The sequence below is a fragment of the Erinaceus europaeus genome, chromosome 3, assembly GCF_950295315.1.
Source record: "Erinaceus europaeus chromosome 3, mEriEur2.1, whole genome shotgun sequence".
NCBI lineage: Eukaryota > Metazoa > Chordata > Mammalia > Eulipotyphla > Erinaceidae > Erinaceus > Erinaceus europaeus.
Genome location: NC_080164.1, coordinates 84,527,883 through 84,672,061, shown reverse-complemented (window position 1 = coordinate 84,672,061; position 144,179 = coordinate 84,527,883). Strand labels below are relative to the sequence as shown.

Sequence of the window (144,179 nt, the reverse complement as noted above, 5' to 3'; positions counted from 1 at the left end):
GGCTAGAAAAACAAATCCTGCTTATTTGGGGGGAGCCCATACTATTATGTCCCAGAGGCTGAAAACATGACAGTGAGGTTCTATGTTTACATCATAGGCACTAAACACCTGGTGGAATCTCCCCTTCCTGCTCCCCTACCATTATAAATAAACAGGGAAATCCAACACCATAGGCTCAGAACCACCTGCTGGCTCAACAACAAAAATCATGCTAAATGTGCAAGTGGTAAATGACATACTAAAATACAGGCATAGCAGAACCTATAGAAGCAAATAAAATGTACACAGGTCTGGAAAACTATGAGATAGAATTTAGAAGACTCATGAAGGTAATTCAAAAATGTAAGCTTAACATACAGAAACATACTAAACAAATGAAAGACCATTTCACCAAAGAGATACAAAACATAAAAGAAAAACTCCAAACAAAATCTGATGTAAAGTTGGGGAAAAAAACTAAGGAACAAGTCCCATCAGAGAGCTGCAGTGTGCAAAGGACACCTTTAATGTAGTTCAGACTCAAGTAGCAGGCCGAAGAAGGAGACCAAGTCAGGTGGAGGAGAGAATATCAGGGCTATAAGTTGCAACCACCACCACACTCTGTGAAATTAAAGCTGTTGGAGAGAAATGGTGTAGGAAAAATGAAATACTTCTCCATGAAATAGCAGATATCAAGACCACCACTTACTACCATACACCAGAATCAAATCAATATGGATCAGAGACCTAGGTATTAGACCAGAAACTCTAAAATATACAAAAGAAAAGGACCAGTGAAACATTTCAGAATCGTCATCAAAAATGTAGTTAGAAATGTAGTTACCCCATGGGCACAGGAAATTAAAAGAAGAGTAAGTAAATGGTACTTCACCAAATTAAAATCTTCTACACATCAGAAGCAAAATACACAAGAACAACCAGACAACCCGGTAAATGGAAAATCACACATCTAGCAAGCAACTGATACCAAACATATAAAGAATTCAGTAACAACAACAAATGAAATAAAAAATTGGCAAAAAAAAAAACTAAATAGTTTTCTTAAGAAAAAATACACATGGCCCACAGACATATGAAAAAATGCTCCACTTCACTTATCGTTAAAGAAATGCAAAATAAGCCTACACTTAGATACTATCTCACAAGTATTAGAATGGCCTCCTTCAGCTGGATCAACCTACTCTGCCACTTGAGGAAGAATGGACTTGAAGTGAGTGCATTCTAGAATATTCCCATCTGTGACCATGGACTGTGAGCTCAGATTGGCAGAGAATCAGAGGTTATACACACTCCTATGCTAAATATGAATAGATATGAGCCCTGGGTCAGACTAATAGCATCTATAGGATTTATATATTTTCCTCATATCTGGAAGCTACTCTACCCTGATCCAGCTTTTGAGTCCTATTTTCAACTCTGACACTGTCTTCCCAGACAATACTTTTAACCCACCTGCATATTAACTGTGGGGCTCAGGTAGAAATTACTAAAGTGATGGGCCGCTTGGCATACCTAAAATAGACTTCCCAGATACTTGCCACAGGAAGACTCTTAGTTCTATATGCTCTATTCTTAATTTAGGTTCCTGATTATTTTTAACAATTTGTCCTGCTTTGTATCTTATCACTTTTCAGCCACCAAGTTGTATATGCTACCATGACGCCATCTTGACACCTGGACAGAGGACCTCGCCAAAGTGTCCTGGAACCTCACCTCCCCTGAGCCCTACCTCACTGAGGAAAAAGAAATAGGTTGGGAATATGGATCCACCTGCCAACTTCCATGTCCAGTGGACAAACAATTATAGAAGCAAGACCTTCCACCTTCTGCATCCCATTAAGAATTTCCATCCATATTCCCAGAAGGATAAAAAATAGGAAATCTCCTAAAGAAGGGGATGAGATATGGAACCCTGGTGGTGGCAATTATGTGGAATTGTACCCCCCCATTCTACAACCTTTTTTAATCATTATTAAATCATTAATAAAAAAAAGTAAATATTATAACAAAAGAAAGAATGGTCTCTATCAATAAAACAGGAAATGGCAGGTGTTGGTGAAGTTGTGGAGAAAAATAACTCTGACTCACTGCTGGTGGGAATGCAATCTGGTGCAGGCCCTTAGGAAAAGCATATGGAGAGTCCTTAAGCAAATAAAAATAGGATTACCTTTTTATGCAGCAATATCACTTTTAGGCATTTATCCAGAGGGCATTCAAACACTAATTTGAAAAGACATGCACCCCCATGTTCAAAGCTGCATTGTTCACAATACCCAAAGAGTGGGAGCAGCTTAGATGCCCATCAGCAGATTACTGGATAAAGAAGTTATAGGATATATATTCCATGGAATACTACTCTTCAATCAAAAATATATTCTTTCCTTTGTGACAAAATGAATGGTACTGGAGGTGATTATGCTTATCAAAATAAGTAAAGAGGTGAAAGACCAGATGGTTTCATTTGTATGTGGAATCTAGAGAACTGATACACATGAACTTGAAGAAAAAAAAAAAGCAAACAAAGTTTCTAAGACTTGTGAGAACTATAGTGGTTATCTTTGGGAGGTGGGAGGGTGGAGATACAGAAATCTAGTGGTGGATGTGGTGCGGAACTATACACACTAACCTTAATGTCTTGTAACCTACTATCATAAATTAAATAAATAAATAAATAAATTATGTAAATAAACAAATAAATTAGAAGAATTTCCAGAAGTGTGACGATGGAGTAGGAAAAAAAATGAAAATCACCTGAAACCCTAACAAAATACAACCAGGATCCCTTCAGAAACTCATTTAGCCACAGCCACCAAGTCATGGATGCTACTATGATTTCATCCTAAACTCCCTGGGCAGATGACCTCACCAATGTATCCCTGAACCTCACTTCTCCTCACTTCTAGTACTACCCTACTAGGGAAAGATAGAAACAGGCTGGGGGTATGGATCGACCTGCCAACACCCATGTCCAGCAGAGAAGCAATTACGGAAGCCAAAGCTCCCACCCTCTGAACTATATAAAGAATTTCAGTGCATCCCCACCTGCAGGGGTAAAGCTTCGCAAGTGGTGAAACAGGGCTGCAGGTGTCTCCCTGTCTCTCTCCCTCTCTGTCTTCCCCTTCCCTCTCAATTTCTCTCTGTCACTATTCAATAATAAATAAATACATAAATACATAAATAAAGTGTTTTTTAAAAGAAAAAAGAAAAATTTCAGTCTATATTCCCAGAGAGGCAAATGTTAGGGGAAGTTGACAAAAGGGCTCTGAACTCCAATTCTGTCAAGACCCTAAGAGAGGGAGTCGGGCGGCAGTGCAGTGGGTTAAGCACAAGTGGCGTGAAGCAAGGCCAGCGTAAGGATCCTGGTTCAAGCCCCTGGCTCCCCACTTTGCAGGGGAGTCGCTTCACAGGCGGTGAAGCGGGTCTGCAGGTGTCTGTCTTTCTCTCCCCCTCTGTCTTCCCTTCCTCTCGCCATCTCTCTCTGTCCTAACAACAATGTCATCAATAACAACAACAATAATAGCTACAACAACAATAAAAAAAATAAATAAGGGCAACAAAAGGGAAAATAAATAAATATTTAAAAAAATTTTAAAAGACCCTAAGAAAGAAGAGGAGGAAAAAAAGGTGGTCACTGAGAATTAATATATGTGAGTTAGAAAGGAAGATAAGGCAAGACCATAAGAAAAAAATTGGCAAATATATATAAATATAGACAAATAGTTATAGAAATAATAGTCAACCCATATCTGTGACCTTGGTAGAACCACTGTAGTTTCCAATGGAGGATGGGAACACAGAACTCTGGTGGTGGGAACGGTGTGGGATTCTATACCTATTATCTGATAATTTTATAAATCAATATTAAATCATTAATAAAATTTTTAAATAAAAATACCTAGGCATTTTATCAAAAATAAAATTCTGGGTCTAGTTTTAAAGTGTCTACAGTATATAAAAATTGCATAATACATAACACAAATAAAAAGTTAAGAGAAGAAAATTAATTAACTAATTTTTAAAAAGAAACTCAAGGGATCAGTCACCACTAGAGCACACATGTTACTGTATGAGAGGTCCCACGTTCAGGCCTCTATCTAGTACCCATTTTCAGAGGAGAAACTTCATTACTGTACTGGTGGAGCAGTGCTGCAAGTATCTCTCTTTCCTGTCTTTCTCTCTCCCTTTCCTCTTCTCTATCTCTCTCTTTTACCTATCAAAGAAAATGACCACCAGGAATGGCAGAGTGTTGCAGGCACCAAGCCCCTGTGATAACCTAAGGGAGGGGGTGGAATATCAGTTAATTAAAAATAAGAACCAAAGGGGGGCCAAAAAGTGGCACACCAAGTTAAATGCACATAATATGAAGCACAAAGACCGGCTCAAAGATACTGGTTCAAGCCCTTAGCTCCCCACCTGCAGGGGGACGCTTCACAAGAGGTGAACAAGTCTGTAGGTGCCTTTCTCTCTCCCTCTCTATCTTTCCTTCCCCTCTCAATTTCTCTCTGTCCTACCCAAAAAAAAAAAAAAAAAAAAAATTGAAAAAAATGGCAGCAGGAGCAGTGGATTCGTAGTGTAGGCACCAAACCCCAGCCATAACCCTGGAGGCAAATAAATAAATAAACAAACAAACACACAATAATAGCCAGGGTCAGTGAAATTGCTCACTTGGATAATGTGTTGCTTGTGTAATCCTGGTTCAAGCCCCATCCCCACCAAATTAAAAGAAGCCCATGTTCCGTGGGGAAGCAATTACAGAAGCCAACCTTCCACCTTCTGCACCCATAATGACCCTGGGTCCATACTTCCAGAGGGATAAAGAATAGGAAAGCTATCAGGGGAGGGGATATAGTATATGGAGTTCTGGTGGTGGGAACTGTGTGGAGTTGTACCCCTCTTATCCTTTGGTTTTTGTCAGTATTTCCTTTTTATAAATAAATTTTTTAAAAAAAATTAAAAAGGACGCTTCTCTGCTGTCTTCCTCCCGCCCTTTCTCCTTCCCTCCCTCCCTCCCCCTGACCCCCATCTCTATATAAACAGCAAAATAAATAGATACCACATCCCATCCCAAAATAAATAGATACCCATCCCATCCCATCCCATCCCATCCCAGAATTCCCATCCCATCCCATCACAGAATTCTTGATCTTTGTCATATTGCTAAAGTTCTGAAAAGGGCTGGCTGTCCCATTGTGTTGGTTTTGCAGCGCCCTTAACTTCTTCCCAAGAATGTACATTTGGCCTATGCTGGCTGGTAGCTAGCTCCCCCTTGCTGCTGGGCATCAGAGAACAGACCTGCTGCCCTGGCTGTAATGAGCAGACTTTGGGTGAGCTCCAAGGGGAAGCACCCTTCTACCCAGAGTTTTTATTGTCACTGTGAAAGCCTTAAAAGGTGCCTTCTCTCTCCTTGAGCTGGTGCAGACCTAGAGTAGGCCCTTCCATGATAGAGAGGCCCTGAGTACTGGGACTTCAAGGCACAGAACCCCTTGCTCACCTCATGGACGTATGGGGAAAACTATAGACTATTATGGCTCTGATATTCATGTTTGTCATTGCTTTCTTTTTTTATCTTTTTTTAATCTTCACCTGTTGGATAAAGACAGTCAGAAATTGAGAGAGAAGGGGGTGATAGAGAGGGAGAGAGACAGAGAAACACCTGCAGTGCTGCTTCACTACTTGTGAAGCTTTCCCCCTGCAGATGAGGACCAGGGCTCGAACCTGGGTCCTTGCGCACTGCAACATGTGCGCTCAACCAGGTGCACCACTACCTGGCCCCCTATCATTGCTTTCTAACCCAGAATCTCAGAGTTCTTTTTGAAATGTCTAAATATGCACTACCAAAAGCAAATATTGTGAGAACTGGTAAAATAGCTCACTTGGATAGTGCACTGCTTTGCCATGTGCACAAACCTGAGTCAAATCACACACACACACACACACACACACACACACACACTACTGTTGTGAAGGTATCTTCGGTGCTGTGGCATTTTTTTTTTGTCTCCAGAGTTATTGCTGGCACTACAAATCCACTGCTCCTGGTTGCTGGCCATATTTTCCATTTTATTGAATAGGACAGAGAGAAATTGAAAGAAGAGGGGGGAGATAGAGAAACACCTGTACACCTGCTTCACTGCTTTTGAAGCTTCCACCCTGCAAGTCTTTGTGCTTAGTACTATGTGGGCTTAACTGGGTGAGCCAACGCCAGCCCCACTTCGATCTCTTTCATTCTCTATCTCTGCCTCTTTATCTCAATCTAAAAATAAAATTAGAAAATACAATTTTAAAAGTAAGTAATGTATAGAATAAAGAGTCTTCCCAAGAAAATAATCATCTCTTGTGTTTAGAATAGCAGTGAATCCTTTTTTTAATTAACTTTCTTTGTTTATTGGTTAGAGATAGCCAAAAATTGAGAGGGAAGGAGGAGATAGGGAGAAAGACAGAGACCTGCAGCCTTGCTTCACCATTTGTGAAGCTTTCTCCCTACAGGTGAGGACCTGGGGCTTGAACCCAGGTCCTTGCACATTGTAAAATGTGCAATAAACCAGGTGCACTATTAAATATTTACACAGAAAGATGGGAACCAAATCAGAGTTACTAACTCAATAATAGATTTCTATACTCTTATGGGTACTGTATCTTTTGGCACTCTGACCCTCCTTGAGCTCCACGCAGATCATCTGTCTAACTACAAGAGAGTGAAATCACATCACACTGAGTGAAAATAATAATAACAACAACAAGCTCATTTGCAGACTGGTGTCCAGACTCTCCACACCTGAATCCTAGCAGAAGTTCTAAGCTGACCCCCACCAGCCCACACCTGATTATTATTATTATGATGATGATGATTATTATTAGTGATATGATATTGAATTACAAAATTATGAAATAACAGGGGTATAATTCAGCACCATTCCCACCACCAGAGTTCTTTTTTTTAATATTTATTTATTTATTCATTCCCTTTTGTTGCCCTTGTTGTTTTATTGTTGTAGTTATTATTGTTGTTCTTGATGTTATTGTTGTTGGATAGGAGAGAAATGGAGAGAGGAGGGAAAGAAAGAGAGGGGGAGAGAAAGACAGACACCTGCAGACCTGCTTCACCGCCTGTGAAGCGACTCCCCTGCAGGTGGGGAGCCGGGGGCTCGAACCAGGATCCTTATGCCTATCTTTGTGCTTTGGGCCACCTGCGCTTAACCCGCTGTGCTTACCGCCCGACTCCCACCAGAGTTCTATATCCCCATTCCCTCCAATGGAAACTGCAGTGGCTCTCCCAAGGTCATAGATAGGGGTTGACTATTACTTCTATAATTATCTATATTTTTATATATTTGTGCATTAATTCTATGGTCCTGCCTTCTCTTCCTTTTTAAGTCACATCTACACCTGTTACTACTTCCAAATGTCTTTCCTTTTTTCCTCTTCTTTGTCCAAGTCCTGATGAGCAGAGCCCTCTACTCATCTTCCCCCTATCATTTCTCCCCCACTGGGAGTATGGATCAAAATTATTCTGGGGTACAGAAGGTGGGAGTTCTGACTTCTGTAATTGCTTCTACACTGGATGTAGACAATAACAGTTTGAGCCATACCCCCAGCTTGTTTCTATCTTTCCCTAGAGGGGCAGGGCTCTGGGGAAGTGAGGTTCCAGGACACACTGATGAGGCTGTCTGCCCAGGGAAGTCAGGGTGAATCTGTAGTAGCACCTGCCACTCCCTGATCTTTCCAGAGAAACCACTATACATCCCAGGTGAGCCCTGGCACCAAGTAGCTTCCTGCCTTCTCTGTCTGAGCCACGATGCTGAAGTCTTTCAGCCTTTTCACCCTGGGGCTCCCGGGGGTAGGAGAGGGATGTAATGCCTGTGAATGGGAAGACTAGACAGGATGGATTAATGGCAGTGGCAGAAGAACGCTGCAGCCAGGGCAGAACAAAACCAGGGCGACCCGGACCAAACAAAGCCCCACAATAGATCATTTCTGTAAAGTCATCCGAGCAGCTTGAAAACCTGGGGCTGTGTTCCAGGGCGGCTTCACCAACCCACGGGCTTTCGAGAACCATGAATAGAAACAGAACAGTAACTCTTTCTCCTACCTCTTTTCAGGGGTCTTGTCGGCAGGGAGGGATTTACCATTCAATGCCCTCCCCTTCCCTGACTGTCATGTGAGAAATTAGGAATGTCCCCTTAGAAGAGAAATGGCCTTGCAAGCACTAGTAAATTGTTGGAGACTCGGAAAGATCCCCCTATATTTCTTTGTTTTCATTCTGACTAGTAATTTAATACGTAATTACAAAATTATGAGATAACAGAGGTATAATTCCACACTGTTCCCACCACCAGAATTCTGTGTACCCCATTCCTTCCACTGGAAACTGCAGTGGTTCTCCCAAGGTCACAGATATGAGTTGACTATTATTTATATGAGAGAGAGAGAGAGTGTGAGAGTCTGTGTGTGTCTGTGTGTGTCTGTGTGTCCATTTATTCTATGGTCCTGCATTCTCTTTCTTTCTAAGTCACACCTACACTTATTGCTACTTCTGAGTGTCCTTCCTTTTTTCCTCTTCTCTCTCTGACCCCCAAACATTTCTGCAGTTTTCTCCTCCATTGGTGTCTGTTTACTTGATATAATACTCACCAACATTCCCACTTTCACTTTTTCTGGGGGAAGACTTCTTCCAAAAAAAAAAAAAAATCACCCACCACATAGAGAGCTCCTCTTTCCACTCTTTGTCCTTATCCTTATCTGTCTCTTCATTTGACTGCATGTCTTCAGAGGCTTTCATTGAGGAACTAAAATAAATAAATGGGGTCCCAAGTGGTATCACACCTGGTTGAACACAAACTCTACTACATGGAAGGACCAAGGTTTCAGCCCCTGCTCTCCACCAGGAGGAGGGAAACTTCATAAATGGTGGAGCAGGTCTGCAGATGTCTCTGTCTATCTATCTATCTATCTACCTATCATTCTATCTATCTCCTCCTTCCCCTCTCAATTTCTTTCTGTCCTATCAAAGAAAGTCAAATGAATGAATGAATCAATCGATACTATCCTCGAACATACAAATCACTGAATATTTGGGAAGAAGGCAAAGACTGGGACAACCTGGTGGAAAAGGTCAGAAGCAAAAGTAAATGGGTTTTTCATTCATTTGTTCATTCATTCAGTAGGCACTTAGTAATGGTGTCATCCACTGCTAGCATGACCAGCCCAGAATACATGCTACTTTCCAACTGTCTAATCAAAGCAAACAAGTTTTATGGGGCTGGGCAGTGGTGCACCCAGTTGAGTGTAAACATGACCATGAACCAAGACCTGAGTTCAAGCCCCCAATCTCCACCTGCAAGAAGGACTATTCACAAGCAGTGAAGCAGGTCTGTGGAAGTCTCTCTTTCTCTCTCCCTATATCTCCTGCTCCCGCTTTCATTTTCTCTTTTTCCTATCATATAAAATTAAATGAAAACTATAAAAGCAAAGGAGCTTTATGAGAATGAGAGTTCAGTGAGATGTACACACAGAGAGACACACACACCACCACCACCAGACCTCACCAGAATGACCAGGCTGGTATTCAGTGTGGGTAGCAGGACCCAGAGTAGTGGGCCATATTAATCTCATTAACCTTTCCTATCAGTTTCAACAAACAGGGAAAACTGCAGAACTGGGTATTCCTGACAGCAAAGTGAGGATCTAGCTGGGAGCCAGGACATTTGATCTCGCTTTCCAGGCCTCTTCCACTGGCCCCAAGCTGGAGCTGAGGAAGCAGGCACAGGCAGGGCTGACAGGCCCAGGAAATCCTGCCATGTCTGACCCTGGGCCTCCAGCTCCCCTCCTCCAGCTCACAGGCCAGTTCCCAGGAACAGCTGTGCCCAGGGTCGGCCATTCTCTGGGGGCAGTCAAGCATGTGCGGAGCCCCTGGACCCATTCCCTGGGAAACTCTTTTGGAGGGTAAGATCTGGAAGGGAGGGGTGGGGGGAAAGGAACTGAACGAAAGATTTTTCTCCTCAGCAGGTCTGTAAGGCAAGACTCAACATGAGCATCCTAACCACTTTCTGATGTGCAAAACCCCAAATTTAAGACTTCACAGAGATGCAGAGAACAAGACTGAGGAAAAAGCATCTCACAGCATAGTTAAGTTGGGTTACTTCTAATCCAGGTATCACTTCTCTGTTAGATAAATAGTAAAATACTATTATTATTATTTCCTGTTTCTGAGACCAATGTGAAAAGCCCTAAATATGTGTCAAGTATGACTCCCAACACTGTACAGTGTATACCACACACTTACACGGTGTCATGTGTCAATCTGGTTAGGGGAAGATAACATTTGTTGAGTTCTTTGAAAGGCCAAAATCTCACCTGAAAATATATGAAGGGAATTGTGGTTTTAAACACATGCTCACTAATCTGAAAGGGGGGGCATGAGTGATTTTGAAAGATTTTCCACATGAAAATACTTACATTTCCTTCTTTATCTGAAACAGAGGTTGGGAATTCTCCTCAGAAGTTCCCTGAATCTCTCACAATAGCTCTTCCAACTTCAGACCCAGCAGTGCTCATGGGAGACCCCCTTTCAATAGCCTCATCCACATTCCCAAAACACAAATGTTGACATGATGACAGCACCACAAAACTCAGCCCAGTATTCCTTGGCCCTCTTGGAACTTGGCAACATATGCTTAAGCACCTTCTTCCAACTTAACTCTTAGAACTACTGGCTGGTACTTCACACACACACACAGACACACAGACACACAGACACACACACACACACACACAGAATTGTGATATTAATCCTATATTTAGAGAAATGACTCTGTGATTTTTTTTAAATGTTATTTTCCATCATTCATTGCCCAGATCACAACAGGCTTTGAGGAATACAGAAATTTCTCCCTTTTTTATTTTGATTTCTCTTTGTTTCATTTTATTTGGGGATGTGTGCTTTACAGGTTGGTTACTGGCATATGAGCACACCAGTACCTCAAGAGGGTACCCTGTTCACACCCTCCCAATCCCTATATCCCCAGGGTCTTTTACTTTGGTGCAGCATTCCCAGTCCAAGGTTCTCTGTGTTTCCCCTTTCTGGTCTTGTTTTTTAAATTGCTGCTATAATTGAGATCATCTGATATTGATGCTTCTTTTTTTTTAACTTATCTCACTGAACATAATGCCTCAGATTTCATCTAGGATGAAGCAATAGAGATGTCTTCATTTTTAACAGCTGAGTAATATCCCATTATATATACCACAACTTTCTTAGACATTCATCTGTTGTTGAACATCTGGGTTTTTTCCAAGATTGGGCTGTTATAAATTGTTCTGCTGTGAACATAGGTATATACAGATCTTTTATGATGGGTGCGTTTGTTTCCTTTAGATATATCCACAGGAAAGAAATTGCTGGGTCATAGGACAGATCAATTTCTAGTGTTTGGAAAAGTCACCAAACTGTTTTTCACAGGGGTTGGACCAATTTGAATTCCCACCCACAGTGTAGAAGTGTTACTTTTTCTCCACATCCTCACCAGCACTTGTCATAACTGTTGTTCCTAATGTATGACATTCTCACAGGTGTAAGGTGGTATCTCATTGTCTTTATTTGTACTTCTCTGACTTTAAGCAATTTTTCATGTTTGTTGGCCTTTTGGGTCTCTTCCTTGGTGGATATTCTGTTCATATCCTCTCCAAACTTTTGGATGTTTTTTTTTAATTTTATTTTCTTTCTTTTTTTTTCTGAGTTTTGGTAAATGCTTTATAGATTTTGGTTATTAGTTCTTTCTCTGATGTGTGGAATGTAAAGATCTGCTCCCACTCCGTGGGGAGTCTCTTTGTGTTGGACATGGTTCCTTTTGCTGTGCAGAAGCTTTTCAGCTTGATGTCAAGGACTACAGAAATTCTTACCTTCCCAGCTTCTGCAAAAGACTTTAATGCCTGAGGTTCCCAAGTTCAATGTCAAGCAACACCACAGACCAGAGAAGAGCAGTGCTCTGGTTAAAATAAAACTTAATCAATTTAACTTTATTCTATAAAGGAAATTTTTATCTTTCTTGGCAAAGCAGCAAGAGTGATCTTAAAACAATAATCAGAGGTGGGGGTGCAAGATTTAACATAAATTCTAGAGGCATGAGAGTGTCTCTAAATCATATACAGCCTTGTAAGTCAGTATTACTGCAGTATTTAAAAAGAAGGTGATAATGCATGGAGTGACCCCTTGCATACACATAGCCTCCTTGCTAAAAGCCCTTTATGACATGGAGCCAGCTGGTTGACCCAACAGAGACAGTGCCCACTTTAATTGTGCTCCAAGGGTGAGATTCAAGCCCTTGTCCCCACCTGTCAGGAAGAGGGAGAATCTTCAAAAATGGTGCACCAGGGTTGCAAGTGTGTTTGTGTGTGTGTGTGTGTGTGTGTGTGTGTGTGTGTGTGTAAAATCATGACATATAGGGGTCGGGCGGTGGTAGCTCAGCAGGTTAAGCGCAAGTGGCCCAAAACGCAAGGACCGGTGGAAGGATCCCAGTTCAAGCCCCCGGCTCCCTACCTGCAGGGGAGTCACTTCACCGGTGGTGAAGCAGTTCTACAGGTGTCTGTCTTTCTCTCCCCCTCTCTGTTTTCCCCTCCTCTCTCTGTTTCTCTCTGTACTATCCAGCAGTGATGACATCAATAGCCACAACAATGTCAAACAACAAGGGCAACAAAAGGGAAAATAAATAAATAAATATTTTTAAATCATGACATATTTTTAATATAAAAATACAAGACCTTTCTGATTTTTGAAGAAAAAAAAAGTCACTGAGACTGGTGGAGTCACAAAGATAGCCAGGAAAGAAGTCTTGGACCTTTGCACATGTTTCTTTCTGCTTGGAATGGTATGACCCTGTTCATTGCTGACCCCTTTCTTCATCTTCCTTTAAGAGCTCAGTTAAATATCCATTCCCAAGGAATGTCTTCCTGCCCATGTGTACTCTTTTCCACCCAATCCTCTCTACCCCAGATGTAAGCTTATGTCTTTCACAAGTTGACATAATCCAGTCCTTAGAGGGTTTGACTTTACTTGCTTTCTTCTGTCTCTCCTACAAGAATACACACTTCCTGTGGAGAGGACTCTTGTTTCCAGTCCACCATCAGCTTACACATTGCTGGTACACAGGTGATGCTCAATAAATATTTGAGAAAGGAAGAGAGGATAAAGGCAAATGTTGATTTAAAGTCAATGCTCTGCTTCCCAACACAGAAAGATTCTGTATAAAAGCTTCAGGTTGGGGGCCAGGTAGTAGCACAGCAGGTTAAGTGCACATGGCACAAAGCAGTAAGGATTGTAGTCCGAGCCCCTGGCTCCCCACCTACAGGGGGTCGCTTCACAAGTGTTGAAGCAGGTCTGCAGGTATCTATCTTTCTCTCCTCCTCTCTGTCTTCCCCTCCTCTTTCAATTTCTCTCTGTCTTATCCAACAACAACAACAGCAATAAAAACAAGAACAATAATAACAACAATGATAAACAACAAGGGCAACAAAAGGGGAAAAATATCCTCCAGGAGCAGTGAATTTATAGTACAGGCACAAAGCCCCAGAAATAACCCTGGAGGAAAAAACAAAAAAGCTTCAAGTCTGGGGTCGGGTGGTGGCACACCTGATTGAGTGCACATATCGCAATGTGCAAGGACCCAGGTTTGAGCCTCCAGTCTCCACCTACAGGGGGAAAGCTATGTGAGTGGTGAAGCAATGCTGCAGGTGTCTCTCTGTCTCTCTTCCTCTTTATCACCCTCTTGATTTCTGGCTGTGTCTTATCCAATAAATAAAGATAATAATTTTTTTTAATTTTCAAGTCTTCTGTTCATGTAAGCCAACCCCCTGAGGCTGTGAAGATAGAGTGGCTCTCTGTCTCCTTATAGAGCTCATGAGCTAGAGCTATAGTACATTGGGCATGTGGCAGGTCTAGGGAAAGTTCCAAGTTTAAGCCCCAACACCACACAGGAGATGTTTTGGCATCAGCACAAGCTCCAAAATTGCACTGCCCTTCCCTCTTTCTGTCTCTCTCTTTCTGAGTTAAAAAGTGACCCAGGGTGATGAAAGTATAATGCTCCAGGAGAGAGAGAGAGAGAGAGAGAGAGAGAGAGGAAGGGAGAGAGGTGTCCTGGTTGAATAGCTCAATTGGATATTGCACTGTTTTGCTATGTGCATGACCTATGTTTGAACTTGCTGTCACTACACTGAAGAAAGCTTCAATACTTTGATTTCTTTCACTCTTTCACTACCTCGGTCTCTCTGTCTCTATCAGAAAAAGAAAGGAAGGAAGGAAGAGAGAGAGAAAGAAAGAAAATACAGAGGGAGAAAGGAGGGAAGGAAGGAGCAAAGACAGAAGGGAGAAGGAAAGGAGAAATGAAAATAGAGGAGGAGGAGAAGATAGGGAATGGGGGGGAGAGAGAGAGAGGAAGGAAGGAAGGAAGGAAGGAAGGAAGGAAGGAAGGAAGATAATGCTAAGGAGTTAGACAGCACAGACTGGCAGGATGTTCTTTTCCCACAGTGACTAAAAGATCCAAATCCTGCCTCTCTCACTGATCCCCTCACCTGCAAGAAACAGTGAACCTATGTGGTTTGGTAGAGCAGCCAGCATGGCCAGACTGCAGCCCCCGGGAAGGGGGTAAGAGAAGCAGGCTAAAAGAGGAATTTCCATTCCAGATGGGAAGCAGAGGTGAATGTATCTCTTCTGCTCACATTTACAGGTCATGCCTTAGTCTCCTATACTGAAAGTGAGGGTAGGAAGTCTGGTGTCCAGCTGAGTGACCTCACAGCTAGGAAGAAAGGAAGATGGACTGGGGTTAGCTAGCCATCTCTCCCTGGACCCTGCTCTGAAGAGAAAGTCTTGTGTAACCAGTGCCAGACTAGGGAACAGGTTCTCTGTTTCATTGGGAGAGGAATATACTACACCTGGAGCCCCACCACTACCCTGCAGTGCTCATGGGGGCTGGAGGAGATAGCACCATCTCCATGAGGGGAACCAACACAGATGCCTTAGTGGGCTCAATCTTCTCCACCCTCACTGTCTCTGCATCTCAGAAAATGTCCAGATGCACTTTGGTTTCAAGCCAAAATGAATCCATTCAGTTCTGTGTTTGTGGTGCAAAAAGAACAGGCAGAAAAGTAATGAACCACACACAGCACTCTACTCTGAGTGGGCAACTGAAGTGGGCACTAGACATTATAAAATGTGTTGTAGAGAAGAATCTTTTCATAAGTATCTGCCTGTCTTGTTGGCTAGATTGCAAGATCCCTGAAAAAAGTAGTTACCATAGTAGTTACAGCTATTAACACCTAACACAGTGAGGTTCCATGGCAGTCCCCTCCCCAGATACTTATTTGAGTTATCAAAATGCAGGTGTCAGGGCTGCCTCGGAGGGGGGGCACCTACAGTGCATGTGTCAGATTCAACCCCAGCACCATATGAGGACAAATGCATAGAAACCCATGGATGAAAGAACAGAGTCCCTGTCTACCTATCTGTCTGTCTGTCTGTCTGTCTGTCTGTCTGTCTATCTATCTACCTGCCTACTTACCTCCCTACCTACCTCCCTATCTTACTACCTATCTATATCTCTCTCTCCCACCTCCCTCTCTCATCTAAAAAAAAAAAAAAATGAAGACAGGGGATCAGGCAGTGGTGTGCCCAGTTAAGTACACAGAGTACAAAACACAAGGATCCATACAAGGGCCTGTGTTTGAGCCCATGCTCCCCACCTGCAGGGGAGGATGTTTTACAAGTGGTGAAGCTAGACTGCAGGTATCTCTCTTTCTCTCTCCTTCTCTATCTCCCCATCATCTCTCTATTTCTCTCTGTCTTATCCAATTATCCAATGAAATGGAAAAAAATGGCTTCCAGAGCAGTGGATTTGTACCAAGCCCCACCAATAACCCTGGAGGAAAAAAAAAAAAAAAAAACAGGAGGTGGCACAGTGGATAAAGTACTGGACTCTCAAGCATAAGGTCCTGAATTCATCACATACCAGAATGATGCTCTGGTTTCCTCTCCTTCTCTTCTCTTTCTCATTGATAAATATTTTTTAATGGAGATGTCAGAAGATCACTGCTAGATTTCCAAATTAACTAACCCTCCTCCCCTGAGACTACTCCCAGCTTCTGGTGGATTTAGAATTCTTTTCTTTCCTAGTAGAGTACTCTGTTTCAGGGAACTGAGTGACTGACTTACTGCCCATCAATAGAAAAAGCTGAGAGCAGTGCTTCAAAGTACAGAGCACGCAGGGGCTTCTGGTAACCCAGGATGCTGCCTTCTGGGTGGTGTCCCTTCTGTGCCTCAGGCACCTGAGTTACTGAAACTGAAGTCAATCCCAATTCCAGATTTAGGATTCCAGTGTTTTGCGGACTGGCACATGTGCCTGACAGAAATTCAAAAAAAAAATTTGTTTTAATGCTTGGCCTTGCCCGTCTCTGAGAAATATGCCATTTTCCAAGAAGACCTAAATAGCTCATTCATATTCCCCCCACTCTGTTCCTCGGGCTGGTTTCCTGAGGATATTTTTTAGCCAGACTGGTATTTTTTTAATAGGTTGCTGTAAATGGAGGGTTTGGGACTTACACTGAATGATTCTTGAGTGCATTATGGAATGAAGAATATCAGTCTTACGGCATTTACTACAGACCCAAAAATAAACACACCAACCATATCAACTCGGCTGCTTCAGTCAATAAACTTCCCCCAGTATAGCTCAAACCCACATGCAGTCTTTCAGTGCTCTTTCTGAGAGGAGCTAACTAATAAGTACCATCAGGTAATAGAGCTGTTAAATATTCTTTCTCCTTCTGCCTCCCTTTTATCATCAAGAGAAATGGAGGAACTTCATATTTCAAGGACTTTTGACACAGGAAGCCCTCATGTGGCCTTCACACCCCAGAAGTCTCTAGGGGGGAAGTGCTGGGGTAACCTGCACAGGGAAGCCAAGCTCTCAGACCGGAAGGCATCTGTCAGGGGCTTCCAGGAGGAAACCGATAGGTCTGGAAACCACCCACAAATGCCAAGCATGCTCCAAGCCAGCAGAATCCTTGGATCTCATCTACCAAAAATAAAATAAAATAAAAATGAGATTCCATGAGCTGCAAAGCATGGATCCCAGACTCACTGCATGGACCCAGGCAGCCAGTCTCAATGCAGGAGAGGGAACACTTGGCTTGGCTTTGCAGTGTGTTTGGCCAGTGTAAGCAAAGGAAGCAAAGAAGCTAGAAATGTTCTTTAGCACAGAAAAAAAGGCGCTGATCCACAGTGGTGGTCTGGTGGTGGATACCTGTGTAAAAGAAAAAATTCTAATCCAGCAAAATAACTTACTTGAGCAGTTGGCAGCCTTGCCAAGTGCAAGACTTAAGTTTAAGCCCAGCCGTCTATACTGGAGGAAGCTTCAGAGCTATGGTTTCTTTCTCTCCCTCTCTCTCTCCCTCCCTCCCCCTCTCACTCCCTCTCCTTCCCACACTCCCTCTCCTTCCCACTCTCCCTCTCCTTCCCCTTCTCTCTCTCCTTCTCTCTCCTTCCCCTCCTCTCTCTACCTCCCTCACTCCCTCCCTCCCCCTCTCACTCCCTCTCCCTCTCCTTCCCACTCTCCCTCTTCCTGAAAAGGACTGAAAGCAGTCTGGAGATTTGGTGCACTGTAGTGGAAAAAGTTGTCCATTGGGTAGTGGTGCAGATAAGTGTCACACTGCAATAAGGAATTGTACACAAGGACAACTAATATACAGTAAATTATTATAACCCCCAATAAAGTAAATTTTAGAAGAGAAAATCAAAAATTGAAATGATGTCCTTTAAAAATGAGATAGAGAGGCTGTGTAGTGACTCACCCAGTAGAGCACACACATTGTCATGCACAACAACCCAGGTTCAAGCCCCCAGCCTCCATCTGCAGGGAGGAAGCTTCATGAGCAATGAAGTGGTTCTGCAGGTGTCTCTCTTTTTCTATTGATCAGCTTCTAGCTCCTAGTCCAAACAGATCCTATGGGCAAAGAAGCCTTTGTGCCCTGCTTCTATGTTCCACACATAGCAGGCTGGAGTCAGGATCTGAAGCGTCAGATAGAAAATATTTCCCATATACTTTAAACTTTCCTTTCTGACCTCCATGTCTTATTGTCCATCTTCTAACAAGTTACTAGAAGATGAGATATAGCTAGTCTACTCCCCACTGCATCCAAAACACCTGCAAACAGTGAGCATTCCAAAAAAAGTAGTTGAATTGAATTGGGTTGGGTTGGGTTGGGTTGGGTTGGGTTGGGTTGGGTTGGGTTGGGTTGGGTTGGGTTGGGTTAGGTTGCGTTGGGTTGGGTTGGGTTGAGTTAGCTACAGTTTGGTTGGGTTGGGATGGGATGGGATGGGTTGGGGTGGGTTGAATAGGGTTGGGCTGGGATAGACTGAACTGGATTGAACTGAATTGTTGAACAGCTGGGCAAGTGACTCGGCCTTAGAACACATAACTCACAAACTTGAGACCCCAAGTGTGATCCAGATACCACATATAACCAGTAGTATTCTGCTTTCTCTATCCCATAAATAAATTATATATATGGAGAAAAAGAGAGCGAGAAAAGGAGGAGGAGGAGGAGAAGAATAAGAATATTTGTTCAGTGACTGATTTGCAGCAAAGAGACCTAGTTAATGACCCATGAAGTAGCACAGTAAAGAGTAAAAAGTTGGACTCACAGACATGAGGTCCTGAGTTCAACCCCTAGCATTTCATGTACCAGAGTAATATTTAAGTTCTGTCTCCTCTCTCACTCTCATAAAGATAAATACATAAGTATTTTTAAATGAGAGAGAGAGATAAAACTATTTGCCTACCATTTCATGGAATGAAAGGCACAAGGGACAAGCAGCATTTCATACAAAGTAAAAGTACTCCTTAATATGGTGTGTTTCCCTCTGGTAAACTGGTTCTCATTTTGGTCATTCTGCCCAAAGCAAAATATAGCCAAGATACATAAGAAGGGAAATACAGTGAAGTATAAGATCTGCTGAAAAGATTGTATATGTGCTTTGCTTGGAGTGAGAGAAAGTTTTTGGGCAGCAGACCAAAGTATTTTAAATTACCTGCAAAAAAAAAAAAGCAAGAAACAGACCCCCCTCCTAACTGCACAGACCTGTGGTCTGAGGATGAGGAGTAGTTGCCAGGATTATTAAAGGAACTCTGTGTTCAACAGTGGAAAGATGTCAGGCTGTGGGTTTGTCTGCCACGGGAGGTTTGTGAGGCCTGAGTTGTCTGGATTTGATGACAGGTAATGACATTAACTAATTACAAAACTAATCGCATTTGGAAGCAGTGGAAGCCGAGATCATGATAAGCATAATCAAATCCCTGACTTCAGGGCTTTGGGAATCAGAGGATAAGTTTCCCCCCTTGCAAAACTTGACCAGATGCCTCTCACAGCCCTTTGTCTGAGTGTCTGTGGATCTCTGGCTACCAGTGCGAGCATGGGCCAGTGTTCAGGCTGCACAGCCAGTGGCTGGACTGGCACTGAGTGAAGGCACTAGAAGGAACACCCATGAGCTGCAAATGCTTGATGGTGGCTCTTGCCTCCTTTCACTGAGAGCTCTATCAAGGCAAGCTCTTGGCCCTTCAGTCATTTCTTCTTTCCCTAAAATCCTGCAGCTCTGACCCCCTAGTTCCCAATCACCAAAGCGATTAGACATAATTGAATCCATCGGAACTTCAGTTTTTTCTCTGAGAGTCAAGATAAAAATGTCTATTCCCTCAGCCTGGTAGGTGGTACAGTGGATAAGGTGTTTGACTCTCAAGTGTGAGGCCTAGAGTTTGATGCCTATACATGACATTGCATGTACTAGAGTCATGTTCTGGTTCTTTCTCTCTCTTTCTCATAAATAAATAAATCCTTTTTTGTTTGTTTATTTTTTATTATTTTTTTTTAGATAGAGGTAGAGGGAAGATAAAAGAAATCACAACATGGAAACATCCTTCTATGTTGTAGGTGCCAGATTAGAACCTGTGTCTCGCACATGGTGAAGCATCATGTCAACTAAGTGAGCTGTTTTGCCTGCCCATAAATATTTTTTGAAAGAAAGTATGTCCTTGTCTTGGGTTGATTGTAGAGCTAACAAAACGGTTATGCAAAAAAAAAAAAAAAAAAAAAAAAAAAACTTTCACACCGAGGCTCTAGGAAGGTGCCAGTTTCAATCCTCAGCACCACCATAAGCCAGAGCTCAGCAGTGTTCTGGTAATAAAGATATATATATATATATATATATATATATATATATATATATATATATATATCCAACTTGCCCTAGCAAATAATGTAAATATCCAGTGAAATATTGTTCTGTGTGAGTATTTGAATTCTATCCATCTAAAAAAATATTGTTAGAATTGAGCCAAAGTATGGGCCTAAGTAACTATGGTCAAAGTACTTCAATCATCAAAAAAAAAAAGTGGAAAAGTATTGTAATAAACTGTCCTCTTAGAGTTCACTTTTTTTCCTCTCTCCCTTTTCCTCTTCCTCTCCTTCCCACCCCCCTCTTAACCCAGAGAGAAAAGGAAGCTGTCAAAGCCTATGCTACCCTTCAAGAGATAACAGGGACATGAGCTGCACCACAGAAATGTAGAATAAGAAGTCTTTGCTTCTGTGGTAGCATCCCCTGATCCCCGTGCAAGGCACGGAAGCAATGAAATCCTAAAGATAAACACTGTTTTGCCCTCACTTGGAAAACTCCCAGCACCTTCACACACACACACACACACACGCGCGCGCGCACACACGCACGCACACATGCATGCCACACCATAGCAGCCATCCTTTAAGTTAAACCTCACTTTTTAAAAACTAAGAAATCACTTAAGAAAGAGAAAAAAAAAAGTTACTTGATCCAGGTTTCAATTAATATTGCCATTGATCTTGTGTGTAATTATAGGGGAGGCATTAATATGTTGGTAAAGGGGGGCAGAGAACTCAAATACAAATGAAGCTTCTAATGATGGTGAAATAGAGCCAAATATAGGTATTTCTGGGTTTACCTGTCCCTAGCCCATAAGTGACACATAGCCTCACTTGTGCTAGGAAAAATAAAATTGTGTTAAAAAGAAAGAAAGAATAACAGGCATTATGTAATGTGGAAGTGTCCTTCCAAAGTCCTTTTTTTTTTTTTTTATTTCTTTATTGGGGAATTAATGTTTTAAATTCAACAGTAAATACAATAGTTTGTACATGCATAGCATTCCCCAGTTTCCCATATAACAATACAACCCCCACTAGGTCCTCTGTCATCCTTCTTGGACCTGTATCCCCCCCACCCACCCACCCCAGAGTCTTTTACTTTGGTACAATACACCAATTCCATTTCAGGTTCTACTTGTGATTTTTTTTTAATTTTTTATTTAAGAAAGGATTAGTGAACAAAAACTTAAGGTAGGAGGGGTACAACTCCACACAATTGCCACCACCCAATCCCCATAACCCACCCCCTCCCATGGTAGCTTTCCCATTCTCTAGCCCTCTGGGAGCATGGACCCAGGGTCATTGTGGGTTGCAGAAGGTAGAAGGTCTGGCTTCTGTAATTGCTTCCCCGCTGAACATGGGCGTTGACTGGTCGGTCCATACTCCCAGTCTGCCTCTCTCTTTCCCTAGTAAGGTGTGTCTCTGGGGAAGCTGAGCTCCAGTACACATTGGTGGGGTCTTCAATCCAGGGAAGCCTAGCCAGCAGTTTGCAGTGAGTACCTCCCTAACACTTCCTCTCCACTATTCCAAGCTTGGGATCCATGATTGCTCAACAAATTGTTTGGCTTCGTATGTTAACTCTCTTTTCAATCACCAGGTTCCAGATGCCACCAAAGTCCTTTTTAATCCTCTTTTTAAAAGTTTTCAAGTCTCTGCTCCAAGTTCTCATGCAAGATCATTCCATGACCCTATACAGAAACAACTTCATTGTTTCCAGGTGTGGAGATTAGTGGGTTGACAATACAGAGTCTAGGTCTTTTTAGTAGAATAATTTGGAAGAGCTGGGAAGCAGCTCATCCAGGAGAGTGCACACATTACCATGCTCAAGGACCTAGATTCAAGGTTTTGACCCCCACTCTGCAGCAAGAAAGCTTCAGTAGTGGTGGAACAGTACTACAGGTGTATCTCATCTTCTCTCCCTCCTTCTCCTCCTCCTTTTCTTTCTTTCTTCCTTTCTTTCTTTCTTCCTTCTTCTTCTTCTTCTTCTTCTTCTTCTGCTTCTGCTTCTGCTTTTGCTTCTGCTTCTTGTTTTCTCTTCTCTCTCTCTCTCTCCCCCCCCCCACTCTCTCTCCCCACTCTCTCTAAGAAAGAAAAAGAAAATATGGTCACCAGGAGTGATTGGAGTCATGCTGGCACTGAGCCCCAGCGACAACTCTAGTGGAAATTTTTTATTAGTACTAATTTAATAATGATCAACAAGATTGTATCATAGAAGTGTACAATTCCATACAATTCCACTACCAGAGTCCCATATCTCATACTCTCTGTTGGAAGCTTCACTATTCTTTACCCTTCTGGGAGTATGAATCAGAGATCTTTATGGGGTGCAGAAAGTGGGAGGTCTGGCTTCTGTAATTCCTTCTCCACTGAACATGGGCATTGGCAGGTGGATCCATAACCCTAGCCTGTTTCTATCTTTCCCTAGTGGGTCAGGGCTCTGGGAAGGCGGGGTTCTAGGACTCACTGGTGATAATCATCTGCCCAGAGAAGTCAGGTTGGCATCATAGTAGCATCTGCAACTTGGTGGCTGAAAATCATTAAGAAATAAAGCAGAAAAAAAAAATACTTAATAATCAGGTAAGAAGAGTAGAGCAGATGAGATTTGAGGTCTCCATATTGGGAAAAAAAAAAAAAAAAAAAGCTAGGAAATCTATTTTAGGTATATTTCAAGGGGCCCATGACTCTAGTCATTTTTGCCTGGACCTGACAGCTAACATTCAGGTGGGCTAAAAGTATTGACTAGGAGGAGTCAGGCAGTAGTGCAGTGGGTTAAGCGCACATGGTGCAAAGCACAAGGACCTGCATAAGGATCCCGGGCTCAAGCCCCGGACTCCTGACCTGCAGGGGAGTCGCTTCACAAGCAGTGAAGCGGGTCTGCAGGTGTCTATTTTTCTCTCCCCCTCTCTGTCTTCCCCTCCTCTCTCAATTTCTCTCTGTCCTATCCAACAACAATGACATCAATAATAACTACAACAAGAAAACAACAAGGGCAACAAAAGGGAATAAATATTTTAAAATTAGTTTTTAAAAAGTATTGACTGGGAATATGGTGTCAGAGTTGAAAATAGAAGAAATTCTGGGGGCTAGGTAATATACATTACAGTGTGAAAAGATCCAGGTCCAAGCCCCTGGTAACTCACTTGTAGGGAGAAAGTTTCATGAGTGGTGAAGCAGAGCTGCAGGTGTCACTGACTTCCCCTCCCCTCTCAATTTCTCTCTAACTCTACCCAATAATAAAATAAAAAGATTTTTTTGAATGTGCTTATGTGTGTGTGTGTTCCCCTCATCCTCAGAAGTATAAGTCTTATACCACAAGTCAGAAAAAAAAATACAACATTTTCTCCCTATCTCAAAAAAAAAAACAAATCTTTAAAATTAAAAATAATTAAAGAAAATAATAAAACCTTTTCTGAGGGGATCCAGGCAGTGGAACAGCGGCCTAAGTGCACATGGCAGAAAGTATACAGACCAGCAACAGGATGCTAGTTCGAGCCCCCAACTCCCTACCTGCAGGGGAGTCGCTTCACAAGTGGTGTAGCAGGTCTTCAGGTGTCTATCTTTCTGTCCCCCTCTCTGTCTTTCCCTTCTCTCTTTATTTCTTTCTGTCCTATCCAACAACAACTATATCGATAACAACAACAATAATAACAACAACGACGATAACAAGGGCAACAAAAGGGGAAAAAATTTTAAATTAATAAAATAAAATAAACCTTTTCTGAGAGAATATAGAATCTAGTTTGAAGCATCCTTCCTCAAGATGGACAGAAATGCATTCTCAGAGTCGTATCTCTTCTGTTATAGCTATGTACATCAAATTAATTGGTGCTAAAACATGATAGGGAGAAGGTGGCTAGTCATTGATCCTGAGATGTCATTCAATTGCCCCACTTGAGATTCAGTTATCAATCAATTTGTCCAACACGTTTTATTTAATTATTTATTTTTAGTTTTTTATTTACTTATTAGAGACAGAAATCAGTAGAGATAGGAAGGGAGAAAGAGAGAGAGATACCTGCAGCAGTGCTTCACCACTCATGAAGCTTCCCCCTTCTGTAGGTGAGTTCACTCTTATTTTTCTTTTTTTCTTTTTAGTTTTTATTTATAAAATGGGAATAGTTACAAGACCATAGGATAAGATAGGGACAATTTCACTCAATTTACACCACCAGAACTCCATATCCAATCGCCTCCCTTGATAGCTTTCCTATTTTTATCCCCCTGGAAGTATGGACCTAGGATCATTATGGGGTGCAGAAGATGGAAGGTCCAACTTCTGTAATTGCTTCCCCACTGAACATGAGCATTGACAGATTGATCCATACCTCGAGCCTATCTCTCTCCTTCCCTAGTGGGTCAGGGATCTGGGGAGGTGGGGCTCCAGGATACATGGTGGGGTCCTCTGCCCAAGGAAGTCGGGTCCAACACTTTTTTATTAGTGATTTAATAATGATCAACAAGATTGTAGGACAAGAAGAATACAATTCCATATAATTCCCACCACCATATGAGTTTCATATCCCATCTCCTCTACTGGGGAAGTTTCCCTATTCTTTTTCCCTTCGGGAGTCCAATGCTTTTTGACATACTCATACCCTGTCCTAATGACTCCTTCCCAGGTGTTGAAAGAACAAAGACAAGGGGTATCCATAAACCAGGGCAAATATATACCTGAAAGCAGAAGTACACTAGAGTTTGCAGTGAATACCCCACAATACTTTATCTCCACTATTCCATCCTTTGGGTCCATGATTGCTTAACAATTTGTTTGGCTTTGTATGTTAACTCTTTTTTCAGCCACTAGGTTCCAGATGCCATCAGGATGCCGGCCAGGCTTCCCTAGACTGAAGACCCCACCAATGCGTCCTGGAGCTCCACTTCCCCAGAGACACACCCTACTAGGGAAAGAGAGAGGCAGACTGGGAGAATGGACCGACCAGTCAACGCCCATGTTCAGCGGGGAAGCAATTACAGAAACCAGACCTTCCACCTTCTGCAACCCACAAGGACCCTGGGTCCATGCTCCCAGAGGGATAGAGAATGGGAAAGCTAGTGGGGAAGGGACAGGATATAGAGATTGGGTGGCGGGAATTGTGTGGAGTTGTACCCCCCCATCCTATGATTTTTGTTAATGTCTCCTTTCTTAAATAAAAAAATAATAATAATAAAAAGAACAAAGACAATTGGGCAGACTGTGGCACATCTGGTCAAGGATACACTACTATGTGCAAGAGAGCTAGAGAAAGAGAGAAAGGAAAGAAAGTTGCAGAACCACTCAACCATTCATGAAGTTTTTCCCCTGTAAGTGGGAATCAAGGACTTAAACTTCTGCATATGGTAATGTGTGCTTTTCTGGGAGCACCACCGCCTGGCTTGCAAATGACTCAATTTTCATTGTCACCTCCCTGCCTGAAAACAATGAGTAGGCTCTGACCTCTCTTATTGCTTAAATGAGATAAAGAGTAGGGGAGGGAGATTAACAACAAAAAGAACAAACAAACAAAAACTAGTGACAGATTGGACAATAGTTCATAAAATGTCATCCTATTTCATGGACTCAAGAACATCTTTGGGAGTAGGTAGGATGATAGCAGTCCCAGCAGAGCACATGCATTATGATATGCAAGGATCTAGGTTCAACCCTCAGGCCCCACCTATAGGGGAAAATCTACATAAGCAGTGGAGCGGTTCTGCAGGAATCTCTCCTCCTATATGTCTTTCTGTGTGTGTGTGTGTGTGTGTGTGTGTGTGTGTGTGTGTGTGTGTGTGTCCCTTCACTCTTTCTCTTTCTTCCTAGAAAACAAAAAGAAAAAATGACTTCAGGAAAGGTAGACTCATGCAGGCAATGAGCCCTAGTAATAACCCAGTGACAAAAAAAGAGAGAGAGAGAGAAAGAAATGAAATAAAATGAAGTGAAATGAAAAAAGAAAAGTAGAAAGAATAACTTGGTCTGGATAGACAGCCCAGAAGAAGTCTGAATGTGATTAACTCTTCTGCTGAATTAGATTCAACAAAGCAGGTATTCAGGGACTCCTGCCATTCACTATTTGTATAATCTATTAATCTATACCAAGACCCTCTTTTCCAATATCTCTTCCATGGTTTTGCCCAATAAATCCCCTGGTGAACATATATTAAACCCAAGAAACTCCAAATCATGCTATTTGTGGAGGACAGGCCAGAATAAAGCAGGGCCTGAGTTCCTGCCAGATATGATCCCAATAGATGTCATTCACTGAAACAGAACCTGCAATGCCAGCTCCTGAAGAGCCAAAACTAGGCCTCAGGTCACCTCTGGGCTGCAAAGTCCCCTTTTCCCCTCCTGCAGTCTTAAAATCATCCTATTACATAAAAGAGTAGAAATATGGACCCACTTGAGTCTGATCTTGGTATTATACAGCCACCTTGGGAAAGCTGCCTTCAACTGAGGAACAATTTCCTTTCTTTCTTCCTTCCTTCCTTCCTCTCTTTCTTTCTTTCTTTTTCTTTTCTTTTCTTTCTTTCTTCTTCTCCTTCTTCTCCTCCTCCTCCTTCTCCTCCTCCTTTTTCTTCTTCTCCTTCTTTCCAGAAGGAGTGATAAAGTGAAAGAGACCACAGCAGACTGGTAAAATAATTCACTTGAATAACGCACATGACTCAGGTATGAGCCCAGCCTGCATGAGTCCACCTTTCCTGACCTCATTTTTTTTATTATTTTTGTTTTCAAAGAAGATGAGAGGGAGAAAGAGAGAGAGAATAGTGCTGGGAGCACAGCATTTTTCTTTCACAAGGAAAGAAAAGAAGAAAGGAAGGAAGGAAGGAAGGAAGGAAGGAAGGAAGGAAGGAAGGAAAGAAGGAAGGAAGGAAGAAAAGAAGGGGAGGGGAAGGAAGGAAGGAAGGAAAAGAGAAAGAAAGAGAGAAGGGACAAAGGGAAGGGGAAGAGAAGGGGAGAAAGAGGAAAGGGAGAGGGGAAGAGAAGGGAGAATGAAGGAAGGGAAAGAGAGAGGGGGAAAGGCAGGAAGGAAGGAAAGAAGAAAATAAAGGGGAAAGGTGGGAGGGAGGATGGAAGGAAAGGAAGGAGGGAGGATGGAAGGAAAGGAAGGGGGATGGAAGGGACAAAGGGAGGAAAAAAGGAGTCGATAGCATGGCAGTTTCCTTAAATGCAGTGAGGACCAGGCTTGAACCAGGGTTGCACACATGGCAAAGCAGTGCACTATCCAAGTGAGCTTCTTTGCCAGCCGAGACCATGAGTTCTTGATCAGTCAAATGAAAACAGAGTATTGTGACTAACTTAAAGTAATTACAACAGACTTTTTTTTTTCAAGTTAGCTTTGGGTCACAAACATTTGATCATATTGCTCTGTCCATTTTGCCTTCCCCTTTCCTATGTCTATGTTTTCCCTATTGTTGTCTTCATAGTTCTAGTATACTACCGATTATCTCATTAGAGGTGGAATCATTTCCTTCTTTTCATTTGGGACTCCTCTCAGTCATTCTTGGAAAGCAGGATTGGTAATTGTTTCAGTTTCTGTAAGTTTGAAAAGATCTTTACTTCTCCCTCATATGTGAAAAAATAATTTAGCACAAAAGCCTAGACCAAGTAGATCAGAAGCAACCAATAGCACAGCTATATACAAGATACTGGGTACTGTACAGCAAACCCTAACAAAAGGACTTTTCAAAGTTAACCCAATTACCAAGTAATGTGATGATAACATTAACTATCGATTGTCCTTTTGAACCCTAAGACAGCAGGAACCTCACATCTCCACTATAGAGCCTCTACTTCCCCCAGTCCTGGAACCATTGGATAGGGCCCACTTTCCCGTATGCCTCTCTCAATCCATATCAAATAATATTGCATCTGCCGATCACAACCTAACCAACACAATGATTGCCACCTCAACATGCTTCACCTCAGACTGTGTCCAGAGACTTCACGTGTGGAATGACAACCCTCCAACTTCATTACTCGGGTGAGACCTTTCCTTTCATAGTATACTCTAATTTCATCTCAGGTGGTTCACTTTCTAACAAAGTCCCAAAACCTAGATATACACCAGTTTCTGTGAGAGAGAGCATATCTTCACACGTATCCATAAACTACTGCAAAATATATACCTGAAAGCAGAAGTACACTAGTGTTTGCAGTGAGTACCCCCTTAACACTTCCTCTCCACTATTCCAAGCTTTGGGTCCATGATTGCTCAACAAATTGTTTGGCTTTGTATGTTAACTCTCTTTTCAGTCACCAGGTTCCAGATGTCATCAGGATGCCGGCCAGGCTTCCCTAGACTGAAGACCCCACCAATGTGTCCTGGAGCTCCGCTTCTCCACAGACCCACCCTACTAGGAAAAGAGAGAGGCAGACTGGGAGTATGGACCGACCAGTCAACGCCCATGTTCAGCGGGGAAGCAATTACAGAAGCCAGACCTTCTACCTTCTGCAACCCACAATGACCCTGGGTCCATGCTCCCAGAGGGATAGAGAATGGGAAAGCTATCAGGGGAAGGGGTGGGATATGGAGAATGGGTGGTGGGAACTGTGTGGAATTGTACCCCTCCTACCTTATGGTTTTGTTAATTAATCCTTTCTTAAATAAAAAATTTAAAAAATAATAATTTAGCAGCAGAGATTCATTGCTGACAGGTCTTATCTTTTATACTTTGAATATATCATTTCACTTTCTTCTTGCCTTTACAGTTTGTGATGAGAAATCTAATGAAAACCTGATGGTTCTACCTGGGTATGTCAGGTTCTCTGTTTCCCTAGCAGCCTGCAATATTTTTTCCTGGTCCTTGCTTTTGGCTAGTTTTACTATGATGTGCCTTGGTGTGTTCCATGTAGGTTAAGGAACTTGAGTGTTCATTCAACTTCCTATATTTCTATATTTTGAACATTTCCAAGGTGTGGGAAATTTTGTGCAATTATTTCTTTGAATATGATCTCTGCTCCTTTTCTTCTCTCTCAAGGATTCTAATAAGTCTCTCTCACATTAGACTTTCTAATGGAGTCTATTTCATGTAGAAGTGCTTCATTTTTCCTAAACCTCACTTCTCCAACAGCTTTAAATTCAGCGAGTGTGGTATTTGTGTCTTCTAGAGCAGATATTCTTTCCTACACCTGATTTAGTCTACTTGCTAGGCCTGCTTACCTAAGCCTGAACTGCAATAAAAGTGTCCTAGTGTCCTATATACCCTGAAGCCCTGTTTTGAGGGGTTTTTATAACTCTGGTGAAATGAACTCCGTTCTTGAATTTGTGTCTGTCTGTTAAGTTTAGATTTGTTAATGGATTTCATAAAGAGTTTTCTCTTTTTAACTGAAACATTGCCATATCTTTTTTAAAACATTGCCATATCTTTTTTTTATTTATTCATTTGTTAGAGATAGAAACTGAGATGGAAGGAGGAGATAAAGATTGAGAGAGAATGAGAGACACCTGTAGCACTGCTCCACCACTTTTGAAGCTTTCCTGCTGCAGGTGGGGACTGCAGGAATTGAATATAGGTCTTTGCACATGGCAGTGTGTGTGCTCAATCAGGTGTGCCACCACCCAGCTCTCTTACAGTGAGATTTCTGAACTCTATCTCTGTAATTTTTTTCCATATCTGTGTGTTTCTGGTCATGTGTACCTCTGGTATCACTGTTCTGTGGTTAATTCTCAGTTTCCTCATTTAGTGTATCTTCTGTTGTGCCAGCAGATAGTGCTGTGACGATGGTGTTGGATTTTCCTGTTTATATATTGTGTTAGGGTAGGGGAGAGTTTATTACATGTTGCTGGGCCATTCTGGTAACAGTGATGTTAGTTTAGGGTCTCCCTACTGTTTCCAGCCTCTGGAGACAAAAGCATGGGAAAACTGCTTTCTCCAGAGCACTCAAAGAACAAGCAGGATCTATTTCCCTAGCCAGATGCCAGTTCCTGAGCAACCCACACATATTTAGTTTTCAGCCAGATTTTTTTCCCAGTGATCCTTATAGGTAGCTCAATATCCTGAAGTTCCTGAATTCACAGGTTAAATACTCCGAAATTCCCCACTTTCCTTCCTCTGACAATGTGCCCTAATGCTTAACTACCAAATTGGTGTCAGCTGTCACTAAGCACAGTTTCTTAAGTCTCAAGAATCTCTCTTACACCCCCTTTTCTCCATCCATTGACCATATGTGCCTGTACCCACTTGTGGTTAGGGGAGTTTCTTAAAAAGTTACATTTGGGCTAACAAACATATGAAAAATTGCTCCAGGTCACTGATTGTCAGAGAAACACAAATTAAGACAACATCGTGATTCCACCTCACTCCTGTGAGAATGGTATACATCAAAAAGGACAGCAGCAACAAATGCTAGAGAGGCTGTGGGGACAGAGGAACCCTTATGCACTGCTGGTGGGAATATAAATTGGTCCAGACTCTCTGGAGAGCAGTCTGGAGAACTCTCACAAGGCTAGACATGGACCTTCCATATGACCCAGTAATTCCTCTCCTGGGGATATACCCCAAGGATTTCATAATGCCCAATCAAAAAGATGGGCACACCTATGTTCATAGTAGCACAATTCATAGTAGTTAAAACCTGGAAGGAACCCAGGTGGCCAACAACAGATGAGTGGCTGAGAAAGTAGTAGTATATATACACAATGGAATACTATACAGCTATTAAGAACAATGAACCCACATTCTCTGACCCATCTTGGACAGAGCTGGAAGGAATTATGTTAAGTGAGCTAAGTCAAAAAGATAAAGATGAGTATGGTATGATCTCACTCATCAACAGAAGTTGAGAAAGAAGAACAGAAAGGGAAAGTAAAAGCAGGATCTGACTAAATTGAGAGTAGGGCACCAAAGTAAAACCCTGTGGTGAGGGGAAGGGTGGGCATTCAGCTTCCTGGGGTGGAAGGGGGGGAATGGGACACAGTCTTTTGGTGGTTGGAATGGTGTTTATGTACACTCCTATTAAATTGTAGTCATATAAATCACTATTTACTTAATATGAGAGGGGAAAAATTGATCGTATGTCTCAAACTTTTTAAAACACAGACTCAGTCTTTTTAATACATAGGATGAGTCCTTGATATGTTGACTCTCTCAAAAGCCTAGACCACGGAGAACAGAAGCAACTGGTGGCACTGCTATATACAAGATGCTGGGTATTATACAGCAAACCCTAACAAAGGGACCTTTCAAAGTTAACCCAACTACCAAATAATGTGATGATAACAATAACTGTCCATTGTCTTCTTAAAGCCTAAGACAGAAGGAACCTCACATTTCCACTATAGAGCCTATATTTCCCCCAGTCCTGGAACCTTAGGGTGGGGCGCACTTTCCTGTATGCTTCTCTAAATTAATATCAAATAATATTGCATCCACCGATCGCAACCTATTCAACACAAGTGCCACCCCAGCATGCTTCACTTCAGACTATGTCCAGAGACTTCAGGTGTGGAATGACAACCCTTCAGCTTTATCACTCGGGTGAGACCTTTCCTTTCATAATATTCTCTAATTCCGTTCCAGGCAGTTCACTTCCTAACAAAGTCCCCAAACCTAGATATAGACCAGGTCCCCACACTGCTCTTGCCTCTTTCATGTGTCGAATCTGCCTCTGACACCTTCTTACAAAGGCACTGATAGTGAGATTTCAGGTCTACAAAATAACCAAGGGATTTTTTCCAACTCAAGGTCCATGATCATGGTGCCAGGGGGTACCTCACTTAGTAGAAGGTACAAGTTATTGTGTGCAAGAACCCAGAGTCAAGCTCTTGGTCACAACAATGGAGCAATGTGCAAAGGGGATGTTTCACAAGCAGTGGTATCTCTCCTTCTCTGTCTCTCATGGTCTATCAAAAAAATAAATAAAATTTGGCTATTAGGAGTAGAATTGAGCAGTCACAAAGCCCCAACAGAAATCAATGAAGTAAAAAATAATAATAAATAAGATACTTAATCATACCAGCAAACTCTTTGGCAAATCAGGTAAGGATACAAGAGTCCTAAGGATTAGGATGAAGAGTTTTTCTTTTTGTTTGTTTGTTTCACTCTGGAACTTCATTGCTCCAGGCTAACTTTCTCAGGTAGAATGAGATGGAGAGCCAAAAGAGAAAGAAAGAAACCACAGCACTGAAGCTTCTTTCAGTGTGGTGGGAGCTGGGTTGAAGCTGAGCCATGAACATAACAAAGCAGCACACTATCCAAGTGAGTTACTTTGCCAGTTCAGGTGTAAGCATGTCTTTGGAGGTCAATATTCAACCTACCACCATTCAGAAGATTGAGCAATCAATTATGTTTCATGCCACACTAGAGTTACAGCAATAACACACCCTTGCTCCTTTCATTTCAGACAGCCCAATTCTTGAACTGAGCTATCCTCTAAAAAAGACAGCACATGAAATTTTCCTCAAGTCCTACTTACTAGGGAGCCTGAAGTAGTATGCAAAACCCATTAAGAACATTGAGTACAATAATGGTAGTACCATCAACACCAGTAGCACAATCATGGCTCCTACAGTTTCAACTTTTTCCAGAACCTTCCTTAATCACTTAAAAAATCAGCTTTTACACTGAGGAAATGAAAGTTACCAATTTTAGCTGACTGGTACTCTATGTGGAAAGATTTATTTCCTCTCTACAAAATGTTTCCAACACAGTGACAGATGTGTGCGTTTGTGTGTGTTTTAACAGAATACCTACTAAAAGTTTAGAATTAGGAGGTTTAGGGTAGCACACTCTGTAAGGGCACACTTTATCTTGTGTGAGATCCCTGGTTCAAGCTCTATGTCCCTACCTACAGGTGGGAAGCTTCACAAGAGATGGAGAAGTGCTGCAAGTGTCTCTCCTCCCTCTCTTACTCCTTCTCTCACCTTCTGTCAGAAAAAGAAAACATCCACCAGAAATGATGGAATGTACAAACACTGAGTCTCATCAACATCATCAATCCCATCAACAGCCCAAATGGCAAAAAATAAAACTTAGGTCTAACACTACATGGCATGATATATATGCCACTAATTCAGCACTTGGTGGTTTGAAAACACTTGGATTAACATTTTCTTACTTTATTCCACTACCAGCTGGGACATACTGTGCCCATCTTTTGATCATAAGGTCTTAAAGTAGTTATTAAATGTGTGCTCTAAGTAAGGAGTTTTGGCCATGTCAGGACCTTCTCCTCCAGTAAGAGAACAAGGAAAATCCCAGCTATGAGCAAGGATTTGCCACTGAAACAATAATGGTAGAACTTTTTTTTTTCAGAACTTTTTGTCAAACTGTAACTTCATACCCCAATCATTCTCACCTCCTCCTGTCTGTAAATCTGTAACACAAGCGCATTACCAAAGAACCTCAGCTTATCTTCAAATGAATACCATTCTTAAGAGACCTAGAAATGTATTTTTCACCATGAAATATTTAACACTCTAGAGGTAGATTCTGATAGGGGGTCAGCAAATGTAATATGATAAAATCACATGGCAAATATTTCAGGCTTTTTAGGCCAAACAGCTTCCAACACAACTAACTCAAGCTGCAGTGCAAAACAGCAGTAGATGATACATGAACCAATACCTGTAGCTGTGTACCAATAAAACTTTATTTACAAAGACAGGGAAACAAATCAATTTCCACCTACAGGTCTTTGCCTACCACCCCTTGGTCTGCATCAACTTTGAGAATAGTCTTGATGTCAAAAGCATGACCTTTATGCTTCTGTCCAGGAGAAGGGAGGCAGAAAACATTTGGTTGACACATATATGGGGACACTCTGTTCCTCCTTCACTGCTGGCTCTGGTAAATACCAACTGGAAGAGGGGGCTGGAGCACTCAGTTTCAATCGCCCTTATTCTGAAAGACAAAGCAGGGGCAGAGATTAAAACCAGACCCTCAGGGCTTTATACTACACCCAGCAGATGAAGTGCTCCCTCTTTAAACCGTACTGAGTTCACTGTCCTAATGTAGAAAATAGAACTATTCTTTCACTTAATAGTCTTTTAGTCAGGGTCTGGGTGGGGGGAACCAGGTTTACTAAAAGCCCTTATAAAGTGTCCATGAAAGGGAATAATGCTCCTTGGCACCACAGAATCATTTCCATGGGAAGCTACATGATCACTCTTCATGTTGCATTTCAAGCACTCCATGGCACCCATCCATGTATTAAGCTAATAACTGCATGAATCTAGTTAAAAGGAACCAAGCAATTATTTTAATTAGGACAGAACAAAAAATAACACTCCTGGATTCTGTTTGAAAGGGCAAGAAGGAAGTAGTCAGGGTTCAAAAAGATCCCACAAAATATTTGTGTGAAAGGAAAAAATAATTAAGACCAAATTTAGAATGTCCTTGCAATAAATGGGCCAAATAAAATGAATGGCACCACTGTGTAACTAAAACCCATTCACATATATGAGCCCCAGAAAGTCCGTTTTCGTGTGATACCATTTTGAGGGGACAGCCAATTTTACAAAGTGAAAGTGAATGCCTGGTAGAGACTCTAATGATCCTTATGAATCTCTTACTGAACTTCTTAAGAGTTTCTGAGTAAACTCTTTTATTAATAAGAGAAAGGGGGGATATTGGGCAATTTGCCTTTTAAGTGGGGGGGTTATTCCCCCTATTTAAATTCTTCAAGTAAATTGTTCAGACATCCTCACTGTCAACCCATTCTGTAAAATTCAGATTCCATCAGAATTGTTTGAACTGAATTCAGCGATATAAGAGATTGTACTGAGGCCCAGGCAGTGGCGCACCTGGTTAAGTGCACATAGAGCAAAGCACAAGCACTGGAGCAAAGATCCAAGTTCATGCCCCCAGCTCCCCACCTGCAGGAGGGTTGCTTCGCAAGCGGTAAAGTGGGTCTGCAGGTGTCTGTCTTTCTCTCCCCATCTCTGTCTTCCCCTCCTCTCTCAGTTTCTCTCTGTCCTGTCCAACAACAACAATGGCAGCAACAAGAACAAACACAATAATAATAGCAACAAAAACAACAATGGAGAAAGGGTGGCCGCCAGGAGCAGTGGATTCGTAGTGTAGGCACCAAGCCCCAGCAGTAACCCTGGCCAAAAAAAAAAAAAAAATTTGTATTATTGTGTCTAAGAGAACTATGGTGGTTATCATTGAAGGTGGGGAGGTGTCACAGAGCATTAGTGGTAAGTGCAGTATAGAACTATAAACCTGTACACTTACAATCTTGTAAATCATTATTAAAACACTAATTTTATATATATTACAAGTGCTATCATAAAACTTCCTGGGGCACAGGTTTAGTTCCTGGCATAGTATATGCCAAAAGGATGCCCCTCTCTCACCCCTCTCTCTCCCCCTCTCCCTCTCTCTCTATATATATCATTAATAAATAGATAAACATTTTAAAAATAAGATATAGAAAGCACTCCTATAAGGAAGAAATAATGATAAATATAAAATTAAAGCTGAATACAGGTCCAAAAAGGATGACAGAGGACCTAGTGGGGGATATATTGTTATATGGAAAACTGGGAAATGTTATGCATGCACAAACTATTGTATTTACTGTCGAATATAAAACATTAATTCCCCAATAAATAAATTTTAAAAATTAAGTTAAATTAAAGCTGTCTTTTAAAGCAAAGACACCATGCAGAGGACAAAAAGTCAGTATTTAATATTTATGGTTATGTCACCAAAATAGTTTCATATCTAGAATATATAGGTGTCTCTAATAAATAAGAGAAATAATATGATGGGAAGAAAGAGGAAAAATGAAATATTGATTCCCAAAAGATGTGGAAAAGATTCAAAGTACTAAAATACATGAAAATTTTCTCAAGGAAATTACCTGGGAAATGAGACTGGAACTACAATGAGCTTAAACTCTATACCACCAAAAGTACCAAAATCAAAAAGACTGGACACATCAATGCCAAAAAGAATGGAGAATAGTAGAAAGCTGTAGGCAGGAGAGGAAAAAAGAAACAACCTCTTTGGAAAGCTGATATTATTGAAGCTAAGCAGAGTCGTGCCCTATACCTTCATTTTTTTTCATTTTAGTCAACACACCTAAAATAGCCTAAAACTGAAGACATCTCAAGTGTTCAAACAAGGCTAAAACAGGGAACTTTGGTATATGCAACGACTACAAGGGGAGGAAATGCAAGACAAATAAACTATAATCATAGACAACAGTATAGAGAAAGTCCACAAACATAATGCTGAGGAAATGAAACCAGACACCAAAGTACACAGGCCAGGATTCCATTTGTGTGAAGTTCAAGAACAAACAAAAAAAAAGGTAACAAGTTCATGTTGTCAGAAATCAGGACCGTGGTTGTTTGAGGAGGATTGGAGGGGGGTGAGGGTGGAGAATTCCATCCTCAGAGTCATCAAGAAATCTAGCTAAATGCTTGTTCTAATCTTGGAACAGGAGAGGACCCATAGTGGGGGGCAGGTCACAGAATGTGTTACTTCCAGAATAAGAAACCAGGTCACGTGTTTCTGCCTTTTGCAATCATTCATGTGTAGAATCCAGTAAAATTCCTCTCCAAAAAGATTCAAATATTGATTTATGTTTTAAGTGAAGTAAATGGAGGAACTAACAGAGGGAAAAAATGATATATTTATATATATATTTGCCATCAGGGTTATCTCTAGGGCTTGGTACCTACATGACTCCACTGTTTCCAGTGGTCATATTTTGAATGTGTGAGAGACAGAGAGAGACTAAAAGGGAGCAGAAGACAGGAAGAAGGACACCTGCAGCACTGATCCAATGCTCTGTGAAGCACTTCACCCTCCACCCACCCCCGCAGGTGGGAACCAGTAGCTTGACTCCACATCCTTGAGTAAGGTAACATCTGCACTCTACCAGGCTTGCCACCACTCCTGTCATTTGTGATTAATAATAAGATTATAGGGTATAGCTCCACACCACACCCACCACAAGTTGTTTCCCCACCCTCCCACCTCCCAAAAGTAGCCATCATAGTTCTCTGAGATGTTTTTATTAAAATCTGTCAGTGGTTTCCTCTTACCTGTGGTCAGATTGCTTCCTTGATGTCACAGAGCAGAAAATAGTAGGAAGAACTTCTGATTTATCAGTCAGCTGGGCTAAGAGGAAAAGCATGTCTTTCCTTTCAAGGGCGGGGGAGAAAGAAAATAAATAAATAAAGCCAAACAAAACACTTAAACTGTTGCAGTTTGATAAGAAGTGAGTAATCCATGAGGGGAAAAAAAGCTAAGGATTCAGTGTGTAAAATTATAGTAACAATGAGGGAACTGTTGATATATAGACTCACATATTCCAAACTTGATTTTTTTTATTTAAAATAAGTATTTATTCTCTTTTGTTGTCTTTGTAGTTATTATTTTTGCTGTTATTGATGTCATCGTTGCTGGATAGGACAGAGAGAAATGGAGAGAGGAGGGGAAGACAGAGAGGAGGAGAGAAAGATAGACACCGGCAGACCTGCTTCACCACCTGTGAAGCGACTCCCCTGCAGGTGGGGAACCAGGGGCTCGAACCGGGATCCTTGCCAGCCCTTAAGCTTTGTGCCACCTGCGCTTAGCCCGCTGTGCTACTGCCCGACTTGCCACCAAACTTGATTCTATGAAAGGAGATCACAAGCTACTAGGATGTGCTTCCTTATGAAATATAGTTAACCTGTAGCCAATGGCTTGGGAAAATTCAAGTCTTCCTCAAAGAAAAAGATCAGCTATTGGGAGTCAAGAGGTAGCCACACGTGGCACAAAGCACAAGGACCAACATACGGATCCCGGTTGGAGCCCCCAACTCCCCACCTGCAGGGGATTCACTTCGCAGGCGGTGAAGCAGGTCTGCAGGTGTCAATCTTTCTCTGCCCCTCTCTGTCTTTCCCTCCTCCTCTCTCCATTTCTCTCTGTCCTGTCTAACAACAATGACATCAATAACAACAACAACAATAACTACAACAACAATAAAAAACAGCAAGGGCAACAAATAGGGAAATAAATAAATAAATATAAAAAAAAATTTTTTAAGATTAGCTATTTATAGCAGCCAGACCAGCATCTAATAGTCTTACAAAGACTCCCCTGCTTCCAGTCAAAAGCTGAGAGCCAACTAGGGTGGAGGAAGAAAATGTCCCCCCTTTAGTGTAGTATTTCCTTGCTCCATCATCTAATAGTAAGCACAGTCTTTTCACCTCCACTCATAGTACCTGTCCCAGGATCCAGCACAGGATGGAAGCAGGTCATCTATTATTTGAATTTTGTGTTGCAATACCTATAGACCTGTACTGAGACAACACCTTGTGTGTTTCCAAGAGGTAAATGCAATGCATATAGTCAAAATCATACCTAACATTATACTGTTTGTACATCAACAATCTATAAATATGTGGAAGAATTCAATCTATGTGCGAAATAAACAGAGCAAGTCATTCAAAGACAACACGGTAATTTGGCAGGCTGGATAGCAATTGTTGCATATTTTTTAGGTATGAAAAACACAGCCATTATTCATCAAAGTGATTGTCCTGTGCACTGGTATGCCTTCTACAATTTATTTTTTCAGGGCTTTTTACTTCCAAAAGAAATCAAGAGCTGATGACATTTCAGACTTCAATTTTTTTTTTCCTACTAGCACACTGGAATTCCCTGGAGGACAGGATTGTGAATAATCGAGCTTTTTTTTTTTTCAGAGAGATTATTAACAGATATTACAAACCAATTCAAACTGGAGCATTTTCCCTTGCAAATTACCTTTAACTTTTAAAGCCATTGGAAAAAAAAACCGACAGTGAGTGATTTAATTTACTTAACCTGTCTACAAATCACAGCTCTGTGCTTCAATAGCAATTGCATTTCCAAGTCAAAAAGAAATATATATATAAAACCATCTCTAATAGGGATATTTTTCTAAGTGATCACACTCAGTGAGTGATATTTCAAAAGGTAATAATGTTTATTTTTTTCCCACTTAGTAAGTTGCCCTGGAATTGGGAATGTTTATTTTATTGATATGTTTTGAGGAAAAACAAGAGGCCAGTGCTCCCTATATCTGTTACTTAATTAAAACTCTCAGGTAATTAGCAGGTTTATCATTTCTTGAGCAAATAGATGGCTGGTGGAGCTTCAGTGATATGCTGTAGGGTTGTTTTTCTTTTCCTTCTTTTTCTTGGTGGGGGGGGCTCTTTTATTTAATGCTGTTTTTTATTTCATAGTCTCTAGGTTAAAGAGCTGATATTTGGAGGTGAGAAACACCTTTATGCCACATGTCCATCAAGCCTGCTTCTTATTTGCATCAACACCCTGTTGTGTATGTTTTCCATTCAAAGAGCTCCTGTGGGCTTCAAAGGGGGTTGCCTGCAAGGGCCAGCAATGTGGGAGTCCTGCAAGGCTCCAGCACAGGCCCAGAGCCCCGAGAAACCATGCCAAGCACCACTCAAGCTTGAGCCCCCAAACCATGTCATGAAATTAAAGGTCTCCCTGCCTATGCCATCCCACAGTGCACGTGGGAAATGTCCCCAGGCTGGCAGAGCACCGGACTGGCTTCTCAGGCAACAGCTTATAAATATTTGATGAGTGGTACCCCATTTATAAGGAAGTATGCTAATAAGAAGATTCTTTGAAATCCGAGTCCAGTGCAGGCTTGAAAAAGGCTCATTGTTTGAGATCCTACAAGTTTCCTTCCTCCTCCCACCCCTCCACTCCCACTTCAGCTGTAAAGTCAACTTGCCCCAAAGCAAACAAAGGAATTTAATATCCCCTTGGTTGTCCCATCAACAATAAATGAGTGAGATTCTACTCATTTGGGGACTGACTTGCTAGATTACAGAGGTTACAAGAGTGAGGGAACAGGCAGTGGCGCACCTGGTTAAACACTCACATTGCAGTGTGCAAGGACCCAGGTTCAAACTCCTAGTCCCCACCTGCAGGGAGGAAGCTTCATAAGTGGTGAAGCAGGGGTACAGATGTTTCTCTGTCTCTCTCCCCCCACACCACCAGGGTCATTGCTGCGGCCCAGTGCTAGCACTATAAATCCATGGCTCCTGGCGGCCAGTTTTTCCTTTTTTTTTTTTCCTTTCAACTTGACTTTTTTTTTTACTTGATATAACAGAGATAAATTGAGAGGGAAGGGAAGGTAGAGAGGGAGAGAAAAAGAGAGACACCTGCAGACCTGCTTCCCAACTCATGAATTGTCTTCCCTACAGGTGGGAAGTAGGGGCTCAAACCTGGATTTTCTGCATGGTCATATGTGCTCTTAACCCAGTGCACCACCTTCAGGTCCCTGTCTCTCTCTAGCTTCCCCTCCCCTCTCAATTTTTCTCTGACTCTGTTCAATAATAAATAAATAAATATTTTAGAGGGTATAGGAATGAAGAAGCTAATATTCTTTGCGTGGCCTTTGTATGTTGGATATTTGGTTTCTCCTATTTAATCCTCACCAATTATTTCTTTGATGTTATATTAGAGACAGAAATGGAGCGAGGGAGGGCATGGAAGAGGGAGAGAGAAAGATACCTGCAGCACTGGAGAGAGAAAGAAAGAGAAAGTCCTCCCTGCAAGTGGGAACTGGGGCTTGAACCCAGTCTTTGCACATAGTAACTTGTGTGGTTCACTGGTTGCAGCAACACCCAGCTCCTATTGCAGGTCAATTTTATGAGTTCCACCTTAAAGATGGAAAATGGGCCTCAAAAGTTCACCCAAAACATCTGGCGAGTCCTAAGACTTGAGCTGCAGAGTTGGACTAGAATCTAGAACTACCCAACCTCAAAACCCATGTCTAACCTTCCCCCTCACACGAGCCCCAAGGCATCTGCCCATTTCAAATTCAACTTTATGTTTCCCACAGCTGCCACTTATCTAAAGAGCTAGAACCCAGGTTGTAGCTTTCTTTAATTTGGTCTCAGAAGTCCACACACAGAGGAACCAGATGGTGGTGCACCTGGTAGAGCACAAGTGTTACAATGTACAAGGACCCAGGTTCGGGCCCCCTGGTCTCCACCTTCAGGGGAAAAGCTTTGCAAGTGGTGAAGCAGTGTTGCAGGTGTCTCCCTGTCTCTCTCCCTCTCTATTACCCCCTTCCCTCTCGATTTCTGGCTGTCTCTTTCCAATAAACAAAATAAAGATAATAAAAAAATTTTAAGAAGTCTACACATAGATGATAAAGTTAATAGATGGATAAATTAGATAGATACATGGATGAATAGATAGATAGATAGACAGATAGATAGATAGATAGATAGATAGATAGATAGATAGATAGATAGATAGATAGATGAACAGGTAGATAGATGAATAGAAGGATAGATAGACTGATGGATGGATAGATGAATAGAAGGATAGATAGACTGATGGATGAATAGATGAATGGATAGATCTATAATAGATAGATATAGATAGATGAATAGATATAGATATATAGGTAGATGAATAGATAGATAAATAGATGTATAACTTATAAATATAGACTATCAGTCCATTTATTCAGTTTGCATTTATGTATCACATCTCTCCATGGGCTCAGTTGAAGCTTCAGTGCTGTATCTCTAAGTTGGATCTAAGCACACATTACCAAAGTATTCTCTTAGGGTAAAACTCAAACATCTAAACACGAGCCACACATATGGCCAACAAGGATATGCTTTCACTTTGTCTCCAGGTTCTAGAACAACACCTGGCATTCAAATGGCACAGGATGGAAAATAACATAAAACCGTCATCAGGAGCTTTGTGGTGGTTCCCCTAGTAGATCACACACATTACCTTGCATATGGGATGGTTTAAGCCCCAAGCCCCCATCTGCAGGAGGGAAGTTTCAGAATTTGTTGAGCAGTGCTGCAGGTTTTTCTTCTTCTGTGTCTCTCTCCCTCCCTCTCTGCCTCTCAACCTCTATCAAAATATTGACTACTGAAGCCAGACAGTGGCACACCTGGTTAAATGCACATGTTACCATGCACAAAGACCCAGGTTCAAGTTCCTAGGCCTCACCTGACGAGTAAAAGCTTCATGAGCAGTGAAGCAGTGCTGCATGTGTCTTTCTTTCTTCCTTTCTTTCTTTCTCTCATTATCTATCTCCCTTCCCCCTCTATTTCTTGCTGTCCTATCAAGTAAATAAAGTCTAAAAAAACTGACCACCAGGTACAGTGAAGTCAGGCAGGCACTAAACCCTAGCGATAACCAGGGTGGGGGAAAAAATATATATACTAATCAGATCCTCTGTGAAGTGTCAGCTCTGAGGCTGAAAGAGGGAGATTCTCGTCATTCCTGTCTCCAAGCTCAAGTTCCTCCCCCTGAAATACATCTACACCTCCTTCCTTGGAGGTGATGATAAGCTTACTTCATCTGAAAGGAAGACATTTGGAAAATCCCTTACCTATTGGCCAGGTCCTGCCTACCAAGGAGACCAGGCTTCTCTTGTCACTTAAGTGTAGTGGCCAGGAGCCTGGTCCCCAACAGGAAGCAAGTACCACTCTCAAGATTTTTCTGTGGTTCCAGTGGCATCCCAAAACAGCTTTTCTTCCCAGTAACCCCCCCCACCACCTTCCCACAGAGGGGAGGGTGGTGGCACCTCTAAATATATATATATAAAATCTTTATTTACTTATCGGATAGAGACAGCCAAAAATCAAGAGGGAAGGGGTGATAGAGAGACAGAGAGACAGCTGCAACATTGCTTTACCACTCACAAAGCTTTCCCCTACAGGTAGAGACAAGGGGCTCAACCCTGGGTCCTTGAGCACTGTAATGTGTGCACTCAACCAAGTGTGCCACCACCCAGCCCCGATGGCATCTCTTTTGTCTTAAATTCTCATTTCCACATGGAGTTGGTCTCCAATTTAAAAAGGAATATATATTTGTAACATGAAACACTGTTTTAAGAAAGAATCAAAAAAAGGGGCTGAGCAGTAGCACATCTGGTAAAGCACACACATTTACAACGCACAAAAACCCAGATTCAGGTCCCCTCCTGCAGGGGGAAAGCTTCACAAGTGGTGAAGCAGTGCTGCAGGTATCTCTCTGTCTCTCTCCCTCTTTATCCCCTTTCCTGCTAAATTTCTCTCTGTCCTATCAAGTAAATATATTTTTTTTAAATATTTTATGTAGTTAGTTATTTTCCTTGTTTTTATCATTGTTGTGGCTATTATTATTGTTGTTGTTGCCGGATAGGACAGAGAGAAATGGAGAGAGGAGGGGAAGACAGAGAAGGGGAGAGAAAGATAGACACCTGCAGACCTGCTTCACTGCTTGTGAAGCAACTCCCCCCCTGCAGGTGGGGAGCTGGGTGCTCCAACCAGGATCCTTACGCTGGTCAATTTTCACGCCATGTGCACTTAACCCACTGCACTACAGCCTGACCCCCACAAATAAAGTTCTTTTAAAAAAAATTTAAAGCATACAAAGTTGGAGAAAAAAGGCAAGGATGAAAAGCAAAGGGAATTCTTGTTCCCTGTCCCATCTCATTACCATTCCTTGGAGATTACCATTCATATGCATGCATCACCTATATTCACATTTTACATAAAATGATGCAATGCTATATACGTGTATAGATGTGCTGACACATTTTTATTAATATATTTATTTACTGAGTCCAGGTGGTGGTGCACCTGGTTAAGCACACATATTATAGTACAAAAGGACCCAGGGTCAAGCCCCTGGTCCCACTTTCAAGGAGAAAGCTTCACAAGTGGTGAAGAAGGGGTGTAGGTGTCTGTCTCTCCCGCTCTATGTTCCCCTCTGCTCTCAATTTCTCTCTGCTTCTATCCAATAACATATAATAAATATAATATAATATAATATATACTTATGCTGATAGATATAGATACATACACATCCACACAGAGCCATCACTATCACTAAGGCTTGATGTTACACAGCTCCAACATTCTCAACTGCCATTTTTTCCTTTTTTCTTTCTTTCTTTTTTGATAAAGGTAAGAGACAAAGAGGGGGTAAATGAGAAGGAGAGACACCTGCAGCACTGCTCCACTTCTTCTTAAGCTCCCCACCCACCCACCCAAGGACTTGAATTCCAGTACTTTCACATGGCGACATGTTCACCAGGTGAGTCACCAACTAGTATGAAATATATATATGAATATGCGATTTTATATAAGTGGCACCATACCCACACTGGTAGGGCTTCATCTTTATTTCATTGTCACCTGGCTATGCATTTTGCTTGCCTTTCCTGGCAAGGACACTGCAGGGATTTGTTGGAAAGTACAGGTGTTCTTCTGGCTAGAGAAAACATACTGTGTGCAGGGACTTCAGATTCCCTGGTTTGGAGACATGCTCAGGGGGTATCTGTGCCACTTTCCTCCCCCTGAAGAGCCACACACCACCCCTGAGCCAGCCGCTTTGGTCTCTAGAACAATCTGGCTATCCTGTCCCCTCTATTGCTAATTGATTCACATTACAGAGCTGTCCCACCATGTCTATTCCTGGTGACCTGCTCCAAGCAACACATCTCTAAGTTATGACACCTTCTCCCTTCCCCAAATCTGGCTCCCCCTATCCTTCCTCTGACAAAGCTTACCCAAGTCCTGTGGGTATGTTACCCATTTGCTCAGTCCATCTGTCTGTGGTAGACAATTCCTCTGACACAACATCCTCCACCCCTACCACAAATTAGGTCCACACAGTCACATACTGCACTGTAGTCTTCAAATGCATTGCTTCATCTAGTTCTGACAGTAGCCCTGTGAAATAGAGAGGGGCAAGTGTCTTTTCAAAAAAAAAAAACTAACATTCCTTTTGTTTTTGTTTTCATTTCCAGAGCTTGACCACTCCAGGATGAGTTTTTCAAACACAAAGAAGTAGACAGACAGGGAGAGGATAAAGAAACCACAGCACCAAAGCTTTCTTCAACACTATAGGGGCTGGGTCCCAAGCTAGATTGCACAAATAGCAAAGCAGTGCACTATCCAAGTGAGCTACTTGGCCAGCCTAACAACTTTTTTTTTCACTGCCACCAATGTCATCGCTGGAGCTCAGTGCCTGCATGACAAATTCACCACAACTAGGGGTGATTTTTTTCTTTCTATTTCATTTGATAAGAAAGAAAAATTGAGAGGAGAGGGATAGATAAAGCCCTGAAGACCTGCATCACTGCTCATGAAGCATCCCACCTAATTGGGAGGTTCAAACCCGGGTCTTTAGGCATGGTAACAAATTATCTCAGCTGTGTGTGTCACTGCCCAACCCCCTTGACAACTTATTTCTCTCTCTCTCTCTCTCTCTCTCTCTCAGCTTATTGCTGGGGCTCAGTACTAGCACTATGAATCTACTGCTCCTGGAGCCATTTTTTTCCCATTTTACTGGATAGGACAGAGAAATTGAGAGGTGTGAAGGAGAGAGAAAGATAGACACCTGCAGACCTGTTTTGCAGCTTGTGAAGTTTCCCCCCTATAGTTGGGTATCCAAAACTTGAACCCAGATCTTTGTGGGTCCTTGTGTTTAGTGCTGTGTGCTTAACCAAGTACACTACCACCTGACCCCCAACAACTTTTATATGACCTTGTTTCAATGGCACCAGTTCAACACTTCAGTCTTTCCTGCACCTGTTCATTCATTGAGCAAACATTTATTGATCTGCTCATATGCAGTGCATTAGGTCATGAGGGTATGGTGAATGATGTAATTTTAGTGAGAAAACAGAGGCGGCCTCTGACCTAGAGAAGAGACTGTAAATAGGACACAGGCAATGGGGTGCACTGGCTTTCACAGTGAAGGCCACCAGACACAGCTGGAGCACATTAGGTGTCACTGCTCCCCACACCAAGTGACTTCAAAGGATATCAAAAGCATCAGGGATCATGCTGACATGCTATATTGCCACAGAACTGGAGCTGGACCTGGAAAAGTGGTTTTGGAAAGTGGAAAGAGACACATAAAAGTGAGAGTACTCTGTGCTCCTAACGCTCTCAGCGACTGCAGCTCCCAACAGTTTGAGACAAATGGCCCCAACAACTGACTGTAGAACAAATGACCCCATGTGTTCATTGCATGACTGTATGAGATACAAACCAGAAAGTCCAGAAAGGATCCATCTTTTAAAGAAAAGATAAGTTAAAACTCAACAGTATTCCCCTAAGAGTCCCCCTGGGTCTGCCTCTAGAGGAAATATCCAACTTCCTACTGTTCTGTGAAGGTGGTCCCCTTGAACTTGAACTTGGGACCTCCCATTTGCCTCAAAGCTGGAAGCCACACCCAGAAATTACAGCACATCCGCAATCTCTAAGAAGTCCTGGTAGCCCCCAGGGTACCCTTGTGTCACCCCCTGGGGTCCTTGTCATGTTACAAGTGAATTCAAGGCATCTGCACTGAGTTTCTTATTCTCCACACATGGTGAGGAATGTGTGTGGATTACTCCTCAGAAGGCCACTGGTGACCAGTGTTCACTTTGGGGGCCTGACAGGTGTTGGAAGGAATACCACACTGAATGAAGCAGCCCTCCTGGGAACTGAACTGACCTCATTAACACAGAGTTCTAATCAACCAAGACACCAGACATATACCTCATTTAAAACACTGGAGGTGGGGGCGGGGGGTTTGCTAAATCTTAATTTTGACATTAACTACAGTTGAGTAGAGCTCCCTAGGAGGTGAAACACTAGAGAGGTTTATTCATTCTGAAAAAGGAAATTTGGGTCATCGGCAGATGAGCCCTTTGGTTCATTGTGTTAAGATGCAATTCCAATATCTGAAGAGAAGGCTCTTTAGGGTCTCTGCCGCCATGATTTCTTCAGTCAATATCCTGATCAAGAGACTTTCTGGGGAAAAGCAAATGGCATCATTTCCACACTTTCCTAGCACTGTAGGTTGATCTCCATCCAGCTTCCCAGCAAATTTTTATTTCTCAGGCACGAAATCAGATGGCAATATGAAGGAAAGATTTCCACATCTGAGACAGACATGGGCCTCTCAGAAAGAAAAGAACTGACTCCCACTCCTGCTACTCCAATGCCCACAGGGAGCAGACCTCCCTCCAAAGAGAAGGGGAGCCTGACCTCAGTACCCCAGTTCAAAGCGGCCCCACTCCGCCCTCTCACCTTCTCCCCCCACCCCTTGCTCCCTGAGGAATCAGTTTCACAAAGAGCAAGTATGGTTTGGAACACAGTTTTGACACTGACTCGGCATCCTGTGCTCATGTTACATGTCGATGAATATTCCACTGACTTTTCAACTCAGAAGGAAAGTTTCCGCTGTGAGGCTTCATTTATGCATTCAGGCCAGCTACAACTTCAGCTGCTTCCCACCCGGACAGCGATCTTTGAAACTGATCTGACCCTGAAAGAAGCCAAAGGAACTTTTGAGAAAATATTAACAATCCCGGGCCAGGTTCCCAGTCTTTGTAATCTGGTCGAAGAGCCTCTGTGAGAAGGCATGCTGGGGACTGGATTGAGCGTGTGCCCATACTCTCTGTTCCATGGAAAAGTCTACTCAAAAAGGTATGGTTGTTTTGTACTGGAAGTTCCACAAAATGGGAAAAGATGGGCATCTAGCCTTGAGTTTTTGCACCCAATTCCTATTGTCACCGGGAGCCTTAAGGCCACCTGGAAACACCCAAAGCCAGAACTCTTTCCATTGTAAGAAAGGCTTCACTACACTTAGAGTTGAAAACCAACTATATGTGTCAGGAGCAACCCAACCCTGCCCACTTCCAGTTAGCACTGTACATCTTTGGTCTGTCAATAACCTCACCTGCAAGATGATAGTCATTATAGTCACTGCAAAAACAGTAGCTGTCTTCCTTTTTGAAATAATGGTATGGCATTCTTCAGTCAATTGCCTGAAACATAACATATGCTCATAGAATTCAGAGCATGTCACTATGGAGGCTACTATCTGGCTACTGCACTAAACAGAACTATCTCAGTGTACTAGGTCTGCACTCCAGATGTCCCTTCTTTTATTAATTTAAAATAACAAAAAGTAAGTGCTGCAGTTGGACATCAAGGAAGATGATACTGATGACCAAACTGAAGAAAAGCCAGGTGAGTTTGTTCAGGTTCAAATAGCTAAGAGTTGAGAGCCCTCGGTGGTTCACTGGTAGACTTCTCAAAGGGCTAAGAGTGAAAACAGCAAGCCCTAAACACTGCCTTTAAATGTTGTTGTTTTTTAAATGAAATACAGTATGAGATGGTATTAGAAACTTTCCAAAGTAAAACCTGGATTAACTTTGGTGTATTGCATCAAAGCAAAGGACTCTGCATGGGGGCAGGTGGAGCACTTTAGGGTCCTAGTGCATGATGGTAGAAAAAAACCTATGTTAGGAGTGAGTGGTTTTGCAGCCACCTATCATGGAGAGATAAGATGTTATACCTATATGTAAACAACTAAACTATAAACCATTAACCTCTCAATAAAATGATTAAAATGTCAATTCTCTACAAAATACCAAAAATTCAGTCAACCTCAACACTCTCAGGACTTTTTTGGTTCTGAAGTAATAAAAATATATACATTAATTCAAATAAAGTCAGGCTGAGAGTATTTTTATTCAAACATCCAACCTCAGGTATCCAAGGAACACTCACAAGCATTTAGTATCTGCTACTCAAATTCAAGTTGACTGTCAGAGACGAAGGAAATAGAAGCAAAATGGTTACAAAGCTCTTCCATATCTTCTATATCTTCCAGTTGTGGTCTCAACTTGCGACTTTAATCTCCAGCAGGGAATATTAGTTTAATAAAATAAATATTTTTAATTTTCTCTAAGCATTTCTTCAAGCCAACGTACTTATCTATGGCTCACTTAAAAAGATTTGTTAAGCAGTCCTCTCCCACTTTCTTTTAAAAGGATGCTTGATTGTATATATAAAACTGGAGAAATGAGCATGAGGGTGAGCAGAGCACTTAATCACTTCCAGTTCTGACTCATCAGAAAAGTAGTACTCTGGTGAGATTTTTTTTTTTTTGGTCACTAAATATTGTCTTTCATTTTAAGATATTTATTTCTCACCAGAAAATGATACTGTATTTTTCCTCTAATGATGAAGGATGAAAGATGAAGAGAATTCCATGCAGTGATTACTGAACCACAAAGAAGTAAACTGATTCAGAAAACAAATCCCCAAAAGAAAAATAAAACATATTATGTGAGGTGGAAGCATGGAATTCTTGGCAAATATTCAATTGGAGTCAGGATTGGTAACTTAATCACATCCTTGTTTTGTTAATACAGGACTGAGGAAGTTGGGATGAAAGCTCTGGGACTTTAGCTTTTGGCCATAATATCTCTACTTGCCTGTGATTTTCTTCATTGAGCATGGGTTGAATGCCTGAGAATCTTGAGGGAGTTGTGAGAACTCATCCACAGGTCAAGGACAAGAGTTCAAGATGCCATCCTTGCCCCACCTCTATAATATGCATCTGTAACAGAAACTTAGTCACTATAGTTTAGAAAGCAGTGAGAGTCACCTCTGAAGCCTACTCTGTATGTTGTTCCCAGGATCCTGAAATATAGAATCCAGGTCAGAGCAAACAGGTGAATTAATGAAGGGAACTCTGACAATAAAAAATATTCTACCCAACCATTTGAATTCACTGGATTGTGCCACTTCCCTCTGGACTACCGTGCCAAGCTTCTCCTAGTGGTTGCAGGGCAGAGTTTGGTAGGGGAAATAGTCCTAGCTTTGGGAATACAACTGTCTATTTCAAAGGGGCACACCTGGGTGGAAGGAGTGAAATCAGTGCAGCAGTAACCCAACCTTTCTGGATTCTAAAGGGCATGGAGAATGCCGTTCTATCTTTCTCTCTTCCTTTCAATTGAGTTCTCTCTTAATTTGAAAAGAGTGAAGAAAAAGTGACAATAACCATGAAGAACAAGAAGACAAAGGGGAAAGAGAAATTTGGTCTAAGATCCAGACCTCAATACAGTTCCAAGTTGTTGTTTTTCTTATGAACTTTTTTTTTTCTTGGTGCTCAATCTTATGAACTTTTTAAGTTCCTGAGTAATGCAGTGTTTACTGGGGGGGGGGGGGGAGTGTGAATTACTATATATCCTATCTGTTTTGTAGTTTGAAGAGAAACATCATATGATCCACACAAATAAGTGTTTTTAAGGATAGATGATGGTAAAATTGGTGGCAATGGTGGCAGTGGTAGAAGTACTGGTACTGGTAGTGGTGGAAAGTGGTGACTAGAGTCAAATCCTTCCAAAATAAACTAAGTATGTTTATGGCTATATAATCTCAACCTGAGAAGTCCACTCCACCTATTCTTTCTGAGGTTGTACTTTAGCCATCAAATGTTGTCTAACCTCATCACAAGGATGCTCTTTAAGATTTTAAAGGGACTATCTGAAGGGGGGAGGGAAGTTATAGTAACTGCTTAAGGGATGGATGTCTTTCTTCCTGTAGGTGAGTTTTTCTCCTTCACTATTATTTTCATCATGACCACTAATGTTTCTGAAGATGTTTCAAGTGACAGGTTGTCCTTGAAGCTGCTGGTTGCAGAGATATATCAAACGATGCTTTTCACCAACACTCAGAAGTATCTGGGTAGAGAAGTTTATACTGGGGGTACTAATTACCACAAAGGGAAATCCTTTCCCTGGGTGGTCATGTTCATAGAGAATATAGCAGTTTGTGGACATGTTGCTTCTTTCTGTAATCAGTAATGGAGTCAATGTCCTCTAAGATTTTATTTATTTATTAATGATAAAGATAGAAGAGAGAAAGAACCAGACATCGCTCCGGTACATGTGCAGCCAGGGATTGCACTCGGGACCTCAGGCTTGCGAGTCTATGTCTTAGCCACTGCGCCACCTCCGGGACCACTCCTCTACTATTTTTAAGTTCCTTGTGATCATGTGACTTTTTCTGACCAATGAAATGTGAAAGGTGGCAGGTGTCACTTGTGAGTGAGAACTGAAAGTGAAAGTAGGTGCTGCTAAGAGTCTTCATGGACCAACGTCCCTTGGTGTCTATAACTAACAGTCACTTCTTCCAACCCATGCAAAGAAAACAAGAAACCAGTTCCTGTTGTTCTCAGTCCTGATGTGTTTTTGTTCATGTCATTGCTGGTACTTCACTGCTCTGAGAAAGAGAGAACCACAGCACTGAAGTTTCCTTTTTTCCCTCCAGTGCAGTGGAGGCTGGCTCAGGCCTGGGTCTTGCACCCAGAAAAACAGGAGCCCACGCAGGCGAGCTGTCTCCCTGGCCTGATGTTTTGGTGCCTATTGTCGTTCACAGCATAACCAATTCTTTCCTAAAAGATACAGGTGGCAAATAGCTGACACCAGGGCTTCTGAAGTGACTTCACTGATAGTCACACCAGAAGGGAGAACCTATGTCTTTTCTCAAGCACACCAAATCTTCATGATATCAGTTATCAGATCACTGTGTCTGAGACAATCAGTAGCCACCTAGTGAAGAACTAGTCGAGATAAAAATTGCTCAAGAAGGGCCAGGCAATGGTTCACCAGGTGGAGTGTACACTTTACCATGAATGAGGACCCCCAAGTTCAAGTTTCTAATCCTTACCTGTAGAGGGGAAGCTTCACAAGTGGTGGAGCAGTGCTACAGGTATTTCTCCTCCTCTCTCCCTCTCCCCTTTATCCTCCATCCTCTATCAAAAAAAAAAAGAGAGAGAGAGAGAGAGAAGAGAAAAATAAACAGAATGCTCACCAAAAATGGTGAAAGCACACAGATAGCAGACCCTAGTAATAACCCTGGTGGGAAAAAAAAAAAAATACCTGCCCTCTACAAAGAAGAAACGCTAGGACCTGGAAACAACTGAAAACCACTCCAGCCCACAAAAACTACAAGGCATTTAGAGCTCTCTTTTGGCTTAATTCTCTCTTTCTGTGTGTGATTATGTTCTTATTCTTTTTTCAAACAATAAACTACCTTCTTGCCACATGCAGGCAGATAAGCACAGACCCCCTTACCATGCCTAACCTGTCGATTTCAAGACAACACAGCTCAAGTTGTACATCTTGGTAAGGTGCTCTACTTTTAAGAAAATCCAACTTCACAAAAGTAGCCCATTTCCACAGTAGAAGTGGGGCCAAAGTAAAAGCCCCATCTGTACCCATCTTCCCCCTCTGCTCTAAAACCTCTCCTACCCCCTAGAGCTGGAGCTATGCATGAGAAATCTAACATGTGCAAAGTATAGAGACTCTTTTTGAAAACTTGGCCCTGTTTATTTACATGTGAGTTGAAGTCTTACAGAATCCTGCCAACTACAACAAAAAAGAAAAGGAGAGGTTTTCTTCTCTCTGAACTTGGAAATGAACCATAACATTCTTTTCCATGAGGCTGAAAGGTTTCAATCATCTATATACAGGATGGTCTCTTACTAGCTACTATCTTCACAATATTCAGGTGGCTTTTTAGTGAGCATTTCTCTGCTCCTAGATTAATTACATGACAACAGTAGCCAAAAGAGATGACCCAGTCCCCTGCTGAGGTACCTGTTGGTCTCACCATCAAGACTGTTGTAGAGAAAAAATTAAATGAAGAGAGAAGGTGGGGAGAGAGAGAGAGAGAGAGAGAGAGAGAGAGAGAGAGACCGACCCACAGCTCTTCTTCACCACTCGTCAAGCTTTCCCCTTGCAGGTGAGGACCAGGGGCTTGAATCTCGTTCCTTGCGCACTGTAATATGTGCGATCAACCAGATGCACCACCACCTGGCCCTGAGAGATTGATTTTTAATATTAAAGGAGGATGGACAAAAGTCTTTTTCCTTTTCCAAGAAGCAAATAAAACAAACAAAAAAAAAGTGAAATGGAGAATCTTGGCAAGATCAAAATAAGTTCTGCAAGCATAAACTCCTTCGTTTTTTCTTTAGAAACCAAGTTGAAATGGACGTCAGAGAAGCACCAGCAAAGCTACCAAAAACCAAAGCATGACTCAGTTTAAGAATGTTGATGAATCCATTAGTGACTTTATAAGGCATAACCAGGACTGGACAGATCACACAGAGGTTGTACACCAGCCTGGCCAGCTGGAGGCCCTAGAGGTTCTAACATCAATCCCCCAGCACCACCATATGCCAGAGCTGAGAAGTACTCTAATCTCTCAGATGTCTACCAATCTTTTTTTTTTAAGGTGTAACTAAAGTAATGTTAAGTCAGTAAATATTTAGCTGGATTGCCTGGTTTTTGTTGCTGAATTTTATGACTATTTTTATATACTCTGGATAGTAACCCTTTGTAGAATGTAAGATTTGTAACTATCTTCTGCCATTCCATGGGATCTCTTTGGTTTTGATGATAATTTGTTTCACTGTGTAGTAGCTTTTTAGTTTGATAGAATTGCATTTGTTTGTTTTTGCTATTCAGCTAACCAAAAAAGTATTTTAAGTATTCAAAAAAATTCAGTAGTCAAAGTATATGCACATTTCTAACAATGATTTTATTGTAAATCTGTTTTTATTTATCTTTCTCATACTTATTTTTCTAGTTACATCTCTCACATATCACACATTCATCCCAGACAATATCAAAAATAAATCAGCAATTTACTTCTTCACATCTCTGCAAATGGCATCACAGGAAATGCCTCCACATCTGTGTTGGGGAAGGGGTTCATAATTCTTTACAGTTTTATTTGATTTTGACCTGCCTATGTAATTATTCCAATTTATCTTATAAATGTGTATTTATTTATTTATTTATTAGAGAGAGACAAAAATAGATAAAACATTAGAGCATATTTCTGGTATATGATTTACCAAGAATTGAACTCATCATTTGATGCTTGAAGAGTCCAGTGCTTTATCCACTGTGCACCTCCTGGGCCCTATATCTTTTACATATTTTATGAAAGAAGAGAGGTCAGAATCCGACTCCATCATATACAATGACAGGAACTTAACTCAGGGTCTCACACCTACAAGGCATGCACTCTATTGCTGAACCACTTCCCTGGCCCCCAATTTTATTGTTATTAGTAGTAGTAGTATTGATTTAATAATGATTGACAAGACCATAGGATATGAGGGGTACACTTCCACACTATTCCCACCACCAAATTCCATATCCCATCCCCTCCCTTGGAAGCTTTCCTATTTTTCATCCCTCTAGGAGCATGGACCCAGGATCATTCTTTTTTTTTTTTTTTAAGTCTAGTCATACTTGTCTACTTAGCTAACTAGTTCATCCATTTCCTTCAAACTTGTGGCTGAATTATCACGCATGTCAGTCCAAGCAGGCTAGTTATTCATCTGCACTGCTTCTTCAAAGCACATTATGAGTTGGGGGTGGAAGGGACACCTCTTCTTATAGGTATGAAAGGCATGTTTTCTTAAAAACATGGAAGTTGATGAAGTAATTTGATAGCCTATGCCAATGCATTTAGGAATTTTACTAGCCTACTAGCTTTTTCTTAGAGAAAGTTGAGACTTAATTTTTTCCCTGAATCACTTTTAGTAGTCTTTTTCATTAGAGAAAAGTATCAGGGGTCTGGCGGTAGTGCAATGGATTAAATGCACATTGCGCGAAGAGCAAGGACCAGCATAAGGATCCCAGTTGGAGCTCCGGGCTCCCCACCTGCAGGGGGGTCACTTCACAAGCGATGAAGCAGGTCTGCAGGTGTCTATCTTTCTCTCCCCTTCTGTCTTCCCTTCCTCTCTCGATTTCTCTCTGTCCTATCCAACAACAATGACAGCAATAATAACAACAACAACAATAAACAACAAGGGCAACAAAAGGGGGAAAAAATAACCTCCAGGAGTAGTGGATTTGTAGTGCAGGTACAGAGCCCCAGCAATAGTTGTGGAGGCAAAAAAAGAAAAAAAGTATCCTGATGGTTTGGGAGGTAGTACAATGGATAAAGCATTAGGTTCTCAAGCAGGAAATCTGGAGTTCAATCCCTAGAATCACATGTGATAGAATAATAGTCTGGGGTCGGGCGGTAGCGCAGTGGGTTAAGCGCACGTGGCGCTTTGGCATAAGGATCCCGGTTCCAGCTCTGGGCTCCCCACCTGCAGGGGAGTCGCTTCACAGGCAGTGAATTAGGTCTGCAGGTGTCTATCTTTCTCTCCCCCTCTCTGTCTTCCCCTCCTCTCTCCATTTCTCTCTGTCCTATCCAACAAGGCACAATATCAACAATGGTAATAATAATAGTCACAGCGAGGCTACAACAACAAGGGCAACAAAAGGGTGAAAAAATGGCCTCCAGGAGCGGTAGATTCATAGTGCAGGCACCGAGCCCAGCAATAACACTGGAGAAAAAAAAAAAAAAGAATAATAGTCTGGTTCTCTCTCTCTCTCTCATTAATAAATAGCTTTTTAGCTTAAAAAAAGAAAGAGAGAGAGAGAGAGAAAGAAAGGAAGAAAGAAAGAAAGAAAGGAAGAAAGAAAGATTCTGCTAGCGACAAGTGATAGCTCACTAAGTAGAGATTGTGCTGGGAAGAGGAGAGCTCCAATGCTGTGACATCTCTCCCTCTCTCTCTCTCTCTGTTCCATTATCTGAATGAAAAAGTGTGCTAGGAGCAAGGAAGTCATGCATGTGCATGCCTTAGTTCCACACCAAAAAAAAATGGAAAGAGAAAAATAAAGAATTTAAGATTCTTAAAACAACAATTAAACAGTAGATACTTAAGCTACATGGTGGCACACCCAGTTGAGCAGACATGTTACTAGACACAGGGACCTGGGTTTGAGCCCCTTTTCCTCATCTGCAGCAAGGACACTTTAAGATTAGTGAGACAGGTCTGGTGTCTCTCTTTATCTCTCCTCTAGCTTCCCCTCCCCTCTCAAGTTAGTCTGTCATATCCAACAAAATAGAAAGAAAAAGAAAGGGGAGAGAAAAAGAAAAGGAAAAAGGAAAGGGGGAAGGGAAGAGAAGGGAAGGAAAAAATGCCACTAGTGGTGCAGGCACCACATCCCAGCCAGAAAGAAAGAAAGAAAGAAAGAAAGAAAGAAAGAAAGAAAGAAAGAAAGAAAGAAAGAAAGAAAGAAAGAAAGGAAGGAAGGAAGGAAGGGGAAGGAAGAGAGGGGAAGGGAAAGAGGGAGGAAGAAAGGAAGGAAGGAAGGAAGGAAGGAAGGAAGGAAGGAAGGAAGGAAGGAAGGGAGGGAGGAAGGAAGAGGAAGGAAGAGAGGGGAAGGGAAGGAGGAGGAAGAAAGGAAGGAAGGAAAGGAAGAAAGAAAGAAAGAAAGAAAGAAAGAAAGAAAGAAAGAAAGAAAGAAAGAGGAGTAGATGCTCTTACATTTAAAATGAAAATGTTTTCCAGTCCCAGATACGAAAATACAATTTGTGAAACTTGCCTGAATCATTTGTGTCAAGTCCAAGTCATTAAACAAATCTGAGTCCTGGTCTCCAGACCTTCACTGTAAAGAAACAAGGTGGATTTGGAGATGTTGTTTTTTGTTTCTTTTGTTTTATTTTGCTTTGTTTTGTTCTTGTTTTAACCCAGATGCCTGTTTCAGTTGAACTTTGATAAGCTGCTGTGGGACACACATAAATAAGTAACTAATCAAATACATGTAAAAGTTAAGTGGACACAAGAAGATATATTCTAGATGGGCCCAAGATTAGAAAAACACAAAGTTGAAGAAGTTCAGCTCTTATCTATACAAATATTACCTTGGGGGTCCAATGGTGGCATACCTGGTTTGGTGCAATGATCCAAATTTGAGCTCCTGGCTCCCCACCTGCAGAGGAGTTCCTTGACAAGTGGAAAAGCAGGTTTGCAGGTGTCTCTCTTTCTCTGTCCTTCTCTATCTCCCCTCCCCTCTCAATTTCTCTCTGTCCTATCCAATAAAATGGAAAAAATGGCCACCAGGAACAGTGCATCTGTAGTGTTGTCACAGAGCCCCAGCAATAACCCTGGAAGAAAAAAAGAAAGAAAGAAAGTATTACCACTCCAGGGTAGAATTTTATCCCATAGTCCTGAATAACACTATTTATTTAAAATAATAATAGCAATGAAGTGTCCAACTGGAAAAAAAATAAGTATTTAAGAGCAGTAGCAATAGAATGACCTTGGGGAAGGTACATGGAAATGTCTGAAGATGGTATACCAAGAAAGTATGTATCACGGGTCTTATTTACCATTTTACACTGCGTGTATATCTATTTTGTTTGTTTAGTTGGTTGTTTTGTCAGAGCACTGCTCAGCTCTGGCTTGTGGTGATTGAATTTGGGACTTCAGGCATGGGAGTCTTTTGCATAATCATTATCCTATCTCCCCAGTACATGGATGTCTTATGATCTTATACAAAGAGTTGTGACTATTGATAATTCCTTTATCTTGTAAGAGAGTTTCTTTTCTCAAGAGCCTTTATTTATTTATTTACTTTATTGTCACCAGGGTTATTGTTGAGCCTTGATATTGGCACTATAAATCCACCACTCCTAGTAGCCTTTTTTTTTCCATCTTATCCTATTTGATAAGACAGAGAGTAATTGAGAAGAGAGAGAGAAATAGAGGGGGAGAGAAACAGAGAGATACCTGCAGCCCTGCTTCATCACTCGTGTAGCTTCCCCCTATAGGTAGGGAGCAGAGGCTCAAACCTAGGTCCTTAAGCACCGTAATGTGTGTGCTCCACCAAGTGTGCCACTGCTTGGCCTCCCTCTCAGGAGCTTTTAACACACTTTATTCTTTTCCTTCTCCCAACAGTCCTACTCCCTAGAGACCTATGTATACACATGTGAATAAATAGACATATTTAACTAGAAAGAGTTCTGGAAGATGCCAATCAATTTTTTTCTTGTGCTTGTTTTTTGTGAAAGACATACTCAAAAGAATTTCCTGCCAAAATAGTCCTAGGTCGAACCCCAAGTGTCATTGACCAAGCCATGGAGAAACACCACCTTGCTAGTTTGTTACAGAAAAGAGGAGAAAACAAGTCATAGAGTCCTCATAGTGTCCTGTTTCAGTCATTTCTGATTCCTTTCAGTGGAGACAAAATAGCATCAAGAATTGACAGTCTTCCATTCCCCTTCTTTGCAAAGATGAAATTCAATATTAGTCACCAAATTTGCTTTGAACCCCCACCTCCTGGGGCTGCCTGCTATTCAGGCTGAGTCAACATATCCTTCCTTCAAAGAAAATAATAGTAAGAAACAACCAATAACTTTAATTGCTTAAAGAAACACTGGGTAGAATGCAGTCCTGGTTTTGGCAATGCTTTAGAGAATTACAGTTGTGGTCCTTTGTAAAAATATATATATTTATTTCCTGTCTCAATGAAATTCAATCTGTGACATTTCCATACTTAATTATGTCCATTGGTGGAGGGGGGAGAGTTTTTTTATGCTTTATTATTTTTTTTGCCATCTCAATTGGTCATGAAAAGTTCTATCAAGCATAAGAAATATGAATGAATAATAAGTAAATTTCAATAAATATTCTCAAGTTTCCTAGTGTAATCAGTTTAGTATTTGGGATTTAAGTCAGACTTTTTTTTTAAGATTTTATTTATTTATGAGAAAGATAGGAGAGAGAGAAAGAATCAGACACCACTCTGGCACATGTGCTGCCGGGGATTGAACTTGGGACCTCACGCTTGAGAGTCCAGTGCTTTACCGCTGCGCCACCTCCCGGACCACTAAGTCAGACTTTATAGAGGTTCAAGGTTGCAAGATGCTGAGCTCCACAGAACCCATTCAAGCCACCTCCTCAGTCTCCCCCCTCCAAAAAAAAATTATCTCCATGGGGGTATGAACTCAAAAAGTTATCGTCTCTTGCTATATCAAGAAAATCTCCATAGCTCTGCAGTACAAAGAAATATCTGGGGATGAGTACCTGTCTCTTTGATTACACTGGTTTGTGTCATATAGATGAAACCAACACACAGTCATCATCCTGATAAGATTCAGATTAAGGTCTCAAAAAATGGAGTAACTAGCCAATTAATACCGCTCAAATTAAATTTTATTTTGTGGGCATGGGTGATAATGCACCTGGTTGAGCACACATGTTACAATGCACTAGGACCCAGGTTTGAGGCCCTAGCCCCCATCTACAAGGAGAAAGCTTTGCAGGTGGTGATACAGTATTGCAGGTCTCTCTCTCTCTCTCTCTCTCTCTCTCTCCCTCTCTTTCTCTCTCTCTCTCTCTCTCTCTCTCTCTCTCTCCTCCTATCTTCTCAATCTCTGGCTGTCTTTATTCAACAAATAAATAAACATAATAAAAAAATTAAAGAAAAGTTTGTCATCACTGAGACTTTACTACACCAGGCTCCTTTTTCTTTTTCTTTTTTTTTTTTTTCCTTTTTCCTTTTTCCTTTTCAGAAAGACAAAGAGAAAGAGAGAGAGACCAGATGGGAGTCAGGTGGTAGCACAGCAGGCTAAGCACACGTGGCACAAAGCACAAGGAACAGCATGAGGATCCTGGTTCGAGCCCCCTGTTCCCCACCTGCAGGGGAGTCACTTTACAGGCAGTGAAGCAGGTCTGCAGGTGTCTATCTTTCTCTCTCCCTCTCTTTCCCCTCCTCTCTCCATTTCTCTCTGTCCTGTCTAACAATGACGACATCAATAACAACAACAATAACTACAACAACAATGAAAACCAACAAGGGCAACAAAAGGAATATATATATATATGAGAGAGAATAATACTGAAACTTCTTATAGAGTGGTGGGTGAGAAACTTTCAAATTAAGAATGTTTAAACAGTAGACCATATCACCTTAGGAGGAAAGTGGAAATTTTAGAAAGCCTTCTAAATGTTGGAGCTGTACCATGTCGTGACATCATTAAGAGAAATGAAGAGAGCCCCCAGACACACACACCCCACCCAGCCTGAGGCCAACAGTGTCCGTGTAAACAGTATTCTGCCTGATAAAGTCTGTCTCTCCCAGCTGACTACACAAGTGAAGGCTGTTGAGGTGCTACCCCACTCCACTCCCAAGTGCCACAACTTGAGTGTCCTCAGCTCCCTCTGCCCACCTCAAACAATTCCCTCTGACCAGTTGCAGTACCGTGCAATATCATGGAATTTATCATACGCCTGGCATTTGAGCTCTGCAGCAAAGCCTCTGGATTCAAAACAGGTCCGCTTCCTGGCTCTCAATTCCAGTTTCAAAATTCCTCTGGCTGGAAACCAATGGGGAAACAGAGCTCCGGCATTCTTCTGATGCAGAAATCACTCAAACTGACAACAGATGAGAATTTAACTAGGAGATACACAATCTTTCATTTACATGGCCCTCTTTTTGTATTTGTTTATTTGATTTTTTTTCTTCCAACATAGCAAAGACTAGAGAGTCCTTAACTTTGATTTTCTTAGCCTTGTCTCACTTCTCTTGGTTTAAAGCACAGCCCATAACATTAATTAAAGTGTGTCTGAGCTGGAGGGGACAAGTTATACTTCCTACTCTGTGCCACTGTGGCATTCTGGGAAAAGTCACAATCCTGAGGTGTTGTGCTTTTCTCCCCAACTTGACCTGTCTTTGGCCCTGCACACTGTTTGGCTTCCCCTTCCCCATATGCCACACAGGAGCAGCATCGCAACAGCAACCTAAAATTGAAAGCAGTGAGGAGGAGGATAAACACTGAGGGCACTGGAGGCTTAAGATTTAGGTAGGCAGAGGTCAGATTCTGACTCCCAGTGGCAAAATGCTGATGCTGAAATAGGCACAATTAAGTATAGAAATACCACAGATTGAACTTCATTGAGAAAGAAAACAAATATATTTTTTCTATACTATACAACCTCTGTGTTTCACAGATAAGTTGCGGCAGAAGGTAAGTTAAGCAACTCCTAAAGGAAAATCCCAGGTATTCCTTAAGATCTCAAGTCTTTCCAGCACACCAGGGTCATAATTCTCTTGCAGATACTGATGTAAAGTAGGGTGAAGGACACACACACACACACACACACACACACACACACACACACACTGTCTGCATATCGTTCACGATGTCCCTCAAACCACCAGCACTTGGCTCCATGGTCTCCAGATTCCATACTTCTGCACTTCTAGAAGCTAAGTAGAGAGTACAACTTTGACCCCTTTCAAAATAGATATCCTCTGGAATATAAATTCTATTTAACAGTGCCTCTAAAATATAGTGAAAAGACAATTGCAACAATGCAAAGAGATGAATTGAGTCTTAATCATTATTTTCATGTTCTTAGCATGGATCCCATTTAAACAGAATACACACATAAGGGAAATTTAAACCTACATGTATTTTACTACCAATTTCACATATGGATAGAGAATATCTTTTCTCCTAATATGGAGATGGCTCAGCAGTATTTAAATGGTTCCTTATTCCAAGTCATATAAATATGCACCAGATGTATCTTTTGTAAATGTTATGTTTTTCAACTTCTCAGCATTTGCAAGTAGTTGAAAGCTATGTAAGGCATGCTTTAACAGGGGCATAAAAGTACATTGTATTCAAAGAGATGGCGCAACTCTGTAATAGGTGAAAATACAAATGTTATCAATGGATACATTCTCCTCCTTTTAATGATTCACACTGAATGAAAGAATGCCCTACCTTCTTCTTTACATGTAGGTCCTCTTTCAGTTGAAATATAACCAGGAATTTTTTTAAATCATGTTTATATTAATATAGTCTCTACATTGCAGAAAATGCAAAACAGAATTTGATGACTAGAAGGCAACTTGAAACCTGAAGTTAAATCCCAGACCCGGTTCTAACACTGAAGAGAACCGAAGGTGAATGGGTTACCAGAAGCAAACAAGTCACTAAGCTAACTGTGACTAGTAATTAACTTATAAACCCCTTAAGTACAAGTAACTGAATGCACACTTTGAACTACCTACATCTTGACTACCTAACCAAAAGCAGAGAAGAGGTAAATGGCATTCACTCATTTACTGATTTCCGAGGACTTGCTGAGAAGGAACAGATAGGATTTATTTACATTTTACAAACTGTCTTAGGAGAAGCACAGAAGTAAAACGTCAATTGCTAGCACTAAAAATTATCAAAGAATATCAGGATGCTGTTTCTTTAATCGAAAATGCAAATGAATTCAAGAACAGGTTTATTTATTTATTTTGTTGTTTTGTTAGTGCTATTGTTGCTCACTCTAAAATAGCAACAGGGATATGGCACAGAGGTAGAGTACTGAACTTGTGCATGTGAGGTCTCAAGTTCAAGTTTTAGAAAAACCAAAATTACACTCTGGCTCTCATGTTTTTTTTCTCATTAACAAATAAATAAATATTAAAAATTAAGAGGGCACTATAGACAATCCATCTCAGAATATTTTCTTTGAGGTAAGATAAACCAAAAATGCTCTGGAAATATACTCAAGGAGGACATAGCTGAAAGTTTGTCTTAAAAACAGTGTCTTCAAGGGCCCGGCTTAAGGATCCCAGTTCAAGCCCGGGGCACCCCATCTGCAAGTCGCCTCACAAGCGGTGAAGCAAGTCTGCAGATGTCTCTCTCTCCCTCTCTCTGTCTTCCCTTCCTCTCCCCATTTCTCTCTGTCCTATCTGACAACAGCATCAACAAAAACAATAATAACTACAACAATAAAACAAGGGCAACAAAAGTGAATAAACAAATATTTTTAAAAATAAAAGAAATAGTATCTTCTTAAGTAAAAGTTAAAGTATATTGTCCTTTGTATAATTGTTTTTCTTTTTCTACTCAGGGGAAGCAGACTTTTTTTTTTTTGCTTCCAGGGTTATTGCTGAGGCTCAGTGCCTGCACTACAAATCCACTACTCCTGGAGGCTATTTTTCCCCTTTTGTTGCCCTCCTTGCTTATTGTTGTTGTTGTTGTTATTGCTGTTGTTGGATAGGACAGAGAGAAACTGAGAGAGGATGGGAAGACAGAGACAGGGAGAGAAAGATACACACCTGCAGACCTGCTTCACTGCCTGTGAAGCGACTCCCCAACCCACCGCACAGGTGGGGAGCCAGGGGCTCCAACCCAGATCCTGATACCGCTCCTTACACTTTGGGCCATGTGTGCTTAACCCACTACACTACAGTCCAGCCCCTAGCCCTGCCCTTTCATGTGACTTCTCAGCAAACTTAACAACATTCCAGTGTATGTTATTAGTTGATGCGAACTTCACCCTGGCTCATTTTCCTGAGCGTATTCCTTCCTTCTTTTCTTTATTTCTTTCTTTCTTTCTTCCTTCTTTATTTCTTCCTTCTTTCTTTCTTCTTCTTTCTTTCTTCCTTTTTTCTTTCTTCCTTCTTTCTTTTTTCCTTCCAGGGTTGTTGCTGGGGCTCGGTGCCTACACTATGAATCCACCATTGCTGGCAGACATTTTTTCCATTTTATTGGATAGGACAGAGAGAAATTGAGAGAGGAGGGGAAGATAGAGAGAAAGACACTTGGCAGACCTGCTTCACCACTTGTGAAGCATCGTTCCCCCCCCCACCCCCCACAGGTGGGGAGCCAGGGTGTCCAACAGGGATTCTTACCGGAGTCCTTGTGCTTCTTACTAAGCACACTTAACCAAGAGCACCCCCCAACCCTGCAGCGTCATTTCTTTCAATACATTTGTAAATGTGCCTCAGATACTTTCATGGAATAGAGCAGAGTAATAATTAATTAATTAATTGCCCATTTCCTGAAGGTTAAGTAACCTTTTTGCTTTGACCTTTAAATAGTCACGTTTCCCCCTAGGGACTCAATGGCAACAATGAAGATTCTTGAAGGTGTTTTCTCCCTTTAGGACACTCTTAAGGGAGTGGAGAACTGGTATTTTTTTCAAAATGCCACAACTGGGGGCTTGGTGGAACACACACGTACATGTCCCAGGTCTCCCCACCCCCCATCTGCAGGGAGGAATCTTCACAAGCAGTGGAGCACTGCTGCAGGTTATCTCTCTTTCTCTGTGTCTCTCTCCCTCTCTTTCTCTCACTGTCAAAACAGGAAAAAAAATGGGAAGGAAATGGGACTGAGGAGAGAGCACAGTGGTTATGAAAATGACTTTCAGGCCAGAGGCTCTGAGCTCCCAGGTTCAAGGCCCAAGCACCACCATAAGCCAAATCTAAGCAGTGGAGAGAGAGAGAGAGAGAGAGAGAGAGAGAGAGAGAGAGAGAGAGAGAGAGAGACTAAGAAAGGAAGGTGAGAAGGACGAAGAGAAAGAAAATGGCCACTCAGAGTTGTGCAGGTACCAAGCCCCAGCAATAATCCTGGGCGTGGGAAGCCATAACCATCCATAACTGACTAGTTTTCTTCTTAGAGCCCATACAAAACCACCTCCTTGCCCTCTGTCTGGAAAGCAGCACAGAAGTCAGCCTTGCTGAGTCTTCCTGGGCTTGCCTGAAGCCTTCTCCATGGCCTCCTAGATGGAGAACTCAACCAGGGAGGAGGCTTTAGGTTGCTACCCTGCCAGTGAGGGTGAGGCTGTCCATGCAGTTTCTTTGAAAGGGCTCCTGAGCTGCCTCTGGTGCCTTGCTATCAGCTTGGAAGCAAGGACAGACCCTTGTTGTCTGAAGTCAAGATTATGTCTAAGGTCATTAGTGTCCACCAGTGAATTCTTTCCCTTTCCTTACTAACTCACAAAGAAAAGCAGATGCACAACTCCCAGGATAGTTAGCACAAGAGTTTCTAGACACACACACAGACACACACACACACACACACAGACACTTTGTGAGGCCCTGATTGTACCCTGCTATGCTTCATTATAAATGAAGTCCCCTTCCCCAATAAAATTATACTAATCACGTTAAGTCATAGTCTGTCCTCGTTATCACTGGGGCTGGAATATGTGGCAAGTACAGAGATGGTGAGTCAAGATGTCTAAAAATACCTCCACTTTGCTATGAGAGTGGCAGGGGTGCTACACTTACAAATGTCACAGGATTGCTTTGCAAGACAGCATGAAGGTGCCCCTAATGACATAATGTCTGGGAACTCCAAGAAGGGGAGAAAGCAGCAGAGTTTCCAGTTCCCCAATAAAACACTACCCTTAAAAGTGCATAGTCTGTAGAGACATGACCAAATTTTCAAATATGATGCAACAGGGGGGCATGCAACATAGCCCCTAGAGTTCCTGACTGGTTCACTTACCAAACCTGCATTGTAATCAGGTGTCTATCAGAGGGCTTTTATGCACATTTTAAAACCTGGTACAAAGGGCTGGATAGTGGTTCACCCAGCAGAGTACACACATTATTACCAGGTGTGAAGACCTGGGTTAGAATCCTTAGGAGTCGGGCAGTAGTACAGCAGGTTAAGCACATGTGGTGCAAAGCACAAGGACTGTTGTAAGGATCATGGTTTGAGCCCCCAGCTCCCCACCTGCAGGGGAGTCGCTTCACAGGTGGTGAAGCAGGTCTGCAGGGGTCTATCTTTCTCTCTCCTCTCTGTCTTCCCCTCCTCTCTCCATTTCTCTCTGTCCTATCCAACAACAATGACATCAATAACAACAACAATAACTACAACAATAAAAAAGGCAACAAAATGGAATAAATAAACAAATACTAAAAAAAAAAAAAAAGAATCCTCGTTCCCTACTTACAGAAGGAAACTTTGAAAGTGGTGGAACAATGTTGCAGATGTCTTTCAATGAAGGAGTCATGCAGACAGCAAGCCCTATTGTTAAACCTAATAAAAATAATTAATAATAATACTCAGTACATGGGGTTAGACAGTGGCACACCTGGTTAAATACACACACTACAGTGCACAAGGAACTGGGTTCAAACCCCTGGTCCCCACCTGCAGGAGAAAAAGTAGAAGTAAAACTGCAGGTGTCTCTCTGTCTCTCTCCCTCTCTATCTCCTCTCAGTTTTTCTCTGTCTCTATCCAATAATAAATAAATAAAAATTTAAAAATGTACTCAGTACATTAAAATCCCTTAGTAGAAATCCAGTTATTATTATCATCGTCGTTATCATTGTTGTTCTCATGGAACATGGAAATTCTTTTGAGTCATTATGCTTGGAAATGAAAAAAAGAAGCATAGTTTTTGCATGGAAGACCTTATCCTCATCTCTTCATACTTAAAGACGAGCACTGACAGTAGACAATTTGCCCCCCACCCCCGCCCCAGCCCACTGAGAGGATTCATACTGGAAAGAGAGGATTATCTAGAACTCAAGCTGGGAGTCCACTGATCTAGTCACCTATAGCTCTGCAGTTCACTTTCCTGCATCCCCAAATATGTGCCCCTTTGCTTCAACAACCAGGCCCAAGTCCAGAGATGAAGACCTCCAAAGGACACAAAGGAAAATCTCAGAGGTTGACAACCCCCTGCCCTGACCACCACACACGCACACACAGACACACACACACACACACACACACACACACACACGAGACTGTAAACACAGCAGAACCATTTATTTTCAGTTCCTTGATGGCAAGAATAGAAAAACCCAGCAAATCAGATGTATAAGGAAGTATCTTCTAGGATTGGGGGTGGGGGCGGTGTTCAAAGCACAATACTCACCTCCAGTGGGCCAGCTTTCCATTCCACAGCGCTTTCAACCGTGAAGAGCATGCCACATAACAGTTTGTAGCAGAAAAATAAATGGGTGGCAAGAATCTTCTTTCTATGTAACATAACCCACCCCATCGCTACTCCTCTAACTCCTCCTAAATTTCTCCAACACTGTAGGAAACCTAGTCAATGCTTTCACAACCCTCACTATATAGACCCAACACATCTTAAAGCACAAAGCAAGGTGCACACACGTGCACACATACACACACACACACACACACATACAAATCATCATCATCATCATCTAAAAAATAGACAACAGACCCATGTTCAATGATCCATGCATCTACTCTTAGGGAAATGGACACAAGACTTTCTCTTCCCTTCTCCACAAAAACTAGTGAGGCTATTCCCAATTATCTTGGCATTTACTGAGACTGCAAGTTACAGGCAGCTCAACAGCTTCTAAGATTCAGATCACAAAGTGAATGTGGGATGAAGAGCTTTGTGCTTTTTTTAAGAACTTGCTTTAACTTCTGCTCCAGCAACTCTAACACACACACACACACACACACGTTGCTAGAACAGGGTCTGGTGAGCTAGTCCTATTTAACAGGAAGGAATGAACTCTGTGTGGCCTGGAGAAAAGGATAAAAATAATGATGTGGGTACACTTGTGCTCTTTGAGGGGTTATTTGGGTAGTGCAATTTATTTGTGTTGTCCACCAACTTCACCCCATCCCTAGAGGTCGAGAGCCACACATGAGGCCTGTACTTCCAGTTAACACAAGAATACAAACTGGTGTCCAATTCAGTCCAGTCAGTGGCAAAAGAAGCATCACTTTCAAGATGCTTTATTTTTATTATTAACGATGGTTTTTGAAAAATCACATCAAAACAGTTTTTTTTTATTCCCCTGGGTTGGGTGGAGTTGGGGGGTTGTCTATCTTTCTTTACAGACTCTGTTTGGATCTAAGGGCAGTTAATAGTAGCCTGTCCTGATTGGTCAACATCTGTTTCTTTATGGGAACCTTACTTGCCAAGTATCTGGACAGCAATACCCATTGGTATTCATGGGAAGTACTTGCTGAACAATAATGACAATAATTGCCGCTGATTCTTGTGTTTACAACACTGCCAAAGTATCATTAGGGCCTTATTTATAGATAATAATGCTTATTAATCACAAGTATTTGAATTTTGGAATGTATTAGATTAATATTCTTTTGTACCTCCGTTCTGTACTAATGCTGTGAAAGACATTCACTGAATGCAACTCATTGGGAAGGCTTATTTTGAGCTACGAAATAATGTGTGTAATTTGCAGGTGAAAGATAAAGAAATTACACAGCTACCTCTCAACAACCTTCACTGTGATCAGCGGCCAACATGGAGAATTGGGCCCTAACTCTAGAGTGAGAAAGGAAAGAAGGCAAAATTGATTCTCCTATGGGAATTACTTCCAAAAGAAATAAATAAATTCTTAAGACTAGAGAACTTTCTAATAATAAATCTACTATTTTGTTTTGCCATAACAGTCCCATACTGACATCACTTTATTACAAGGGGTTTTGGGGGTGGGGGTGAGATATAATTAGTGATTCTGTAACAATTTCATATTGGATAGCACTTCTGGAGGCGGGGGGGGGGCAAGGAGGGAAATTATGTAGACTGGATAATAGTAGTAACCAGCAAAAGTACAATCTCACACCTAAATGCCCAGTTGTTTAATATCCTTCATTCATTTGCTCTTGAATAGTACAGTTAATGCCTGTGCAAGCAAAGATTAAAGCCATTAAATATATCTCTATTTCATGTACATCTACAAATAGGAATCATGCCAGATTTTGAAAGATTATCAGATCTCTTAGAAAAGAATATAGTTTCTGTTCGTGCAATAAAATGGCTTCACAAATAAATATAAATCACCATGCACCCATAGTTTTCACCTGATTATTCTCCCCTGAAATTACAGCAAGTATGAATCAGCAACGGTTTCTTTTTAAATAAGCATACGTTTTTATTTGTTCTTGCTCATGTTTTATGTGTTAGGACAACATTTCAGCTTGTTTAATCAGATGAATGCAAAATGTAGTGACATCATTCTCCAGAAATTTTTTCAAGGAGAAAGCAAAGCTTATTAATATAGATTCTAGGTGCTATTTTTAAGATGATATTTGAAGCTGATTTCTTTTTTTTTAACATTGCCCGTAATTAACGTTTACTGTCATTTTTCAGACTCAACCTAAATCAAGCTCAATTTCACCCTATACTACCAACGATTTCTTTAAAAGGTAATCTCTATAGGTCTAATTACCACCTACAATACATCATATTGTCCTCTCTAGCTTTCTTGATTTTTTCCCCCTTACAGAAAGCAAAAGGATAGTTGCTTTCCATCAACAGATTACACTGAGAAAAATTTCCTTTCCTAGAAGATTCTAAAAATGGCCTCAGAAAAATGTTTTTAAGTCAGAGGATCCAAGGAAGAAGCTAAAAGCCTAATTCTTAAGGTGGATAACATTGACATGTTAATCCATTTAGTAAACATAATAACTTTAGTGATCCTAGTTGGGCTACTCAACAGTATTTTAAAGTGTCATGTAATATGTGAGTATCTTGGCTCACAGGACTAAGCAGAGAGATGGACAATTACCTAATAACTTTAATCAGTGGACTCAGCCAAGCCTAACAAGTCAGGCCCCTCAACTCTCTTTAGTTAAGTCTGGTAAGTGTCTCACCTCAGGTGGAGGATCATTAAGGTGTGTGTGGCATTCATCTCTCATAACATTAATAAAATACAGAATTAAGCACTATCTTATGGAATCAGTCAGTATCTTACAAATCCAATCACTGTAGAAACTCTAAAAGTATTCAAGTTTCAAATTTCACTCCCCCCACCCTTTCCTTAATAGCTAGAGGGGAGAGTGAATAGGAATGCTCGAATTCTCCAAATAATTAATTCAATTCTGTGATTTATTTTGCTTTTGTTAGACATCGCCTGGTTCTCTCTTTAAAAGATGCTTGTAGTTGGATAAGGAAAGAAAAATAAATGTTTTTGAGAGAGCACTGATAGAACTCACCTCAATGTGTATCATTGATAATGTCTAAACATTGAGGCCTGAAATCGCACAGGGGTATTTTGCTGAACCATACTCAATTAGCTAGACCCAATTGCTGGGGTGTGTGTGTGGGGGGGGGGGGGGGTGTTAGAGGAGAGGAGAGGAAGGAGGATAATGGGGAGTATATGAAGTGGGGTTTAAATTTTGATGGCATTGAAAAGACAATTTATTGTTGAAAATAGTTTGACAGACTCACTTGCACTCCACGGGCATCTTAGCAGCTTTCTAGAACCCAGTTGGATAGGAAACTTGAGATCCGTCAACATTTTATAGTTGCCCTGATTTAATAAGCATTTTTCCTTCTTTTCTTTAACTGCCAAAATTTTTAATGAAATTGAATCTTGGATGCCTACATTCTGGAGAGTTTTATTTGCTATAGTATAGTTCTGTCTGCTTTTAGGCCACAGAATGCCAAAGCATTTATTCTTACAAATCTTTCTAGATGTATAACTTGAGCCTACTGAAACAGTCCTTTACCCACTTGATTAATTAAATCAACAGAGAAAGATTATTTTACATTTTGAGAGTGAATGACTCTTCATCCAAATTTCTGAATGAAAAATGTGCATTTTTTTAAAATCATTATGTAAGGCTATACCACTCCAGCCATCAAATAGAAAATTTTGCAAAATCAAAGACTCACTTATTTTCACATATAAATCCCATCTACAGTAAAATGTTTTTACCTCTTTCCAAGTTACAGTCTTAAAAAAAAAAATACACATCATTTTAACGTCAAACTTTTTTTAATTCAAACTATTCTAGAATAAAAAACAAACCTTAAAAAAGAAATTGACCTAAGCTGATTATTTTTACAAGTTCCTCACTGCTATTTAGACACTACTGATAATCACCAGCCTTTGAATTATTTTCTGAAATAAGTAAACAATAAATTACATATGTGAATAAATGTGACCACATTCATCATATATGTTTTCAGTAAAGAAACATACAGTTACATAAACATAGGAGAGCCAACAAAATGTTTTATTACAATATTAGTGAAAATGACTTTTATTATATAAAAGAGCTCCTTCTATCAACGGAAAGTTCAAAACTTATCATTTTAATTCCTTTCTCTCTTTTTTTTCTTAAATCCTTTCTCAATAAGGACAAATTGCTTTTAAAAATTATAAATATATATACAGACACATATACATAAGCATGACATTCAGGTATAAAATTTCTTCACATTTTCTCAGCATAAATGAACATTTAGATTATTGCCCGTGTATTCACTTCACTTCAAATATAATTATTATCTTAACAAATAAATCTTTTGAAAATGCAAAGATTCAAAAATACTATATCACAAAAGGGAGGGGGAACCAAAAGCAACATGTCGTCCTATATTAAAGAAATCATTCCAAGGATAAATATATGCTTCAAACTTTCTTTCACATTTTGAAATTATCATTAAATTACTGAAACTTTTAATGATTCAAGGACCTATTAAATTATACTACTTTTTAAGATTTTTAAATAGAATGGGAAATAAAACTAAGAATTTTTTTTTCATTATGTCTGGAATTTAAATTTTGATCAGAGACAACAGTTTTTAATTTGCCAGGGACTAAAGCCAAGAAAAATTTGATTTCAGATAGAATGTTTGTGTTTTACACATATAAAGTATGCTCTTACACATTAAAGTATGATGTCCTTTACATTTTATATGGGGCACATTATTTAAGTTCATATTAATTGAGATGGGGTATGCTTAAAAGAACAGTTGATTAATTGATTTCTGTGACATCATCTACACTTAGCACAATTTAGATTTCAAACGAAACTTTTTTTCCAGTGGAAATAAAATTCACCCCCTCATTACTCTTATTTTAAAGCTGTTATAGATTGTATTGTTAATGAGGTAGTTTGGTATATTACACATGGGCATGTTATATGCAAATATATTCAGTTGGGGTATGTATATATTTTGTTATGTTATGTACATAAACATCTACCCTTGTGCATATGTATATTTACATCATGTATAAATATGTGTATATTACCAAACTGTACAACCCTGAAGAAGGAGGAGCTTCTAAAGACTTTCATACAATATTTTGGTTAACTGAGTTTTATATTCTATGAAAGTTATTGTTTTTTTTTAAGTCTCAAAAATGAGTGTTTGTAAACCCAGCTTAGTGAGTCACGATTTTTCCAAAAAGTAAGTTTTATATTCTTATGTCAACATATGCTTTAAATAAATTAAAACAATGCATTTCTCTTCAACTTCTCCCTTCTCTTAGTAAGGCCTATGGGCAAATCTCTTGATAAATCATTCAAAGAAAATCTAAACTTTGATGCCAAAAAAACAAAAGCTTATCTATTGGGGCATTAATCTTTTACCATTAGCATTTTTTATTAAAATCTACCTGTCCTTCTGTTCAGAAAAAGAGTGACAGAAGTCGTATCAAAAGACTTTTGGTAAGGATCTCTTGAGGTGAGTGCGTTATTTAACTCAGAGAACCTTTCTTCAGGGCAGGAGTTCTTACAAAGAATTATGGCGAACACTCAAACTATCTGATATTAATAAACACAGTAAACCAAAAACATGTTCTGCTGTTGCTTGCAACAATGTTCAATCACTACAAGAATCACCTAGTACAGAAAGAGGAAACTGAAAGTACTTAAAAGTTTCTTTCTAGAATCTTTTGAATTTCACATTATCAAAAAAAAAAAGTTTGTTCGATTAGGTTTACCTTTTCAGAGAGCTATGATTGGGTGAGAATTTTCTGAATGTTCTCTGCCCTGTTTACACACACACACACACACACACACACACACACACACACACACTTGAGTGCTGAATAAGTTGTATGGGATAGGTTAGTGTTTTAAAAAGGAAGACTAGAATCTTGTCCAAGTTTCTCTTGGTAATCTGCTTTTTTCTCTTGGGATGAGTGACAGCTGACAGTTCTGCTTTGTATGACAATGTGGAAAAATCTCAGATTGGTGGGAGAGAGGGAGGGAGGGAAGGAAGGTCATTATTTCTTAGCTGAAAAGGTGGATGTTTTCACTGCCCCTCCACCCTAGATTTCCTACCTCCTGGTATTAGTAAATTGTAAGAGATACAGGAGACCATGGCACATAATAGGGCCAGCACTGGTCAGCTAAAGAGAGCAGCCCAAAAGTGACTTTCAGCCGTATTCTTTCTTTTTCTTTCTCCTCTCTCTCTCTTCTCAATGGCTGAAACTCAGCTTTTGCTCTGGGACACTGTCCCTTTCAGCGGGACCACAAAGAGCCGCTCTAGGGGAGTCAGAGGGGACAGAGATAGATGGGCAAGATACTCGTAGGCCTGATCCAAGGGGGGCTCAGGAGCACGAATTTGAGGGCGGGGGCGTGTGCAGACTCAGCTCTGCAGGCTGCAGAGGCTCCCCCCGCACCCGCGTCTGCAGCGCCGCCTCTCGCCCTGCCCTCCACGCACTAGCCCCCGAGCGCCGCCCGGCCCCTAGCGCACTCGCACCCGCTCGCACCCGCCCCCTGCGCTCCTGGTGCCCGCGTTCCGCTGCACCTCGCAGGCGGGCGCTGCTTCCCGGATCTCCCACACAGAGACTGTATATCCCTCGGAGCCCTGCAGCCCAGCAGCCCTGGACGAGGGTGAGCACCAGACGTGCTCGCCAACCCCCAGACTGCCGGGCAACCACCGGAGAAGGGGCGGGCTGGGAGGGCGTCGTGGAGGCGGCGGCTACGTGCCCTTGCTCCTTCTCTGCAGCCGCCGGGAGCGCGCGTCTGCTCAAAATCCCGGGCGCGCGTAGACGTGGGGACGCGGAGAAACCACCCCGGCCCCGCACGACGGCGGCAGACTCCCGCCTTGCTAGCTCTGGCCTGCAGGGGGCGCCAGCGCGCTCGGTCCCCCGGATTAGCCTCCAGCCTCTGAACTGGAGCAGGGTCCTGGCAGACTCGCTGGCGGCAGCGGGAGACCCGCCGGGACCCCACGGAGGCTGGAGGCAGGGAACTGGGTTTGCACAACTGTCACTACCCTTGTCGCAGCCCAGCTGGAGCGGCTGGAGGAGGCCTAGCGGGCAAGGGCCTCACGCCTCAGCCCCCCTCGGCCATAGCTGGACGTGAACCTTAGCACCCCAGGGTGGAGGGTAGGGATGGGGGGCGGGCGTTGCAGTGCGCTCAGCTGGGCGTAAAGCCTCGGAAAGTTTGCTGCTATTCAAGGACTCAACCCTTGCTGCGTAGCAGAAGCCATTTATAGATGAGCTGCGCCCCGTCCTCGGCTTCCCCAGGCCCCTTCCCTGACCGCTGCCACCCCAGGGTGTCCAGAAATAACCCGCGGGCGCGTGCGGGCCCAAGACTAGGAGCCCCCATCCAGAGTCTGGTGAGGGGTGCCTGGGAATCTGCTGCTCTCTGGGTCCCGGCTGTGGGGGGCTCACCACCACCCCTCCTTGAGCTACGCTGAAGGAGGAAAGTGGGACCCACAAGGAGGGCTAGATCCTTTCAAAGTCTCCCAAAATATTCCGGGAGATAACAAGGGGGAGGGGGAAGGAACCCCAGGACTGAAAGAGCCTTTAAAGTCGATCAGACTTTGTGGAACCTCGAACTTTCGGGGTGATCACCCCAGGAATTCAACTGAGCTTTGGGATGGTGCCGGCCCCCTGCCTAATTTGGCCAGAAGTGTGAGAGGTATTTGGGGGTCTTGGTTTCTATCCCGCAACACAGAGGAGTTAAAGCGTCCTATCTTCGCGATCCAATTTTATTAGGATTTACTCTCATTTGTGCTCGGCTTCTCTGGGGAAATAATACTTTGATTAATGTAATCCTGACTGGGGATCCGCCACATGGCCCCTCGCCTCTCTCCCGAGAGAAATGGCCTGTTTGACAAACAATAACAGAGCAGCAACTCTTGCAATCTGCCTACACCTGGGAGGGGGGGGGGGTGGCTGGGACGCGGGTGACACTCCTCGGCCTTCCGCTGAGCACCACGGCGAGAGGAGGGGCGCGGGCTCAGTAGAGGACAAACTTGGCCGAGGTCCGCGTGCGTGGCTGGGGCTCCGGAGGAGGGGGCCGGGGAGGGGTGCGCGGCGCCTGCCCTCGGAGAGCCGGGAGCGTCAGATTCTTTGTCCCCCGGCACAGGCCGCCGCGGCGGGGATTTGCGCGCTCCCAGCAGGCAGCCCCTAAGCAGAGAGAGTCCGCAGCGCCCACCTCCGACCCCCAAAGCACTTAGAGAGCATATCTCAGGGTGCAACTGGGCGTCGGCCTGCGGTTGCCAAAACCTCGGCGGGCCACCTAGAACATGGGACCCAATGCAGCAGATCATCTGCACCAGCCACGGGTTCACCCATGCGTCATCCAGGCATCCATCCATGCACCCATCCATGCACGCACGCACCAGTGCTCCCATCCATGCACGCTCACATGCATGCAGTCCAGGTCCGCACACGCGGGGACAGAGCGCCGCACCTCGCCCTAGCCAGGGACTGGGAACCGACGCCCATTTCACCCCTCCACCACCTCCCACGCAATCCCGACCCTTCTCCCTGGAAGAAGGGGGAACAGCTCAATTACGGAGAGCGCAGACCCAAACTCCGAGGCTCCTGCCGCGGCTGCTCCGATCGTCGTCCCGCGACTCCCAGTCCCCACCCCCACCCCAGCCGTCCCCAGTTCGTGGAGGGCGGGGACGTGGCGGTGCGTCGGGTCCCGCCAAGCTCCGGCAGAACAAAGCCCCCCGCGAGCCGCGGCCGAAAGAAGCCAGCGACAAAAGCGAGCGGGCGGCGCGGGGCTCAGGACTGTGCTCTCCCTGCCGGCTGCCGGAGCCTAGAGACCCTGCGCCGCCTGCACCCAGCTCCAGGGCCAGGTCCTCGCGTCCCACTCCGGGCGCCCAGTGACCTGCTAAGGTGACTCGGCTTTTACCTCGTCGCAGACCTACAACCCGACTTCCCTCTCCCTGTCCCCCTCTGTCTCCTTATCCATGCTGCATTTTCCCCCTTCCACTTGACCATTCTGCTCTTTTTCCCTGCTTTATTTATTTATTTATTTATTTTGGAACCTCGTTCCATTTCTGTGTCTGAGAAAAAGCAATGGTTAATTCGACTTCTGAAAGCCGCTCTGAATGTTCACATAACAGCCTCTAAGACCTCAAAGGGCAGACAGTGCTCAGGGATTTTAAAGGGGGCGGAGGGGGGGGGAGCTAGTGGTAAGATCCTCTTAATTTTATTATGCAAAGTGCGCTTGCAATGGAATAAAACGCAGTCAGAAAACACGGAATTTGGTCCTCGGACCCCAAAAGTCGCCGCCTCTTCGGCAGAAGCGACTCTTCAGAACCACAAATCACAGGAGGGAGGGGCAAGAAGGAGGACCCTGCCGCCGCGGATGGGAGACCCCGACTGTTGGTGTCCCCTAAGCAAACCTTCCTAGGGTCTGTTCCAATCTGACTCGCTCGCCCAGAATAGGAACCGCTCGCCAGCTCCCCTGGCCAGGAGTTTGTAGTGTTTTCCAACTTAGGATCCCTCAATAGTCAGTGTTTCTCCAAATAGTGTTTTGTCTGTATCTGTGAATTAAAAAATAAAAATAAAGGGAACACGACCTTGTGGACAAGGCATATCTGGTCTGGAGAGCTTCTGCACCTTAATGTTACAGTAAATGAAGACTGTACTTCAATCGAGCACCACTGTAAGCATCCCTCCTTGAGTCTTCTAGAAAAACCCCGGATCTCTATAGAAAATCTGGAAGGAAGACTGGGGCGTTAAAAGCGATGGCAAGCACCTGACTTCTAAGTTGAGACCAACAACCAAGGTGTTGAAGCTACATCGAGCAAGGTCACTGAGGGGAACTACCTGAGACTGCACAGAGATACTTCATTGCTGGTATTATATGGCTGGAGACCATAGGCTATTTGAAGTATCCTGTGCCCGTGGGTAGTGGTACTGGATTTCAGAAGAGAACAATTATCACCACACATTCCTGCAGTGCCATCTAAATATGAGGGGTCCTGGCTGGGCTCAGGGAGGGAGGAAAGAGGTCAGTGGCTTCAACAATTCTAGAAGAAGTATAAACACCACCTAAGGGCTAGATTAAAAAAAAAGCAGACTTCAGCCTGATCCCTTGCAACGCAGCTCCTCTGACAATAGGTGAGCTCACATTTTTTAAAAAATTCTAATTAAAAAGTAAATAAAACAGACATTCTATGGTACAGGATGGCTTTCAGGGGCGCCGTGATAACTGCTGGCCATGGGGAGACTACCTGGTTCAGCCCCAAATGGAGACTTAAGAGCACAGGACAGGAAATTCCTGGGTAAAAAAAAGAAAAAGAAAAAGGAAAGTACACCAAGAATGAAGAGGTTCAATTCTGCTGGGACCAGGAGCTTAAAACTCTATGAACCTCATCTGGTGACGCTGAGTTACTATTTCTGGGGATTTCTTTTAATGAGGAGAGAGAGAGAGAGAGAGGGAGGGAGAGACTAAGCTGAACTTAGGTTATTTTTCTAACTAGAAAATTCCCACATTTGTTTTTTAAAAATCATGATCTTCATCCTGGCCATTCAACTATGCTCTCTTGTTACTGTTACTTGGCCCTGTGCATTTAAGTTTGGGTGGGGGGGTGGGGATGAGCAGAGTAGGCAAAGGATAGTCCATCACTGTGTCAGTCATGGCCTCCTGAGCGACCAGTGGCTTTCACTGTCAGACTTGTCAGGTGCACACATGCAGCAAACTCTTGGAAAGGGGTAGTTCAGGGAAGCATACACTCCGAGACCAACTTGGCGTGCCTTAGCTTTCACACTTTGCAATGGCTTGGTGTTGAAAACTCTCCTAGCAGCACCAGAAGCATAGCTTCTTACTTAGGCCAAAACATCAGGGTGTCTGAATGCACAATTGCTCCTTGCAACCCATCTCAGGAAAAAAAAAAAAAAAACTGAGTAGCTAAGTCAGTTACCAAAGTGATACAAAGGACTAGAGTGGAGGGTGGGGGGAGTTAGGGCGTTACTCTGAGTAAGCTTCATAAGACAACAAGGCCAAGAAATAATCTATGTACTACTAAGGGAACAAATAACTCCTTTCTACCCAAGAGCTAGGGCTGAGGAGTTCTTCCCTTTGTATATAGTACCCAGTGTGGACTGTGAGTTTGCCTGCTATTTCCTTTCTACTTGCGCAGGCCGATGTGCTTCTATACTGCTGTGCAGAGTGCCTTCTCCTTCAAAAATGGAAGAAAATGAGTCAATACTCACTTCTGCTTTACACATCTGACCCAGGTAATGCTCCTCATGCTCTCCATCGGCAAATACAAGTTCAAGATTCTCAGCCAGCAATAGCCTGTCTCTCTGCCCAGCACTTTGGATCCTAATTCTTAATTCACCCCCAGCTTGACTCTTTCCGTCTTCACAACACTGCAGAATCTGTAAAAGGTCTCTTCAACAGACCAGTTCTCGAGTTCTAAAATTAACTTGTTGCTTTGTCCCAAATTTGTGTTTTCTCTTGCTTTTGATAACATAGGATAATATACATCTTGAGAGGCAAGCCATTTTTCTTTGTTTTTTATATGACTACAAATTAATACAGGAGTGTACATAAACACCATTCCCACTACCAAAAGACTGTGTCTCATCCCTCCCCCACCCCCCACCTTCACCCCACCCCACCCCCATGAAGCCGATCATCTTTCTGTTTTTTTTTTTTAAGTATTTTTGGAGGACAAAAAAAAAAGGAAAGAGGAAAAAAAATCACAGATCTCATGAAAAAAAAGAGACCAAAAATGCTACAAATATATACAATCCTTGCTCCACTAGTGTTTTTTGTTGTTGTTGTTGTTTGTTTGTTCTGTGAACTACCATGCTAAATAGAAGTTTCCTCTCTCCTTAATAAATTTTAAATGCACTTATTGGCCCAAAGTAAGCTACAGCTTTGAGGCAACGGTACAGTTAATGTGGACCTGCTCCCAAAGGCTTTTGTCTGAAATGTCCAGTGAGCTGAAGAAAAAACAATGTTTTGGACTCAAATTACAGTTTCCTCAACCTTATACTTTTCTCTTTTTTTTATGAGCACTGATACCACACTACATCCTCTGCCTCCAAATACTAACACCCACAGGTGAAAATGATGACATTAAAATATTTTAGCATGTCTCTTTTGCTTGGATTATTCCCATCAGCTTTGGATCTCTCTTAGATGAAATCTAAGATTGAAATCCAAACCTTTCCTTTCAAAAGTTACTTCCAAAGCCAAATTTCTCAAGGCTAGAGCCTGGTTGGCTAGGAGGGGAGTTAGAAAGACAAAAAAGGCTTCATTCCCTCCTCTTTCTGGGCTGGGGGTGGGGGTGGGTGGGTGAAGATTTCCTGAAAAGTGTCCCTTCCAAAACACAGGATCTGTAATACATTCACAGGTGTGCCCAGCTATTGAACCACAAAAGTCAGCTTCTCACTTCCAGCCACCTCCCTTCTGTCATTATGCACTATAAACCTTTTTGGGAAAACTGTTCGTAACTAACTGACTCATTCTTCAGACCTGGTCAGGATTTTGCCCGGCACTGTTTCAGGAAGTTTCCCACCTATCTTTTCGCAACCTTTGCTTCAATCCAATTGTCATCTTCACTTGCAAGTGTCAGAAATTTTTCAGAGGAATGGGGGGGGGGGCACCGAGGACTGTGTGTTCTAGCCCAAGTTTTATTTTTTAACTGTGTTTAAGTAATACTGTGTCAAGAAGTTTCAAGCCCAAAGGTGCTTCCTAACTGACAGCAATTTTGTAGTTCTCTTTCTCTTGTTAACCTTTCCAGGACAACTCAAAATGTTTCAGCAACTATGAGCTGGTAACAAAAGCTCAAGTAACTATTAGATGTATATAGACTAAAAGGAGATCTGGGATGCTTTGGTTAAGTGTGCAAAAGTTGGGGTTTTATTTAGTATTTGTCAGAGCATGGACTGGCGTGAAGAATATTCATGATTTAATAGATCAGACATTGGGCTGCATTTTGTTTCCTACCATTAAAAAAATAGTCTGAAAAGTAGCTTCTAAAAATCTAAGTCTTATTGTATCCTCTCACTAATTTTAATGTGCTTGCTTTTGCAATCAGTTCAGTCTTCCAGTCCTCTACAAACTTCACTAAGAGAAACAGATACATGCATTTTGAACTGTATTTCTTTCCAGGCCTTTTTGCAAACCTGAGTGGGTCAAAGATGAGGAGGATATTGTCCTCATATTTTAAAACTCTGTGTTATGCAATGAATCCACCCGCATTAGAAATATGCATAGAAGGGGTGGGCTTTGGTAAGTTGGGATAAGATTTGCTTTAGAAACAGCTACATTTTTTTTTTTGCTCAGTCCCTTCAAAGACGAGTCAGTGCGCCCCCTGCTGACAAGTCACTGGAGCTACTCCTGGGTACTTGCAAAGTTTATTTTGTTCAGTAAACCGTGTCATATAAAATTAACAACAACCAATAAAATTAGCTTATATGTTTCAACTGCTAAAGTCCAAAACAAAATACAACGAGTTTTAGTGGAACTAGATATCTCTAGTTTGGCTTCTTCTCTTTGGCTGAACCAAGGTCCTTTTATGTAAAGCCCAGTGCACAAACATATAGCTTAATGTGACTAGTGTTCTTCCTTTTATTTCTTTCTCTATGGCAACCAATATGCTCTGCTCAGAAATGTTCCCCATCAAGGAAACAAATGATCTTCAGGGAGCAGCTCTATATGGCATCTGGTCCAATGGAGCAGAGAGAGTTAACCCCAGTCAAAAGCAACGCTGCCAGGCACGTAAACAAGGAGTGGGAAACTGGCCATTCCTCCCCCGTCCATTGAAACCTCTTCCTCCCTCCTTACAAACCACTTCATTGATTTGGCATCCATAGTTTCCAAGAAACTACATGTTTTTAAATTGCAAGGTGCTCAGACTACCCAAGTAAAATAAAACACCAGCCATTGAATTCTGCCCCATAGTCACACAATCACCACTACCACCCTCTTCCCAAAATGCAGATTCCTTAGAAAACAAAACCAAGGAGCTTACAACATTCTCTTCAGGCCAGCCCCTGTCACTAGGTGAGGTGCTCATGCAGGCTTGGACCTGGCCTACCTCCTTGTCCAGTCACATTTCTGGAAGTAACAATATCCCCTAAGGATCTGAGCCCCCGGTTTTGATTAAACCCAGAGCCCATGGCAAGGTTGGGGGGGGTGAGGGAGAGAAAGGCTGGCTGTCAAAACTGGAAAGCAAAGTCAAATCTAGTTTATGATGTCAAACTCCAGCCTCTTGGGGAGGGGGGATAAAAAAGTGGAGGGTGTCCTGGTTATTGGCGGTGACTAAAAACCCTTTCAAATGGACTTTCACTTACCCAGGCAGGAGGCTCCAACCTCCCACCCGGGTTCCCCGCACACCACGCTTGCCATGGGGCCCCTGACTTCCTGCCTCTCGCCCACCGGTTTTCTTCTTCTCCCTTTGCCAGGCCCCCTCTCTCCCACACTCCATCCCCCCTTCTCAATGGGGTTCCCCTCCCCACCCCCACCCCAGACAAGTGCACACAGCTCACCACCAAAACACTAATTACACCACACACAAAAAAAAAAAGGAAAAAAAAGAAATGTTTATAATACTGCATTGCATGCCTCTCAATCTTTTCTTCCTTCAGACTCCCCTCCCCCATTCCAATCAACAATTAAAATCCTTAGCCCTCTAGTACACCTTCCCCCCACCCCTCAAAGTAAAGCATCTAGCAGCTAAGGTTTTTGGAGTCCATCCATCTTTTTATGTAAGATTTTAGCAGGGTTGCATGGGTTGCATTTGTCACTCCCACCCCACCACCTCCCCCCTCCCTTAATACACTTTTTCCCTCCTTCCTTCCTTCCTTCCTTCCTTTCTAGCAGTTGCTGGGTGAAGCCTCTCTTGTCTGGAGCCTTGAAATTAAGCTCTCGCTATCCTCCAAGAGCATAAACAACCCAGAAAAGAATGGGGGAGAGAAAGAGAAAGCAGAGAAAGAGAATTAAAAAAAAAAAACTTACCGAGCAAACTTCCAAGGCTAGGTTTAAAAATAAGAGATGTTTTTTATTGTTACTGTTTAAGGTGACTGGGGGTGAGGAAGGCATATTCTCAACTCCCCAGAACCGGCGTATCCACAGCACTCTCTTTACACTGACTCCACTAAGCCCAGCACTCTACTATTCTATTCTTTTCACCAAAATATATGAAAATGTATGCAAATGAAAATCAGCACTAACTGTTCTCCCCTTGTTATATACTTTGGTTTTTTTTCCCCCAGACAAAACAATCACACTCCCCAAAGGGAGGGGGACCGTGGAGGTGGGGGAGCTGGGGAGCTACTGAAAAACTAAGTACCAAGAAAGGGGGTGGGGGGGAACGAAGGGGGTCAGACCTAGGAAAAGACAAGCATTTCTACTACCCAGGAGAGCACAGCGCTTTGGGGGGGGCCTCCCCCCCACTAAAGCCCGCACACCCTCCTTGAAAAGAAAGAAAGTGGATCTCTGTTGAGAGGCGCGCTCACGTTTCAGGGGACCACCTGAGACTGCTTTTGAAAGCGCGCTCTGTGAAACCCATAGCAGTAATTTAGACAAAATCCTCACTGTATATTAATGAAAGGCGGCCCCGTGGCTCGGTTCCTGTGCTCCCATTCAGTGTAAACAAAACCACGAGACTCTCGGTTTTTTGAGCCGGATCCAAGCAAAATCGGCAGGAAAGGCAAACACGGGGGTGCTGGCACGGACTATCCAAACGTCTGCACCTGGAGATCCCAGATTGATTCAATGAAATCTGTGTTCTATCTTTGCGGGCTCTGCGTCTGGATACATAAATCTGAACGAAGGACCTGGGAGGACGCCGAGGGGGGAACAGTCCCTTCTGTCTGGGGTTGCTAGCCTCTGCCTCTGAGGGCAACACCTTGGGCTCTGCTCGTGGCTCGGCCCCGAACTACATACGATGGTCTCTCCCCCAGCCCCACCCCCACCCCACACCCCTAGCCCCGGGATGCCGGAGCTGAACCAGCGCCTACACAGATTGGGGGGGGGGGGGGGTCCTGTTACCACTCGGAGGTCGCACAAGCGCCACAGAACTAGGGAGAGGATCAGCCGGGCGGGAGGACAGAGGAGTGGGGAGCCCCGCCACCTGAGAGCGCTCAGGCCTGCTGCCACCTCCAGCGCCGGGGGGACCGGCCAGGGGCTGCCCGGAGGCCGCCCTGGCGGTTGGAGCTGCGGGGTGCAAGCACCCCGCCCCTGGAAACCACGCGTTTATTGATCGTCCGAGCTAGGCTGCTTCACTGGCAATCCCCGAGGAGGGTTCAATTTGCCCTTGTTTTCGTTGCCACTCTCTCTCTCTCTCTCTCTCTCTCTCTCTCTTCTAGGTTCGCCGAGGTGCCCCTGCTCTGCGTTTCCGCTTGGCCGCGTCCCCCCCCCCCCCCCCACACACACACACACACACCCGCTTCTCCTGCCTCCCTGCTGCCTCCTCCCCCTGCATCTCCATCCCCATCCCGCCCGCCAGCCTTAACTCTTTCAGCGGGGTGAGCTCCGAAACTGTCCTTTCCCGTCCCGGCTGCCGTGCAGACCGCTCTAAAACAGAACAGGGAGGAATCATCGGCATTGAAGCATCCCCAGGGCTAAGAATATCTTGCAAGCGAAGCCCCAGCACTTAGGACAGAGAAATCTATTCCCTATTTGGGTGGGTGTTCACACACACACGCACACACACACGCTGTGAGCTTCCGAGCTCCGTCCCTCAGGCCGACTCCGTGCAGCGGGGACCCCTCGAGTCACTGGGGGGCTGCAAGGCACTTACACGCTGGAGCTATGGGGAAAGGTCGGGCGGACCGCTTTGCAAACAGAGCGCAAGGCTCTGGCAGGCATGCACCCTGCAAACTCACAAGGGCACGCGCGCTCGGTGAAGGCGGGCGCCCCGAGACCGCGGGGCTGGGGGAGGGCAGAGGGGGGCGTGAGACCCAGCGGCAGCACCCCCTCAGCGAGCGATGGCATCCGCGAACTTAAACAAAGGGGGCCGCGCCAAGTGGCCAAGGCGGAGGTGCCGGGAGCGAGGCCGAGGCTAGAGCCCCCAGCGCCTGCAGCCCCCCTGCTCAACACCCCTGACGAGGCGGAGAGGAAGCTGGCGACCGCGGGATGGGGGGTGGGTTAGCAGTGAGGGAGGGGGAGTTTGCCACCGCTGGGGACGCGGCAGCCTCTGGGCATCATCAGCATGAATGGTGCGTCCCAGCCGCGCGCTTGACAAATCGAGGAGACCTGCAGGGGTGGGGGTGCTGGAGGGCGGCCACACCACGCAGCTTTAGCTGCAACGGAGGGACTGCAATCTTCCGGGACACCCCCTTCCTTTGGTTTCCCTCCTGACTCCCTCCCCCCTCCCTCCCTGCCGGCGATCAGCCCCTTCCTCCAGCTCGGGGCCCCACCGCGGTAGCCCCAGCAGCAGAGGGGGCACCCGCAGCTCCACCGGCCGCGAAGAGTTAAGCTGCTGCGGAGGGGGCGGGGGAGGGGCGGGGAGGAGAAAGTGGCGGAGGGGGCAAAGGAGGGGGAGGGGGAGGAGCGGGGGCGGGGGCGGGGCCGACGCCCAGGAGCCGAGGGGGGGGCAGGTTTCTAGCTCCTACGACGCGCTGCCTAAATTAAAAAGCAACCAATCGGAACGGCCGGAAGGGGGGCCGCTCGTCCGGAGCCAGTCATTCTGGACCTGCCAATCACCCAGCGGGTAGCCAATCAGCGGGGCCCCTGGCGCCCGACTTCCTTGTATTTGGGAAAGTGTGGTGGTGGGTGCGCGCTTGCTGCTGAGGGTAAACATTCGACAGTCCCTGCTCCGAGAGGGAGGGACAGAGAGCGAGCTGTCAGATCCCGGAGCCAGCGGGCAGGCGAGGAGGGCGCAGAGAGCGAGCGGGCGGGAGCGGGAAGTGAGCGAGGGACAGAGGGCGCGAACCTGGGCACTGAGCGAGCTCCTCCGCAACTCCGCTCCGGCCCGGCCCGCGCCGTCGGTGCACCCTCCCCGCCGGAGCTGCTAGTGTCTCCAGGACCCTCTATGCACACACACACCTCCACCTCCACCAATGCACTCCTCCTCCACCACCTCCTCCTCCAGACAACTGCTGGGAAAAAAATAAAACACCAATCATCCCACCGCTCAGCTACAAGGTAACAGCCCTTCGACTTCGTTGTTTTATTTTTTTTTTATTATTCTGAATTTTTTTCCTCCTGTTCGATTTTTTTCCTCCTGCTTCTTCTTCCTTGTTCTATTTGTCTCCTAATCTCTGCCCACAAGGAAAGATGTCGCACCAGACTGTGACTGTTGCGAGGAGAATGAAAAAGAACTCTTGTTTCAGAGGCTGCCCAGAGCACCGGCAATAACAACTTGAGAGCAATGCACCATCGCAAGAAGTTTTCCTAGGACAGACCCAAACTTGAAACGAGAGGACCGCAGGGGGAGACCCAGAGGCCGCCTCTCCTCTCCTCTCCTCTCCGCCCGCGCCGCAGCCCGCAACGCCACGCCTTCCGGGACCCGAAAAGTTTGGCGACTCCAAATGTGCCGCTGAGCAGCAGAGCGGCCAGCGACGGAGGGGAGGCTCGGGGCCGAGCGCCGGAGTCTCGGCCGCCCTTTGTTGTCTCCTGTGAAACCCTCACTCAGCAGGTGGACGGAGCCGCCAGCGCCCCAGGACAGGCAGGCGCAGGCCGGCGCCCCGCCCGGCGAGCCCCGCTGGAGCGAGCCCGCCGCGCCGGGGCTGGGGGGCGGCCACGACCCCCCCTGAAGGGGGCGGCCACGGAGCGCGCCCCGGGCGCCGAGCCCCCCTCCCCGGAGCGCGGCGGCGGCGGCTGCTGCTGCTGCTGCTGCTGCTGCTGACCGAGGCGGCCCGGCCACCCCCGCGCCCTGCCGAGCGGCCTTGCAGCTGCAGCCGGGGGCGGCGGCGGCGCGGGAGGCGGCGGCGGCGGCGGCAGGGCAGGCCGGGCCCCGGGGCGGGGGGGCGGGAGCGCGGCAGCGGCGGCCGTGGCGGCGGTGGGGTGGCGGGAGCGGAGCGGCATGGCCACGGCGGCATCTAACCCCTACCTGCCCGGGAGCAGCCTGCTGGCTGCCGGCTCCATTGTGCACTCGGACGCGGCGGCTGGCGGCGGCGGGGGCGGCGGCGCGGGGGGCGGCGCTGGGGGCGGTGGGGGCGGCATGCAGCCGGGCAGCGCAGCCGTGAGCTCCGGTGCCTACCGGGGGGACCCGGCCTCGGTGAAGATGGTGCAGAGCGAGTTCATGCAGGGGGCCATGGCCGCCAGCAACGGCGGCCACATGCTCAGCCACGCACACCAGTGGGTCACGGCCCTGCCGCACGCTGCAGCCGCAGCCGCAGCCGCAGCCGCCGCTGTGGAGGCCAGCTCGCCGTGGTCGGGCAGCGCGGTGGGCATGGCGGGCAGCCCGCAGCAGCCTCAGCCGCCGCCGCCGCAGGGCCCCGACGGGAAGGGCGGCGCGGGCCGCGACGACCTGCACGCCGGCACCGCGCTGCACCACCGAGGCCCGCCGCACCTCGGGCCCCCGCCGCCACCACCGCACCAGGGCCACCCTGGAGGCTGGGGCGCAGCCGCCGCAGCCGCTGCCGCAGCCGCTGCCGCCGCCGCCGCCGCGCACCTGCCGTCCATGGCGGGGGGCCAGCAGCCACCACCGCAGGGCCTACTGTACTCGCAGCCCGGGGGCTTCACGGTGAACGGCATGCTGAGCGCGCCCCCGGGGCCCGGCGGTGGCGGCGGTGGTGCGGGCGGCGGCGCGCAGAGCCTGGTGCACCCCGGGCTGGTGCGTGGGGACACGCCCGAGCTGGCCGAGCACCACCACCACCACCACCACCACGCGCACCCCCACCCGCCGCACCCGCACCACGCGCAGGGGCCCCCGCACCACAGCAGCAGCGGCGCGGGGCCTGGACTCAACAGCCACGACCCTCACTCAGACGAGGACACGCCGACATCCGACGACCTGGAGCAGTTCGCCAAGCAGTTCAAGCAGCGACGCATCAAGCTGGGCTTCACGCAGGCCGACGTGGGGCTGGCACTCGGCACCCTGTATGGTAACGTCTTCTCTCAGACCACCATCTGCCGCTTCGAGGCCCTGCAGCTGAGCTTCAAGAACATGTGCAAGCTCAAGCCACTGCTGAACAAGTGGCTGGAGGAGGCGGACTCGAGCACCGGCAGCCCCACGAGCATCGACAAGATCGCGGCGCAGGGCCGCAAGCGCAAGAAGCGGACCTCCATCGAGGTGAGCGTCAAGGGCGCTCTGGAGAGCCACTTTCTGAAGTGCCCCAAGCCCTCGGCACAGGAGATCACCAACCTGGCCGACAGTCTGCAGCTGGAGAAGGAGGTGGTGCGGGTGTGGTTCTGCAACCGACGGCAGAAGGAGAAGCGCATGACGCCGCCGGGCATCCAGCAGCAGACGCCAGACGATGTGTATTCGCAGGTGGGCACGGTGAGCGCAGACACGCCACCACCACACCACGGGCTACAGACTAGCGTGCAGTGAGGCCAGGCCGCCCTGCCGCCACTGTCAGCGCCACCGCCCCCGCTGCCCAGCCCAGCCCTGCCGCCATGCGCAGAGCTCGCCCTGGGGCCGTGCAGCCGCCCTCCCTCCGCCCAAAGACATGCATCCTCGCCCTGCTAGGAGAACGGAAGAGAAGGGCCAAGGGGACGTTTTTCCCCCCCTCTTTCTATAACCCAAGAAATGAGGGTAGGAAAGGAGCATAATAAACACCCAGACTGTTTTCTATGCATATAGATCAAGCAAGCGGATCAGGAGAGCCTGTCTTTATTGTGGTGGTGTTGCTATTCCTTTCTCTTTCACTCAATTTTTTTTTTTGAGTTGTGCTTTTTTTTTTTTTTCTCCAAGAAGGGTGAAGATGCCTAGGGAACCCTAACTGCACTCCCACTGTTACAAGTCCCACAGGCTGCGGTGGACAGCTCCCGCTGCATCCCCTTCTCCTGCCCGCCCCACCACCACCACCACCACCACCGCCACACTCCCTCACTCCAAAGGTCCAAAGGGCTGTCCAAAGTGATCCTCCAAAGTGAAACTTTCTGTGCTGGGAGCAACCTGAGAGATATAGCAGAAGCATCGGTTTAATCAGGGGCTGACTCTGCTCTGGGACCCTGTTTTTCTTGGGGAAACAACACAGCAACTCAGAAATGCAAGACAAAAGAAGAAGAAGAAAAAGAAGAAGAAGAAGAGAAGTCTCCAATAATTTTTTTAAAGAAATCCACATCTTCCGAAATAACCAGACTGAATAGCCAAGCCAAAAGAGAAAGAACAAGTATCCTTAAAGTAACCTTGGAAATAAAAAGCATCGTGCCAGAGCACAGGGCGAGGAAGAAGGGGACTGTCCACACAGGAGAGGTGGCGGCCCTCAGGGGCTTCGGAGGGCTGGTCAGGGAGCGAGGCGAGGCCCTTGCACAAGCCCTGTGCTTCACCGCTGCCTAGAGGCCTAGAGATTCCACCGCTCATATTTTTTTTATTAATATTTTTTATTTTTTATTTCTGGACTGACTCCAGAGAAAGGGATTTAGAAAGACTAAGCACCAGCCGCTGCGCTTCCCTGAACTCTCTCCTCAGTCCGTTGCCAACTCTGATTGAATGGGTGCTGTGGATATGATTCTATAATACTGCCATTTCCAAGCAGTGTTTTTGGTAGGTTTTAATAAACAAGACTTTTCAAAAGACGGCAATATAGAATTGTTAGATCCGTTGTCGATCTAAAAAAAAATTTGCTTTATATTTTCATTAAATGACTTCTTTTAATATTTTATTCAGAATACTTATGAACTGCTGCAAAACGGTAATTTATTTTTCCCCAGATCTTGTATTACGTGTTTTTTTCAGACGAGCACAAATCAAAATGAAATGAAAAAAAAATATGGACAGTTGTTAGGTAATAAGGGTATCTTTTGATGTGATCATTTGATTGTAATTTAATTTGAGTAGTGATTCCGTAAGAGCTGATGGAGAAAATAAATTTGTTAGAATGAAATAGTCTCTGTCTGATACATAAACACTGTGTGGAAAGACCTTTAGAAAAAAATATATAAATATATATTTTTACTAATGCAAATCCCTAAGTAATAGCATTGAGGAAGCAGAATCTGCTCCAGTTAAAGGGGAATCTAGAAATTTGGAGCACAGGACAGACATTTCAGGAACTGCTAGTGATTTCATGTCATAGCCATACCTAAGGCAGTAAGTAGTCTGTAGGTCTCACAATATTTTTTTCTCCCTTCATTTTATTGGGTGTTCTTAGGTGAGACTACCCAGATAATAGCCCTTTTCTCCAAGATGCTTGTGTCCTTTGTAATCCTTATCAGAAATTTGGGCTATCTCACCTGGAAAAAGAAAGAAAAAAGTGCCAACTTAATGGTTAATAATATAAAGCCCACCCTAACCCCCTATTTAAACCTTTTTTTCCTCTTGTTCCCAACATCACATGTCTCTTTCCTTTTTCCAAGTACTACTGGTTGCGAAAAAAAAAAAATAGCTTATAAGGCTATAAAATATTTCCATTCCCGTTATCTTCTGTCAATAACTATATGTGATTGACCTTAAGGTATTATGCTGAGTTTCCCCCCTCCTTCCTCTTTCTTAAAAGACAAAAATTCTGAATGAGACCACACAGCATTACCCTCAGTGTGATCACTAGTGCAAATTGAAGATTCTCCATCTCTCTGTCATCTTGTATCTTCTTTAGTGCTGCTGTTGGGGCGGAGGGGGGGGGGTGAGCTTCTTCTTTTTCTTTTTGTTTTTTCCTTTCATTTGTTTCTCCCCCCTCCTTTTTTTGATCACTCTTTAGATAATCCTGCAGAGTGGTCTCATTTATCAAGTGTTAAGGTGTATCAATTTAAATATCTTCAGATGGTGCAATTGTACATGAATCAATATTTACAAGCTGGGGAAAATGAAAGTGTAATGCCTCTGGTTGTGAATACTAAGGATGCAAAAATCTCTACTTAGTTTTGAGTCCCCTCACATTGTATTTTTATTTTAAGTCCATAGCATGTGATAGAGTAAAGGTTTTGTAGATTGACTGCCCTCCAATCTCATGTAACTGTCACTCACTTTTTGCCTACTCATCTCCACTCCTTCATATGATATTGATGAAGGGGTTAAAAGAAAAACCAGGAAAACTGTGAGACAACAAGGAACAGTTATTTCTTCCAGACAGACACTGTGTCACCTCCATAAATCAAGCCGGGCCAGATGGTTGTTATATTGGTTTGCATTATTTTAAACACCAAATCGTCCTAAAAAAAAAAAAAGTCACAATCATTTTGATTTGTGAAATCTGAAAAAGGCCATATTGATTAAACAGAGAATTAAAAAAGAAAGAAAAGCAAGAAACTACAACTTTACCTTCTTGATTCCTTTTTCTGTTTCCATTGTAATCTCTCTGCCCAGTGAATTTACAGCCAAGGTGGGGAAGGAGGAGGGGGAGACAAAGTTCCTGAGGCAAAGGTTTGTCTGTTAGTTTGATGGTGGGGAAGCAAAGCTGGTCTCATTGGAAAGCTGAGGTTTGGGTGTGGTTGTTTTTATCTGGTGGATACTCTTGGCACGTGAGATGAGATCCTGTCCTCCCTGTAGGAATGGTGGTCATTGAGTAGACTGAGAATGGGTCTGTTTAAAAATTTAAAAGGCGTCTGCTTACTTAATTTGGCCAGCAAGAAAAGAACTGACTTTAGATTTCACACCGTGTGCTGCTAAAAAGCCACCTTTTGGATTCCTCTGGAAGAAGCCTTGATTCAGGGGGGCCAGGATGACTGACTCTTCATTGGAGAAAAGAAACTAGACAAAGTCAGTTTGTTCTATTTCCTTACTTTGCAGTTTTGAAAGTGAGCTAAAGCATGTACTCCATATTTTTTTTTAAATCAACCATTCGACTATGTTTACAAAATGAAATTCATGGGTTGAGAAACAAAAGAGGGTGGTTATAACTGAGAGGTTTTGTGTTCTGGCTTGTATTGTTACACATGTAAATAATGCAAATATTGTTACGTATCACCAGATCCTTTTAATGAATTTGACCATTGTGTTCTTTTGCAGCGCAAGTGTCTTGTGCTTCGTAAAGTGCCCCATTTGTTCCCTCCATTTCAAACCACCCTCTCTTCCCCCTTGGAACCCAAAGGAAAGTGGCAAAGTTCTGTTCCATCAATCTGGCTAATCCCAAACTAGGCCCATTTAGAGTCTGAGGTCTCCTGGGGCGCTCCATCAGTTGCCTCAGCCTCTGCCATCTCCTTCACCCTATCTCCTGCGAGTCTGGGTGATAAATCATTCAAGGTGTATTTAAAACAGTCACTTGACTGTTGTTGCTCTGCCTTTTATTTTCTAAGTATTTAGGCAAGGACTGCTTCTTTGTTCCAAACTAGAACTGTTCGTGATTGACCTTAGAGATCGCTTTTGCTTCCCCTGTAGTTCCCAGTGTCTGCTCATTACCATGCTCCTAATCTGTTTTGTAAGAATGGGTTTCAACATTCTGAGAGTAATTGGTTCTAATATGAAATGCAGCATATACTATGGATAGTTTTATCGATGTGTGTACTATTTTAAATAATTTAACAATTAAATTTTGTTTTTTGAGATTCTATATTTGTAAAGTATTTATCCTGTTGGAAGCAGCAAAACACTGTTGTATTTATTCGTTTATTTTTGTAATAAATGATCGACCTCTTCAAGCTAAATCAAAAATGACACTTTTATACATTTATACCCCCCAAAAAAGGAATTTTTAAGAGGTGGGCATCCGCACCAATTTGTATGTAAATAGAGTCAGCTCTATGTAACTTGGAGCTTTCAGAGCTAAATTGAAGGAAGAAGCACTCCCTCCACCTGGAGTGTAGTTTGCCCAAGTTCCAGGGTAATTAATCAAGCTCTAAAATGGATGCAACAAGTCTTGGCACTAGATGCTGACTAGAAAGGCAAGGTCTAGGGAGGTGGACCTGGTGCTGTGGTTTTTCTTCCTTCAAGGTAGAAGAACAGAAATTAAACAGATTTGTCCCCAGCCGAGATGCACATGAGCAACTGAAACTGTCAGAGCAGAGGCCATGTGCGAGCGACCTACCTAGGACCTGCTGCTGCTCAGACATACTGACTGGGGGGGGGGGGGGGTGCCTACAAGAGAACTAAGTGTGTGAAGAGTCTCGGTGACCCAGGAACAAGGGGACACTGGGAAAAAATATGTTGACTGTGTTGTTGCTGTTGTTACTATGATCCTTTTAAAATGGTTATGAGTGAAGACCCTTTTTCTTCATTTGCTGTTGGTGAACAACTCAGGTGTTCAGAGTGATTCTGTGTAAGGAGTTGGGAGGGGGCATCTCCCAGGGCCTTCAAGATCTGTGGGTAACTTGGTTACCCCAGTTCCTTAAGGCAGCTGCTTTGAGGGCCTGGAGGTCACCCATAAGACCTGCTTTGGCTGCCCAGTCCCAGCATGGGCTTGATCTCAATTTCAGTAAAGAAATCAGGGGGGCTCTGGTGAGAGTAGGAAGTGAGAAGGGCTCTCCTGAACTCTAGTCTAAGAAAGGAAACAGTGCTGAATCTGAAAGGCGGGGAGTGATGGAGGCTGCAGAGATGTGGGTAGGGGGGTGTACTTGTGTAATCAGATTCTTTGATTTTGTTAGCCCCAGCTCATGGCCTATTAATTTGATTACTGTCTCTTTCATTCTCGATTTCACATCCGCGTTGGTTCCTGTGTCCGCAAAGATGGGCTGTGAGCGTGGCAACCAGGAGCCTATGATGTCACTGCCGGCCAGCAGTGGTGGCCTGGGCTTCTGGCAGGCTGTGGTCAGCGACCTTCCCCAGTCTGGTCCTTCCTAGGAATAATCAGCCAGCTCTGGAAGTGACCTCAGAGGTGTCTGGGGAAAAGACAACTGGCATTTGCGCTGTGTGCCCCTGAGTTGCGGGATGCAGAAACCCGGGTGCCCAAGAGCTGGGCTGCCTCCGGTAGAAATAGAACAGCAGTGGGGAGCAGGCCTTGGGGACCTGGTCCTGGACCTGGGCACTGAGGTCAGGGCCAGGGTTGTGGCCATAGGGTGACTGGCTTCCAGTCGGACCAGCTACTGCCAGCCCAAGTTGTTTTCCTTGTGGCAGCCATTCAGAAGAAAAAAAAGAGAGGGAGAGGAAGATGGAGAGGAAAAAAGAGAGGAGAGAGAAAAAGGAAGAAAAAACACAGGATCCTTTCTGAAAGATTTAAATTTCGCGGATGAATTACCATACAGCAGTTGCTTAGCAACTAAATTCAAGCCCGGGCTAAGGATATGCAAGCTTTTTGTATTCTCATTAATAAAAATGCCACTCTGACACCGCAGCCCGACTTTGGATCACTGCAACTTCTGTAAAAGCCGTCGGAGAATACAAACCGATCCTGCCATTTAATTATAGATCAAAAAAAAAAAAGGATCGAGACGCAATGTTTTGTTCACCTATCTTCCTAAAAGCAAAGTGTTGTTTTAAGACCTTTCAAGAGCAATAGCAAATTCTGTTTTGTTTTGGTTTTTTGTTTGTTTGTTTGTTTGTTTTGTTTTGTTGTGGAGTCTGTTGGGGTGACTGATAATCGCCAACTGAAACTTTTGGAAACACAGGTTCAACTAAGCCCTTTCACCGGTGTTTCTGCTCTTGCCCTCTGTCTATCACCAGCCTATCAGTACTGATTTCTCTTACTGCCCTGGGGCTATTGGGAGGACTTAGGCCTCTAGGGCCTAGAGGCCAAAGGGCAGATTGATTGTTAGGGCCGGTGGCTAAAGACAAATCTAAGGTGCAAGAGAAAGAAAGCTGGGAAACTTAGACAAGTTTCCTCAGGAGGGTTAGAGTTCTCTGGCCCCAGTTCTAGAAAACTTGCTGGGAACCTGGGGAAGTGAAGATCTAGATGCCAGTATCCCTATCTCCCCCCACCCAAACACACACACACACACACACACACACACACACACACACACACACACCTCTAGCCCAACACTGTCTGTGCATTTTGCGTCCTAGGAGTCAGTTTCTTCCCCTTGGAGGTCAGGGTTGCCTCCTGCTCTATGAACCATTGAGTTGGGGGTGGGGGGGGTGAGTTCAGGACCAGCCTTCTGGTCTAAGCTATCTGAGGTCCACCATTGTTGCTGCCCCTAAGCCCTGGGACCTTAAAGGGAAAAGTAAAGATCATGCTGGACTTCCTGAGGTTTACACAAAGAGCAGTAAGGAGCCTAGCTTCTGCCACAGTTCAGATGAGGGTAGTGGGTGGGGGGCTAAGAGGCAGGAAGACTGGCCTCTCTGGTAGGCAGGTGGTTTGGGGACACACAGCTCTAAGAAGCTGGGCGTGCCTGGCAGGACTGGAGAGGAGGAGGCTGGCAGGGCCTTATAAAGTTTCTGGGCACCAGTCTGCTTCCTACTCTTATCTTGCCCCTGCAGCTATCAGGGGTGGAGTTATTCTTGAGCAGCCTCTTCTTCTAGTGTTCTGGAAGGTGGAAGGGCCCCAGGAGCACTGAGATCAGCTGCGCCTCCCTGCCCCATTGCCTCATTGGTCATGGTCATTGTCCCACCTGACCCAGAAAAAGTGCATAGAGCTGGGCCACTGCTCAGGATGAGTGCCAGGTAGCTGGTGGGGGCCCAGCCTAGCCAAATAGGCAGCCCAATAGTCTTTTGAAGGTAGGAAATAATTCATAGTAGTTTGAGTAGCATTTAGGTAATAATAATAATACACCCCATACTAACTTTAGTCCCAAACCCTGGCACTTTGGCAAACTTTGGCAACTTTGGCTACTTTGAGGTGACTCTTCCCCATTCTACGCCAGCATAGCCTGGGTGTATGAGAATAATGAACCACCACCCCCTGCCCTTGCAAAGTGGTTCCTTTTTTTTTTTTTTCCCCACAGCACTGCTCAGCTTTGGCTTATGGTGGTGCCAGGGACTGAACCTAGAACCTCAGAACCTCAGGCACAAGGACCTTTTTGCATAACCACTATACTAACTCCCTGGCCTCCAACTGACTCAATTTAACCTGATTTGTTTCAAGTAAGTTTTTTTTTTTTTCCTAATGGTCACCAAGCATTAGCAGATTTGCTGTATGAAGTGCTCATGGGTGTCTTTGTACATAATAAACAGGAAGCCATTTACTGGCAAATACAGTCACCCAGATGAGCCACATTCTGTGTATGTCACTCATTAATAGAATTCTTTCCTTCTCCCTTTGGAAAGAAGAAATGTTAACTTGAAAAAAAAATAAGTATGAATCTGAGGGTGGGGTGGTAGAGAGGAAGGGGAGTGGTTAACTTACTGGTGTCTGGGGGAAAAATGATGAGGGGAGGGAGTCAAGTCAAGTCCTGTCTCTGTGTGTATATAGGGTAAGAAGAGTATTAAAGAAAAACAGCCATTTAAAAGAAAGTTGTCCCCCCCACACACACTCCATTACTTTTGAAAAATGTATGTTGGTCAGTTTTCAGTCCCTGATGTTGCCCAGTGGAGATGGGCAATGTCCTGGTAGCAGAGCTGTAGTGGGTGTGTGGACATGTGAATAAAAGTGGAATTTTTGGGTTCAAGCCCCTGGCTTCCCACCTGCAGGGGAGTCCCTTCACAGGCAGTGAAGCAGGTCTGGGTCTTTCTTTCTCTCCCCATCACTGTCTTCCTGTCCTCTCTCCATTTCTCTCTGTCCTATCTAATGATGGCAATAACAACAACAATTAATAACTACAACAGTAAAACAACAATGGCAACAAAAAGAAATAAATTTTTTTTAAAAAAAGTGGAATTTTTATAGCTGGAGCTAATGGGAAGAGGATAGAATTCCCTCCTTAATTTCTGTGAGCACAGTTCTAGGAGTATCTCTGGGCATGCCTGTCACCTTTCCTTCTTGCCTCTGGACATAGGAGGTGCTGGCTGGTTCTTTATCGAAGTAACTTTCCCTAAGTGAATGCCCTCCTTCTGCAATTTGGGAGAGGAACTCTGGGAAGGAGCTGTCCAGGGAAAGACAGAAGTGTGACTTGCTGATGACTTGCTGAGTAAGTGATGAGGTATGAGGTCTTAGCACGTGTACAGACAGGGCACACATGAAGTCTGTCTGGGTGCCCTGAGGCTGAAGCACCCCTCCCCCTCACACATACACATACACACACTGGCCATTGTTGTAGGCACAAAATAATGACATAGACACCAGGAGGTGAGGGAAACAGAAACATCTTTTTACTACAAAAACAAAACCCCAAGGCCAAGGAAGGTGTGCTCTGGGGCCATCTTTCATCACAAGGCTAATGCCTGTAGAGGTCTGGGCCACCGCACACTGATGTCCATTGGCAATTCATTTTAAAGACCTTGCCTGGTCTGGCATCAGTACTGAAAGAAAGGTTCCCAAAGCCTGCCACCCTCCCACTTACCACCTAGGACCAAAGACTGGGTTATTCCCAGGTGTGAGTGGGCACTTGGAAAGTTTGTGCCATTCTGCTCCTTGAGGATCTCTGGTGGGAGAGAAAAAGACCATTATTTCATTGACATCACCAGGGCTGGAAACACTTCAGTAGGGTTTTCAAAATTAAATAGGTATAATAAGAAAGTATAGTACCCCCAGAAACTAATACAGGGAAAAATAAATGTCATACAGTGCTTTCAGATTCAACACTAGCCACTGTGCTACCTCTGCACTATTTTTTTTTTAATGTACATTTGGTGGGCTGGCAGGTGGGAGAGCAATCCTTCAAAGTTGTTTAGGCAATCCAGTGATTCCTTCTAAACGGGGCTTTGGCAAATACTTCCACCATGAGGCATGTCGTCTTCAACTCTCCCATGAGCTATTCAGTACTCATCCTGGGTGTTTGCGAAATGGTAACAGAGCTCAGCAAGTAGGTTTGAGTGCAGTGAAGGCTGGTGACATGGAAGTAGATGGTCCTCAGGATCCCAGATACAGACAGCAACAGAAATAGACTTTCTGCTTTACAGTGAGGGGCCCTGGGAGGTCGGTGAGATATTTACATATGTGCCTGATCCCAGGGGCTCCCCTCACCCACTCCAAGAGGAGGACCTGCAGCTGAAGGGTTGTCAGGAGGAGACTGGTCAGTTACCTAGCCCCTTTGTTCCTAGACCTTGAACTCCGTCTTGACAAGGAGGAGTAAAAAAGAACCCCAGGGATTGAAGCCTCCATTTCCCACCCCCTCCCCATCTGCACCCCCCCAAGCCTCCAGCTTCCCTCACCCTAGCCAGAAAACTGTACTCTGGATATTTGAGGAATCCCAGAGTGAGGACATTATGTAACATACAGAATCTTCTGCAGGGGAGAGGTGAGGCAGTGGCAGCATACAACCGGAAGGGCCTAAAAAAGAGGAGTGGGGAGCAGTTAGGCAGGAAAGACCAGGATGAAATAGGGAGCTGGGGGGGGGGTTCACATGTATAGATCAGGCACATGAGACCATGACTGTGGGTAGTTACTCTCTGAACCCTGCATGTGCCCAAGTGTCCTTTAAATACCCTGCTTGGAGGGACTAAGAAAAAGATCTACCTCACTGGGGATGGGGGAGGGAGTTGAGCTGCTCTGGAGCCAGAAGGAGCCTAGTTCCCCCCCACTTCTCAAATCCCTGCAGATCCTGCTGTGGCAGCCCAAGGTCATCTCTAGAGAGAGCGTATTTCTCTTGTTGAGCCTCATTCTCCAAAGTCTCCTCGGAGCTGGCAAGGGAGAACGTAACCAAGGGCTGGTGCACAGGCCAGCACCAGGCCTCAGGGAATCTGGAGCAGGCTGGTGGTTCCAGGCGGATCTCTCGCACCCAGGCAGGGGTGGGGCTAGGGGGAGGGGTGGCGTGGGGAGGAGCTTCCAAGGCTGCAACAAAGAATTCCTGCCCAGAGAGCTGTACCCAGAATTGGGGCAGGAGGAGCTGGGGAGTTCTTGTGGGAGTGAGTCACCCAAGATTTGCAAGGAATGCAAGCAGATTGCCAGGAAAGATGCCTCAGGGTACACTGGGTAGGGGGTGGCAGGGACAGAGGGCCTCTGTAGCTCTTTAAGGACCCCCAGGTTGGCTACTTACTGTCCCCTTCTTCACTACCATGACAGTGATTCAAAGGCCAGCTGGTGGGTAAGACTTACTGCCCCTAGCTGCAGTAGACAGACAGGTTGGAGAGGACCCTCAGAAGTGTGTGTGTGGGTGTGGGTGGGTGGTTGTGTGTGTGTGTGTGTGTGTGTGTGTGTAGGTGTGTGTGTGTGTGTGTGTAGGGGCTTCACACTGCCAGCACTGCCTTCTGCCTGCTATCAGCAGTATCTCTACCAGTGGGTGGGAACACAGTAGGTCTTAGTGCAGCAGTGTGAAACCAGTCACTTAAGTTGGGAGTTCAAGACTCAACCCAAGGGATGCAGTGGATGCAGCGTTGGACAAACATGAGGCCCTGAGTTCAATCCCTGGCATCAGATGTGCCAGAGAGGTGCTTTGATTCCCTTTCTCTCCCTCTCCCTCTCCCTCTCTCTCTCTCCCCTCCCCCTCTTTGTGTGTGTCTCTCTTCTCCCTCATTAATTAATAAATAAACCTCTAAAATAATAAAGACTAGAAGCAGGGGAAATGACCCACCATCAGGCAGAGGTATTCCTCCACCAGTGATAAATTTGGGGCTGAGGACAAAGTATTCAGAGAGGGATGGCAGTGATGGTTCCTCTGTTACATCAGCTTGCAACCCAGAAAGCCCCTTCCAGAAGCACACTCCCATACCTGCCAGGCAGCCAGATCTCCCAGCCCCCTTGAGCTGCCCAGGGCAAAAAGTTCACCCAAGTACTGGCTCAAACCAGCAGGCCAGGTCCCCAACTGCCTTCCCAGCATCATTGGGCTCCCCCCTCACAGGTGTCCTGGGCAGTGGGGCCTGCTAGGAAATTCCAGCCCTTCTGCCCAGTAAAGCGAGAGAAAGTGGCAGGCTTGCGTGACAGCAGCTTCCTCCCAGCCCAGACTACAGACAAGTACAAATGAGAGACCTTTAGGCCCCTGTTCAGTCACACTGTGTGTGCAACCTAACACGTTTATGGCTTGTTAGCTCTCCAGGTTGGGGAGAATAGCGAGGGGAAAAAATATTCCTAAAAAGAAAGAAAGAAAGCCCACTACATTTCCACATGTGGAGTCAGGTTGGGGGTAGCGGAGATGGGGATCCTTGTTGACATGAACATTACAAACCTTTCTTTAAAAAAAAAAATGAACCAGGAACCACACAGAGAGGCCAAAGAAATAGAGGTGTGTGGTGGCGACTGACAGCATCCCAGGAAACTGGGAAGGGTCAAGTCTGACCAGGAAAAGTTTCTAAAGCTATGATGTTATTTTAGCTTGCTTTGTTTTTCAAACTGCTTTTTTAAATTTTTTATTTATTTATTTTTGGATAGAGACAGAGAGGATTTGAGAAGGGAAGAGGGATATAGAAAGGGAGAGAGACAAAGAGACACCTGTAGCCCTGCTTCACCTGTTTCACATGCTTCCCCTCTCTGCAGGTGGGGATCAGGAGCTTGAACCTAGGTCCTTGTGCACTACATAGTTTGTGCGCTTAACCAGGTGCACCACCACCTAAATCATTTTATTGGGGTGTGGATCATGGTTTACAGGACAGTTGTTGATGCATGCATATAGTTTTTTAATCTTCTCATGACAGGTGTCTTGCATACAATGTCCACCACCAACTGGGTGCCCTACCCACTCCCACCCCACCTCCCCCTACTCTAGAGGAACTTCCTTTGCCTACTATCTAGTTTTAAGATGCAAAACTCCTTTGCATTTACTGGGGCATAGAGGATTGACATGGGGCAAGGTCTAGGGGTACCCTTGGACATCAGGAACTCCATGAGAAGGGAAATTTGTGGGGGTTTGTTATTGTTGTTGTGTTTTATTTATTATTTTTTAATCACCCTGGAGATACTCCTTGTCTCCAAATTCTCACCAGATTTCCCCTCCAGGTTTCCTTAGAAAGGAGTCCCAGGGGCCAGGCAGTGGTGCACCTGTTTAAGCATTCACATCACAGTGCAAAGCACCCAGGTTCAAGCCCCTGGTCCCCACCTGCAGTGGTAAAGCAGGGCTGCAAGTGCCTCCCTTTCTCCCCCCTCTCAATTTATCTCTATCTCTATGCAATGGTAAGTATGTAAAAATATTTTAATGCTTTTTAATTTTTTTATTTTTGCCTCCAGGGTTATTGCTGGGCTCGGTGCCTGCACTATGAATCCACTGCTCATGGAAGCCATTTTCCCCATTTTATTACCCTTGTTGCATTTGTTGTAGTTGTTATTGTTGTCATAGCTATTGCTGTTGTTGTATAGGACAGAGAGAAATTGAAAGAGGAGGGGAAGACAGGGAGGAGGAGAGAAAGATAGATACCTGCAGACCTGCTTTACTGTTTGCAGCTCCCCTGCAGGTGGGGAGCTGGGGGCTCAAACCAGGATCCTTACACCGGCCCTTGTGTATTTAACCTGCTATGCTACCACCCAGCTCCCAGTAAAAATATTTTAACAGAATTTTTTTAACAGAATTTTTAAAAAGAGTCCCTGCATTCCTATAAGGTAAGGGGAGGGGCTGGCAGGTCCCAGGGTCTAAATGGCCTCTGGGAGTCTACCCCAAGTCACCTCCTCTGAGGCATATCTTAGGATATATCAGCACAAAGCCCCAGGACTGTAGAACTGATGGTGCACAGGGCCACTCTGAGGACCCCAACCAGTGCTACTGTCTACCTCTACCCCTCCTCAGGAGGTTCTGTTGTCACAGGCTTGTCTGCAGCTGACACAAGGAAAGAGAACTAGAAACTTCTTTAACCCTATCCCAACTCTGCCCCTTCCTCTCCTCAGACTTAGTGGCAGGCAGACACCAAAGGGCTGGCAGTTCTGGGTTCTACCAGTCTGACTCTTATCTCCCTTCCATGAGATTCTGAGTCAGCAGGAACATTCAGACTAAAGGTGCATCCAGGTCCTTTGGGGCAGGAGGAATTTGCTGTTGACCTTTGAAACTGTCCAGTTAACATCATCCTCTGGGTGGTTGACCATCCACCCAAAGAAGCCATCTTAGCTCACCCCTCTAGGGCTGGAGCCCAGATGTAGGGTGCTTACAGCCTGGGGTCACCCAGGGGGTGGCTGAAGAGAGAATAATTAGCCCAGGCCCACTTAATTTGGGATGGTAGCTGGCCCTTCCAGCATCCAGGAGGACCCCATCCATCTCCTTTACCCCAGGAGGATTCCCATCTCACTTGGCAGGTAACTGACAAAACTAGAGTGGGGAGGGCTCTTGTGTATCTACAGCCAGCCTCCCTCCAAAAACAGAAAAACAACTCAGACACCATTCAAATGTTAATGCTGCATTTCAGGATAGAAACTAGAACAGGACAGGAGAACCAGGTGTAGACTGCATGCAGGGTGGGCTTCCACCCAGGGACCAAGGCACGGGGCAGGGGGGGGGGCAGCAAGGCGGACTTGACTCAGCATTCATTTCTGACTCTCATTTGGTATCCTGACTGGATAGTAGGTGGTCAGGCTTCTGCAGAGGCAGTGAGAAGGGGTGACCTGCACAAATGCTGGCTCTCCCAGCTGTCTGTCCCTCCTTAGCTGCTGGCTCCAGTATAACTGACCAGAGTGCCTGCAAGAAAACTCTCCTCTCTCTCCTTGTAGATTGCCAGAGTCCACTCCTTCTCTCCATCCTCTTCTCACCATTTTCCATTTGGGAAAAGAAGGGTGAAGAGGCACCAATAAAGAAGCAAGAAGAGTTGAGAAGTCACCTTTAGTGATTAAAAAAAAAAAAATTCCTGGCCACAGCAGCTTTTATACCCCACATACTGATCTCAACAACCTTTTCTTTTCCCAACAGTAGGCTATGACAGGTCAATACTCTTTCTTTTACCCCAGGAGCCAAAAGAAATTTTAGAACTTAGATCAAGTAAGTGCCTAATCCTCCTTAGCTCCCTCACACCCAGGCTTCTGAAGACCCATGACACCCCCCACCCACATATACACACCTGAATACCTGAAACACCTGCTCTTTAGAGTCATCCCAGGCTTCCCAGAGGGCCAGTGTAGTTGGAGAGAGGAGGCACCCACCCCAGCATCCAAACCAAAGGCCTCTTCAACAGGGTCATCAGTTATACTTTACATGGCTGAACTCCACCAGAGGGGGGGGGAGAAGTAGCAATCTACTTTTCAGCAGCAGAAATCCAACAGGGACCCTGAGATTCCTACAGGAACATTCTTTGAAAACATTGCTTCTATTTTCTTATTCTTCCCCCCTACACACACACACACACACACACACACACACACACACACCTCTTTTAAACTGGGGTAGGTTAGAAGAACTTGGCCAGCTTGATTACCTGGAGCGAGCCTGGAGTCCTCAGCTCCAGTCATTAGTAATAAAGCCATTAATAGGCATAATTGGCATTTAATTGCTGGCTCTGGTGCTTTATCCGTGACCCGATTTCATTTCTTGGGGAGAATACAGGTGGTCCAGACCCAGGAGACAGAAGTCTTTTGCAGGCAACTTTATCCGGCAGAAGGGAATGGACTTTTGGTATATTTGCAGACAAGTGTCCCACACATTTTCTTTCTCTCCCTCTTCTCTCTCTCTCTCCCCTCTCCCTCTCTTTCTCTCTCTCTCTCCCACCTGCCCCCACCTCCTGCTTTTGCTTTTCGTAAACTAATAATAAATAGTGCTGATCTGGGTTTTAATTTCTCCGGATGGGATCATAATGTACCTAGGAAATCTTTTTTTATATATAATACTATAAAATTAAGGATGCATTCACACAGAAAAGGGGGGGGACGCAACGCGAAAGCGGGGGGGGGGACGAACAAACAAACAAACAAACAAACAAAAACCCAGTCGCTCGGGGAAGCCAAGCAGGCGAGCCAGCTCAGCAATTGCGGTCTTCGCAGGAAGAGGGACCGAGGCGGAGGGGAGAGTTTCCCCTGCTCCAGGGAGTCAGAGGCCGCCTGGGGGTGGTGGTGATGGTAGGGGGAAGAGTGTCTCAGCAGCCCTGTAGTTGCCCCCTATCCTCCCTGTCTCTCCCCAGTTCCCGGGTCCCAGGGCATCACGGCCTATTTCGCCTCCCCGCGGGAGCCGGCCGCGCGCACACACCGCCTTCCGCGCGGGGCTTTCCCGGCATCCCAACAGAGCTCTGCACCTCCTTCCGGAGCTCTCACCCCGACAGCACCCGCCAGCTCCCGGGAGCCTCGAACTTACCCGGCTCTCCCTTCACTGCTCGCTCCGACCCGAACCGGCCTCTGCCCGGGTGCTGCTGGAAACCGCGTTTAGCCACCACCCACACGCGGAGGCTGGAGCGCGCTGGCCTAGGCTTCCAGAAACCCGGGCAGCGGGGGGAAGGCGGCGGCCTCCAAAAAGCGTCTCCGGGGACTGGGGAGACAGCACGAGGTTTAGGCAAAAAAGACTCTCAGGCCAGATGCACCAAAGGTCCCAAGTTCAATCCCCAGCACCACCATATGCCAGAGCTGAGCCGTGCTCGGATAAGAAAATAAATAAATAAATAAATAAATAAATAAATAAATAAATAAATAAATAGCGTCTCCCAGCTCTCGACGGGCTGCCCTCCACCTCCCAGCCTCTCGGACTCCCCAAACTCTTCCTGCAGCCCTGCCCCCTGCCACCGCGGGTGCCCGACTGGCGGGGACCCTGGGCCAGGATCGCGCTGCCCTGGCCACCACGAGGGGGACCCGGGACCCAGCCGGCATGAAATATTCATCGCCCGGGTTCCTTCCTTGCCCGGAGCTCTCAGCCAGGGCGGAGCGGGGGCGGGGACCCAGGCAGCCCTCTCTGCTGTGTGCTCTAGGGTTTTATTATTGGGGGTGTGTGTGTGAGAGCACCCCCGCTCAGCGAGGGCCGCTCTCTGACTAACACCGGAGACAGGGCTGGAGGACCCCATCATCTCGCTGAGTCACTTTTCTGGAAGGGTGTGGGTGGGAAGATGAACTTGATGGCGGAGAAAAAGCTCGCTCCCCGGCCCCTTAAGAATTCTGATTAAATTAGTCATAGCATCTTACCTCCAGAGGACTTTCATGGTTTCATTCATTCATTCATTCATTCATGCTAGGGACTGTTTGACTTTATCAGGGTTCCACCGGTATTGGGGAGAACAAGAAAGATTGTCCCGTGTCAGTGCAAAAGCACGCACGCCAAGAAGTTCAAGAAACTGTACACGGAAGTTTTCATCTCAACAGTGGAAACAGCAACCCAGTTCGCACCTGCTCCCTGTCTTTGAAAAACGGAGCCACAGTATGGATCAGCTCGGTGGCAGAGGAGCGCAGGCAGAGAAAGGCACGGTCTGCGCCAGGGTTCCGCGTCCAGCTCCAGCACCCCTGCCCCTGGTCCCCGACCTCAGGCCCCGGCACCTCGCATTCCACACCCCGCACCCCAGCCCGTGCACCCCGGCCCACGTCCCTAATCCTGGCCTTCAACTGCTGCACTCCCGCCCCGGCTACTGCACCCCGGACCCCACCCATGGCCCCCAGGTGGTGGACAGCCTGTGCGGGCTTCCAGAGCCTCCTCTCCCAGGAAGCTGCCCGGCCAGCATAGCGGAAGAAGGGTGCACCAGGCGAAAGCCATGGACGCGCGGTGCGGAAGCGCCCTAGGATCTCGCCCGCCCTGGCCGGCTGACCCGGGACAGCGCCCAGTGAGGAGAAGCGCAGACAACCGCACCGCCACCCTCATTCACGCTCCGCAGTTCTTTTTGTTCCGGGCAAGACGCACTTTCCCAAGTAGTTGGGAAAATCTCGAGCGCCATCTAACGGGAGCAGCCAGAAGCGCCCGTTGGGCGAAGGTGAGGACCCAGGACTGGCACTGGGCACCCCTTTACCCGCCCCCCACGACTGAGTTTGGTACCCCGTGACCCCCACCACACATGCACACTCTGGAATTCCAAAGCCCTCCCCCCAGTTTTGCCTTCTCGGGGGCTGGGGACCGTGCCCACCTAGGATGCCCATGACCTCGCCTGGCTTCCCTTCCTCATTTCCCCAGGCTACAGAAGAGGAAGGATGGCCTGGCACCTGCCTTCATGGGGCCCTAGTGTCGTCCAAAACCTCTTTCTTTCCTTTTTACAGGTGATGGAAAAGTCCCTCGAAGCCCCGGGGCTGCAAGAGATGGGGGTGGGACAGCGTATCTGTTTTCCGAAAAAGAACAGTCACAGTAAAAAAGCAGTCTGCAATCAGAGAAACTTCCAACAAGACAGGGGAAGGAGGTCCAAGAGGATATGACAGTGAAGTGAATAAGAAGCATCCATCCAAGGGAGAATTGGTCCTGCTTCCCACTCTAGTGGGAGGTGGGAAGCCATGCTGGGGGTGGGAGCTCTGTTTGGACTATGATGGGTGGAGGAGGGGAGGAGGGACCTATGGAAAGGGCAAAGGATTTAGGAAGTGGGATGGAGCTTGAGGAGGTCCCAGGTCTCTCCTGAAGGTTCTAGAACTTTCTGAGCATCAGTGGTCCTGAAGGATATGATGCGGGACTACTTACTTCCTTTATTTTTGTGTTAATTTTTGTATTCATTAACTATTTTGCCACTAGGATTATCACTGGGTCTCTGTGCCTATATAAACCCATTGCTCTTTTTTTTTTCACAGTCAACAGTAAAATACAGTAGTTTGTACATGTGTAACATTTCTCAGTTTTCCACATAACAATTCAACCCCCTCTAGGTCCTCCTCTGCCATCATGTCCCAGGACCTGACCCCCCCACCCCCACACCTCAGAGTCTTTTACATTTGTGCAATGCACCAAACCCAGCCCAAGTTCTGCTTTGTGTTTTCTTATTTTTCAACTTCTGGTTTTTTATTAGTTTTAATAATGACTGGCAAAATTGTGGGATAAAAAGGGGTACAACTCCATAGAATTCCCACCACCAGATTGCCATATCCCACCCCCTCCATTGGAAGCTTCCCAACTCTTTTTTTTAACATTATAAACTGTGAATTTTTGAAATTTATTTTTATTATCTTTATTTATTGGATAGAAACAGCCAGAAATTGAGAGGGAAGGGGGAGATAGAGAGAAATAGAGACAGAGACACCTGCAACACTGCTTCACCACTCATGAATCTTTCCCCCTGCAGGTGGGGACCAGGGACTTGAAATTGGGTCCTTGCGCATTGTAACATGTGCACCACCTGGACCCTGGAAGCTTCCCTATTCTTTATCCCTCCGGAGGTATGGACCAAAATTCTTTATGGAGTGCAGAAGGTGGGAGGTCTAGCTTCTGTAGTTGCTTCTCCACTAGACAAGGACCTTGGCAGGTTAATCCATCCCCTAGCCTGTTTCTATCTTTCCCTAGTTGGGTAGGGCTCTGGAGAGGTGGGGATCTAGGACACATTGATGAGGTCGTCTGCCCAGGGAAGTCAGGTAGCCACCATGGTAGTATTTTTCAACTTCTGTCTATGAGTGAGGTCATCCTATAGCCACCCTTCTCTTTCTGACTTATCTCACTTAACATGATTCTGCCAAGCTCCAAAATTCATTGCTCTTGGTGTTCTTTCTTTCTTTCTTTTTTTTTTTTTAAATAGAGTGTGAGAGATACAAAGGGAGTGAGGGAAGGAGGGAGGGAGAAAGAGAGAGAGAGACTGCAACTTGGTTCCACCAATTCACACACACACACACACACACGCACACACACACACACACACACAAACACACACCATCTTGGTTTGGGCCAGGGCTTGAACCCCAGTTGAGTGAACCATCTACTGGCCCATGGAATATACATATCTGACCAGCTTAAGGGGATTTTTGCAGAGTCTGGGGAGGTAGCAGAAGAACTGTTATGCCAGAATCGCCGTGAGGTAGGGAGGGAAGGTGGGAAGGTGCCAGTTATACCCCAGGTATTGTGCCACCATTGATCCCTGCAGGTGACCCAGATCCATGCCTCCAAACAAACAAACAAACAACAACAAAAAAAACAGAGGCAGGGAGGACCCTAGATGCCACCTCAGCCATTGCTGACCAGCTCCCACCTGCAGCTGCCTGAAGTATATATGCTGCCCAGCAGATCTCATTCAACCTGCGCTCAGAGTTGCTAGAGAACAGAAAGCCTTCCATCCATGGGTCTGAGTTAATGCCCACAGGTGCAACATGAGAGTATTGTGCCCTGATGTCTGATGTACCGCTATTTCTCTGTGAGAAAATACATTTTATTTTACACTGGCCACTATTTTTTAAGTGCACAATCTAGTGCATTGAGTTCATTCCTATTTTGGCACAACCCTCACTCACCAGCATCTCCTGCTCTTTCTCATTTGCCTAGTGCCCATTTAACACCAATTCCCCACCCCTGTCCCCCAGTGCCTCCTGAAGACTGTTTCACTTTGTCATTATGAGTATGACTCCTTTAGGTACCACTATATGTAGAACCATGCACAACTTCTCCTTTTCATGAGGCAGAAATGTCTTTATTTCACAACTTGGAAGGTGGGGTATCATGTGCCAGAGTGATTTCTTGGCATCCATCTCTCTCTCTCTCTCTTTCTCCCTCCCTCCCTCCCTCTCACATATTTTAAAGAAATGTCCTTCTTAGGCTGCATAACATTCCACTGTTATGTAGATATACCATTTTGTTTTTTCACTCACCCATTGAAGAGCATTTGAATTGTTTCCACTCTGTGCTGCTATCAAATACTCAGAGGTGGGACTGCTATATCATACAGTAATTCTACTTCACATGTGTTAAGCACCTGCCACAAAAGCTATGCCATTTGACACTTCTACAAGCAGTACACAAGGGTTCCAACATCTCCACATCCTCACCAACATGTGTTCTTTTCCTGTTTTTGTTTGCTTGTTTTGTAAATGGTCAATTTAATTAATACAAAGTGGTATCTCACTGTGGTTGTGAAACCTTTAATGATGACTGGAGAGGGGACAAACCTTGAAGCATGAGGTCCCAAGCTTAATCCCCAGACTCTCATGTCCTACAATGATGCTCTTGTCATATCTTTCTTTCTCTTTCTCTCTCTAATTTTAAAAATTACTGTTTGGAGAAATAATGGTTTACAAGACAATTGTTGACACATGGGTGCAATTTCTCATCTCTCCACAATAAGTATCTACACCACTCCCACCACCAATGTAAGTCCTGCTTCACCATTGTGTACTACATCCTCAATGCCCTCTCTGCCCTAGCCCTGGCCACTTCCCCACTTCTCTCTTGTTATCAAACAAACAAGGAACAACAATGAAAAGCATATCAAAATATGTCTGTGGAGCATATTTGACTTAAAAAAAAAAGCACAGTGGCCTGGAAACTGGCACAGTGGATAAAACATTGGATTCTTAAACATGAGGTTCCGAGTTTGATTACTGGAACTGCATATGCCAGAATGATGCTCCAGTTCTCCCCCCGACACCCTTCATTAGTTAATAAATACTTTTTTGAAAATTTATTTAAGAAAGGAGACATTAACAAAAATCATAGGATGGGGGCGTACAACTCCTCACAATTCCCACCACCCAATCTCCATATCCCATCCCCTCCCCAATAGCTTTCCCATTCTCTATCCCTCTGGGAGCATGGACCCAGGGTCATTGTGGGTTGCAGAAGGTGGAAGGTCTGGCTTCTGTAATTGCTTTCCCCCTGAACATGAGCGTTGACTGGTCAATCCATACTCCCAGTCTGCCTCTCTCTTTCCCTAGTAGAATGAGTCTCTGGGGAAGCGGAGTTCCAGGACGCATTTGGTGGGGTCTTCAGTGCAGGGAAGCCTGGCTGGCATTCTGATGGCATCTGGAACCTGGTGGCTGAAAAGACAGTTAACATACAAAGCCAAACAAATTGTTGAAGAATCATGAACCCAAAGGATGGAATAGTAGAGATGAAGTGTTGGGGGGTACTCACTGCAAACTCTAGTGTGCTACTGCTTTCAGGTATATATTTGCCCTAGTTTATGGATATATGTGAACATATGCTCTATCTCCTGGAACCTGGTCTATATCTAGGTTTTGGGACTTTGTTAGGAAATGAACCACCTGGGATGGAATTAGAGAATACTATGAAAGGAAAGGTCTCATCCAAGTAATGAAGCTGAAGAGTTGTCATTCCACACCTGAAGTCTCTGGTCACAGTCTGAAGTGAAGCATGCTGGGATGGCACTCGCGTTGATTAGGTTGCGGTATTATTTGATAAGAATTGGGAGAAGTGGGCCCTACCCTAGGGTCCCAGGACTGGGGGAAGTTTAGGCTCTATAGTGGAAATATGAGCTTCCTGCTGTCTTAGGGTTCAAGAAGACAATGGATAGTTATTGTTATCATCACATTATTTGGTAATTGGGTTAACTTTGAAAAGTCCCTTTGTTAAACATACAATCAATTTTCCCCCTCATATTAATTAAATAGTGATTTATATGACTACAATTTAATAGGTGTGTACATAAACACCATTCCCACCACCAAAAGATTGTGTCTCATCCCCACACCCCCACCCCACCCCCGCTGGCCCAGGAAGCCACATGTCCCATTCCACCCACCCATCCCCATCCCCACCCCCCACCACACCCCCCCACCCCACCCCCACTGGCCCAGGAAGCCATATGTCCACCCTCCCCCTCACCACAGGGTTTTTACTTTGGTGCCCTAAGTTAATAAATACTTCTTTAAAAAAAAGCATAATGAAGTAATTCTTATAAGACAAAGCTATCACAGGCTACAGTGGGGTAGAAATGTCCTCATAGTTATTTTGAATCTCTGGTCTTTAATGTTTGTGAACCCAGATATAGAAAAAAGGGAATGGGAAAGTGGAAAAGCAGAGGCAAATAAGCAAGTTGGGAGATGGAGCCTTATTCTTATCTCTGAGTCTAGAAGGAAGCTAGAGGTTCACTCTCTTTTCTTTTTTTAAAATTTGATTTAATAATTATTGACAAGATTGTGGGCCAAGAGGGGCACAATTCCGTGTAATTCTCACCACCAGAATTCTGTATCCCATCCCCTCCATTGGAAGCTTTCCTATTCTCTATCCCTCTGGGAGTATGGGACCAGGATCATTATGGGGTGCAAAAGGTGGAAGGCCTGGCTTCTATAACTGCTTCTCTGCTGGACATGGGTGTTTGCATGTGGATCCAAACTCCTAACTTGTTTCTATCTTTCCCTAGTCGGGTAGGGGTCTGGAGATATAGGGTTCCTGGGTACACTGGTGAGATCATCTGTCTAGTGAAGTCAGGTTGGTATAATGGTAGCACCTGCAGCTTGGTGGCTGAAAAAGCATTAAGATATAAAGCAGAAAACAATGTTTAATAATCAAGAATCTAAAGGTCAGACTATAGCCGATGAGATTTGGGGGTCTCCGTTTTGGAAAAAACTAGTAGGGCTATTTTAGGTATATTCCTAGGGGTTCACGACTTTACTAATTTTTTCATGAGCCCGGAAGCTAACATGCAGGTGGGCTAAAGGTATTGTCTGGGGAGATGGTATCAGAATTGGAAATAGGAATAGAAAGCTGGATCAGGGAAGAGAGCCTTTCTTAAGTAGAAAAGAGAGAGTAAAAAAGCAGGAGCAAGAGTGAGGAGATGGGGAGGGAACACTGTGCCTGTCATCTTTCTGGATTCTTTGATTGAGTTCAATGGAAAGGAAAACTAGGGGCCCAGGAATTGGTGGCACTCTTAAGTTCTTCCTAGAACAAAGCTGTGAAATAGCACACATGCAAGCAGGTGAGCTATGTTCTGACCCTGGACTTCCCTGGCTTGAGAGCTCTCTTTTATACAAAACCCCCTTCCTGCTTCCTTCACAGGTCCTGCTTACTGCTGGCCCCACTATGGCCAGATTTAGTGTCTATGTGTAGCATGTTTATAAAGTGCTCAGATATTCCTCCTCCTCTTCCTCCCCTTCTTCCTCCTCCTCTTCCTCCTCCTTATGCTACAGTCTAGGGACACAGGTTTGTGTTCTATAGGAAAGGCCATTGTAAAATTTACTACATTCAAAGTGAAATCCCTTGGCTTGGGCATTGGAGAATAAGTAGAAAGGACTATGGTGGCTGGATCCTGGGGTGGGTGGCCTCCTAGTCAGAGTGTTCCATTGACCAATTGAAGCCCAGAATTTTCCTTTGTCAGAGGCCTTTGTACAGATCAGTTGCCAAGGCCAGCTTTGCCACTTTATGAACTCCTTGAGCCCCTGGGGTGCTTGAGCATCTCAGGGGTGTGGAGAAAGGGGGCTGGTAGACACCCCTCTCAGCACCTCAGTTTGATCCTTTTTTAAATTAGTGTGTCTGCCCCCCCCAAAAAATAATAAAGGGTATTCTGCATATCAGGCATCTCCAAATTCAGAAAAAAAGGATAAGCTCACTCTGGTGACACACATCTGCAAGTACAGCCATTGTCTCTTCCCATGTTAAATCGACCTCTATGTGAAAACAAGGATGTGCAAGGATTACCTTAGGGGATGCTGGGATTGGGAGACCTCTCAGCATTCTGCGAGGGTTTTGGAGTGGTTGGATCCAAGCCATTTGTTTTGAGAGAGCCTCGCATGGGGGAGGCACTTGCTTTTTTTCCATTTGCAATGGCTTATTAAGTCTAAGCATCTCTCTTCTCTCTGTTTACCGAGTGATTAGCTCTCTCTCTCCAACTGACCCTGCCAGGAGAGAGAGCCAAAGTGTACCCTGAACACATAGTTACCTTGCAAAACGGCCTTGCTATCAACCAGGTAAGCACAGCCAGAATGGTGTGGTTTATTCTGGTATGTTCTTTTTTGCATAGTCTGCAAGGAGGACTCCATGGATGGTACAGTGGTGGCAATCATATTTTCAAGGTTCCAGTCATGTCATGGAGAGGATGAAGTAAGGGAGCACACCTCATTAAGTGCTCACATTACAGTGTGCAAGGATCCCAGTTCAAACCACTAGTCCCCACCTGCAGGGGGGAAACTGCTCCACAAATAGTAGAGCAGGGCTGCAGGTGTCTCTCTGTCCCTCTCTATCTGCTCCATCCCCTCTCAATGTCTCTGTCTCTCTATCCAATAGTAAATAAATAAATAAATATGAAAAGGGAAAGGAGGAAGTAATTATTGGGGGTTGGCATGTGGTTCATTGGGTAGAGCACACATGTTACCATGCACAAGGTCCTAGGTTTGAATGCTGGGTCACCACATGGGAGCACTTGCAGAAACAAAGATTCATGAGCTGCCATGTCTCTCCTTCTCTGCCTGTTTCTTTCTCCCTCTCTAGCTTTCATCCTCTAGATTAAAAAGAAAAAAAAAATGGCCACTGGCAGTGGTGGAACCATGCAGTTACCAAGTCCCAGAGATAACTCTAGTGGCACAATACCAACTATTCCAGGCACAATCTGGTATTGTGCCCTCTGCATGTGCCTTGCCTAAAAGGCCTTTGGGCTTACTCACTGCCACCATGTTTTTTCTTAAGTTTTACAATAACCCTTCCCATAGAACACCAACCTTCTCATTCTCATGAGTTGAAAAAAGGCAAAAGGAAAAGACCATTCCCTTTCCTTTTCTCTTTTAAGGTTTATTTGTTTTATTAATGAAAGAAAGTGGGGAAGGAGAGAGAGAGAGAGAGAGAGAGAGAGAGAGAGAGAGAGAGGTGGGGGGAGAGGGGGAGAGAGAGAGAACCAGAGCATCACCCTGGAGCATAAAATGCTGGGACTCAAACTCAGGACCTCATATTGAGAGTCCAGTGCTTTATTCTCTGTGCAACCTCCCAGGCTGCAGGAAAAGGGTATTTCATGCACCTGGATGTGGGCAGTGGGAAAAGGTGGGAACCTTTAAACAATAAAGACCTAACCAGTGCTGGCTGAGTATTTGATGGTTGCCTGCCTGTACCAGCTGGCTTCTATCTAGCAGGTCAGTTTCTTGTCAGGAAGGACTGGCACTCTTTGCAGCCTCTGGCCTTCATTAGTCAGACTCCAAAGGTCAGGGTAGACATCAGATCATACAATTCATCCAACTTTCAGAGCCTGAATTCAATTGTAGGGTTTGGTCTGAGAATGAGGATGAATTCTTTCTACCTATACTGGTTCCTTTTCCTTTCTGTCAGTTATTTGCTGTGAGAGAGGGAAAGCCCAAAATGTAACATTGATATCAAATATAAACACCAACTACCCCTATTTGTCATAGTAGAGAGTGTAGTGGTTTAATTAGTTCACAGTATTATCCACCTCTCTGTTATCGTTAGAAACTGCATCTTTTATAATACTACATTATGTTTGTTTGGGTTTTTTGTTTGCTTATTTGTTTGTTTAAGATAGAGGCAGAGAGGTAGAGAGAGTGAAAGAGAACAAACACCAAAATTTCCTTCCATTCAGTGTGGGTTGGGCTTGGTCATGTGCATACTGTTTTAATTTTCCAATAAGGATAATGCTGAGGTTTGGTACCTGCATGGCTCCACAATTCCCAGTGACTATATCTCCTCCTTTTCTTTTCTTTAGATAGAGGGTGAGGGAGAGGGAGAGAAAGACATAGAGAAGGAGAGAGACACCTGCAACACTACTCCATTGCTCATGAAGCTTTCCCTCTGTAGGGGACGGGACTAGGAGGCTTGAACCTGGACCTTTTCTCAGGGTGACATGTGTCCTCTTACCAGGTGAGCCACCACTCTGTTTCCCAAAATTACCCAACCTAACTGAACTAATAACAATTTCAAGAAGCTACTTTTCCCAATACATAGATGCAGACATTTAACTAACTACTTCTTCCTTTGACAGGACAGGGCAACTCTCTAGCATGAAATTGGAAGACTCCATGGGAGGAGGGTACCAGATATCCCTCCTCAGTTCTGAGTGTTTGTCTTGTCCTTTTGCACTTAGTTGTCAGCACAGAAAAACTCAGCCTCATGACCGTGCTGACGTAGCTTACCAAGAACAAGTCTCATTTTTAGCACATGTGGCTTCCAGGGGCATCCAATCACCATAAAAAGTCCTGGAGTGGGGGCAGGGGGTTTGGGATGAGTAAAGTAATGAAATTGACAGATGATTTCAAATTCTGCATTTTTATCAAGACAAGCACAGCCTTATCACCCAACAGTGTGTAAAATCACTATGCAATGAAAAAACCCATACCAAGAGCCAGTGAGATATTTCTATTGGAACTTGTGCTGCTTTTACATGTGTACAACCAAGATTTGAGCCCGGCCCCTACCACACTGAAGGAAGTTTTGGTGCTATAGTTTCAGTCTCTCTCTCCTCTTCTCTCTCTCTCTTCCTCTCTCTCTCTCTCTCTTAAATAAATCAAAAAACCCAAACCTGAATGTATTTTGTGACTCTGTATAGTATTTGGGAGACCCATAGCTGCTTCTGTTTATTCAAACCCCTTTAGTTCCTTCTGATGTGGGTGATATTCCTTTTATATTTTTTTATTATCTTTACTTATTGAACAGAGGCAACCAGAGGAGACCGGGGAAGATAGACAGGGAGAGATACAGAGGGACACCTGTAGCCCTGCTTCACCACTCACAAGGCTTTTCCCTTGAAGTTGGATACCAGAGGCTTGAACCCAGGTCCTTAAGCACTGTAACTTGTGTGTTCAGCCAGGTGCATCACTACCCAGCTCCAGTGAGTGATATTCTTGTGGCCATCTTTGAAACCACTGATTTATAGCTTACTCCCCACCATTACTTGGTTTCCACTAAGTTTTGCAACAGTATATTTTCAGACTTCTCCTCTCCCCACTGCCACCACCATGAAGACAGATTTAGAGCCACTCATTCACACCACAGGCAGGAGGGTGGAAGTGAGGTCTCCTGCCAGCTTCCCCCATAACCACCATGACAGCGTCATGATCTCCAGCAGTGCCCTCTCCAGAGCTAAGGATTGCTGCACCTCCAAGTTCTCTGTAAGGATGTTCTCAGCAGGGTTGGTGGAAGGGGACCAGAGGCCCACCTGAGATGTGTTGTTTTAGGCAGATGAGTTGGGAGGGGGCAGTGTCCAAGAACCTTTCCACTCCATCAAGTCTACTAGTGTGGCTTTTGGCAACACCACCCTTAAATCCATCCTGCTTTCCTCACCAGAGCATGAAGAAAAAGCCAAGCTGTCCACTCTGCTTGCTTCTTTCCTCCTACAGATCAGGGTGTTTGGAGTTGGTCGGGTCCCCCCTAAGATCCCTCTAACTGGCTCAGTGCTCCCAAGCGGTGCCTGCTCCTCTCAGCCCAGTGCTGGGGACAGAACAGAGCTGTTCTGGGCTGGGCTGACAAAGCATGAGGCAGCTTGTGGCCCTGAGCAGAAACTGCAAGACTAGACCCAATTTATCCCTGAAGTCTTCCAATAACAGACAATGAGGCAGAGAGGACTTGTCAAAGTAAGCTATCCTATTGCTGTGGAAATATCATTTCTTGTAGACTTAAAAATTTTTTATGCTTAATTTATTTATTATTAGATATATAGGGAGAGAAATTGAGAGGGGGAGGGAGGAGATAGAGTGGAAGAGAGACAGACATCTGCAACCCTGCTTCACCATTAGTGAAGCTTTTTCCCCCCAGGAGTTGAGGATCAAGGACTTGAACCCAAGTCCTTGCATACAGTAGCATGTGTGTTTAACCAGGTGCACCACCACCTGACCCCATCATGCAGACATTATTAGAGCATGAGGGTAGCTACTTAATTTCACCAATTATCTTGTTTATTCATAGCTTATTTCTTTTTTTTTTCCTCTTTGCTACTCCTTTCCTCGTCCTCCTCCTCCCACCCCTCCTCTTCTTTACTAGACACTATTCAGCTCTGTCTTATGATAATGTCAAGGATAGCACCTAAGACCTCAGGCATGAAAGTCATTTACATAAGCATGAGCTATCTTGCCAGATTTTTTTTTTCATATGTTTTTGTCTTATCCAACAGTTACACTGACAGATGAGATTTGGGGTCTCCATTTTGGAAAAAGTTAGGAAGTCTATTTTAGATATATTCCAAAAGGCCCATGACTTTACTAATTTTTTTCATCAGCCTGACAGCTAACATGCAGGTTGTCTAAAGGTATTCTCCTTTTGAAAATGAGAAAAGAGGAACCAAGTGGTGACTCAGCCAGTAGAGCACACACATGCTTGAGGGCCCAGTTTCAAGGACCCAGTTCCCACCTGCAGGGGAAAACTTTATGAGTGGCAGAGCAGTGCTGAGGATATCTCTATCTCTCTCTAAAAAAAAAAAAAGGAAGGAAGGAAGGAAGGAAGGAAGGAAGGAAGGAAAGAAGAACAAGAAAGACCACCATCAGGAACTTTGAGATTGTGCAGGCACCAAGACCCAACAATAATTCTTGTGACAATAATAAGAGGAAAGAGCCAGGCAGTGGCACACTGGGTCAAATGGACACAGTATGAATCCAGCGCAAGGATCCCAGTTTGAGTCCCCAGCTCCCCACCTGCAGGGGGGATCTTCACAAGTGGTGAAGCAGGTCTGCAGGTGTCTTTCTCTTCCTCTCTATCACCCCCTCACTCAATTTCTCTCTGTCCTATGCAATAAAATGGAAAAATTGGCCACCAGGAACAGTGGTTTTATAATGCAGCCACCAAGCCCCAGTGACAACCCTGGAGGAGAGAGAAGAAGGAGGAGGAGGGGGAGGGGGAGGGGGAGGAGGAGAAAGAAAAAGGAAGAAAAGTAAAAGGAAAAAAGGAAAGAAAGGAAAAGAGAGGGAGTCGGGCTATAGCACAGCGGGTTAAGCGCAGGTGGCGCTAAGCTCAAGGACCAGCGTCAGGATCCTGGTTCGAGCCCGGCTCCCCACCTGCAGGTAGGTCCCTTCACAGGCGGTGAAGCAGGTCTGCAGGTGTTTGTCTTTCTCTCCCTCTCTGTCTTCCCCTCCTCTCTCCATTTCTCTCTGTCCTATCCAACAACAACGACATCAATAACTACAACAATAAAACAACAAGGGCAACAAAAGGGAATAAATAAATTAAATTAAATTAAAAAAAATTTTAAAAAAAGAAAGGAAAAGAGAGGGAGGAGGGTAGATAACATAATGGTTATGCAAAGACTCTCATGCCTGAGGCTCCAAGATCCCATGTTCAATCCCCCCCATCACCATAAACCAGAGCTGAGCGGTGCTCTAGTAAAAAAGAAAAGAAAAGAAAAAGAAAAGGGAGGAGACATAAAATAGCACTTGACAACACAACGGTGAAACAAGATGGCTATTTGGAAGAGTTATTGATTCAAAAGAATTATTTGGGCAAATAAAATCTATGCTGGACGGAAGTGCAGCGAGTTAAGTACACAGGGCACGAAGCGCAAGGATCAGCATCAGGATGCCGATTTGAGCCCCCGGCTCCCCACCTGCAGGGAAGTCGCTTCACAGGAGATGAAGTAAGTCTACAGGTGTCTATCTTTCTCTCCTTATCTCTGTCTTCCCCTTCTCTCTCTATTTCTCTCTGTTCTATCCAACAACAACAGCAGAAATAACAACAATAATAATAACCACAAGGTAAACAACAAGGGCAACAAAAAGGAAAAAAAAATCTGTTGCTAAGAGATGGTCTTCTAAGAAGCACAGTGTTGCAACACAAAGGTACCATTTTTCTTACAGAGGCTTTGGCTGAATTGTCTTTATAAACAAATGGTATGCTGTTCAGATCTTCTCTGAGTTTGAAATTCCAGATATTGTTCTGATTTAATAAGCACAATCTTTCAAGTTGGAAACACCTGGATATTTTCCCTACCCCATTTTTTCCTTTAGCCTAACCCTACTTCCTCACAGAGTAGATATTGGAATAAAATGTGGTTCATGCTGACTCTTGCTTAAATATATATATATATTATTCATTTAAGAGTGATTTACAAGACTATACGATAATAGCGGTTCCACACCACTCACACCATCAAAGTTCTGTACCCTCATCCCCTCCAGTGGTAACCACCATAGTTCTTCCTAGGTCATCGATATGAGTTGACAATATTTTTTTTCTTTTCAAGTTCATGTGTTTTAACTCTGTTTATTCCACTTATGAGTGAAATTATCCTGTAGTCGTCCTTCACTTCCTTCCTTACTTCACTAAACATAACCACAGTCAGTTCCATCCATTTTGTCCCAAAGGACACAATGTAGTTTTTTTAAGTGCTGAGTAGTACTCCATTCAGTATATGTTCCATGACCTCTTTTTATTTTGTTTTTGTATTTATAAGACTCAAATCATTGGTTTGTATTCCATTGTTAAAGGCTCCCCACCCAAGCCTAAATATTGTTCATAGGGTCCCCCTCCCGACATTTTAAATTTTCAGTTAGGCCCCAGAGAAGCAAGTGGGCTATTGGGGCAAAGATGACTGCCCCCATGTGGAAGCTGACACTCACTTATTCACTTCTATAGCCCCATCTTCACTTTCCTTCTAAGTCACACTAGCATCTATTACAACTTATCAGTATCCTTCCTTTTTCCTCTTCTCTCTCAGATAAAGGAAACAGTGTCTGATTTTTTTGATTAAGGGAATTAATTGTTACAGTCAATGGTAAATATAGTTGTCAGCACATTTGTAAAAATTCTCAGATTTCTGCAAAACACTCTCACCCCCAGCCTAGGTCCTCCTCCACCATCATGCACCAGGACCTGAAAGTCACCCCCCACCCACACTCCAACCCCAGGCCAGAGTCCTTTACTTTGGTGCAATATGCCAACTTCAGCCCAAGGTCTGCTTTGTGTTTTCCCTTCTGTTCTTATTTCTCAACTTCTGTCCATGAGTGAGATCATCCCATACTCATCCTTCTCTTTCTGGCTTATCTCACTTAACATGATTCCTTCAAGTTCTATCCAAGATGAGATAAAGAGGGTGGATTAATCATTTTATAATATTTATTCATTTATTCCCTTTTGTTGACCTTGTTGCTTTATTCTTCTAGTTATTGTTGTTGTTATTGATGTCGTCATTGTTGGATAGGACAGAGAGAAATTAAGAGAGGAGGGGAAGACAGAGAGGGGGAGAGAAAGATAGGCACCTGCAGACCTGCTTCACCTGCAGGTGGGGTCTGGGGGCTCAAACCAGTATCCTTATTCTGGTCCTTCTCTTTGTGCCACCTGCGTTTAACCCACTGCACTACACCCGACTCCCAAGTTAATCATTTTTAATAGCTGAGTAGTATTCTGTTGCATATATATGTATATATATGCATATGTATGTATGTATACATACATATATATACACATACATGTGTATATATGTATATATACATATATATGTATATATATATATATTTGGGTTGAGTGGTCATGGCAAGGCAGATACCCTCTCAAATGAGCTATCTCACCTGTTGTGCGTATGTATGTATTTATGTATATGTGTATATGTGTATGAGAGAGTGCGATGTATATATATATATATATATATATATATATATATATATGTTGTGTGTATATATATATACACACAACTTTCTTAGCTACTCATCTGTTGTTGGAACCTAGGTTGCTTCCATATTTTGGCTACTAAAAACTGTGCTGCTATGAACATAGGTATGGACATATCTTTTTGGATGGGTGTGTTTGGTTCCTTAGGACATATCCCCAGGAGAGGTGATTTCTTCAGGTGTTCCCATGTTCTCTTTTTTCTTGGTGATGATGCAAATACAAGGTTTCCCAGTCACAAAAGTTCCAGATAATTGTAGAACTGGGGTTCAGAGCCCTTTGGTCATATTTCCTTAACATTTCCACCCCTCTGGGAGTATGGACCAAAGATCTTTATAGGGTGAAGAAGGTGGAAGGTCTGGCTCCTGTAACTGCTTCTCCACTGGATATGTATGTTGGCAGGTGGACCCATATCCCATAGCCTGTTTGTATCTTTCCCTAGTAGGGTAAGGCTCTGGGGAGGTTAGATTCTGGGACATCTTGCAAGGTTGTCTGCCAAAGGAGATCAGGGTGGACTCTTAGTAGCATCTGTAACTTGGTGGCTGAAAGGCAGTAAGATATAAAGCAGGACAAAATGTTTAATAAACAGGGACCAAAAAGTAGGAATAGAGCCAATAAGAATAGGGATCCTAGAGCGGCAAGAAGTTAGAATATCTATTTTAGGTCTGTTCCCAGGAGCCCAGGACTTAAGTTCTCTAGGGGGGCCAAGCTAAAGTTTGGGTTGAGTGGGCATAGCAAAGCAGATACCCTCTCAAATGAGCTATCTCACCTGCTGTGTGTATGTATGTATTTATGTATATGTGTATATGTACACATGTATGAGCGAGTGCAATGAAGAGAGAGAGGCATCCTGGAGTCCTGGCTTGCTTTCTGTGTTGCCCTGTCATGCAGCATTGGGGATATAACTCAGGACCTCACTTACAAATCTACTGCTCAGTCACAAGGGAGGGGTGGGGGGGGAGGGGAGGTGTAGACCCTCTGTCAGGCCTGGAATCACAGGTCTGTCAAGCTGTTTTAGAGAGAGAAATTTTTTGGCAGTTCAAGCTTGGATTTAAGAATACAACCAGTGCGGTCAGGCAGTGGCGCACCTGATTAGGTGTACACATTACAATGCACAAAGCCCCTGTTCCCCACGTGCAGGGGAAAAGCTTCACAAATAGTGAAGCAGGGTTGCAGGTGTCTCTCTGTCTCTCTTCCACTCTATCTTTCCCTCTCCTCTCAATTTGTCTCTGTCTCTATCCAATACTAAATACCACCAGGTTCCAGATGCCATCAAGATGCCGGCCAGGCTTTCCTGGACTGAAGACCCCACCAATGCGTCCTGGAGCTCCACTTCCCCAGAGACCCACCCTTCTAGGGAAAGAGAGAGGCAGACTGGGAGTATGGATTGACTAGTCAATGCCCATGTTCAGTGGGGAAGCACTTACAGAAGCCAGACCTCCCACTTTCTGCAACCCACAATGACCCTGGGTCCATGCTCCCAGAAGGATAGAGAATGGGAAAGCTATTGGGGAGGGGATGGGATATGGAGATTGGGTGGCGGGAATTGTGTGGAGTTGTACGCCCCCATCCTATGATTTTTGTTAATGTCTCCTTTCTTAAATAAATTAATTAAAAATACATAATATATATTTAAAAACCATTTTTTCCAACCAGAAAAGAATACAACCAGGTGGAATGGTTCTCACAGCTTGATAGATGAAAGTTGAAATTTCAGGCAGAAATAACTTGTGTCTCCCCCAACAAAACCCCAGAACTTGCCAGCACATACATAACAGGGTTCCAACAGATGTGACCTGTGGGTAGAAAGGTTTGATGTTCCCAGGCCTTCCCCAGCCCCTGGGCACCACTAGAGTCAATGCAGACCATTGGCACCCAGACTATACCCCAGCCTCAAAACAGCCACCCCACAAACCACAAGGCAAAAATATGTAAAATTCCAGGCTTTAATTAGAGGTATTTTAGAAGCTGGGTAATTTTACACCTGGTAGAGCTCACATGTTACAATGTACAAGGATCTGGGTTCAAGTCTCTGGCAGAGGGAAAGCTTCACAAACACTTGAGCTGTGCTGCAGGTATCTCTCTCTCTCCTTCTTCTCCTTTTCTCCCTCTCTGCCCTGTTTCTTTTTCTCTATTCAGAAAAAAAGAAAGAAATATTAAGAAAATATTAAAATAATAAACAGAGGCTTTTAAAAATATATTTGGGGCTAAGGGGGGAACATTTAAGAAGCAAACTTTTTTTTTCTGAATTGCAATAAAGAGCAGTCAGGTATTCACATCACCCAGCCTTTTTCATTTGTGTGCTCTCTGCAGAGAACCACCTTTCATCATCATGACAAGTCAGCTCCCACAATAAAGAAAGAAATGTTATCACCCATTAGCTGTCCAAAGCTCATTCACTTCAGATGGGCTCTGCCTTTCACAAGGACACTCCACAAAGAAAGATACCTTTTATCCAAAATCCCAGCCTTCCCATCTCCCTGGGCAGCCTTGCCAGCTGTGCCAAGTGGGCATATTTTTTCTTTTAGCATTTAATTGGGGGGGAAGCTAATGGTTTGTGGTACAGCTGTTGATATACAGGTACAATTCCACATCATCACATAGTTGGTTTCTGATATATATATATATTAAACTTCCTAGATTCTTTCTACATGAACACCCCAAATTTCATCTGCTATACTCTTACCTTTAGGTTCCTGCTGCTTATTAAACAATTTGTTCTTCTTTATATCTTAATGCTTTTCAACCACCAAGTTGCAGGTGGTACCGTGACACCAACCTGCCTTCCCTGGACAGACGACCTCACCCTCACCGTGTGCACTGGAACACCACGTCTCCAGAGCCTTACCCCACTAGAGAAAGATAGAAACAGGCTGGGGTGTTTGGATTGACCTGTCAACATACATGTCCTCTGGAGAAACAATTACAGAAGTCAGACCTTCTACCCTCTGTTCCCCATAAAGATCTTTGCTCCATACTCCCAGAGGGATAAAGAATAAGGAAGCTTCCAATCGAGGGGAGGGGATATGGAACTGTGGTGCTGGAAATTATATAGATTTGTACCCCCTCTCATCCCACAATCTCGTTGATCATTATTAAATCACTAATAAAATAAAATAAATTTAAAAAACTCCCACCACCAACTTAGTTCCTTTTCCACCATCATGCACAAGAAGCCCAAAGTAGGCATAGTTTATAGGCTCTTGGAAGGGTGAGGAAGAAGCCAAACATTCCCTGTTTTTCCAAGGGTTATTAAGAAGGTATACCAGATGATCTTCTGTTGTTGCAAGAGATGAATACAGTGTATATGGGATGTGACTAGGACATGCTAGCTGGGAAGCCCAGGAAAATAAGGTGCTCCTGGATAGAAGGGTGCCTGGGGTGCCATGATGGTAAGCTGGACTAGCCAGCCCCTCACTCTTTTCTTTTTTAATTAGTGATTTAATGCTTATTAACAAAATTATAGGCTAAAAGAGTAATATTCTAAACAATTCCCACCACTAGAGTTCCATATCCTGTCTCCTCCATAGGAAGTTTCCCTATTCTTTATCCCTCTCGGAGTATGGACCAAAATTCTTTACGGGTGCAAAAGATGGGAGTTCTGGTTTTGTCATTGCTTCTCTGATGGACATGGACACTGGCAGGTGGATCCACACCCCTAGCCTGTTTCTATCTTTCCCTAGTGGGGTAGGGCTCTGAGGAGGTGAGGTTCCAGGATATATTGGTTAGGTAATCTGACCAGAGTATTCAGGATGGCATCAAGGTAGCATATGCAACTTGGTGGCTAAAAGGCAGTAAGATGTAAAGCAGGAAACTTTGTTTAATAATCAGGAACCCAAAGGTAGAAATCAAGCAGATAAAATTAGGGGTCTTCGTGTTGGAAGAAGCTAAGTAGTCTATTTTGGGTATATTCCAAGAGCCCCATCACTCTACTGATTTTTGCCTGAGCCCGATAGCTAACATGCGGGTGGGCTAAAAGTATTGTCTGGGAAGATGGTGTCAGAGTTGAGAATAGGACCAGAAAACTGGATTAGGGCAAATAATAGCTCCCAAATATAAGGAAAATATATGAATAGTGTTAACTATAAATCCCACTGATCTGACGTAGGGCCCATGCTACTCATACTTAGTCTGTGTAACCTGTACATCCCTGTCAGTCTGAGCTCACAGTCCATGGTCATATCTGGGAACATTCTAGGCTAACATTTCAGGACCAGTTTTCCTCAGGTAGCAGAGTAAGGTGAATCAGCCTTACTTTTGGAGAGTGAGGCAGTTTCTCCCATTGTTGCTCTATGGTAAAGGCAAGGAGAGGCCCACAAGAGGGCTTATGTTGATGTTCCTGATGTCAGTGACTAGTGATAGAGTAGAGAGGAATCTGTTAGAGGGCTAGGTCTATGTGGGAATTCAAGGATTCCCTGACAAGGGCCCCAGATAATGGGGAGTCAGCCCCTCATTCTTGCTGGTGCCATGATTTTCACAGCTTTGCAGATCATGGTGAGTACATTCTTGCATTGCTATTGATCAGGAATTCCCGCATCCTGAAAGGTGCTGGCCTTGTTTATGAGCAGAAGCCATGAACTGCCCTTCGAGGCACAGTTCAATTATCTGGACTGGTGTGTGTGTTTGTGTTTGTGTGTGTGTATGTGTGCATGTGTGTATGTGTGCATGTGTGTGTGTGTGTGTGGGGGGGTGCTTATGTAAATCCCACCCCCATGAGGAGGAAGGAAGGAAATATGAAAGGAGTCTCTGCTAAGATTCATCAGATGGAGTCCTTGGTTTCCAGCCTGGTTTGCCACTCCTCACCCACCCATCCACCCACCCACTTCCTTTCCCCATCTCAGGAGAGTCACAGAAACCAATGTGGGGTTTATATTTAACACCTGCATCTTGGCAAAGAAACCTTCCTCTTTCTTCCTTCACCATCACCTCCCTCCTCGCACTGATCCAAACACTTTGAGTCAGCACTTCCCAAATTATGCCCCTGAAAAGGGGGGTTGGTGGTGGGAAAGGTTCCACCCACTCTTTGCATCAGTACTCCACAAGCCCTCAAATGTTTGTTTTCAATTATCCAAGTCCACAGCTTTGAAACAACTTCTGATAATGCTTTTTGAAGTCAGATGAGTCCTGCTTCTGACTGGAGTGCAGGATTCAGTGGGAACACAGCAGAGTTGTGGGCTGTAACTTCAACAAGAGACATCTGAACACTTTCCAGAAATTATCCCACAGGATCCTCAAATCTACGTGTGGAAATAGAAATATCTATATGCCTTACAAATAGGGAGACTGATGTACAAAGAATTAAGAAACTTGGCCAGTGGGTCGGGAAGTATCACAGTGGCTACAGCCTTGAACTTAAATATGTGATATCTTGAGTTCAATCACCAGCATCACATATCCTAGAGAGTGATGCTCTGGTTCTATCTATCTATCTATCTATCTCTCCTCCTCCTACCACCCTCATATTAGTCTAAATAGATCTAGAAAAATAAAATAAAGACACTTGACCAAAACCGTTTTCCCTGCCCCTACATGGGCTTCTCTCCTCCCATAGGGGCCTTGTATTTAAGATGAACCTGAAACCCACACTCAAAGATATGTCCTAGAGGGACAGTAGGAGGTTCACCCAGTAGAACAAACACATATTACTATGTGTGAGAACCTGAGTTTCAAGCCCTGGGCCACCACATGAGATCACCTTCAAGGATGAGATGCTTCACATGTGGTGATATCTGTCCTTCTCTCTTGGTCTTTCTCTGCTTACTCCCACTCTGCCTTTTAATCTCTAAAGAAAAAAAAAGTGACTACTGCTCTTTACCTTTAAAAAAAGGGGGGGGGGGAGTCGGGTGGTAGCACAGTGGGTTAGGCGCACATGGTGCAAAGCAAGGACCAGCAGAAGGATCCCAGTTCAAGCCACCAGGGGAGTCGCTTCACAAGTGGTGAAGCAGGTCTGCAGGTATCTATCTTTCTCTCCCCTTCTCTGTCTTCCCCTCCTCTCCCCATTTCTCTCTGTCCTATCCAACAACAATAACATCAAAAACAACAATAACAGTAACTACAACAATAAAACAACAAGGGCAACAAAAGGGAAAATAAATAAAAAATTTTAAAATGGCTGCCAGCAGCAATGGAGTCATGGAGACACTGAGTCCCAACAATAACTCTGGTGGCCTAAAAAGAAGAGAAGAAGGAGGAGGAGCAGGAAGAGGAGGAGGGAGCAGCAGCAGCAGTGTTAGTAATAGTAGTACTTGGCTAAATTGCTCAATAAGTGTCTGATCCTCCTCCCTGTCCTGCTTCTCTGTGACGCTAGGGGCTTCTTTTATAGAGTTCAAACTTGTTTCTGGCTCCTATGCACCCTCAATCCCTAGATCCATCCTTCCTTCTTTTTCCTTCATGTGTTTGTGATAAAGTATGAGGGGCAGAGTCTCCTTAGCCTAAGTCTCTATCCAACAAAAAAAAACTCTGTAGTCTGATGAGACAAAGGAAATGTTATCAGGGGTGCCAGGCAGTTAAGCACACACACTACAGTGCATAAGGACCCAAGGTTCAAGCCTCTGGTCCCCACCTGCAGGGGGAAAGCTTCGTGAGTGGTGAATTAGGGCTGCAGTCTTCTCTTTGTCTCTCTCCCCCTCTGTCTCCCCTTCCCTCTCAACTTCTCTCTGTCTCTATCCAATAAGAAAAAGAAAAAAAGTAAAAGAAAAACAAGAAAATGACATCAGGCACCCCTACGAAAAAGTGTCAATACTCCACAAACACAAAAAATCATTCCTTATTGCTGATGTTGCTTTTTTTCTCCAAGTACATGAATACTTGAATATTTGGTGTAAGAGATTCCAGCTCACCCATCTTCCCTCTCTGGCTGTACTGGATCATCTGACCCTGGGTTCTCTGTGCTTTCTTGGTCACTCTAGAAACATACCACCCCATCATTTTCAACCTTCTGGGTGAGCATACAAGGGGAAAGCCAGCCCATACTATATGTGTCTTTTCATGCTTTCGAAGTGAGAAGTTCGCTGACAGATCCCAAGGGTGCAAGTTCATTCCAGCCTTCTGAAAGGCAAGGCCAAGTTTTGCTGTGTAGTCCAGCCAGCTAAGTTCTGTGGTCAAATACCCATAGCAAGCAGATGTGATTCTTGGGAGCTTGTGAGGGCTTGTGGAGGGAGTGTAAGGAGGGGAGAGGCTTGACTTCTGCTCTGGTGGGATTTCAGTGACTTCTGCTCTATGCTGTCTCTTGGGACTTCCTTCACATATCTGAAGCTTGGGTTTTGGATCCCTTTGGGTCTGGCTTGGCCCTTCAGGATTTTGTAAAAGATCAAAAGAGATAATTTATGAAGAATTTAACAGCCACCCTTCACATCTATCTACTGCATATTCAGTAAGTATCAGCTGTTTTCTGTTCCATCTTGACTTCTCTGAACCTTTTCATGTATCCATACTTGTTAGCCCCAAAGGCTACCATTCTATTCAATAGAATGCACTTATATTGTTGATTATATATTAATTTATATAAGTACTACAGTCCAGTTAGTATTAATTATACATCAATATTTAATGAACATTAAAATTAGTAAATAACCCACACCTATGGACATATAATCTTTGATAAGGGGCCCAAAGTATTAAATGGAAGAAGGAGGCTCTCTTCAATAAATGGTGCTGGGAAAACTGGATTGAAACACGCAGAAGAATGAAACTGAACCACCTTATCTCACCAGAAACAAATATCAACTCCAAATGGATCAAGGATCTGGATGTTAGACTAGAAACTATCAAATACTTAGAGGAAAACATTGGTGGAACACTTTCCCACCTAAACTTCAAGGACATCTTTGATGAAACAAACCCAACTGCAAGGAAGACTAAAGCAGAAACAACCCTGTGGGACTACATCAAATTAAAAAGCTTCTGCACAGCCAAAGAAACTATCACACAACAAAGAGACCCCTCACAGAATGGGAGAAGACCTTCACATGCTGTTGGATAGTATGCCAGTTCCCCCTGGCTTCTGCTTAACCAAGCACCAGTATGCCTATATAGGGATTGGTTTGATCCCATTCAAAGTGGTCTATTTACATAAATCACTTTTACATTTACATAAAGCACCACACTCCCTCCAGGGCATTAGTGGTTTAGTGGTAAAATTCTCACCTGCTCCGCCCCCTCTCCTTGTCACACCCTGATCCTCTCCTTGTCACACCCTGATCTTCCACCAGCCACTTCTTTGGCCACCCCCATTTTGGCAGACACATGTCCGGAACCTCCTGTAGCCTCCAAAACCACTTCTTCGGCCGCTTGTCCAGAAGCTTCCACTTCGGTGACTCCTCCTACCGCTACACACTTATCAGAGCAAGTCCACACATTTCCGGTCAATGTCACCCCCAATAGACAAAAACCTCAGGCCTGGTATCCGTATTCCGCCACAGACCTGAAGGAACTACACCAGGCTATCAAGGATGACGATATTCATGCCCCATGGACCAGGTCCATTTTACAAGGCCTGCTTCAGAACCTTAACACCCCCCAAGATTAGAGGGATGTAACTCGTACTACACTCCCAAGCCCCCTCTTCCTGCAATGGGAGGCATTTTTTCGTGACGAATGTTTACAGCAATCGCAGAACACAGGCCAATTAGAAACAGGGATTCAACAGGCAGAAGCCAAGTTTCCACCTGGGTATTTTGATCAGGTATGCCTGTGTGCATTAAAAGCATGGAAGCGGCCTCAGCCCCCATTCTCTCCCTTCAACAAGAACCTGATGCCTCAGCCCCCATTCTCTCCCTTCAACAAGAACCTGATGAATCCCTCGCTAAATTCATTGCCAGGGTCCAGTAGAGTTTGGAAAGGAAGATTTATAATTCTGACGCTCGTTTTCTCCTCCTGCGATCCATAGTCTGGGATGGAATGCTTCCGCATTTTCAACAGGCCTGTATCACTCTTAAAAACAAACACCCAGATACTTGGATTATAGCTACACAGGATCTCAGATCAAGCTCTTTTCAAGGACCTATGTTACAGGCCTATGCAGCTACCTTACATAAGAAAAAAGGGGCTTGCTTTCACTGCAGTCGCCAAGGGCATTAGCGTAACCAATGTCCAGAAAATAGACCGTGACCCCACCTCCAGTCAGGGCAACCCTGCCTCCAGACAGGGAACCAGAGACCACGAATGCCTTGTCCCAGATGCCAGAAAGGATTTCACTGGAGGAGAGATTGTTGGTCAAGGTTCCATAGGAATGGCACGCCTCTGTCAAATGTAAACAGGGATTTAAACTAGGTGTGGGGCTTCCCTTAGCCCAGCCCCAAAGAGGGAAGGAAGCAGGTCGCCCACTTGGTGCTGTGCCCTTCTTCCACAAACAGAAGCCCAGCTTGGGACCCAACCCATCACTACACCCACCATGCAAAGTAACAATAACAGAGGGTGAGCAGAAGGAGGAACCCGCGGTATGTGGGAACTTCCAGCATAGAAATAACCGGCTGGAGCAAGAGAACAGCTCGAATTCAGAGCCTGAGATTTTATGGACCACCCCTGTTTTAGAAAGGGGTCACCCAACTATGACAATAAAGATTGGTAATATTCCTTTTAAGTGTTTGATTGATATGGGAGCAGATAAGACAATCTTAAGACAAGCAGAGGTTCCCCAGAGTTGGGAACTCCTCCCAGGACCACATTTACATGGTGTTGGAGGATTGACTCAGGCATTCCTCACACGAGATTCCCTTGTGTGGGAAGATTCAGAAGGAACTACCGGACACTTTCGGCCTTTAATAGCTGATATAAGCACCAATTTATTGGGAAGAGACTTGCTGGAATCTTTAGATGTAGTGATATCCTCAGACACCTCTGCAGGACACCACACTCACTCCTGTGAGACTGCTAGACCCAACAAGCACCCCCAATACTAACTGCCACTGTTCATAACAGAACTCCCCGCTTAGATTGGCTTTCTAATGAGCCTTTCTGGGTGGAACAGTGGCCTTTGCCTAGGGAGAAGTTAGAAATTTTAAAAGAACTCGTCCAAGAGCAGTTATCTTTGGGACACATTCGTCATTCTCGGAGCCCATGGAATACTCCAGTCTTTGTGATTAAAAAGTGCTCAGGAAAATGGTGCCTCCTCCAAGATCTTCGTGCAGTTAATAAAACCATGCAGGTTAATAAAATCATGCAAAGGGGTTTGCCTCTTGCTTCCGCAATTCCCACAGGAATTCCAATCATAGCTATTGATATACAGGATTGTTTTTTCTCTATTCCCTTACACCCACAAGATTGTAAACGTTTTGCCTTCTCTGTTCCTTCTATTAATAATGCCAGCCCTGCCAATAGATTTGAATGGGTGGTACTGCCCCAGGGCATGGCTAATAGTCCTACTATTTGTCAAGAGGCTGTTAAATCTGCCCTTTTTCCATATATTCATAAGGGCCTTAAGGTTTTTCATTATATGGATGACGTGTTAATATGGGGAGAATTAGATACAGATCTCTCCGCCCTATGTGATTTTCTAATCCCTGCCTTAAAGAGAAGTGGACTTAATGTAGCTCCTGAGAAGATATAGCTAATTCCTCCAATATCTTTCTTAGGCTCAGAAATTTCCCTAACGCAGATTCATCCTTTAAAACCTTGTGTTACTTTTCCTTCTAATCTCACTCTTGCTTCTTTACAAAGTTTTCTTGTAAATTTGAATTGGCTTAGGCAGTATCTTTATCTGCCTACGAGCTGCCTGAAACCACTGTTCGATCTGTTAAAAGGAAACAAACAGCCCTCCTCAAAGCGTATGTTAACCCCCGAAGCCTCCTTGGCACTGGAAAAAGTTAACCAGGCTCTCCAGGACATGCACCTCGTTCGGTTCTCCCCCTCCTCTCCAGTAAATCTTCTAATCTTTAACTCCACCCCCACGGTAGTGGGGACATTGTGGCAGAAACATGGCGTTTTCGAATGGCTTTATTTGCCAGTAGGCAGAGCTCCAAGACTCCTTACCAAGATTGATGCCTTAGCATTTATGGTTCGCCAAGGAAGAAACAGATCGGTTCAGATCTTAGGAAGGGAACCAGATTCAATCATTCTTCCCTTTTCTCTCACAGATACACCACCATTCTCGTTTTGCCATAAGTTTAATGGGTTTTCCAGGACAATTAGATAATCATTTTCCTTCTAATAATTTGATAGCTTCTTTACCTCTGATGCCTCTACTAGTACCTAAACTTTTCTCTCGAGATCCCATCCCCTCTGCTCCTACAATGTACAAAGGGAGCTGCTGCCCTTATATATTATCCAGACCAGCAATACCCCAAACCTCTCTTTACTGAACTTCCTGATAATTCCCCTCAGTACAAAACTTTATGCTGTTTTCCTTGCATTAAAAGCTGTACCAGAATCCTTCAACCTTTTTTCTGACAGTGTGTATACTGTTAACTTACTTCCATGGCTTGCTCGATCTTATGTAAGAATTGATGACAACCCACTTTATCCTCTTTTAATTCAAATTGCCTCTATGCTCTGTTCTCAAACCCAACCACTGTATGTTCAGCACCTACGTTCCCACAGCCCTCTTCCTGGTCCCCTGTCTGAAGGGAATGCTACAGCCGACCACCTCGCCTCCACAGGAATTCTCCTAGCCTCTGTCTCTAATCCTGCTGACTTTCATTCGCTAACCCATGTTAATCTTAAAGGTCTTCGAGCTCGATTTCCTGATATTCCTCTGCCACAGTTAAAACGTATTCTTGCTACATGTTCCTCCTGTGCAGGTCTAATCAAAACACCTGCTATTCAAACTCTGGGGGTTAATCCTCGAGGTTTAAAAGCCAATGCTCTTTGGCAAATTGATGTTACCCACATACCCAACTTTGGCAAACAAAAATATGTGTTCGTCTCAATTGATACCTTCTCTAAGTTTATGTGGGCTACAGCTCAGACTGGAGAAAACTCAAAAAAGCTTATAAGCCATATGCTCTCCTGTTTTGTTGTAATGGGCTTACCTCTTCAACTTAAAACGGATAATTTGAATGCTTTTACCAGCAAACAATTTAAAGATTTTTGTTCCCTCTGGAACATTACTCATACTACAGGCATTCCGTATAATCCACAGGGACAAGGCATTGTTGAGAGGGCCCATCAAACTCTTAAGGCTCAATTAAATAAAGAAAAAGGGGAAATTTATCCCCCCAATATCCAGTTGGCAAAAGCCTTAACTACATTAAATCTCTTTAATATTTACAAAAACTCAGACCAACCTCCTATTATTCTTCATTGGCAAACACCACCCACCCTCCCAGCTATTAAAGTCAAATGGAAAGACCCACTTGATAAAATTTGGAAAGGACCTGACCCCCTGTTGACTATGGGGAGGGGTTTCGCATGCATTTTTCCACAAAATTACTCCAAGCCTGTTTGGGTTCCTGCCCACCATGTCCGGCAATACCCACATGATGGTGCTGATATCCCTGAAGAACAAGAAACACTGCAAGAAGACTGGCTGCAAGAGGACTGGCTGCAGGATGCACCCCAGGATCCATAATACAGCATGGAAGAATCTAAAAAAAATCTGATTCACAGAACTCTTTCTCCCCCCCCCCCGAATGTCTTATGCTATGACTGGCCAGTTGTGTTTTGTGAGTGAGTGGGTGAGTTAAAAAAAAAAATTGAGAGAGCTGAGTGACCAAAATTTTTGTACGACCCATTGTGCTCAGAGTACTCTGAAAGTTAACTGACTTTATATAAAATGGCTGGACGCAGCCATGGTTTCTGGAGACGTCCAGAAACAGTCTAAAAATTGTTTATTCCTCTTTTTGATTTCTTTTTTAAGTCTTGATATAAATATGAAATGTTTAGTCTTAAACTGTGTGAGTAAAGATGGTTCAACTATGACAGTAGATCTAAATTCGCATTTGAAATGATACGTCTTATTTACAAGTTTTCCTCCTCCTGTGTGTTATAAACTATATGTTTAATATGCGTGTTTCAAGTTTGGTTAACATTAACGGTTAAAGTGTAACTTTGAAGCTAAATTCTTACCAGGAGAGGTAAAATCAATTCATTAAAGTAACTGAGTGTTTAAGGTAAAACTCTAAATATTCAATGTGACAATTCATCATCTCCTAAGTTAAAATACAAATTCTCTATACAGGACATTTTTGGAGGGCCCCCAAAAATGTCCTGTAAGCTATCTTGTGGAAATTAATCCACAACAAATTTGGCATCAATCTGACATTGTAAATGTACCCAAAAAAAAGTGTCACTAAAATGTGTTAACTCTAGTAACCTGAGTTTGCTTAAAAACCCAATGTAAAAATAGTTAAGAATCAATATATGTGACTTAAATTCGGTATGAAAATTTTGCTATATAGAGACTGCTACATGAGGTCACATAAGATGACCTTTACACGAAATTATAAAGATACCTAAACCAATTATAATCATTGAGTTATCAACTGTAGTAAACTTCTAATTTGTTACAAAGTTTTTTCATAAGTAATTGACTACAGCTATGACAAGCCTTCGCATAAAGAAGCATCTGCTCATATAGAATCCCCAGAAATCCATCTTGGACCCCTGACCTCTGACATCACCCACAATTACAGCCATCCCCCGAAACCCATGATGTGACCTGACATGATCTGGAGAACCTGATTCACAGACTCCAAAGGACAAGACTTTCCTACTGCCTTTCTCTCAACCATCGGTGTCTGCTCTTCCTGCTTCTGTTTCGCCCATCATGTTTTGGCGGTTCCAGGTCACTCTCTACAGAGAAGAAAAGTTCCAGTGGATGTCCTCCTCCATCAAGATAGACGTGTGGCATTTATTTCCTGGCCATTGACATTGGACTGATGCTTCTATAGAACTTGCTGGACACTCCCTTTATACTGCCGGACTTCTTGAAGAATGACTGTAGCAGTTCATAGAACTTTCCACCAGCTGACTCGGGATTTTGCAATGCCAGATCACCCCTCTAGCCCCTCAGCTTATCAGGCTCGCACTCCTCCACCCATCAGGCTCACTCTGTCCCTTGCTACTCTTACTTATCCCTCCCTGTCTTGTGCTAGTTCTTTTTGAAGACACTTAGACGCTATCATTCTGCTTTCTTCCCAACAGGTTTCTGTTCACCCCTACACTGCTATTCCCCTGATAGAGATGAAGCCTTTTACAGACATTGACCCAGTTATATATGGCCATTAAGTAAGAGGGAGATGTTGGGGAATTGTGAGGATATGGTTGAGCTTGGAAGGGCTTGAGCCTGAGGGGTGTGTCAATCCTGTTAGTCTCTCTCTCTACAGAGAGATTGAGCAAGGAGGGACAGTAGAACCCCAAAAGGTGTGTCTCTTATCAGTCTCCCTGCCTCACAAAGTGCCCCGCACTCCTGATCCTATGGCCATTAGTTAAAAAGAAAGGGGGAGATGTTGGATAGTATGCCAGCTCCCCCTGGCTTCTGCTTAACCAAGCACCGGTATGCTTATATAGGGATTGGTGTGATCCCATTCAAAGTGGTCTATTTACATAAATCACTTTTACATTTACATAAAGCACCACACTCCCTCCAGGGCATTAGTGGTTTAGTGGTAAAATTCTCACCTGTTCCACCCCCTCTCCTTGTCACACCCTGATCCTCTCCTTGTCACACCCTGATCTTCCACCAGTCACTTTTTGCTCCACTCTCTCTATGTCACATCCTGTTTCCACCCTACTTGGAGAGTATAAAAACAGCTGCTCTTCTGATTAAACACACTTGGAAATTGCTTTCTGGCTCTGAGAGTTCCAGAGCGTATCTCCTGCAAAGTTAGTGCGGCACAAGTTCCTGATCCCTCTCCCACGCAGCAGCCTAGATCAGCTCCAGTTGAGTTCTCTCCAACCCAGAGAGCACTAGCTTGGGAAGAAGCACCCTCAGGCTATCCTGGCAACATGCCATACATCAGACAAGAGACTAATCACCAAAATATACAAAGAACTCAGCAAACTTAGCAACAAAAAAGCAAATGACCCCATTCAAAAATGAGCAGAGGATATGAACAAAACATTCACCACAGAGGAGATCCAAAAGGCTAACAAACATATGAAAAATTGCTCCAGGTCACTGATTGTCATAGAAATGCAAATAAAGACAACATTGAGATACCACCTCACTCCTGTGAGAATGGCATACATCAAAAAGGACAGCAGCAACAAATGTTGGAGGAGCTGTGGGGACAGAGGAACCTTTCTGCACTGCTGGTGGGAATGTAAATTGGTCCAGCCTCTGTGGAGAGCAGTCTGGAGAACTCTCACAAGGCTAGACATGGACCTTCCATACGACCCAGTAATTCTCCTCCTGGGATATACCCCAAGGACTCCCTATCACCCAACCAAAAAGATATGTTCACACCTATGTTCATAATAGCACCACAATTCATAATAGCTAAAACCTGGAAGCAACCCAGGTGCCCCACAACAGATGAGTGGCTGAGAAAGCTGTGGTATATATACACAATTGAATACTATGTAGCTATTAAGAACAATGAACCCACGTTCTCTGACCCATCATGGATGGAGCTAGAAGAAATTATGTTAAGTGAGCTAAGTCAGAAAGATAAAGATGAGTATGGGATGATCCCACTCATAAACAGAAGTTGAAAAAGAAGAACAGAAAGGGAAATTCAAAGCAGGAGTTTACTGAATTTGGAGTAAGGCACAAAAGAAAAAACCCTGCTTGGAGGGTGAGGGTGAATGATCAGCTTCATGTGGGGAGGCATGGTAGGGGGGGAGGGAATGGGACACAGTCTTTCAGTGGTGGGAATGGTGTTTATATACACTCCTATCAATTTGTAGCCATATATATCACTATTTAATCAATGTGAGAGAGGAAAAATTGATTGAATATCTCAAACTTTTTAAAGCACAGACTGAGTCTTTTTAATACATAGGCTGAGTCTTTGATATGTTGACTCTCTTAAAAGCTTAGTCCAGGGAGAACAAAAGCAACTGATGACATAGCTATATGCAAACAATGTCAAAGGACATGAAATATGGTGAGGGTGTGTATGATAACTATCTATTGTCTTCTTTTTTTTTAACTTCTGTTAACTTTTTAAAATTTTTTTTTATTTTTTATTTAAGAAAGGATTAATAAAACCATAGGGTAGGAGGGGTACAATTCCACACAATTCCCACCACCCAATCTCCATATCCCACCCCCTCCTCTGATAGCTTTCCCATTCTCTATCCCCCTGGGAGCATGGACCCAGGGTCATTGTGGGTTGCAGAAAGTAGAAGGTCTGGCTTCTGTAATTGCTTCCCCGCTGAACATGGGCGTTGACTGGTCAGTCCATACTCCCAGTCTGCCTCTCTCTTTCCCTAGTAGGGTGGGTCTGTGGGGAAGCGGAGCTCCAGGACACATTGGTGGGGTCTTCAGTCTAGGGAAGCCTGGCCGGCATCCTGATGACATCTGGAACCTGGTGACTGAAAAGAGAGTTAACATGCAAAGCCATATCTGTTGTCTTCTTAAACCCTAAGGTAACAGGAATCTCCTGCTTCGTCTATAAAGCCTATGTTTCTCCCAATCCTGGAACCTCTGGGGTGGGGCTCACTTCCTTGCATGCTTCTCTCACATCAGGCCAAATGATATTGCATCCGCTGATTCCAACCTAATCAATGCAACAAGTACCAGCTCAGCATGCTTCACCTCAGACTGTGTACAGAGACAACAGGAATGGATTGCCAACCCTTCACCTTCATGACTAGGGTGAGACCTTTCCTTTCATGGTATTCTCTAATTCCATTCCAGGAGGTTCACTTCCTAACAAAGACCCAAAACCTAGATATAGGCCAGGTCCTGTAGGATAGAGCATATGTCCACATGTATCTATAAATTAGGGCAAAACATATACCTGAAAGAAAAAATACACAGTCTTTAGTGAGTCAGTATCAAGTTCATAAAGAAGTAGTGTCCACTTAGACTTAGATACCCTCCTCACGTACTTCCTATTACAATTCTCTCACTCAATCCAAAGCTAACCTTATCAAAGCAAGGACTGCAAAAGCTGAATAAGGGCAAGAGACTGGCATACTTTAATGATGACTCTTTAGTCACTGTCAGGTGACCCCATCAGCTGGGGCCCTAGTCAGGGAGTCCCGAGTCTCCCAAACAGACTTGATGGGCCTAGATCTCAAATAAATCCCTCTCTCCATTGTTACTGGTCGTCTCTATCAGGAACAACAAAATAGACCCCATTTGTGGGCCCCCATAGGACCTTGCCCTCAACGTGGATCAACAATGGTAGAGAGTGTTCCATCCTCTGAAGGGAGGATGGACAACATACTCTATGTTACACCTGAGGAAGATGGGTCAATACTGGGGTAGCATGGAATGTTCCTACTCATGACCACAGAATGTGAGCTTAGATCTGGAGGGATGTAGAGGTCACACAGGCTCCTAAGCTAATTAAGGGCTCCAGATCATATCAAATTGATGGGATTTACAGTAATATTTATACCCCTTTCCCATATTAGGGAGCTACGCTCTTCCCTGATCCACCTTTCTGGTCCTTTACCCATCCATGACATCATCTCCCCAGACAATAATTAGGATTCACCTGCATATCAGATTTCAGGCTCAGGTAAAAGAAAAAAAAACACTACTATAGCTACAGGCCCTTAGAAATATAACAAAATATGCCTACTAGCTATCTACAAAATGAAGGGCCCCCCGCAACTCTTCAACTGCACTATTCCAGCCTTTAGGTCTATAATTGTCCAACAGTTTGTTTGTCTTTGTCTATCAACTCTCTTTTCAGCCACCAGGTTCCAGATGCTAGGAGGATGCAACCAGACTTCCCTGGACAGACAACCCCACCAATGTGCCTTGGACCTCTGCTTCCCCAGAGCCCTTCCCCACTAGGGAAAGAGAGAGAATGGGAGTATGGATCGACCTGTCAACGCCCATGTTCAGCGAGGAAGCAATTACAGAAGCCAGACCTTCAACCTTCTGCATCCCACAATGATCTTGGGTCCATACTCCCAGAGGGTTAAAGAGTAGGAAAGTTAGCAGGGGAGGGGTTGGTATACGGAGGTCTGGTGGTGGAGATTGTGGGAAGCTGCACCCCTCTTATCCTATGGTTTTGTCAATGTTGCCTTTTTATAAATAAAAAAATTAAAATAAAATAAAATTAGTAAATACTTAAAATTGATCTAATATATATTTGAATATATAATTTTTAGGATTATATATATACATATACATATATTTATATAATGTATAATGTTTAGGATTCCTGAATTGCAAAATATTTTCTTACCTTTGCAATTTAAAAATATAAACCTAAACAATTTGACAGAATATTCATACTTCTTTACTCAAGATTATGATGGCAATACATCACATCAATTTAGAAAATATTTTTAAAAAAATTTTATTAGTGACTTAATAATGATTAACAAGATTGTAAGATAAGAGGAGTATAATTCCATACAGTTCTTACCACCAGACTTCCATGCCCCATCCTCTCCACTGGAAGCTTCCCTATTCTTTATCCCTCTGGGAATATGGAACAAAAAACTTTATGGGGAGCAGAAGGTGGAAGGTCTGGCTTCTGCAATTCCTTCTTTGATGAATATGGGCATTGGCAGATTGATCCATATCCCCAGCCTGAAAAGATTTTTTTTCTGATGAGAGAGAAATATACTGAGAGAGACAGAGAGAGAGAGAGAGAGAGAGAGAGAGAGAGAGAGAGAGAGAGGGAGAGAGAGAGAGGAGAGCACTGTTCAGCTTTGTCTTACAGTGATACTGGGGATTGAACCTGAGACCACAGGAATCAGGCATGACAGTTATTTGTATAACCATTATGCTACCTCCCTAGCCCCCAACAGGAGCCTCAGGCATGAAAGTTGTTTGCATAACCATTATACTATCTTCCCAACCCCTGGAAACTAATTTTAAAGTGGAATAGAAGGTTTTGAGGACACTTAAATTCTAAAGAGGGCATTGTTGATAGACTTCCAAAGTGATGTGGTTAGGACTTTGGAAAACAAATCTTGAACTGGGAGATAACTTTCCTGGTAAATAATATACTTAGTAATGTGTGAGGACCCAGGTTAGAGCCCCCAGAGACATATGGGAGGACCTGCATGGCAAAGCTTCATGAGCGATGGAACAATACTATGCAGTCTCTCTTTCTCTCCCTCTCTCTCTCTATCTCTATCTCTCCTCTATGTCTCTCTTTCTCTCTATCCCCTCTCTTCCCTCCCTCCCTCTCTACTTCAATTTGTGACTGATAGGATAAAATGTCTGCTGTGAGTCGTGAAATTACATATTGTGAAGCCCATTAGAGAAGCCTCAGTGTCATAAAAAGAAGGAAGGAAGGAAGGAAGGAAGGAAGGAAGGAAGGAAGGAAGGAAGGAAGGAAGGAAGGAAAGAAGGAAGCTGAAATCAGTGAGCAGGTCGAGAAAGACTGACATAAGTCAGACCACTTCTGTTCCTATTCATTCAGTGAAGTATAAAATATTTATGGAGAAGGAAACATTTGTATGAATCTTCTCTTTTCTCACAGGACTTTGAAGCCTAGTCTCCCCAACATCAAACATTTCTGTGAAAAATTTTAAAATTCAGTCAATCAACCAGCTGTTTTTAGCATTCAAAAATCTGGTAGGAGATTTAGAAAGTTTCACTTTGGGGCTGCATCACTGAGACTCAGCCTAGAGCATATTATACACATGAATCTCTGCAGAACCAAGCTTTCTTGAGCTCCAAGTAGAAAACAGTATTGGCACCATTTTTCTTTCCCAGCAGGCATCTAGAGCACACACCTGTGCTTGGACCCTACATGTTGCAGAGGAGAGCTGGACACTGAGGGTCTGAGAATGGGAAGAATTGAGGGCCCTGTGGGAGGCATTTTTTATGTCTTTTTTATGTTGCTGGGTCAGAACTCATCACCTAAAAAATGGCAGGGTTGGAAGGAGCAGACCACACAATTTCTAACCTCCTGACTTAGCAATTTCTTCTTTGAATGCTAACATTTATTTACTTTATTATTATTATTTTTAAATATTTATTATTTATTCCCTTTTGTTGATCTTTTTTTTATTGTTGTAGTTATGATTGACGTCGTTGTTGTTGTTGGATAGGACAGAGAGAAATGGAGAGAGGAAGGGAAGACAGAGAGGGGGAGAGAAAGATAGACACCTGCAGACTTTCTTCACCACTTGTGAAGTGACTCCCCTGCAGGTGGGGAACCAGGGGCTCCAACCAGGATCCATATGCCAGCCCTTGCGCTTTGCACCACGTGCACTTAACCCCCTGCGCTACCATCTAACCCCCTCTTCTTTGAATTCTATGGGTGAAGGACCAAACTAGCAAAACCTATAAATTCTCTCAATTTGCCCCACACACAACACACAGTACAGCCCAAACAGCTGCCTCAGGCTTGGCCATGTAGCCACTGGCAGAATTAGCAGGCAGCTGCAGATTTTGTATATTTGGGGGTCATTTGGGGGGTACTTAATAATCTCAGTGATGAAGTCTTGGTCATTTAAGACATCTCTGCTTTACGAAAAGATTTTTTAAAATTATACTCCATATGAAAAAAAAATGCTCCAAGTCATTGTCAGAGAAATGTAAATAAATACAAGATACCACTTCAGTCCTGTGAGAATGTTATACATCAGAAAAGGTAGAAGCAACAAATGCTGGAGAGGTTGTGGGGATTAAGGAACTCTTTTGCACTGCTTGTAGGAATATAACTTGACCAAGCCCTGTGGAAAACAAACTGGAGAACTCTCAGAAAGCTAAAAATAGACCTACCCTATGACCCTGCAGTTCCTCTCCTGGGAATATATCCCAAACACACCCATCCAAAAAGATTTGTGCACACCTACGTTCGTAGCAGCACAATTTGTAATAGCTAAAACTTGGAAGCAACAACAGATGTCCAAAACAGATGAGTGACTGAGTAAGCTTTGGTATATATACACAATACAACACTACTCAGCTATTAAAAATGGTGAATTCACTTCTTCACCTCATCTAGGATAGAGCTTGAAGGAATCATGTTAAGTGAGACAAGCCAGAAAGATAAAGATGAATATGGGACTATTGCACTGATAGACAGAAGTTGAGAAATAAGAACAAAGGGGAAACACAAAGCATAACTTGGAATGGAGTTGTGTATTGCACCAAAGTAAAAACTCTAGGGTGGAGTGGGGTGTAAGGCTCAGGTCCTGGACTATGATGGCAGAGGAGGACCTATGTGGGGAGTTAGATTGTTATGTGGAAAACTGAGAAATGTTATTCATGTACCAACTACTGTATTTTACTGTCAACTGTAAACCATTAACCCTTCCAACAAAGGGAAAAAATTGTACTTATAGTCGCCAAACAGCTCACTTGGATTGTTTGCTGCTTTGTCTTGTGCACAAACCAGCTTTGAGTCGGTCCCCACCTCAATGGAGAAAATTTTCTGTTGTGACCTCTTTCACTCTTTACTTCTCTGCCTCTTTGTCTCTGTCTCTTTAGCTGAAAAAAAAAATCCCATTGCTATGGCGAAAGCCCCAATAATGATATAGAGAAAGAAAGAAAGAAAGAAAGAAAGAAAGAAAGAAAGAAAGAAAGAAAGGAAGGAAGGAAGGAAGGAAGGAAGGGAGGAAGGAAGAAAAATTGTGTTCATATGACAACTGTCTTATAAATCATTTCCCTAGCAAAATTATTAGAACATAGAACAGGGAGGCTGGGTAGCAGTGCATCTGGTTAAGCACACATAGTGTGAAGCACAAAGACCTGCACAAGGGATACCAGTTCAAGCCCTGGCTCCCCACCTGGGGAGGGGAGGTCACTTCATAAGTGGTAAAGCAGGTCTGCGAGTCTCTATCTTTCTCCCTCTCTAACTTCTCCTCCTCTCTTAATTTCTCTCTGTCCTATCCAACATCACAGCTGCAACAACAATAACAATAACAGCAACAAAAACAGCAATGGAAAAAAATGGCCACCAGGAACAGTGGATTCACAGTGTGGACACTAAACCCCAATGATAACCCAGGAGAAAAAAACATAGAAGGGGCCAGGTGGTGGTGCACCTGATTGAGAGCACTTGTTACAATGCACAAGGACCCAGGTTCAAGCCCCCGGTCCCCACCTGCAGAGGGAAAGCTTCACAAGTGGTGAAGCAGTGCTGTAGGCGTCTGTCTCACCCACTCTCTATCTCCCTTCTTCTCTCTCAATTTCTGACTGTCTCTATAAAATAAATAAATAAATGTAATGAAAACATTAAAAAAACATAGAACAAAATAAAATTCAAATAAAAGAAAGGGGGCCGGGCAGTAGCATAGCGGGTTGAGCGCACATGGCGCAAAGCGCAATGACTGGTGTAAGAATCTTGGTTCAAGCCCCTAACTTCCCACCTGCAGGGGGTCGCTTCACAAGTGGTGAAGCAGGTTTGCAAGTGTTTATCTTCCTTTCCCCCTCTCTGTCTTCCCCTTCTCTCTCCATTTGTCTCTGTCCTATCCAACAACAATGACAGAAATAACAACAACAATGATAAACAACAAGGGCAACAAAAGGGGGGAAAATAGCCTCCAGGAGCAGTGGATTCATAGTGCAGGCACTGAGCCCTTGCAATAACCCTGGAGACAGAAGAAGAAGAAGGAGGAGGAGAAGGAGGAGGAGGAGGGAGAAGGCAGAAGGGAGGATAATAGATAGATGCTTTAGCTTGATCTAATGGAAGGTAAGTGACGAAGGCTGAAGGGGACAACTTTCTTTGGGAAGGTTAGACATAATCTTCACTAAATGATTAGATCCAGGAGCTGGTCATTGACTCGACAGCTGTTTCAATGAACTGAAATGTGCTTATTTACAGAGTACACATAAACACACAGACATGATGCTCCACTTGAGCTGGTGTTGGGCTTGGATGTTAGGAGCTTCTGAGTTGCTCTGTGATACACTCAGGCCTCAGACTTACTTTCAGAAAATGAAATCAGCACAGGTTGGCCACATTGAGTTAACAGACTATGCTGAAATGAGTAGGAACCGCCGCTGCACCCCACCCCCACCACCACCGCAGTGACAGTTCATCACTAGGGGGATGGGGATGGCTTGGCCTTTCACTGTTCAGAGCAGCCCATTGGACAGTTGAGCTTTTCTTTACCTCCTCTTGGATGGAGCTTGAAGGAATCATGTTAAGTGAGACAATCCAGAAAGAGAAGGATGAATATGAGACAATCTCACTGATAGACAGAAGCTGAGAAATAAGAACAGAAGGGGAAACACAAAGCAGAACTTGGACTGCAGTCTGTAACAGAGCAGAAGGACTGCGGCCATGGATAACGCAAACAGTCTCTGGGTTATCCCCAGAGAATGGATAACCCAGAGCGTCTTGAGGGGTCAGACAGTGATACACCTGGCTAAGCACTCACATTACAGTTCATAAGGACCAGGGTTCAAACCCCTGGTCCCCACCTGCAGGGGGAAAGCTTTACAAGTGGTGAAGCAGAGCTACAGATGTCTCTCTGTCTCTTTTTTCTCTACTTCTCCATCCCTTCTCAACTTCTCTCTGTCTCTAGCCAATAATAAGTAAATAAAAAGATTTAATAAAAAAGAAGTGTCTTGAACCAGAATTACTTGTACATACCATGAAGACAGCTTCACTGACACACAAGTTGAATGAGACAGTGATAAAGAGATAGATATCTCTGGGTAGGTTGTGAGCCTTGTCATGCACAGCCCATGTTCGAGCCCCAACACCTCAGTGGAGCACCACAGCACTGGGGGAAGTTCTAGTACTACATCATCTCTAACTGTTCCTTTCTATCTGAGAAGTGAAAAAATATTTGTAATTGTTCTAGATCTGTGGATCTAAATAGAAATCATTTCTATGTAGACATTAAAAAATATGGTGCAACAACAGTAGAGATATGGTTTCATATGATCTATAACAGCAGACAGGCTAAGGCGGTGGGTTAGGGGGAGAGAATGGCCTTATCTTACAATGTCTTAGAAGTTTTGTCCCCAACCCCAGCCCCTCAGTGTGTGAATGTTGCTCAGTATAACACAGGCTCTCAATATCCTCCAGCATGGCTTGCTCTGTTCACGGGATTGGAATTTTCTTTTCTGTGTATGTTTTCTCCTGATTCAAAACTCCTTTACAGTTTTGCTTTTTGGAGGGAAATTACCTGGAGCCTCATTAAAACGTCCTTGTCAGGGAGTCGGGCAGTGGTGCAATGGGTAAAGCACAGGAGGCACAAAGCACAAGGACCGGGATAAGGATCCCGGTTTGAACCCCTGGCTCCCCACCAGCAGGGGAGTCGCTTCACAAGCGGTGAAGCAGATCTGCAGGTGTCTATCTTTCTCTCCCCTTTTCTATCTTCCCCTTCTATCTCCATTTCTCTGTCCTATCCAGCAACAACAATAATAACTGCAGCAATAAAACAACAAGGGCAACAAAAGGGAATAAATAAATAAATACATAATCCTTGTCCATGGAACCTACCAGCCATTACTGTGGCTCTTTTTTTTTTTTTCATTTCTTTATGGGGAATAAATGTTTTACATTTTATAGTAAATACAATAGTTTGTACATGCATAACATTTCTCTGTTTTCCACATAATGATACAACACCCACTAGGTCCTCTGTCATCGTTTTCCAGGACCTGAACTCTCCTCACCAACCACCCAGAGTCTATTACTTTGGTGTGATACACCAACTCCAGTTCAGGTTCTACTTGTGTTTTCTCTTATGATCTTGTTTTTCAACTTATGCCTGAGAGTGAGATCATCCCATATTCATCCTTCTGTTTCTGACTTATTTCAGTTAACATGATTTCTTCAAGCTCCATCCAAGATGGGCTGAAAATGGTGAACTCACTATTTTTTAATAGCTTAGCGGAGTAGTATTCCATGGTGTATATATACCACAACTTGTTCAGCCACTCATCTGTTGTTGGACACCTGGGTTGCTTCCAGGTTTTGGCTATGACAAATTGTGCTGCTAACAACATGTGTGTACACAGTCCATTTTGGATTGGTGTGTTGGGTTCCTTAGGATGTATGCCCAGGAGAGGAATTGCAGGATCATAGGGTAGGTCCACTTCTAGCCTTCTGAGAGTTCTCCAGACTGCTCTCCACAGAGGTTGGACCAATTGACATTCCCACCAGCAGTGCAGGAAGGTTCCTTTGACTCCACAACCTCTCCAGCATTTGTCACTGCTACCTTTTCTGATGTATGACATTCTCACAGGAGTGAATTGGTATTTCATTGTTGTCTTTATTTGCATTTCTCTGACAATCAAAAACTTGGAGCATTTTTTCATGTGTCTCTTGGCCTTTTGGATCTCTTCTGTGGTGAATATTTTGTAGATTTTTAGAGTGTTCTGATATATGGCACATTTATGGTGGTCTGACTGTTGATAAGAGACCTTTCAGAACTTCTATCAGGGAAGGCTTGGTGATAGTTGATTCTTTCAACTGTTGCTTGTCTGAGAAGGTTTTTATGCCTCCATCTAGTCTGAATGACAGTCTAGCAGGATACAGTAGTCTTGGTTGAAAGCCTTTCTCATTGAGTATT

General features: G+C 44.1%; 1 protein-coding gene and 2 long non-coding RNA genes across 6 annotated transcripts; 1 reads left to right on the top strand and 2 right to left on the bottom strand.

Moving 5' to 3' along the window:
• Positions 1-33,756: 33,756 nt before the first annotated feature.
• On the bottom strand, positions 33,757-81,623 carry LOC132537511 (uncharacterized). Of its 3 annotated transcripts, XR_009548973.1 has the most exons (6): positions 56,679-57,052; positions 51,630-51,714; positions 47,845-47,932; positions 47,274-47,430; positions 37,188-37,286; positions 33,757-34,029 (listed from the first exon to the last, which is right to left on the bottom strand). It is a non-coding gene; the product is annotated as an uncharacterized LOC132537511 (long non-coding RNA). The 3 variants fall into 3 exon arrangements; XR_009548974.1 differs by lacking the exons at positions 47,845-47,932; positions 56,679-57,052 and adding an exon at positions 81,495-81,623; XR_009548972.1 differs by lacking the exon at positions 47,845-47,932.
• A 2,629-nt stretch (positions 81,624-84,252) lies between these two features.
• Positions 84,253-91,078, top strand: POU3F3 (POU class 3 homeobox 3). Of its 2 annotated transcripts, none has more exons than XM_060187608.1 (2): positions 84,253-84,626; positions 84,815-91,078. In XM_060187608.1, exon 2 carries the CDS (start codon positions 85,507-85,509, stop codon positions 86,977-86,979), a length of 1,473 nt encoding a protein of 490 aa, XP_060043591.1. In that variant the 5' UTR covers positions 84,253-84,626; positions 84,815-85,506; the 3' UTR covers positions 86,980-91,078. The 2 variants fall into 2 exon arrangements, with proteins under 2 accessions (XP_060043591.1, XP_060043590.1); XM_060187607.1 differs by having other exon boundaries at positions 84,754-91,078.
• A 5,591-nt stretch (positions 91,079-96,669) lies between these two features.
• Positions 96,670-103,706, bottom strand: LOC132537509 (uncharacterized). The gene is made up of 3 exons (XR_009548971.1): positions 103,439-103,706; positions 102,624-102,794; positions 96,670-96,766 (listed from the first exon to the last, which is right to left on the bottom strand). It is a non-coding gene; the product is annotated as an uncharacterized LOC132537509 (long non-coding RNA).
• Positions 103,707-144,179: the final 40,473 nt, after the last annotated feature.

Coding starts and splice junctions, on each gene's coding strand:
- POU3F3 (XM_060187608.1), top strand. CDS start 85,507: ATGGCCACGGCGGCATCTAACCCCTACCTGCCCGGGAGCAGCCTGCTG.